Genomic DNA, 144,179 nt, shown 5'->3' with positions numbered 1-144,179 from the left:
ACGTAATAATTTTTCACTGAGATGAAATGCATTCGCCTCTCCTCAGCTGGGAGTGTATTAAGAAAGGCCGGTTTGACTGACGGCCACAGCCGTCAATCATCCGGGCGTGATGGGAGGGTTGACAGTATGCAGATACTGGGAGCTGTCACAGAACCAAAGGAAAAATGAATGCCATGGGAAGCTATAACTATGATAAATTCACTCCCACAATTCTCACAACTGCTCTGACCCCCACCCCTCCTGGTCTCCCTCACACTATCTGATAGACATGGATGCAACACACACACACACACACTCACACACATACACACCATCCCCCCCCACACACCATCTCCCCTTCCAGACAGTGAGTGAGTGACTAATGTGAGCAGTAAAGCTGTGTTCTATCACTCACCCCCAGCATCCGCAGCCGCGCATTCAAATAAATTTGTCGGAGAATGTTTTGTGAAATATTGATCAAGGTAAAGTCCGGAGCCATGGGATGTAAACATCTCTTTAGATGGACTTTTCAAGATGAACTGTGGATCACATGTTTGGTTTTATGGCTCTGTGACCTCATGCTCCAACTGCAGTTTAAGACGAATCCTCATTAATGTTTTTTTTTAAATAATTTTTCCATTTGTGGTCCAGGACATGATATTCTGCGGCCCTCCATTTATTGGGGTTGTTATGGCTGTAAATTGTATAATCTGTTTTGAAAAAAACAACCATTACACAACTGGACTGATAAAGACGATGCATTCCTCCCTCTAGTTTCTGGTAAAAACCATCCTTGTTTTTTTTTCAATATCTCCCCCTCTTTTGAACTCTCGCTGTCTCCATCCATCTGTTCTCCCTGAACTTATCACCAACGATGAGTCACAGAACCGTCGGTGTCAGAGGCTAAACTACTTTATTTTTAACATCAGTAGCCAAGTGTCATCTCTTCAATAGTTGCAAACTTTCCACCCTCATGCGGAGCCGACCTGCCGTCAGAGATAGACGGAAAATCAACAAGTGTAGGAGTTTTTGTTGCTTGTCCCGTGATTACCAAGGGCATCGAGGAGGACAACGGCGTGACATCACCTGTTCACGGAGCCAAAGATTACTCACTTAAAATAATGTTTATAATTGGATTCTTGCTAAATCTGACATATTTTTTTATAAAAAGACTCATTTGCAGTTTTTACTCTCTTCGTAAATGTTGACCCCAAATATTTCTGACAGAAGATAACCCAGACGGTCCGTTTCAATGGTAAACATTTATCCACAAATAAAAGTTAACAATGTTTTTTGGAAGAATTATGACTCTTTCAAAGGTATTGTTTTGGCATCTTTACCCAGGGTTCCCCTACCTTTTGGGCTTCACAGTTTATAGTTGAGATTATTTGAACAAAAAACAAACAAACAAATATATATATATATATATATAGTTGCATATAGAGTTTGTGTTTTACTCATGGTTACTAATTTAAAGGCTTATTTTTTCATTAAACTTAACCCGTTTTCCGTATTGAAAGGCTAAAGTTACTAAGGGAAAAAACTGCAATTAGACTAATAATTGATACCACAGAAATTTGATATTTTTTCTTTCTATGCGGTTAAAAATGGCTCATGAACCGATACGAAGCCTCGGCCACTGTCGTTTATAAAACCTAGACCCACTTCCACATGATGGCAGAAGAAGTTCCCAGATACCTTTTAACGTCTCGCTGTATATTGTAGGTACATAACTGACTTTTAAAGAAAATATTCCGCAAATTTTTTCTTTGGCGAACCCTTTATTTCCCTCTAAACCTGATGTTCCCTCCTTTTATTTTTATTTTTTTACAACACTGTACATCCATCTTCTGCTCTTCCTCACGTTGACACGCAAACACACCTGAGTCCTCCTTAAATCACGGCGTGACAGATGGAGGGAAGGGGAAAAAAAGGGAGATGTGGAAGGATAAAGGGGGTTGAGAGAAAGAGAGGGGGAAAAGAGAGGGATGGGAGCTTGAGCATACATGGAATGAACCTATCAATCCAGAGTGCCTATTATCCTGTGTGAAATGCCTTTTGCTAGCAGACGCCTAGTTAGTGTGCCTGTTCAAAATTAATAAAACGCCAGCCGAGTCTGGGCCGAGGGTGTGACAGGCCCGGTTATTGATTAAGTCATGTCACAGGAATGAAAGGCTCTGCCATTAAAAGTACAAATTATGCAGCACGTTTAGCCATGCCACTTACTCATGTGGTAGACAGGCAAGTTTCAGTGGAAGAATGGAAGCCGGATCCTCAGTCTTACTGTACGCCGTGTGTGGCTCCATTGTATGGGGCCTTTTGTTGTATTTAGGAACCGATGAAAACCTGTGTAAAAAAGGAGAAAAAAAAAAGGTTAGAGTGCCGATGTCTGAAGGTGTCTGCAGACAAGGCGAGACAAAAGACAGGCAAGACAAAGAGCTATCGCTTTGTCTACCACTACAAGACAAAGAATACTCCCGGCACAGCCAGAGTAGTTAAACCAATTGTGGAAGTCGGATCTTGTCAGAGAAAGGAAGAGTCTTTTCAGGTGACAATTGAAACAGACAACCAGACGACTGTTCTCTTTTTACTTCTCCGAAGGTAATGAAAGTAGAAGACATCGGTTTAAGGCGTATGGGGTTTTGGGATTGGGGGGTTAGAGTTGTTTAACATTCTGTCACCTCAATCACACCAGAGCCTGAAATGTTAAACACGTTCTAAGTGTATTATTCTATTTCCTCAGAACCACATGACAGTCTAAACAGAGAGTAAATGTCAATTACTTTACAATTCCAAAAGATCAATGTGGGTATTTATAAAACAACCTCAATATACAGGCCAAAAGTTTTCAGTATTTATAAAATAGTTTCTCACTGAATGCATCAGAGCACACGTGGAATAATGTACTTAGAAAAAAAGTGTTAAATAACTCAAAACTTATATTCTACTTTCTTAAAAGAAGCCAACTTTTTATCGGATGACTGCTATGCAAACTTTTGTTATTCTTTTGATGACCTTCAAAATATAGTCACTTGAAATTGTTTCTACTTTACAAGGTTGTCTTTTCTGGGTTACTTAGTGAAATTTTTGATGAAATGATGTTGATACAGCCCTACTGGACAACCATATATCGTATATTATGGAAAGAACCAAAAATGTAGTTAACTTTGAATGAATTTTGGGCTGTAATGTATGTTTTTGATTTTGTTATTGAAAATATCTAGATTAACGATGTCAAACTCAGTCTCACAAGAAACCAACATCCTTCGTAAATGTGTATTATGAAGTATGATTGCGATATCCATTGTTGTTCTTGGAGTCTAACAGTAAAGAGTTAAGCAACAGTTAAATCCTTAACCAAGTCCCTTTATAGTTGTTAAACCACAGTCCAATATCTTGTGGGCCAATAAATATGACTTTCAGGGCCTTATTTGGCCCCCGGTTTCTAGTTAACATAACTGATTGTACATCTTACTCCAGTCATGCGAGTTCTGTTGAGAGGAAATATCTGTACGTTGGGTCCACTCCACTAACAAAACCGAGCGGTAGATCCGAGGGGACATGGGGAATAAATGACAGTACATCTGTAAGGCAAGTGTCAATAATTGATCTGGAGTGCCTCGTGTCAAAGGGGGGCAAAAGCAGAGCTCCGACCTTGAATCGTCGGCTTTCGCGAGGGAAACGCCGGCTCTAGTTAACGGGAGAAAGAACTCCACATCCACCAGCACCATATGGAGACAACCAAAGGCATATGTAAATGAGTCTGCACACATTCAGGCACAGTTGCAAAAACACGTCCTCACTTCAGTCAACTGGCAGGTCATTAATTTCATGATACAAGCCAGCACACCAGAGATGAAGATGGAGAGCAGAAAAAAATATATATCACCATGCGTAACCATGTGTGTCCTGATCCATCCGAGAGGCATCAAGTGAGCCCCTTAAGAACCCTGCATTTATTCATTCTTAAGTCTTTTTGTTGTTACGGTTGTTATTGTTGTTTCCAAAAGCGGCGGCGGCCCCCCTCAGATCTCCCACCGAGGAGTGATCTTCTGATTGGCGGGGGCCTCTTTTGTTCCAAGATTTATATCTACCGAAAAAAAAAAGTCGAGATCAAAAGTGCGGGTCCCCCGATAACTCTTAGATGGACAAACGCTTGTCAGTCATGTGTCACGGGCAAACGTGACGGGTCTCCGTCACAGTTCCTGAAGACCCCCGCCGGGCTTCAGGAGTCGCTGGTACACCCCGTTTTTTTTTTTTTTTTTTTTTTTTCACTTCCTCATTTGCCACGACTGAGGCTAGAGGGAAGGAGGGATGGCAGAGAAATGAGTCTAATTAATTTGGTAATTAGGGCTATTATAGAGCAGATGCTAAGGAATAAAAAGTCTTCCTCACCTCTCTTTCTCTTTGCTTATTCCCACCATTATATAAATGCCTTTTGGCAGTTTGAGCATTTTTCCACTTTTCCTCGTGGCTAATGAGTCACCCGTGGTTAAAGGCACAGGATAAGGCAATCCGACTGCCCCCTTGGCACTGCTTATTGGCAGGCCAGGGGGCTTTAAGATGGCACAGGGCAGTAAAAATTGCTCACTGAATAAAGAGGCACTTTGGGGACGAATAGACTGAGTAAATGGTCTCTTTGCATCGCTCTGACTTTACACCCGTCGTGGCAGGATCAGGGAAATTATTTTGAAATTGAACGCCGTCTTATTTATGCTTTTAAAAAAGATCTTGTGAGCCACGGTGGCCGTGAAGCGAAAGAAGGGGAGTTGTTGGAACGAGGTAACGATAAAGCGACAGAGGGGTAGAAGAGGAGGGGAGAGCAGGCGGTGAGTGGGCGGAGGGGAGGGTGAGCGCTGAATCAGCGGGAAGCTTCGCTAATCGCCGAGGCTCATCTGTTAATGGAGTTAATGAAGAATGGGGAAAAACCAAATGCGCTGAGAGGAGAGAAGTTCCGGCACACTGCATAGGCCACCGCCTCGACCACGCGGTCACGTGCACGCTCGGCAGTCACACCATCCTTCGCCTGCTGTATCCGTCTGATTTTCACCACCTTTTGACACACTTTTTTTTTTTTTTTTGGCCCCTCACACCTACGATGCGTAGTGTGCGACTTTCACGCTCATCCATCCGCACTTACACACTCTCCCTCGCCTGTCCTCTCTCCATATGCTCCTCTCTTTCGCCTCATAAAGTGTGCAGCCCCCTCTTTAGCCCCTTTTTCCCTCCAAGGAGAAGGATATGCGGCGACACTAGTTTGTTTGTGCAGGAGGTGAGGAGGTTCTCGGCGACACCAGACCAAGACCTCTCACCCAACTGATGAGGCTGATGCGGATGACGGGTCCCCGCGGAGGCGCTCGCACAGCCACTGCTCACTTGTTACAGGCTCGGTCGCACTTATTAGCGATCTATCAAACACTTGTTATCGACACAGCGGTTATCACTCCGTCACGATGGAAATGTTCCATCCTGTTGGCATCCGTCAAACACGTCGTCGCTGTCACGAACGCGTCGCTAATCACGTCGCGCCAATGGCGTACATTTTTGTTCTTTTGGTGTTTCCAATTAGCGATGGCAAGTAAGTCCTCTTTACATAATCAGTCCAATTACTTTCCCCCAAAACCTCTTCATATATCTGAAACAGTACATCTATTACCTCTGCCAAGGAGATTATGAGGTCAAAGGTTCATGCAAATTTGATTGACACCTGCAAAAAAATATTCACAATAGTGCGGGGAAAAGATTATTTTTTTGTATTGGAGTTCCATCTGGAACCTGGAATATTTTGAAGAATTCGTCATTTATCTGTACGGCGATCTTATACAGATGGCTTACCCTACTCAATACAGAAGAATAATATAAAACATAGAATGTGATTTAAAAACCTAACAAAACTGCGAATGGGAAAACTTATAATTAATAATTGACCAGGTACCATGACAACTGTGGAACATACATTGGCATCACATCTTCACAGCTTTAGTACGATTTTTGACAAGTTTTCTTGACAACAAAACTTTAGTTCAGATGTTCAATTGTGAACAATAAAAGTTGTTTGATTTCATGTAATTTTTTATTTTAGTATTTTATTAAATTAGTTTCTGAATTCTGTAAATGTTTGTTTTTTTTTCAAATATTTTGCCTTCATTCAACACATTTATTAAAACTTTATTTTAACTATTTTCCTATCAAAATTTCATTTAAATACATATCAGTATAAAAAACGATGCTTAACAACATGAAGTCGTTTATAAACAGACCATTTTTCTGCAAAAGCTGCTTCTTCTCCATGATTGAAACGCATCAAGATCAACGTTGGGTTTCTAATCGTATCCAATTTGAATAATTATCAAATAAAAAAAAAAAAACGCCTTACGAGATAACTTAACCTGTTCCGTCTGCAATGTGTGCGCACGTCTAAACTGCACACATGCCCATTGACACGCAAGTGCACACGCAGCTGTCTGCCACCTAATCAGCTGTGTAAAGTGCCATATCTATTTCTTAATTCCTCCCCATTAGGACAGACGCTGGCTTGATTAGCCCTTAATCTCCGGCGATTGAAGAACAAAAGTGTGTATGTGGTGAATCCACACACACAAAGCTCAAACTTTTTATTATTTTTTTAAACCAGATTTGTGATCTTCTTAATGCAAATATCTCCATTAAATGTAACATCAATATCGACCATTTATGAAGGATCCACATCCAGGTCCAGTTGGATCAAACGGAAAAAACATATTTCTGGACCATTTCCTTCAAGGACAATAACCCCCCCGTCTTGTTTAACAACTCATCCGGTAGTGACTATTACACTCGTTTTAATTGGCTTCTGCTTTAATTGCCCAGGTGGCGCATTGAGGCATCTTCTGTCACCTCTTTTTTTTTTTTTTAAGTTGCCCTTGACAAAGTGTAAGATTGCTAAAGCATGCTCTTGTCTGGTTAAAGACGGCTTAGGGTCACTAACTGGAAGTCTGGGAACATTATAGCTACGATTACCCTCCTGCTATTAGATGATACAAGTGGCCAACAGTTGTGAGAAGCCCGGCTGTAATTGGCGAGGGAGCGAAGGCTTGATAATGACAGAGAAAGGGATGTGAACCCCTGCTGTTTTCCGAGAGAACCACAAGAGAAAACAGAACGTTGTCAACCGGTGCTTGTGTTAACATCTACCTTAGACGGCAATGATTGTACCAATTAGTTGTATTGAGTGTTTTTAATTAGAGCCGTCGAGTTAATGCGACCTGTTTTTTCTCCCCGTTTTCCCCTGACTTTTTACCCTCCATGTACCTTCGGGATTAAGGCAGGATTCCGATCATTACTCGAGTAACAACCACCCGGCGTCCATAGATCAGCACTCATGTGTTCAGGCACCATTAAATTTTGATTGTGACAGACGAAGGATGGCATGTCCCGTCCTTCACCTGGATGCTCCTTCGCTTAATGAACGGCGGGCAGGGTTGAGAGCGCCGAGGATGTCGCAGCAGATCAGGAGGATTCAGGGGGGCCTCGTATCCGAGTGCAGGGATTCCCCTCTTTGTGTGACAATAGGAGAGGAAGGAAGGAGTGCGCCTGCTGCAGGATTCAAACAGTGGTAACAAGAGACAGGACAGGAGTTGCACCGGGACAAATGAGGGGTAGAAGCGGCGCCATCATCCAGAGAACGTTGACCTCATGTTGAAAATGAAGTTGGCGAGATAATGACAGACATAAACTTTTGAAATTAGATGTTATTTTAGAAAAAAAATGGTTGATCTTAAGGTTGTTAAAGCAACACTATGTAACATTTTGACCATTTTTCCCCCCCCGTAAAGATTGGTGGAAGGTTGAATATCAAACATTTTAATGAAGATCATTATTTTTAGAGATGCTCTTCACTACCTAACTTGCTTTTAATATAAAGTACTGTACATGGATGATAAAACAAGAAACGGACACAACAAAAGCCTTTTTCTCTTTGATTTCTATCTAAAATGGAAGCATAATTTTCTAGATTGTGATACTAAAAAAAAACCTTGTATCACGTCTCATGAAAAGCTTTTTGTGATCATGTGACAACTTTTCAATTGCACTTCTGAAATAGATTTCAATTTTTTTTTAAGATTCAACATATATTTCCTTAATAAATGTTGTGTATAACATGGTTTTTATTGCATGTTTCAAAGGGTGGTGCAAACCCAGCTTCATCACTCAACACTTTAGGGATCTAGTCTTCATCAGAGGCAAATAAAACAATAAAACCCTCTGAAATAAGCCTTGAACGTCAGGCATTAATCTGTTATAAGACCTTCCACCGTTGCAGTGCAGTATGGGGATTATAGTATGAGTGTATTAAGAGGTTTGGAACAGATAAAACCAATAAAAGATCAACTGTTGCCTGAAAATCTTGAAGCTGCGTTTAATACCTCCAGTGTTCTCACTCAAATACCTAAAGGATTATTATGGTATGGATCAGAGATGGGTAATTACATGTCGTAAAGGGGCAATATTATAGACTGGGTCTATTGTAAGGAATAAACTTGAATGCAACACCTTTAAAAATATGGATGTTAATATTTATAATAAAAATAAGATAAACATTTAAATTATTCATTATAATATTTAGTAAAGAACTTTGGACAATACAAATATAAACTTAAATTGATTGAAACTGTTACATTTTCGGTATTCTTGGAAAAGTATATTTGTTTCACAGTTTATTCTCACCCTGTTGGGGTTAAGTCAACTTACTTTGCCAACGTTTTTAAAGATTATTTAAACAAATTGTTTTTGTCTATAAATATGTGGGTTTGGGCATCAACTATTTATTTGTGGGCTCTATTGAATTGGCTTTATGAGTCACCATTCCTGGAGCTCATCTGTTGCTTTGAGTCATTGTCTCACTCTTGAAGAGGAAGTTTCACTGATAACTTTTCCACTCTGAGAGAAAAGACAAACGTCTTCAGAAGGAAAAGGGACATATAAGGTAATGTTATCTAAGTAATTGTCTTGGCCTTGACCCTTAAGGGTCACAGGTGTTTGTAATAAATCCACTGACCTTCCACTAGAACTGTTGCTTAAACACTGGCATTTTTTAGGTCTTAGACCTTAAACTTGAAAATATATCTACTTTGAGTTTGAGCCAAACTTGGGTCGAGTTCTGTCAAAATTGTATCACCTGATGAAAGACATGGAGTTTTTTTTCTCGAAACAATTGACACTGAAGGGACAATGGTCAACACGACCCCTCTGTCAAAGGGTGTGCTTCGGAGAAGAGTTCTTTCAGAGGACAGAGGACGAAGAGCTTCCCTGCAGCTGGATCCTGTGTTCAGCTCTGCGCTAAAGTATTTCTCTCCTCTTGACCTTTGACACATTTTGTCAAAAGCCAGGACATTTTACAGTCGAATCTATTCCTCACTGCATCCAAGGGTAGTTTGAGGATGAAGAAATGTACAAGAAAAACATGTCTTTAATGGATTTATTGTCTTCATATCCAGCCCATGTTGAGGACGTTCCACAGTCGTGCATGGACAGCTCGCGTCTCAGGCACATAAAGCACTGACCAACCTGTCTGTGGTGGCGGACGGAGATTTACACCACGATGGTATAACCCTACAATACCTCACACCGCCGAGGCCTTGATGTGAACATTTCTGAGCGAGCGATGCACACGCACAAATAAACAGACACAGGGGCAAGACACCATGACTTACAGCTCACTTCCTTTCCCCCCTCACTCCACTGTAGAAAGGGTTTTATTATGAAGGCCTTCAATCCCTTTCCCTCTATGACCTGGACTGGGCGCCGCTCTGTAACTCACACGGATGTCAAAACAAATACACGCGATAAACAGACACCCCCGTCCCTCCTCGCCCCCCCGAGACCACTCGCGTTTCCCCCCAAAGTCCCCCCAAATTGACGACAATATTTCTCGGCCACCAGCCCTTCATGAATTTTTATTAAACAAAAGTCTAAGCAGATTGATTTCACACTGGCTGCATTATTGCATTTTTATTTAATTCCTTCCCTCTCAGATGTGCTCCTCCCTGCCCTCACCTCGGTGTCGCCACTCTCTCCTTTCACCTCTTCTTTATTTCCTGATGCTATTCTCACTTCCTCTCCATTTCCTTTGTCTTTTTTCCCCTTGAATTCCTCCTTTTCCTTTGCCTGTTTCCGTTTCTGTGCACACCGACGTCGCTGGATAAATGGCTTGATAATCAGTACATTTATGGAGTTCTGAAACCATTTTGATTATTTTGTAAAGTAGGGGAGTCCTGTGAAAATAGTCGTTAAAAACCTGTTTTATTTCAATCTCGTCATCTCCTTTATGTTTTCAGTTTTTCACTTCGAATCATAAGCAATTCTCGTTTTATACACATCATACACACAATTGTGGACTTTTCATATATATTTTTTATAACATTTTTAATTGTACTTTACCAATATTTTATATTTTAATCAAACAAGATGTTTACTAGATATTAGACGAGCAGTTATTATTTCTATTTCTATTATTTCTTCCCCTTATTCCCATATTTGTAATCATTGTGTGTGATCATTTATAAAAAGTTACTGGTATGCACACAACAAAAATTGCTCTTGTATCGACTATTAATGTCTGGAAGGGATTTCAATTAGAACAAATACTGGATTTTTCACTCGTTTCAGTTCATGTAGAAACGTCTTAGTTGCACAAAAACGCTTCCAGGTCAAAGTGCAATTGCTTTCTGGCTTAATTTTCTGCTTCTTATTCTTTGGTGTTTAGAACCTTGTCGGAGTAGTTTGCTGGGATTTAACATGCTGTTCACGAGCTTAAGAGGTGCTGCCGGGTTAATGTCTTTCACCTTTGGACCTAAAACTTCACCTCATTTGATAGCAGTATTTGTTCCAACCAGCAAAACGTAACAAAAACATGATTGACACGTTTTATTTTTTAATTATTATTGTTGCCATTCACAATAAGGAGCGACGCAAACGTCTTGAGTTCATTAGACGCCGTTTCTTTTTGTTGTATTGTCTTTTTTTCATTGTCCATAATTGGTTCTTTGTTTTAAAAATCCACCTCTGACGGTGCCTTGATAACAACATCCACCATTTCAACAGTCACATGACTTAAAGTTTGAATGATCGGTGACGAGATGAATATTTACCTGGTTCGTAATTTGTATTTTTTTTTTTATTGAAAGAGCAATAGTTGTTCCCAATCCAGCCAGAAGTGATGAGGCGTCGTGCAGCCCCTGCTGAGTGTAATGAGGTTCCCTGCAGCTCCGCACAGAACCCACCAAGTCTCGGTCTCTCTCAGCCCAGCGGGCTTGTGTTTGCACAGCAGTGTGTCAAACCGCACGCACATGCAAACATGCATACACAAAAATAATTCCCCGTGTTGGTTACTAAAAGATCATTTTCTAAAAGCTGCGTTATTATTTTCCCATTTTCAGCCGTGTGGTTTCCACTGGCCTCTGCCGTCGCTCAGCTGGGGCGCGGTATAATTGGGCCGTTGTCAACAGCACATTAGCCTGGATTAGCAGTGTGGCGACTTCTGGCTGGGGTCAGCAGCCCTTCACACCAGCCAAATGAGGTCATTAACTGCAAGGACAGTCAGTGGCAGGGCTGGGAATATGGCTGGGGCTTAATCTCAATGTCATATCCCATTTTTCATACCTAGAGATTTGGTAGAAAAATCTTCTCTCTCACGGAATTTATAATTCCCAGAAAGAAACTTAATCAGGACTGTTGAAGAAAAAGTAGTGTTTTTTAAGAATACATTGATACAATAAACCATTCAAAGTGTATTCTAAATACTATAGTTGTCACTAGTTGTGATTTGGTGTGCTGGGCGGCAAAGCATAACAAGCGCATTTCTGGTTAATTATCGGCTGGTCTGAAGGCAGGGAGACTTTAATGTCATAGTGTCCAGAATTGACAGAAAAAGAATCGACTATGAAGTGAAAAAAAGGTACACTTGACACAAACTGAAAAGCCAGAATATTAAGTATTTATAAATTTCCTTAGGACAGGCCGCCCCCCAAAAAAAGGAAATGTTCGTGAAGACATATGGTCACCTATGACCTTGGATGGCTGGAGCCGTTTAGTTGATGATTCTATAGGACCTTTGAAAACTCTCCAAAAAATGGATGATACCGTTGTGTAAGCAGAAGTTTGCCACTCAAGCATCACTAGGTTCTCTAATGATTTGTCGGTAGGGTCGAGACAGCTTTATATAAACTGTTAATAAAATGTTAAAGTCGATTATAAAGTGGACAGTTGAAGCTTAAACTGTCTTCTGTTAGAACCAGTTGGAAGCCTGGCTGGTTTCTGGGGATTCCAGTGAGAAAGTTGAAGATGAATGTTTTCTTTTTTCTGGCATGTGAGAGGGTTTTTGAAAACGGGACTGTCTTCTTTATACTGTAATCAAACTAGACATTTCAGGTTATACATTATCGACGAGGGACCAAAGCTGTTTTCAGGGAAGCTGGTTTAGTTTTGGGAGGGAAAGACTAGTGGCTTTTTAAACTGGAAATATTGGTTAAATCACCCAGAACCACAACATGCTGTTCCGATGATCTCACAAAGACGTATCATACAAATGAAATTATAAGGGACCTGATATATAACCTAGCAGAATACCATACTTGAGCTCCAATTCTTTAACTTTAAAAAACATTGCTTTAATTTTTGATTAATTGAAAAGTGGTTTCCAATCTTTTTCTTTACTTCATGACGTTCGGAGAATGGCAGTGAGTTCATATTTATGTTGCTCTACTGCAGAGGTGTCAAACTTAATCCACCAGGGGCCAAAATCTAAAACGCAGTGAGGAGCAAGACCAAATGTTTTTGCAAGTTTTCTCATTACTGACATCGATTATCTCTGTTCCGTATCTTATCTTCGTAGAAATATTATCAACATGAATCTGTATCGTTTATCTATATTAAGATTCTAGGCTTTGACACTCCGGTTCCACTGTATATACAATGCCAATCAACAACTTGTTCATTGCGTAACACAATTTGTTGTTAGGAACTTGGTTATCTCTACTTCAACATGTGATGACATGAGCAGATTGGCAGATGTTTGTTTCGCCCTGTTGCTCCTCAGGTTGCTGACATCGCCTGGACTGGTGTCAACATTTAATGGATAAGAGAAACTTCCAAGAAGACCCTTGAACCCTCTTTGTGCGTATCTTTGTTTAGTCTGTTTCTGGCTGTTTTTCTCTCTGCTTTGGAGCCATTTGTACCTAAAACTTGGCCTTGAACTATATAAGTTGTTATGGAAAAACTAGCGGGAGTTCTGTTTTGGTAATGGACCCAGAGTTCAGGTCTGCGAGTGGAAATTGAATGCCCCGATGGGTTTTGGAAAATTCTGCGGTCAAGGCCATTTGTTTTCTAATTTTGTCTTCCTCTGTTTTCCTCATTGTGTATCTCTACACCGTCCGCCTACCTCCGTTTTCATGAAGCGCTTCTAGCCAGCGGCTCCGAAGACGTTTGGATTTATAGGTTTAGGTCGGTTATGGAAATAAACCCAAGTTCCAAATTCAACAAACCAAGTGATTTCTCTCGAGGGAAAGACGGGAAGGAGGATAAGAGAACGGGGGAGACGGCGGATGACATTGTTCTTCCTGCCCAGTGTGGAATTAATTAATTATGAATGAGTAAGTGAGTTAAGAAAAGAGGTTTGGATTCTATTAGTGTTAACATAATTATAATTCTTTTTTTTTTTTTAAATAAAAGGGGGGTGTGAGGCCATTTTGTCCGTCCCTCAAATGGGTTTTTATCGTCTTCAATTTGGAAAGGAAAAGCTGATAAAAAGCCTTTATAATGCTTTAATTTGGCATTGATTTGCATGACTCTTCCCCCAGTAATTATCAGCCCACCCCTCCCCTCGCCGACGACGGAAACAGTAGATTCCGATAAGAGTCTGAGCGCGTGAGGGTGGGTTTGGTTGGTTTGGGGGGTATCTCGTGCTCTCCATCTCCAATTTTTCTATTTCCATATCTCATCCCTCTGTCTTTCTTTCATTGGGAGAGGCGTGAAGCGAGTGATGGCGGTGGCAAGGGAGAGGGAACAGCAAAATCCTAAATCAAAGCACTCAATTATAGGGCTGCAGTAATTATGGGAGCCCTTGAATTGAAGTGCTCTCGGAGGAGAGATGGATAGATATATGGTCGGTGCGCGAGGAGGGCGGGGACAGATAGGTAAATAAAATGAATATGCCACGCAGAAATACAATGTAGCCTCCGGGCCGGGAACGACATAAATACATGCACTAATCGATAGGTCGCAAACCATCCCCATGCAATTAAAAGGGTATTGAGTGAAGCGGGTCGCACTTGGGCTTGGGTGCCGGCTTCAGCTGGCTATTTGGGTCAAAGATTTGACCTGTGGAAGGGTTAATGCCCCCCTGGCCATCACTAGCCTCTGGCCTTTGCATAGGGGAACGTATTGGGTCAGTCTATAAAGGGACTGAAGTCTCTTTGGTACCCTTACCTGGTCAATACAACTGAAAGAGTTTCATCAACTGTCGAAGCGAATTCATTCCAAAGGCTCGAAATCTTCAATGCAATGTCGTAAACGGTAACAGACACTGTATTTGAAAGAAGATAATTATTAGCGTTGCTTGCGTAAATGGATCAATAAGATTTAAGCGTGGTCCCAATCAAACTATTAAACGCTTCTCTGTTCGTCTGCCGACCATGAATTCCTATCAGAAGTGGTCGGTGCCAGCTCTCCATCCGACTGGCTCCAGAATCCTTCCTCATATTAGCACATGCAGGAAGTTTGTCATGGGCCCTCTGCTGTGCCAGAGCTCATTTCGTTCAATGTGAAATTTATCACAGATGTTCGTCTTCCCTGGACGGGATAGGCTGCCAGAGACTAAAAACAAAAGATGTCTCTTCACACTGATAAAAAACAAGAGCCTGGAAAGTAACAGATTGTAATTCTATGTATGCACCGATTAAAATCAACGGCTGTATTGAGTGTTTGGGGGAAGAAAAAAAAAGAAAAAAAAAAGCTTTTTTTCTCAAAAATGTATTTGTCAGGATTGTGTGTGCAAGGCTGTCAAACTGTGCCTTCGGGCATCCATGACTGCTCTTCTGTGCCGGTTCACCTCATCATTTGTGAGCACGTTGGCTCTGTTGAAGTCGGTGCTAAATGGATAAATGGATGGAGCACTGCTAAACCTACAGCACAGAATTGGAGCCCATGTTTGTGATTAATGTGCTCCCGTCCTGGCTGACAGTGTCAGAGGGAGTGATGCGTCGGGATGAGCGCCACAGCAGCAGGCTGATTTACTGGCTTCCATTCCCACTGGTGTATAGTCAATCTCAGTGGAAGGTCAGCGCCCCCCTTGTGCACATTAGCGTCTTTTAATCCCCATCCGTCAGGCCGGCTCGCTGCTTCTGTGGAGGGGTGTTGGGATACATGGATAGTGTTGGTCACGAGTGAACTGTTTCCAAATTTGTTTGTAACGGTAAAGCAGACTTCCAAGGACCTTAAAATTAAAGCAGCCAATAGTATAATTATCATTATTATCATTCTGTGAATATATTCGCTACACGTCCTTCCTTGGTCTCTTGTAGAAATGGCGCAAAAATCCCTAAAGTATGATTTTGTAAATGCTCGTTTAATAAATCTTTTGTAAGTTACCCGACTTAGATTGTATCCATGTACTGTAATTTGTTGGATTTTTTTTGCATTCATTTTAATAGATATTAAGATTTTTGTGAAATTTGCTGTGTGACTACACACATTTCCCCACTGCAGAGGGAATATATATATATTTGTATTATATTTGTATTTAATTTGGAGTTGTATTCAAGTACACCTTTCGCCTCATTACATTAAATGTGTGTGTGTATCCACCTGATCTTAAAGACTCATAAACTCCCAAATCACTTAATAAAATATTTGAAAATGATCATGTGGAATACTAACCTGTCAGTGACTTCATAGAGGGCGGCAACTCGATCAATTTTAAGGGGGTACACGGTGGGCAAAAGACCCCCATTTAAATAACAAAAAAGTCTACTTTTAATAAAGCTTAAACCATACATATAACATACATGGAGTGATTTCCATAATTTCAGATCCTTTTGTTCATTGTAAAGGAGGGACACGGGGGACATAACACCCCAATAAATATTTAAATGAATGCAATTTTAATGGAAATTTCTAAAACATTTACTATAACAATTATTTCCATAAAGTCAGCTTCCTTATAGGCCCATAATTCTCTGGAAATTATTATTTTTAGATTATGGATTATTTGATTTAAAAGTGTGTGTTTTTTATGAGTTGACAATCCTAAGTATTTCTACTAGTAGTACCACTATAATAACAATGCATCATAGCAACAGTGTCAACCTCCAGTTGAAGTTTAAAGCTCCTCTGTTTTCTAGAATTCTGTCAAACCCTTGTTTAAAGGATAAACCTCAAACTATCAGTACATTCATGCTGTTAACGGAGATGTGTAGCAAAGATCTGTCAATTGTCGCCCACCTTGTGTACTGATCTTGGTGTCAAAGTTGCCTTGGGTCATGTCTTTGACCTCTCCTGTGGAGGACACACCTACTAAATACTTGATTCCATTGATTTGTCTCCACTCACGGTGGCTTCGATCATTAACCTTTACTGACCATGATTTCCTCTCACCTACCCGTTCAGGCTTTTTACTAAGAAGTGTGTTTGCAGTCCAGGTGACTGTTTTTTTTCTGCCACCGTTTCTTGGCTTCTGAAGGACAGAAACATGACGCGTCTTATCTTTTTATCTCATGGCTTTTCACTCAGACAACAATTCATATTCACACGTCACAGCCCCGCCTCTATGCAGCATAAAACTCCCAAACATTGGGCTTAGTTTATTTAATTTTATCCCCCCTTACACTATTCTGAGTCTCCCTGAATTCAAATGTAGCTTGTACCTACTCAATCCCTCCTTTCCCTTCATTCTGCCTTTTTTTCTCCCTCGCCCCACATCTTGTTCCCTTCATTCTTTGCCTGGAGGTTAGCGCTAAACGTGCATCATTCAGCGAAAAACAAAAGGAGCGAATTGATTGGGTTATCAGCTGCTGCTCTGTTGGACCCTTTGATCAGAACTGAAAAGCAGTGTTACATGTCAGAAATCTGCTTCAGCAGCTCTTTCTGAGTTTTACAATTACTACACACCGCGGTCACATCCAAAGTTTCCTCCCGCACACAGTCTTGGGGGTGAGGCCCCCGCGGCGATGAGCCTTATTATGACTCATTCTACCTTCACCCCGCCGAACATAAAATGCGAAGATTGTTTCGGAGAGATATGCTGCTATTGTGGCGGGCGCTTCATGCAATCCTGGGCCATAATTTCTCATTGTTTGCATACATTTCAACTTGGCGTACAAGGCGACGACACGCATTATTGGATCCCCGAGACAAGAATTTTCACATTACTTCTGGCGTTTAGAAGTCTTTTATACCGTTTCACCCTTTTAGCTGTTGAACTTCATTTCACAAATGTAATTAAATATCTATTTTTTTACACGGAAATGTACCAAATATAAGCTGCAATGAAAACTCTGGATCTCGGTATTTCCCCTGCTGTCACTTGACTTTAAGCCGTTTTTCATCAGTTGCTGTGAATTTTACTCAATAACTGCAGTGGTTCAAGTCTTGGCGAATTTCTCTTGTAAGCCATTCTGTATGGCAACATTTTTACTCTTCACATGTGGTCTGTGTGCCACACAGTTTCCATTTCCTACTTTAACTCTAACCCCCGCTCCCGCTACTGACCCCCACAGGACACATGATTAGAGCATGAGATCCCGTCACACCCCTAAAATGACGTTTGCACCTAAGCTTTCATACCTGTCGCCTATTAGGTAATAAAGTATTTAGTTAAAAATATTTTGAATGAAACTCAAAGAAAATGACTTTTTATATCTCCATCATCATTTGCTTTATATTTATTATTTTCATGTGTTTACATTATTAAAAGTATCATTTCCCCCCAAATACTGTATCAACAAATTTGCCAGTTTTGATGAAGTTCTACGAAACTTTACATTTTGGCTCATTGGATCAATGATGTCCATCAATAAGGCAACGATGGACGACTGCAAATATCTTCTTTAAATTGTTTGATTAAAGTTGAATATTGTTTGATTTACAGATGAAAATTGTTTGATTTACAGATGAAAATTGTTTGATTAAAGTTGACAATTGTTTGATTTACAGTTGAATATTGTTTTATTATAGTGGAATATTCTTTCATTACAGTTGAAAATGTTACCTTTTTTTATTCACGGTTGAATATTTTTTCATTACAGTTGAAAAGCGTTTGATTTACAGTTGAAAAGCGTTTGATTTACAGTTGAAAAGCGTTTGATTTACAGTTGAAAAGCGTTTGATTTACAGTTGAAAAGTGTTTGATTTACAGTTGAAAAGTGTTTGATTTACAGTTGAAAATAGTTTGATTATAGTTAGTGTTTGATTTACAGTTAAATTATTTGATTTACAGTTGAAAATAGTTTGATTTACAGTTGAAAATAGTTTGATTTACAGTTGAAAATGTTTTCATGACAGTTAAATTATTATATTTACAGTTGAAAATAGTTTGAGTTACAGTTTAAGTGTTTGATTTACAGTTGAAAATAGTTTGAGTTACAGTTTAAGTGTTTGATTTACAGTTGAAAATAGTTTGAGTTACAGTTTAAGTGTTTGATTTACAGTTGAAAATTGTTTGATTTACAGTTGAAATTGTTTTCATGACAGTTAAATTATTTGATTTACAGTTAAATTGTTTGATTTACAGTTGTACATTTTTTCATGACAGTTACATTGTTTGATTACAGTTGAATATTGGTTCATGACAGTTGAATATTGGTTCATGACATTTTATAATGGTTTGATTAAAGTTGAAAATGGTTTGATTACAGTTAAACTGTTTCATTGCAGTATCGTCTATGTATGTTGTATACAAAATAGTTGTATTTGACAAAAAGTGTACAATTGCATAAACCTTACAATCACACTGTAAACTGCTCTTATATAAAGTAATATCAATAAATTCTAATCACATAAAAAAACATTAATTTCAATTTATTGTTTTTCAATGATAATGTGATTGTACTTTGCACTTAATCAACCCTTTGTGTGTCTAGTAAGTATTTGACCGGAGACACGGCTGACCTGCGCTGCAACATCAGTGCATCCAAGTTCATCTCCGGATGAGTTAACCTTGACCTCAGATAAAGGAAGTGGTGAAACCTGGCGCTTCATTTATAACTAAGCAGTGTCTTGTGAGGTCAACGGGTCAGCCGAGGAGGAACGCTGCGTCCAATATTCCTTTTTCTCATGATCCGACGCAACCCCAGAGGTCAACAAAAACAATGGAGACAAAGAGCGACTGTATTTAGATCTTAATGCGCTCTATTACTGTTAATGGTCATTTTCGGGAACCACTTCGCTGGAACAATGAACGAGGAAGAACGAGGAAGTCCACCAAATAAGGAAAACACGCACACATGCATATCCCCTAAACTCAAGCACGGCATTGTTGTAACAATAGCGTTCTTTACTCAAGAGACCCGAAGGCTTTTAGACTCCTAAACACTCACCTTACTTCCACAGTAATTGGCTGGCTGGTACTTAAGGCCAACAGCTTTTAATAAGCAATAGAGGCCGGAGCCAAACTGACAATAACTGCTGCCCTACATCAATTATTGGATACATATCCATCACTGGGTGACTTATATGTGACCCAAGGCACCTGCAAGCCAAGGTATTGACTGGCTCGCTCTCCCCAACACAAGTGACAAGTTCCATTTGCAATCACATTTATTAAACTGTTAGAATGAGTGAGGGGCCCTGCCCACACTGCTCCTCTGGCATCAGGTGTGATTCATGCGGAAGCTGCCAAAGGAAAGGATGTGTGGAGAGAAGAGATATGAATATGAATAATACAAGTGGTGTGGTACACCTTTCAGCACCTGTTTTCACTGGAGTTTTGACTGATCCACAAACTTATTCCAGGGATCTAAGATGGATAAAATTAAAGTTGAAGAATTGTAAAACACAAAAGAAAATTGCAAGTTAGCCGGGGGTCCGGGGGCGGCAGACCCCCCCCAGCATGGTCCAGGGGCAGAGCCCCAAGGGAGCTGAAGAATTTAGGCTATTTTTCAATCCCAAAACCATTATTTTCCATCATCAAAACGTTGCTTTTTACTGTGAAAGTAACAATAGCTTCTTGGTTGACTACCACAGTAAAAACTCTTTCTTTCTTGGTCTGACATTTGAAAATAGCTGATATTTTTAGGTTAATAGTTAAATCTTCTAGAAGAGATCTATGAGAGTCATTGATCGCAATTTGGAATTATTGATTTATAGCAACAAAGCATCTTTGACACTGATATAAAGTATAATTAACGATTTCTCCACAATTCTACCTTGAAATGTTATAACATTTTATTCAAACGTGAAAACTGCCATTTTTCTATTTTGGGTGACAATCTAAAACTAAATTTGTTTGATATAATCAATAGATATGACAAATGATCTAATAAATGATGATTAAAAAAGATTAAAACATGTATTTTAAAAAGTACAGAGTGATCAAGATAGTAAAGGATTACAAGGAAGATGGAATGGTGATGGATGCACTGCACTTTGAATTATGTTTGGATGAAACTTGATTAATCAAAACTGGTATGACTAAGGTTGTATATCTTTATTGAAAGTGCAGTAAAAAAATCTTGTTAATTATCAAAACAAAAAAACAAACACCTGGTCTTCATCATGAGTGACCCCTTTATCTTCCGTCTTTATCTTGAACCAGAGGATTCAACGTCATTTACGGACATACATCAGTTGTGATCGATGGTCGGAGCAAGAAGACACAAACTCAAACCATCACTTACATTTTTGAGATAAACCTTATCATGACGAAGACCCTCTCAGTTCGAGACCAAGAAAATCCAAGTAAAGATCAAGACTAGACTAGTGTTGTTATTGAAAGTTTAATCTTTGATTCTTGATAAGTTTAATTACACTAAAAACCCTGTACATTTTAATAATCAAAAGACGATACTAAAATGTTTAATGACACCTGACTACGACTAAAAAACAGTTCCCGTGCCAGAAGAGTAAAGTAACGTTTCCATTGCTATTGTTGGAATGGCTTTGAGTATATTCATGTCAATTCAACAAAAAAAGAACATGAATCCATCACACTCATTTCTGTTCATACAATGCAGTAAAAGTGTATTTTTATTTGTACAAGTAATAGTAATTTCTTGTTTTCATTTCAATTTTTGAGTCATGCTTCTAAATGTATAAAAATATTACCGCTCCTTTATGCTTCGAAACCACTATTACGGGCCAAAACCGGGTGAGGAAACTTAGGACCCGAAACCAAGAATAGACTCTCCTCAAGAACTACAGCAGAAATTGATAAATCCACAAGTTTTAAATTCATTGTTCCTGTTAATTTGACAGTAAAGTTCTGTCTACACTGCTGTCTTCAAGGTGAAACTGCTGAAGCACCTTCTGGTTTGGATTGAAAAAAGAAAAAAAAAAAAAAAGCGAGACATTATATCCACAGAATCCATGCGAGTGCAAAAGGTCTTGTAAATCTAAGCAAAAGAGCAGAAGCGAGGAGGAGGCAGGAAAATGATGTAGAGCTTGCTAGAATGTCCCTTTTTTTCTTCTTCGTCTTACTTCTCTCCTCCTCCAGCAGTCTTGTCTTCGTTCTCTGCCCCATTGAATTATGCCTCGTCTAATTGGCCTCAGTCGCGCTTAAAGAAAACAGTTTAAATAAGTAAAAGGCACTTGGATGAGGGAGCTGGCCATGGCAATTATTGGCACCGCATCAGTCAGCGGTCCAGAATCCTCTTGTTCCTTCTTTCTCGTACATGTTTGTTGGCTGAGAGATGATATATGCGGCCACAGGAGGAAGGGGAACTGTTGTATGTTCGATTAAACTATGCTGAAGAATAACTGTTAACACCTTATCTGTATTTATTTTATTTTTTAAGGGTTTTTATATGCATTTAATTCTCTGAGATATTCCGACGGTCCAGTGACGGGCATCCCTCAGGTACGGCATACTTTATCTAATCACCGCGGCGTTTAATCACACGTCTCGCTGACATGTTTATAAGGCTGAACTTTGCAGCGCTATTAGAGACGGAGACAAGGGAGGGGTCGCCGCTCTAGCCTCTGGGCCCTTGGGGCAGGACTGGCCCTTTAGCTCCTCTCCTGTACCTATTATATGCTAATTACAGCCATTCCTAAACCACGCTTACGAGGAGTTAATTTAGTGGGCCATTACACTAGTCTATATTTCAGGGTGCTACGTCTCGGATCCTTGATGGGGCTTCAGAAAGGGTGAGGGATAAGGGAGGATGGGGGGAGAATCCTGCTTCAATTTTCACTGGGGAAAACTGTGAAAGGGAGGCCAGTCAAATCTCTCCTGTTTTGTCTGACTGCAGTAGAAAAGTTGGCAGAGATGCTCTGGGGCTTCTTGGGCAAGCTTTGGCTGACACAGTTCTGGTTCATCCCAGACGGGGGAATTTTAGAGAGACTGGCTAAGGTTCAGTGGATATTTAATTAAATATTGGTTAACAAAAAAGAAGTAGGTCTTAGTTCTTGTCTTGATCTTATTGTGCCATTTCTGAGCATATTGTCTTTTAGTTTAGATCTTTATTTTCCTGTGACATTTTACTATTAGCATCTAGCCACTTATCTTGAATATATTTTAAATATTCACATAGTAAGGAATGTTAGATATTGGGGGACCAGGTAGAAGGAGGAAGTAAACCGACAAGGTTTTTCTCAGATGAGATGCTAAACTGAAAATGAGACATTTTTACTGGTATTTTTTTAAAATCAATTTAAGCTTTAATTCAAATGGTTCTCACCTCAATCCGAGGGAAACCATGTGGTGGATGGTAGTAGATGGTGGAGGGCGACACATGGGCGATATATCTTAGCAACTAGAGCGGTTGGTTTGGTGGCGTTGTGTCCCCGAACAAGACCCATAACCCATAAAATATTTGTACAGTTCTAGTGCAGTTTTATTGTCTTGCATCTTATTTTATTTTTTACACCAGATTGACGCATGGTCTCCGTTTCCAGTCATCTTAACCAAATATTAGCCTGCAATTGAAATGGAGAGAAAGGCTCCTAGAACTTTTGGACCTCGGCCAGGGTATTGGTATCCAATTCAATTTAGACTATTCTGCTTTAGCCCTGTGTTTGGGCCTGACTTTTGCATCGCCATCCGGGAAACGGTTAAGTTTGTCTTGACATATTCTGACATGCTATGAAATCAGTTATGCTGAACGTGGCCTTTTCAGATTTAGCTAAGCGTAGCATTATGTTGCAGAACTAACGTGAGGGTTTCAGATCAAACCAAGGTTCGGGAGCGATAAAATTGAAGCAATTGCGACAAGAAATCAGGAAAGCAAAGTAGAAGCTGGACCCCCTGTAGAGCAGCACAGGGAAGCTGAGGGAAATACAAGGAAGGATGGGGAAGTCAGATAAATGCAATAGTGAAGACATAGGTGATAGAAAAAACTGTTTCCTGCTTTGGGGGATAATTAAAAGGGTTTCTTGTTTCTTTCAAACATCCTTGTACGATGGGCAAACGTATATGTGGATGTATCCTGCAAAAGCTGCCGTCTGTTGGTCCGTGTGCTGTTTTAAAGCCGTGGCTCTGCTGCGACTGTACGTCCAGCAGGCTATAACTCCATCACCCCCCTGCCTATCGACTCCTCTAAGAGGGATCGATACTGAAATGATGGCCCTCCTATGTCTTGGCCATCCATCCGCCGGGCCATTGAGTGTATGTTAATGTTATGAATTATTGAGAGAACAGTTACTATTGATTGTCTGAGGATTATTGGTGGGCCACGTAGCGGGATGAGAAGCTCAAGGCAATGCCGGGGAATGGCAGGCCTGGGAGGGAAGGACAGGTCAAAATCCTGCAGAGAGGTTTAAGTATCTACTAAGACTCGTGACCCTTAAAGAGCGCAGGTCAGAGGTGGCCCGGAGGGCAAGGCTAGCTATTTGATGTTTTCACCACCACCCCCCCGTCCCACTGCACCTCCTGCAACCAATGAACGCGCACTACTGATGCATGGTGTTTTCTACCATTTTTGGGGACACATTTCTGTTCTCGCTTGTGAGGCTGAGCACCAGGAGTTTCCTGACTCTTGCTAGCTCCGCGGTGTTATTGTTTACAATAGCATGCATTAGTAAGATGGGAGACACAGATACCTGCAACAGATTATTTATCTTGAGGGCAGGGACCGTAAGCTTTGGAAACAGACTCCTCGTCCTGGAACCTTCAGGAATAACTTTTTCTTTTTTTTTTTTGCTCCGCTGATCCTTGAGCCAAGCATTATAGTTGGAGTGAGGGAGAAAGCTGACGAAGGGAGAGATTAAAGTCTGAACACCTGATACTGTCAAAACACAGACCTCCGCCCCTCGGTGAGGCACATAAACATTCTGACATGCATACAATCATCCAGGCATAAATGAGCAATCTCTATTTTGTATGCCCTGGAATGGGCCTGGGTTCTCACAGAGCCTGAGGGGAAAGAAGTGAAGGACTTTCCCAGGAAAGTGCTAAGCTGATTCAACTACGGGGAATTTTGGTGGAGGTAGCGTCCCGGGTGTCTGGGAATACTTGTGCTCTGATGCTGCTACTTACTCAAAGCAACAAAATATTGCATTCTGACATTATGTTTGATTCCCCTTATTGTATACCTTTGTGTCCAAGTCACTTGTGTCAGAAATGGCAATTTCCTATGACTTCCTAAGACTTTTTGAAGTTATTGGGAAGATGAAGTGTGTAAAAGGCACAAGAAAATATTTCAAATGGTTATGTAAACTAATGTACATGAAATCAATTGGCAATGGTAAAACAGGGAATTTATGACTAAACTAGGAGGAGCCAGACATCAGTTTTTAAACCCTACGGATTGGGCCTTTAATGTCTTTCAAAGCCATTTCACTATTTAACTATTTCGGCTGTTGTTGGTTTTTGTTTGACAATAGCATAAATTGAAGAGTTGTGAATAGGGTTGTGACCCTGGTGTTATACTATAAGACGCATGTTTTATCTTTCATATATTCTTTACATGAGCACTATAGACATTTTAATAATTCAATTTGTTTTATCTTTGTGTTATATGTATGTAAATTGTTGTCTTTGGCTAAAGTAACCACAGTCTCAAAATACCATGAAGACTTATAACAAACTGTATTTCCAGGGAATGCAGTCTTTCGTATGCTGCTTAGTAGATTTTGGATAAAAAAAAAGGACAAAAAACTCCCTATTCCAATTATTCTTATGTCATTAGAACTGAGAAAAAGTAATTGTCTCTTGAAAAGGCAAACCAATATTTGGTTAGGTGCTTTTTTTGTGCAATTATTATAACGTTTTCATGATTATTGATTCATTGTCTAATACTTTCATTAAAAACAGCCACTAAAACATTTTAAAACATCCCAGGAGCTGGGAAATTGAATCTATACCCCGGGTATAGAAATAAATGCCGGGAAATACTTTCTGGCAGGCTGCATATCTTTTTGATTTAAATCTTTCTGGCTTATTTTAAAGCATTCCCCACTTTAAAGTGCCCTCGCCTCCCAGTCCAGAGCCATCTACTCGCCATTGATTCTGTGTCTAAGTGTTAGTCATAAATTAACACCCCTCTGCTTTCCACCTCCACCGACTGTAGCCTCATCTTGCTTATCCAATCAACCTGCTACACTCATACATTCACCCACACACACTGACATCCCCCTTCTTTTTTTTTAATCAGGTTATCAGGGAAAGAATTCACTTTTTTATATCTTAAAATATTCATGAATTGTACTATTTTTGGCACTAATTTTTCATGTGATTTTTCAGCAACACTTTATAAAATTATTATTTTGTTGAGTAAAGGACTATCTTATTAAAGCTTGGTGAGTTTCCAGCAAATTCCCATTTTAATGGGTTCATAAAAAATCCCTACAAGAGATCTGAATTCAACGTAGGGGCTCCGAAATAAAAGTTGCTGTATGCAAGGACATATATCAGGATGTTGCTGTTAAGGCTGCCCTTTAGGTCGAGAAGTGGTGGGAGTAGTTGACTTCTGTCTGCTGATATGGAGCCCTAAATCATTTAGTGCCCGACAAAGACAGCCTCGCGCGCACACACACACTCCTACACACGGAGCGTCGTAAATGTCACCTGTTAATCCGACCTCAAGTGCAGCTCGGTGCGCTCACCTTTCGGCAACCTAAACTGTCGGAAAGTGATGCTGGAGGCGAAGAGAAAAAACGAGTTGCTGTGATTTAACTGTCTGAGTTTGTTCCTTTTAAAACGTTAACGTGAATGAGAAGACGTTATTAAACATTTTGTTACAATCTACATGCGAAGTACAGTGAGGGGAAACGGCGGACAACAATATAAGATAACATTGATTTAATAAAGAACCAGAATAAATCAATAGTTAAAAGAAAAATAGAGTCCAATATCTCAAAAAGGCCAAATATGTAAACGTCCAATGAAACGGTCAATAAACCGCAACAAAACATAAACGGGGAACAAGCGCAGGAAATCTGCCACAAGGGTCTCAGGTGGTTAAAATGGGTGTCCAAATTGCTGATGAGGTCCAGTCGTGTGACATCAGCTGACTCGAGGGAATGGGAAAGGAGAGAACATGATCTGAGAATGCAATAAAACCAAATAAAAAATGTAACCCATTTATTTAAAAAATACCAGGTACTGCCCTAACAAGATGTGTACTTGGGTATGTAAAAAGAAAAATGTAATCACTTAAATAGAAATAACAAACATACAAATGAAAAAGTATATTCAAATTACATTAAAAACAAAATAACTGAAGAATAAGTACAGGCAGTGTATGGGCTTTGAAATTGGAATTAATATATCATACATTTAATTTGCCGCGTGTTCTGCTCTTTGCAGATGACATCGTTCGGTTGGATATATTAGTCCATGACCTTCAGCTCTGGTTGAAGCAGTTCGCAAATGAATATGAGGCGAAGGTAAAGCCCCTAGCTCAGAAAAAAGGTTGCATGTTCAATCCCAGTTATCATTGAGCCTCTGTTTCCCTGATTCCAAGATACTTGACCAGCGATATACAAGTGGACAGGTCGTAAAAAAGAGTTTAGCCATAAGATGACATCCGGCTCTCCCTTAGGAATGGGGTGATGCGCACGGCCATGTGTATCCAACGACCCCTGCTACCCTCTCACGGTGAGCTGGGCCGTCATAACATAACGCCGGGAAACCAGTGGTCATGTCATTTTGACGTGACAAAAAGACAATATACAACACAGACTGGCTGAAGTAAAGTAGTGCTAAGACTAGTCGGTAGAAAAGAGCCATATGTCTCTCAGCTGGGAACGCCTTGGGGTCCCCTGGAAAGAGCTGGTCAGTGCAGCTAGGAAGAGGAAAGCCTGGCCTCGCTCCTGTTTCTTCTACCAGCACAACCTGATTCCTGGCAAATCTAAAAAAAAGGGTTTTCTGCCTCCCTTTTTACTAACCAACAATTGATTTGAAGAGTTAAATACCTGGGTGTCTACATTACGTGCTATATAATACATATAGTTTAATTTCATCTAATTGGTCGTGTTTGAATTCTCAGGGGGATCTTCTGCCCCCCTTTCCTTTGACCTCATGTTGCTAGTAGAGCACTAATGTGTTTCCCTGTATCACTGAGTCCATTGAGAATTGAGATTTTAAATGGGTGCCGGCAGAGACACAAAAAAAATCCAGGTATAGTCACGCATAAGTGCGACAAAACCACAAATGAGTGCTCTGGTTTTAGGTCGGCTGAGAGTCCCCGTCTTCCCCCTCTGCTTCCCTTTCATTTTAGTGGAGTTGTTTGTTCACAACAAAGTAAAATATGCACTTTTTGGTCCTGTTAAGTATATTCTGAAATAATGGGCGCACGGCTCCTCTACTGTATCCACCGGTACTGGAGTCACTGCTGTAGGTGGCTTGAGGACGACTGTGAGGCTGCCTTCTTTTTCTCATTAGCATGTCAATTGACTTCATCTGCTTTGCACATGAAAGGAACACGATGTGTAGGAGGACAGGGGCAGAAAAGAACAAGGGACGTGGAGGGGATTGTGTGTTTATCTCCACCTTGTCGGAATTTTGGATCATACACCGAGCGCTTTATTAAGGATCACAGCACGGTGCGCTGTTTCCCAACCTCCTCGCACACGCGCCGCTATGGAAATGCATCCATTAGCTCAAGTGAACACTTACAAAAACAAAATTATTCTAATGATGTCATGTGACACACGTGCACAGCTTCATTTTCTAGACATGGGTTTGGGGTTAGATCTAGTTTCAGGTGCATGCCAAACATGTCAAATAGGTAACATTTTTGAGATGCAAAATACTGTCTTTTGGTTTGGGTTGTGAAAGTTTATACTTATTTTGTAGGCATAATCTATGCTTTTGAAAATGTAACCAAAAAAAATCAATGCATTTCAAAACTGTCAATTGTTAGAGCTGTAAACTGCATCACACATGTTTCCTTGTTTATTTCAACTTTTTATACAATCATATCCTGTCCTTTTTTTGCAAAAAAATGTGCAGTCTAACAATAATAAAACACTTATTAACTATAATAAAACAAATTTCTACTTAACATCTTCGTACTTCATTCTATTTCACTCACTCACTAAATAATTGATTCATACATCATTTTATTGTTTAAAAAAAATATATATTACACAAGTTTTTTTTACATGCCATCTTATTGTAATTTCTCTTTTATTTTAATTTATTGTATCTTATTTATTTAATCTATTTTTATTACATCCGTATTATCAATTTTTTTTCTCCTCTTTTTTATGTCACTTTACCCCAAAAATGAGAATTTTCCCTGTCTGAAAAATCCTAAACTTTTTAGACAAAAGGTCATCTGCGTCCCCTAAATCACACATTCTAGTAAACCCGGAGTATTTATTTACATTTGAATCGGTTTTTATTGGCATTCTGTAATGCAGGAGTCTAAAAATAAACGAATGTTCCGTAGCTATAGTGGGATGCTACCATTTTTACACCTGGATGAAAGCCTCACAATATCTTTCATGCTCAACCTTCTGCTCTCTGTTCAAGTCGATTTCAAATAACACCTTTCCCTTGTGGTGCTAATACCAAGAGGATTCTTTTATCTTAATTAAAGGATTTGAACCCGAACCAGCTGCTGCGAAATAAACAAACACAACAAACAAACAAACAAACAGACATTTACAGATGTCAGCTGCAGCTGTGGGTGAAATAAAAACAATGTTGCAAATGTATATTGGTTTTGAAAAGAGCGTGAACAGAAGGCGCATCTTTAATGAGCGCTCATGAATAAAAGTGAACGCCACAGGTGAGTCGTAGCGACTGATACTGATGATAAATGACGTCAATTCATTGCAATTTTGGTTAATAAATGGCTTTGCATTATAAAAACAATCTTTATTTGGCGAAATAAACCAATAATTGTTCAAATGCACGTCATGAAGTTCTGTTGGCGCCGGTGATTAAAAATGTTGAGTTGATTTTTGAGTCATAATTCGGCAACAAAAGGGCTCGACTTTTGGTGCGAGTCAATCCAGCGTGAAGCGCATCGCAATAAATTGAGGCGTTGAATGACCACAAAGAGCTTCTGCACTAATTAAAATTCCTCAGTGAATATCATAATTCGGCTCTCACGGTCCTCCAGGATTAATCTATTCAATCCAGTCCATCAGGAAGTGTGTCACGTCCCCGGGAGATTGTGTCATCGAGGAACCGTGTCACACTGGCCTAAATGCATCGGGGAGCCCTCAGCAGATACAGGATGAGCCGTCTTATCCTGCCCAAGTGGATTCCCAGCTGTCTCGAGAGCTCCTGAGCTCTGAGGGTTCAGCGGGGCCGGGGCAGGCTTCGGGGGTAAAAGAGGTAATTAGAGGGAGTTGGAGGCGACACGGAGAGGAAGTCATGTGATCAAGGGGGGACACAACGGCGATGCGAAATGCATTTATTCCACGACAATGGAAAGAGACTGAGGCAGGATTTAGGCTTTGTTGTGTTATAACGTGTCTTGGTTTGGTGCTTTCCATCAAGTACCAATGCGGTGAATCACTGTGAGGGTGAAAAGACTTGAGCAGGGCATAGTAAAAGATGATTCACGTATAGCGTCATGCACTTTTGACTCACCACGTGTTGACACTGTTGACCTCAGACTCATTTGTTGCCATGTAGATTGTTGTTTGAGTCAGATAATGTGTTACAAAACCAGGAATTGTCGGGAGTCTTGGGGACGTTTGCGGCCACTGTTGAATTCCAGAGCCACTGTCATTAGTTTTAACGGGCTTTGCTTTTTTATATATATATCTACGGTGGCCAGAAAGGTGCGTTCAATTAAAATGTATCATTAGAAGAGGCTGTTTTGATTTAAATGTTTTTTTGTAAATGAAAGGTATGAAGCTTAAACCTCAAACCTTTTATGATGATTTTTTTTTTCTTTTAGTCAAAATCCCAGATGAAATATGAGACATTTTTTCCTAATGCAATATTTTTGCTATTTTGCGATTTATAGTTCGTCTTCATCCTCTTCTTCTGCTTATCCGAGGGGTCGGGTCACGGGGGGGTCACAGGGGCAGCACCTCGTGCAGGGAGGCCCAGACTTTCCTCTTTCCAGCTACATCGTCTCACTGTAACTCTAAGGAAGAGCCCAACCGTCCTGTTGAGGAAGCTCATTCCGGATTTCGGTACCTGCAAACATGTCCTTTTGGGTCATTACCTACCGCATAGGGTCGACCAGGGATGTAGATAATTAAATCCCCATTATATTTATTTAATCTGAGAGCCTTGGATAGTGGTTGAATCAAGGGATCCAGGTGCAGAGAGCTGCTTCCTGGACTGGGTCATGCAGCTGACTGGAAAGCGAATTTTTAATTGTTTTTTTTTTCTTCAGTTGGGCATTTACATTTGGGTCTTGGTTGGTGGAGGCAGCTGCAGGCTGTGTGTTGTTTTGCTTGGTCTGGTTTGGCATTGTCGGTCTTCGGCTTGGTCTCTGCCAGCTCGTGATGACCACATCAGTAGTACTTACTGGCCTTACGGCGGAAATGAACAAATATGGCTGACTCAGCAACATGGCTCTGGTTATGATTTTCACGAAAAAAGAAAAGCTTACACACCATTCTGTCTGGATTACATAGCGCACTGTACTGGCTTACTCATACGCAGATGCGTCCCTCAGCCCGAGCCTGCTCTGTGTGTGTGTGTGTGTGTGTGTGTGTGTGTGTGTGTGCACGGCTACAAAACACACTCCAAAGACTGACAAACTCAGCAGCAGCTTCTCCGTTTTCCCTTTCTTTGATGTGAGTCACGCATCAAAAGAGACACTTCACAAAGCTCATTCTCAGGCCCCACTATGAAGTCATCACTCCGACTCAGCAGTCTATCTCCCATATGCTGATGTGGGATTAAAGAATTCTAGTCGTATGTGCTATTTAGAATAAGACTTCATAATCACTTGAACCTCTTATTGCCCCCTTCACTCCTGTGTGTGTACCCCCTGATTCATGCTACAGCTGGTCAATATTATGAGTCACCAGGTACACTTCAGTGGGACTCGCGTCCCTCTGGAAAAAAGAATTCCGTATATAAGAGAAACGCGACCGGGAAATGGTTGTTTATTGTTGGGGGTGACACCATTCCAAATTTCCCCTGCTGGTATGGCACTTTTAAGAAAAAAACCCCCAGACTAACGTTCTCCTGATAACAAGATAAAGCGGAATAAGACCAAGGCTAAAAGATTCTTCGTCTTGGGTTTCTCAGTTGTGCAATTTAAAAACAATGTTTCAGCCACAAAATCAAATAAAATTATTGCAAATGTGTTTTGTTTTATCAATAACAAGATCTTCTAAATCTAATGTCTAAACATTTTTTTTATCTATTGTTTCCACTGACTTAATTGTTTCAATAAAAAAGTACACTAATAAAAAAAATTGGTGTAATTTCATTCTTTTAGTATTCTAGTCCATACTTGGACAATTAATAAGATTTTCCAATCTCCAATTAATTTTGTTAGTTAAATTTACATTTTTACGTTTGATTCACATTAAAAAAGTACACTTAAGATGTTGATTCTGTGACCGTCTTAAAACTCATCTGTGTTTGCGACCATCTTAACTTTAGTGTCAACTTCCATCCAAATTGAACGGATTAACAGACATATAAATAAACGTCAAAGCTGTAAATTAAATTCACCCCCATATACAGCTTGTGTCTAAAGTTTGAAAGACTCGATCTGTTTATAAATCAAACGTAAATATGTTTTTTAATGCACTGAACGTCTGTTTTTGGACTTCCAGTCTTTCTTGGCTTAAGTTGTAACAAATTTAACACTTGTACTTGTGGTACAAAACCTTAATATGACTTAAATGTATTATGTATTCCTGAAAATGTAATATACAAAATGTATATTTAACAAACTTTCTCAACAGAATTTGATTCGACTCAATCTATCTTTTTATCTGTGTTTGTCCTCCCTCAACACATCTGTTCCTTAACTTATCTTAAATAAGTTATGAATATAAACCCTCCTGGCCTTGGCCCCCGGCCCTTGAATTCACCCTCACGTTCATGTGTGAAAAGGCCAGAGTAAACTTGAGTCCTGCAAAGCATGCTGGGACACAAAAGGTCACCGAGTCTCTCTTTTAAAGAGTAAAGCATGTTGTTGAATTCTTGAAACTTCTCTTTGCAGTTTTTCCCCACTTTTGTCTTTCCAGGTGATAATTATTTAAAAAACGATATATTAATTTTAACATGTTATCAGGTTAACAGAAAATGTCATTATATTTAGCGCCCATGGTCTCCTAGACCATACCCTCTCCACCTCCCACCCCTCATATTTCTTCCCCTCTTCTTTGGACTGTATACTTCCTCTCAAGAAGACACTCTGGCGTGCACACACACATAGGAACATATAAGCATATACACAGCACAGCAACACAATAACCCTCAGGCCACTGGTTATTAGAAAATCACCCAAACCTGTCGTCTACTCCGTCAGGGAAGAAGAGGGAAAGATTTTCCCCACTATATTAAAGGAGAGAGGTCCCAGCTTCCCTTCATCTCTCCCCCGTTTATTCTAATCACACCACGGCTGTCTCCTCTCCTGCCTTTATTTTTCTCTATTTTTCCATCTCTTTGTTTTGTTTCTCGCCTGACAGTGACTGGCTCTTTTCTGCCTCAGGGGAACCGAGTTATGAGCCGGATGTCCTTTCATAGTCAATTGTATAATGTGGTGTGTGTGTGCATGTGTGTGAGGTGATGTAAAAGGAGGGCCGGAGATGCTACACGAGGAAAAGATGTGTGTGTGTCGTGTGCACAACCCCCTGACAGTATGCCAGCGTTTTGTTTATAGATGGTGTCTTTTATTGTGGTATTTTGGTTGGATTCTTCCAGGATGCTGTTATCACGCTGACCTCCTCTGTCCTGTCACACATGGCCGGGAAGTGCTGTTATGTTCTTCAAAGTCCCCCCTTTTTTTTTTTGTTGTTGGACCTCTTGCGCTGTGTTGATGTAGCGAACATGATGTTTGCCTGCTCCGTGCCTTTTACGCTTAAAGTTTGTGCCCGTGAATCCGTGATAAGCGCGATGTGTCAGCGTTGCCCGAGGCCTGAGTGTTCTAGCTCCTAACTTCAAACAACACCTCCCTTTTTTCCCGTCTTCTATCAGGGCTACACAAGCGGGGGTTGAACTTGAACCTCATAACACGTCTGGGAAACATTCACCTGCAGTCTAGTGAGCGGGAAAAAAACCCCCTCCTTGTACTGGATTTGACCTGTCGTTTCTATATTCAGAATAGCTGAGCGTAAGAGTGACAAGAATTAGCAGCGATGAGAACATGGAGCTAAAAGGGGAAACGGTCAGTCATCGTTCTGACATGTGTTTATATTGTGGTCAACTTCACTCTAGTCACAGCGCCTTTAAGACATAGGTACTTTCCCGTGCTGCGGATTTAAACACCAGGTGATGTATTTTAAGTCTCCGTATGTGAAAAATCCCTGGCATTTTTGTGGCATCCATGGCGACCAAGAAAGGCCTGAATGCATCATCAAAAATATTTAAACCGCAATGTTAAAGGTCACTTTCTAAACATCACAGGTGTTGAACTCTCAGATTATTTGTAGTTTCTTTTGCTTTTCTGTTCCGTCACTTCATCGATACGGGAGCACAATCCCGTCAGGAGACATTAAATTCTTAAAAAATGTATTAAAATCTCAAGAAAATGAACCATTTGAGTCCAATAGTCATTTGATTTTATACGTCTTTGTATTGTGAAAAGTTGGAAATCTGATAATCCTGTCATTCAGCAACAGTTAACCTTTAAAAATATATAGAATTGATACAGTATTTAAAATAAAGACGGGGAGGGCAGAAGAGAATACGATCAGGTGGATTATTTAATTGCTGAAAGGAGATGAAATTCCCCCAAATTAAAATTGGACACATTTGAATTTCCATGGGGCCCTCTTGCCTTTATTATCCTTTATTAACTTTATTCCTTGATAAACATTTATTCTTCCCGCAATGGGTAAGAGTTCAGCACAAAAAACTTTCCAAAATACATACACATAATATTAAAACATAAATACACATTACAATACTATCCGTCTTATACTGTATATTTATATATATATCAGTACATCTCAAAACACTTCATAAGTGGGGGAGGAAAAAATGAATTAAACATGTTTTTATTTAATAGCCTGACAGGACTTGGCAGGAAAGAGTCGTCTTCCCCCCTAAAACCTTCTTTGAGGTCAGTAGTCTACATGCTGATCAATATGATAATTCCTAAGCAATTTGAAAGCATTACTTTTCCTCTATAAATATTGTTGTTTCTCCAATGAGATGCATATTTAAGAGATATTTTGTTTTGTTTCAACTTGTTTTTATCTTTCTTTAAGGTTTAATTGAATTTCATTATATTGTATTTGCTATGAATTAGATTCAATTAATTCTTGAGTTTTGGTTGGAAGTGATTTCAGTGTTGATTTATACATACAAAAAGGCATCTTGTTAAAATGTCACTGGAGAATACTCGTGGAGTTACAGAAATAAGGTAAAGTCATGTGGATGGATTAATTTAGAAAGTTGGATTCGATATGCATTTTTTTTAAATTGTAGAATTCAACTAAAAGAATCCAGCTGAAGCAAGTTACCTGTGCCAAGTAGGTAATGATTTAATGAAAAAGCAATGATGGATTTTCAGGACATTTCAGGTATGTTTTGAAATGTGTGTTGGGTTACTTTAGAAGTCAGACAACTTTTAAAGGCTCCTAAGTACTGCTGCTCATGCTTCATCCACGTTAAATAGTACCTAACTATACAAAGTGCACCTTGCAAATATCTGTTTTTACATTTAAAATGCAAAATACTAAAACAATTTTGAAGTTTTTATGAAGTCTGAAATGTTGGCGAAGTTATCTGCTGACTCTGTCATTTTTAATTTGTATATATATTGTCATAACATAACTAACTCATTTAACAAATGACTTGATCAATTAGTCCGTGGTCCAGGTCATGTTTATCCAACGGGAATTGAAGAAGCCGCTGGGATGAGCTGCCAAACGTCTTCCTAGAAACTCTACACAGTCCAGTTGACTCGCTCTTGAACCTCTTGGACTTTTACCCAGTAAATTGGTGGCACATCTTTTTTTTTTTTCCATGTTTTTCTGTGCAGAATTCTCGATGAAAGGCGTCATGACTGACTTACTGTACTCAGCTCTTTCTCTGGAGCTGCTGGTCCCACACAGACCGACTGTGGCTGGGAAGCGTTCTCCTTTACTGGGCAGTGCAGTTGTGGAAAGTCCCTGGCGGAGGACGGAGCTGGCAGACGGTGAGGTTTACTGGAGTCCAGGAATCATGTATGTTTTTCTGAATCAGGAAGGAGGATGTGGTAGACAGAATACACCCCGGAGCTCACGCTAAAAAGCCCCCTTCACCCCCAACCTTGCAGACCAGCGCTCCCCCCCACCCACCCACCTTTAAAGTTTGAGGTGGAAAAGTTGCCCTTCCAGTAAGAGCACCACAGCTGAGCCCATAATTGCGTTTATTATAAACAGAGTTGTAACAAGTTTGTTAAAGAAAGAGAGGGTCCAGATTATCACGTTACGTTTTTCCATTCCTTCTAAATGTGTGCTGAAAACTGGGCACAAACAGTAGTCCATCTGGAGCTGCCCTGCCTTTTAACCCGATGTCTGGCTGCCATTTATCACACAGGCACGACCCCTACCACACTCCCTAATACACTCCAGAGGATACAGCTGCCACATAACCACATCACACATACTTAGTCACACAAGTATGGTCCACATTAGCCCACTCTCTGAACCAGAGTCGAAGGCTATTTATAACCCAATGTTTGTTTTTTTGTCTCCATTTTTGTTGCCACCCTGTGCATTTTAACACTTTGCTTGTGGGATTTTCACCTGTAGGCCTGATTTATGCGCTTATATGCTCATTCAATTATATTTAAAGTTTGAAGTTCTGAGCCGCTCAGGTTCTGGCACCGGCGCTCTCAGGTTGGCGGCAGATTCCGCACGCTCTGCCCGGCCAGCTCTGCACTGCTGTCCAAGCCACCTGTAACATATGCTCACTTCCAAGATGCGTCGCTATAGTTCCTGTACGTCTACGTGGTCGCACTTGCTACTGAAACGTTTTGTTTTTGTAACTTTATTTACAATCATGATGGAGGCAACAGGTGTTGTTCCTCTAAGATGTATCCTATGTTGAGAACGCCATCTGGAAACCAGCACAGATTTGTGTTTATCATCATCATTGTTGCTCCAATGAATTATCACCCAAACACTGACCAGATTCCAAATGTTAGGAGTTGTGCGACTACTTTCCTAAAGTGTTTATGTAAGGAGAAGGAAAGAAGACGGTCGTAAAGTGAGTCGTAAAGTGATTTTATTTTATGTAGAAAGATGGGTTCACATTTATAATGGCAAGTATGCATTAAAAACATTAATTTAATGATGTTAGGAAACTGTTTTAAGTCGTATTGCACAAGCTTACACCTGCGTGTTGCACTTATTTATTGGCAAAAATACTGAGCAGGAACCAGGAGTGAATGTTTGTTATTGTAATTGACTAAAAAGAAAAAGTAGTTTGTTATTGCCAACTTGCTTTCAATAACCTTTGATCCATAAAGATCCATCCCAATTCTACTGTAAAAACACAAAAATCTGAGTGGAGTTTAACAACTTTATGACATTAAAAATGTATTTCATCAACGCTTGGTTTCAACCTTTTTTTTTTCAATATTTCTACACCAATTTAAAAAAAACAAACAAACACAAAACAGTTTCTAGAGTACATTTTCTGTTTCTAGACTTACATTGGCTGAATGAGGGATGGATATCGATGAGGTATTAAATTAGATTGTGGATAATGAAACATGATATGCGTTATAACGGCTTTGTAAATAACATAACTTTAACCTTTTTTTAATAAACTGTACAAAAATATAACGTAAAAATATTTGAATTTTCTATTGAATATTGAACACAGATTTTTTGTTTTACTCATAGTTTTTTTTAGGGCAAAATAAAGCCTAGACTATCCCAGAAAAACTTAAAAAGTTCCATAAGCCACATGTCACAACTAGAAGAGACTTCTATGTTTCAACACCATTCAAAAAAAAAGTTTAAATATTTTGGGAATCATGTAAAATTGTCAATTATTGTGAGCTACCCACAGCGGTTGGATCATAAGCTTAATTTTTCCCCAAAACTGCAGAACCATCACAAGGTTTATTGCGAGGGTGAAGACGCTAGATAACTTTATTAAGTGACAGCAAATGATTAAGGTGGTAGGAATGCCAAAAATAAATGACACTCATTTTCATAGGGTCATTTTTGTCTGAGTCATAGACCTCTTGTTGTTTTGGTCAACTGGATTTTCCAACACATGTATGTCGTTTTCCATCTTTAATGAACCTCTAAATGTAAAAACAAAAAAAAGGATGATTAAGTGTCGCGGCCAGATGGGAACCCAGTGGTGTAGACACATTGTTGAAACACTCCACATGTGGGCACAACTTTGACCCCCGGTGCTTATATATGTCCTGCCCTTTTAACGACACCCAGGGTGGCATCCTACAGGCTGGCAGCTGTTTTTAGGAGCTGTCCCCTCGTTCAACCCTCCACGTCCTCGCCTCTCATTTATTAGAGGTGTTGGCCTTTTAAGCTGAAGTGAACTAGTAAAGTGCTTTCAAAGGTCATCTGAGAACACGTCGGAAGAGAAGGACGGGGCTAATGGCTCGGGAGGACGCGAAGAGAAAGCGACGTTTAAGTAACTCCTAGCTAGCACCGAACCTATTATCACGGGTCAATCTGTTACGAGTCTTGTTAGCGTTTATCCGCGGCAGAACCAGAAGCTCTGGACTTTACCTAAACTGTGGCTTTGCTGAAGCAGCTGCGGGAGACCAGCACATCGGGGTAGTGGTTTTGGTGTGTGTTCATCCCTCTATAGTGTGTGTGTGTGAAAGTGTTTGTGCGTGCATGGCCCCATTTTACACTAAATGTATTGTTTATGTTGTATTATTCTAAGGCAGTGAAATCCCCCAACCCCAGGAGAGTGGACGACCATTGTACATTTAAATGTTTTAGGCCTAGTATTTGTTTTCTGTTAGTTTTTATTTCCCTGAGTCAAGCAGATGGTTAACTCTGGCCTTTCCTCGCTACACATTCCTCTATCCCGGGCAAGGTGCCCACTTCAACCTCACTCTTCATTTCAACATGGCTTCCCTCGAGACACGGCGTCCCGTGTTTACTTACACCTCTGAATAAACATTGATCGTGTTAATACGATGATCAAGCCCTGCGTGGATCGCGCAAGAGTCGCCGGCGCGGATTAGCATAGTGTATAACCACAGAAAATAATAAGTCAATATTGCTCACCAACACAAGTTGAATGCAGCCGAAGCTTCTCTGGGGATTTCCAGCCCGCTTGGCCCCTCTGAGTCACTGCTGGGAGAGAAAGAAAGAACTGATGGAAGAACAATGGAAGCTCATCCTTCCACTTCATACTACATTTGAAGTACATTCACTTTCAGGTGATTGTTGTGATTCATTTGAAGTGTTTCAGGGTTGCTAGGTAAGACTGCTTTGAGAACTCTGGAATGCTGGGCAATCCTAGGTCAAGTCTAGGTCTTGGGAGTTTTTTCCACTTAAACAAACAATTGGTGAGATGATTTACGGATTTTATTGTATGCCTTTTAAAAAAATAAATAAAGGTATGTAATCGTCTTCTTGGCAAAGGTCATACCTATTGATTGATCATATTTTTTCTGCTGCCCAAAAATCTACATTTCTGTTTATTTTACATACATATAATTTTCATAAACTATTTTTACTTGTTTTGCTTATTGAAGTATTGTTTAACCAGTAATCCACAAAGATAATTAAACATAACAAATTCTAATCCTTAAGTCCTTCACAAGTAGAAACTTTTTTTAAGTAAACCTCCCTAATAGGGTTTCCCCTGAAAAAATTGTAGACTATGTGGCCACACTGTTATCTGTGGTAATTTCTATTAAGTAGACATTATACAGTCAATTTTATTTGTCTTGTGGTATTGTATTCACCATAAATTTTCCAAGGTTTAGATAAAAAAAAAACACAAATTTTCTACTCATGTCAACTAAGGGTTGGGTTTATTTTCCGATTAGTCCGTTCCTTTTTAGATAAAATATCACTTTAGTTTAATATGGCAACAGGAGCTCAGGTTCATCTTTCTCCAAAGAGACACTTAAAAATATCCAAATACCTTAGGAAATAATATCAAGGTTTCAATACAAGATGGACGATAGAGATGAGCACCATATTTGGATGTTTATAAGTGTCTTTCTTTGGACGGAATTGAGTACAAAGACACCTGAGCACCAGTCTCTACATTGAAATGAACATACATGTTTGGCTATAAAGGAACAGGATTTCTCTGAAAACAATCCAAACCCTCTTTCGATATGTGGGCGAGTAGAAAATGAGTGAAGTTTCAGAAAAAGCCCAATTTTCTTTTTTTTTCTTTTTTGAACAAAATGTGTCAATGATGTTAGCATTGATTCATTTTGATGACCGACTTTAGCCTCTTTTCTTATTGTCACCATTCATTTTTCTATTTCATCTCTTTTTCCTTACATAAGACGAAATATACGAAAATATTTCCGTCATCATTTTCATGGAAAACTGGATTGGTCTATGGTGGGCTGCTATGGTCTCATCAATTAATTATGAACACTGTACTTCATATACACTCCAATTGCGTACTTCAATGGACAAGTATAAACCTAATTTTTTCAACGTTCTCCATGTTCTCCACGCTTTGCTTGCGTCTATTTTGTGACATGATACGTACCAGATCTTCTGAAATACACAGATTTTGATATCTGATCCCATGAAAACACAAATCGGAGATTTAGTTTCGGATTAAAAGTAACATGTTATTTAAACAATTCCTGTAAGAAAATACTTGACCCCCTTGATTAAAATGATACCCCAAAAACTGCGGGTGGTTACTTGGCGGTGTGGCGGGGGCCGAACCGATAGAACGCATGTGAATGGCAGCCAAGAGATTTTGGTGCTAACATAATTAACAGATGGTGTTAGTGATTATGTTACATGCGATTCGGGATCTCTGGGTTGTTAGCCCAGTTTTACGGTTGCGAACTCCGTCAGCCGGAAATAAGATCCGAGGAGAACGATGTCGGCGGAGGAAATAAAATCAGCGACACCTACCAGAGCACGCTGTCGTGGTGGGGCGGGGGGTTTCAGTGGACCACCTTCATATTCATGTATGCATAAAAGGCATGTGTATCTGGCATGTACACGGTCGGATGCACACACAGAACAACTACACATTCACAAGTCTATTTTGCAGATTTTTTTTTCTGTTTTTTATTTCTTCTCTGTCGGTGAGAGACATAAAGGCGTTTATGAGGCATGGCCCACTTTCAAAGCTTTGTCTGCCGTAAAGGCAGCTTTGATATGAGAATAGTGACACGCTGCTGGGAGAAGCCTCTTTGTGACTCAGTAGAATATAAAAATAGTCCTGCTAGTTAAGAAATATCGGCGCCTTTTTTGTTCTCGGTGGGATCATCAGTGGGGAAAACTGCGAATCTCTCCCATGAAGCGGGGGTCGTGTTATTGCTTCAGCGTGTCTCGCGGAGCTGATTATACCAGTCGTGGTTTCACCTGTTTGGTGTTATTTTTTATTACTCACTCCGTCTGCTTCCCACCAAAATGTTTGTCTGACTGTCTCTCTTCTGATATTACTGATTTGTGTTTTTTTTCCGATGTCACATGATGTGATAAGTCTGCGTAGCATGTGAACAGACAGTCAGACTATACAACGGAAACAAACATTGTGCCTCAGAGCACGGTTGTACGTTGTTGTTGTCTTCAAAGATATCTGTTTTTAATGACTTTGGGACAGCGTCCAGCTGGTTATTCAGACGAGCGGCCATGTGTTTTTCGCCGCTCCGTGTGTCCATGTAGCTCCGCGACGATGAGTTGGTCGGCGTCCAGTCTGATTCAAGCATGTCCTTGGTCCACTGCGACTGGTTGTCACTGTCCCTCGGGCGGTTTGAAAATCAGTCGCAGGTCCTCAGACTCGGACCAAAAGCGTCTTTTTTTTGTTCATTGTTTCCTGGAACAATCTGGTCTCCTTAAATAACCTCGCATGGTTTTAATGTCTTCTACCTTGTCGTCCTGCGAGTTGGCAGGGAGAGGTCCGATGGATCTGTTTTCCTGAGGCTCCTTGGACGATTAAATATGAGCCAGTCAATGTTATTCTCCACTTTTGGCTACAAGTTTACTGTTATCTTGCTATTAAGGAGGTAAAGGGATTTGAACAATTCCAATATTGCCAATTTCTTGATTCACTTTACAGTGACTTATCCTTCTATCGAAGCCTCTTTAAAAATAAATGGTAAACAATACATATTGTTGTCAACATCAATTTCTTTAGTTTTATGACTTATAATCTTCATCGCCCTGACACATTAAAAAAAAAGCGTTGATGGTACAAAACACAAAAATCATGCCTGAAGTACAATTTCTGTAAATGTTCTGGCAACAGTTCTAAAAACAAGAATATCGTTTAATACAATAAACTTATAAAGTGTGTTTTTAGATGGATGGATAAACTTTATTAATCTCTCTGGAGATCCCCATCTAAGACCTTTTTCCAGACAAATGAATCAGCATTTTCACTAGAAACAAGCCTGAGACACTTGCTGATATTTCAGTTTGTCTATACCGCACCTCAGCCCAATGACTAACCTAAATCCAGGAAGAAGCGTTAATTTGAAAATAAGGTTTTTTTTCCCCCTCATACTATCAGGTCATGAGAATTTTTTTTCTGGTGTATTCCGTCTTCCCCTCTTGTTGATTTGGTTTCACTTCCAGGGAAGTCGTATTGACGCAACAGTCTTTATATGAACCAGAAGTTGTTGTTCAGTTTGTTCCAAAGCAAGGAAACTGAACTGAGTTTAGGGAAGCGATTCCCCTCTCTTCCAAGAGGCTTTTTCAGTTCTCAGCTACTTACACAGTATATTAAAAATGATTTCCTGTGTTTTTTATAAACAAGCTCAACAACAGTGTTGGGTTATTGGAGTTTTGCCACTTTATCTTTGTCCAAAATATATTGTTTAATAGTATCACAGGCTCTATTACATCATAGCAATGAAATAATGAGATCTGCGCAAGACGTTCGGCCAAATTCAGGCCAAAAAATGACTATGTCAGATAAGCTTTTGTCTCTGGGGTTGTTATTTTCTTCAAGCTAAATGCAAAGGTTCAAATCATCTCTGAACTGCGACCATTATAGTGTTATCACACAGTTGTTATAACCTAATTCAGATGAGCTAGAACGTGGTAAAAAAAAAAGTTATTTTTGGAGGGTTTGTTAAGTGAGCTACTTGTGTGGCCTGTTACTCAGTTGTCAAAAATGGTTTCTTCATCATTTACCTTCTGCTTTTCTTGGATAGAGTCTCAAGAAGCCTTTTCCTGTCGAGAAACTGTCATAGGACAAGTCTAAGAAAAAAAAGTAAGAACGGACAATCCCGGCCAAACCACCATTAAAGAACGGGGGAAACTTTAAGATTCCAAAGCCACATTGTTCCTAGTTTAACTAAAGCACACACAATGGGACGTGCTCTTCTGTGGTTAGGCTGGACACAAGCTGTGGCTCAGTCTAATAGACACGTTTTAATTTTTTAGCTGTGAGGAAACTGTGGCACGCCGGCCTCATCTAACCCTTGGTCTTTGTTTATCGAGCGCTCATCGAAGCGAAGCATTGCGTTCCACTTGTGTTACTTAACAAATCATAAATAATTCTGTTTAGTTATTTCTTTGACTCTAATTGTATTCATTTCCCTTCAAAAGAAATGAGTCAATTGAGACTAAAAACGTGTTTAATGTGACTGTTTTATGTTGTTTTTTTTTATGAAAAAACACACAAGAAATAGAAAAATTGGATTTGCAAAGTTTGACTTTGACTGTCCTTTTATGTTATTTGTGACTGAAGAGACGTCATATGAACCGACCGATCCGCTCGTAATTTATTTTTTTCGATTTTTATCCAACGTGCATCTTAACCTTGTGCTGTTCCATCTTCATGTTTTTAAGTATGTCCACTTTAGTGTCCTCCAAAGGCGAACTTTGGTTCCACAGCCGAGTGCGATCAATGCGGCGCGAGAGTGATGGTGTGCTGTGGCTGTGCCTGGGTCATTTTATGGTGTGGACATGGAAATAGAAGATCAATCAGGGCCATGATATCTTATTACTAACGTTAATTTACCCGGAGCAGTATGGATCAGTGCATTAGCCGGCTGAGCCGTGATTTACAGCGCTGTGGTTTCCACTGCAAGAGCTTGGCCTGTATATTTTGTTTGTGTCCGTCTTTATTATTATTTTTTTTATCTTGTGGCGAACTGTCAAAACCAAGATGAATCTAAAATATCTTTTTTTTTTTTTCAATAAGGCCAGGTTTGTGTGCGATCAAATCTAAAATGCAGAGCAGTGTTCTTTCATCATCCCTTCTCTAGTCGGCCAGACGGCTTCACTTGTGCTACAAATCTTCTGTCTCCCTGAGATGGTCATTACTCATATGGACCCTGTTGCTGTTGCCCCCTGAGAATGTTCCCTGGTCTTCAATATATCTGAGGCTCGTGAGGAGACGTTTGCCGTGAGCACTTTTTTTTTTTTATGCATCCATGGTTTGTGGTGACTTAGTTCCAGAAAACCATGTGGCTGCTCCATAGATATTTAGATATCTGTCTTGTTATTTTATGGTCATGGATATAAAAGTGTATTTTGGAGCTTGATGCGAAGCCATGGATGCATCTTTAGCCAGTTGAAGATACAATTGATGACATCGAAATTGTCCATTTTTCTCACTTTAGGTTGACAAATGTGTTTTTCCTTTGCTTGGAATCTGCAGGATCAATATCCCTTCAGTCATTCAGGGTGTCCATCTGGTTCTCTTGAAATGCTGCGGTTGCTTTAACAATCCCTTGAATGCCATCTTTGGTTTACAAACAGTTGTACACAATTACTACCCTTTATTCCCCCAACTTTCCTTTTAAAAACTAAATTTACTTCAGTTGTTTTTCTGCTGTTTTCTTTCTTGTCTCTGGATTTATGCTTTTATCCGTGTTGTTTTGTTTAACATTGTTAAAATCCATTTATAATTGTATTTTTTTATTTTTTTGTCTCGTTTGGGATACTTCGGTTTGTATGTTCTCCCTGTTATTGTGTGGGTTTACTCTGGGTACTCCAGGTTCTTCCCACATTAAAAAAAACATGTGTATGTGTGTGTATAAATGGTTGTGTTGTTTGTGGTTGTCTTTGTTCCCTGCAACCGGGTGGCGATCGGTTCAGGGTGTCCCCTGCCTCTCGCCCTTAATAGCTGGGTTATTCTCCACACTGTGTGACAACAGAATCAGCAGCAGATAATAAATGAATCGTTTTTTTGTTTAACAGGAAGTAGCTAAAACCCAATGTGTCGTCCTCCGCAAAAAGCTTCTTCCATCCAGTGATCTATGTAGTCTTTTGTATGAAGTCCACAAATCCTAATAAACACTAATATATACTTCTATCAATCAGAAAACATTGACTGAAGAGAAGAGTTTTGTTGGTCCTGAAAGGAAATGACCCCCCCCCCACATGTCCATACATGTAAAAGGAAAAGAGCTGCAGTAATATATCTTTATTCATCCTGTCAGTCATTGATTCATTGCTTCTGTGTTTTATATACAGCTTGTGACATATAGATTGCCAAGATCGACCATTTCAATATTTCAACATCCAGATACAAAATAAAAAACACAGCGGAAAGTAATCCAAATACTGAATATATAATATAATATGAGGGGACGGAGATGATATTTGAAACGGAAATTAAATTATATAAATACAGTGAGGCCTCGTTTATTGCTGGGTTTATGTTTTGAAAACCCCACAATATAAGCTAAAACTACAAAATGTATGTTTTCAATATTAAAATACAAGTTGAAGCCTCATAATCCTCTTCTTGCACTCTTCATAAACATTTTCACATCATTTTCATATTCTCACACAGTTTTAAACCTACATGAATTCAACAAGATGAAATTCTTGACCAGTAAATATGTTACAGCTCCTCTGATCGCGCTGCCTCCCCACTCTTGTCTCCAACGTCTTTTTTCTCCTGTTTTCAATAGTAGACTGAAGATTCTTTAATAGCGGTTGAGTCCATTTGACATAGGTCTAGTAATATAAACTAGTGGCCAACTCTTAGCCTTCTCGGTGGGGAATGCTACAATATATTTAAATATATAATTTCTCTTTTTTCAAATCTGTGAAACTGTGAGACCACAGAAGGTGAATCTCAAGATGATGCCAGACTACTTGTAGATATCCATCCAGAATTTCAAAAAGCAGCTGGGAAATCTTCCTTACTTAGTATGTATTAAACATGGTTTAAATTGAACAAAGTATGGACCCATTGAACTTTGACCCCCCACCACCCTCCATAAAACCTCCACTCCAACTAGTCTAAATAATAATTTTCAATCTACTTTGTTAAGCCATTTGTGAGTTTATAAAAGATCAGATGGACATGTATAGAGAATATTCAAGTCAATCCCAGCTAGATGGGGATAGATGCATACACTGGCATAAGAGGTCCAGTGCAGAGCAAATGAATCATTTGACCTCTTGATGTTTTCTTTGGACCGTGGGAGGAAACCAAAGCATTTAATAGTATCCACCAATTTTAATTAAATGAACTTCAATGATCAGTTTTTCTTTCCCAGCTACCAAAAGCACTCCGTCAGAGTCGTATTGATCGAAGTCCAACACGTTGAAGTAATTAGAAGCAGATCCAGACGCTGCAGTGTTTGAACTCGGTGGGTTAATGGCAAACAAACACAAACCCTTTTTTTCCTGCTAATTTTCCTGTGGTTCCAATGTTTGGAAAGGGATGCGTCATGGTCGTGATGGCGTTAACACTAATGTTGTTGAGAAATATGTGTAAACTGTAATGTCTGGTTGTTTTTTTTTCTTCTCTGCCTAACAATATTAAAACTCATTTCATGACCTAAATCTTAATAAAGCGCCGATATTGGGTCATATATATAAGACGGAGATATGGTTGAAATTTACACAAGCACGTGTCCACAAGCCCCTCAAACAGCCGTCTCTGTATCCTCGAGTGTAATAAGAGCGAGGAATCAATACCGCTAGATTGATAAAATAAAATGTAACCAAGAAAGAGACTAAAGTGAAATTGACAGACAGGTGGGAGAGTAACAGGTTTAAAGTTAATTTGCGCACCTCGCTCTGTCTTTTTCATATTGTCTCGTGAAGACCCCCCCCCCTCCCTCAACCCCCCGTTCCTTACAATCCCGCTCGCGTCTGTTTCTGAAACTCCACTCACACACCTTCACCGTGGAGGTCATTTTAAAGACAAGGTTTGGGCCAATCAAGCCCAAGTTGTATAGTCCTAGTTGTGGCTCCCTGATTGAGAGTGACATTGACACGATTACGACAGACAAACTAGATTAAGAACGACGTGGCTCTCCCTCCCTCTCTCCGTCTACCCTCTGTTCTTCTCCATCTACCTTGTTTTGCCTCCTTCCTTCCTTCTTTGTTCTTCCAGTCTTTGAGCACACTTGTGTTTATGCAGCCGGCTGACACAAACAAACATTTTAGTACATTTGCGGCTACATTTTCAAATCGTATTCATCCATATTTCTAAGATCCTTTTTGTTTTTTTTTCGTCTGTGATACTCTTTGGTAGATGATGCGTCTACAAAAGGTTTTCCCTTCAATGATGTGGCGTCACAACAGGTTCCTAAGGGAAAGAAAAAGTTGCTTATAATTAAATTAAAACGGTGGATAAAACTGAACTAGAATAATTGTATTTATTTTATTCCATTTTGCTTAAATGTACTCAATATACATTGTAAGGCAACATTTTTTTTATTTATAAATGTTTGAATTCTTTTAATTTTCAATTAATTTATTTGGAATTTTGAAGAAAAAAAAAGTCCTTAAACAAAGACCTAGATTTGAAATGGTACTACATAATTTAAAACATAAAAATGCAAAAATAAATATAGATTTACATCTAGTTCAATTCAGTTCAATTTAATTGAAGGTTTAAAATCATGACAAATTCATCTCATGATATTTTAAAGTTTAAGTTGGATGATATGGAGGAAAAGGTCCCCGCAGTGGCAAGAAGAAACTTCCCTTTAGATGGCGGAAACCTCGAGCACAACCAGACTCTGCATTGACGACCTCCTGCTGTGACTGGCTGGGAGGGTGGATGGTGTGGACTGAGGGATGGAGAAAAGGAAGAGGGAGGATAAAGTGAGAGAAGAGAGGAGAGTAAAGAGTAATGTTTGAGACTGTGGCAGGACATTTATGAGGGAGAAAAAAAAGCATCAAAAGTATCGTTTCTATTATCAAATTGAAGACAAATGACAATCAATTTATTGTCTCTCAATTTAAGTGCATCTTAAAGGTCCTTTTTTTTCTTTCAGGGAGTTTTTCTTTGCATCATCCATCCGCGATGACTAGTATTAACGTTCCAAACGGGTTTCAAACGTTCTGTTGATGGAGTCATGAGTCATATTTCTTTTTGACTTGAGGCCATCGTTGGGGTTCATGTGAAGTTGCATCACGTCACCAGGATAGTGAAGGCTCTACACTTGGAAAGGTTGACTCCTTCTGGAACAACAAAGCTGCTTCTACACGTCGAGCAAAAAAGGAAAAAGACTGAGTGAAAGAATTTGACGTTGACGGAGAGAACCTGTCTGTGCAGCCGCCGCTAAGGCTCTTGATATCAACCAACAACCTTTTGATGTTCCATCTTTGCGTCTGAAAACACGCTTTGATCTTCAACTATCAACGAGTGCACTCTCAGCCACGGGGACCTAATTGCTTATCTGATCTAATAAGTGCTCATCTTATATCCGAGCGTTCTCCACTCCTCCACGGCTAAATTCTGTTTGTATCGGTACTTTGATTAGCTCAATGAAGTTCCAGGCGAGTCACTTAGCCGTCGGATGGTTTTCCTCTCCGCGCCCCCCCCCCCCCCCGAGATCCAGGCTGCACCCCCATCTCATCATCCGGTTATTTTAGTTTTTTTTCCAAGATTTTCAAATCTTTCCTGTAAAAATTGTGATCAAATGAACGCAAGCTACGCCACATGTCTTTGAACCCAATGCGGACTCTTTGAGTGACATTGATTCCACGGTGATTGACCTTTGACCTTTGACTCTTTTAGCTGGCCCAGAGGGACAAAACCAATATGTGCCATCAGCTTCTCTAATCTAATCACTGTTTCACATAATACCACTGAGTGCTATTAACTTACCATCAGGTTATGGACTGGCCTCGGACCCCCAGCGCCGGGTGTGTGTATGCCAACACATCACGGGGTAAACATAAACAGGCTGCCTCGACCGAAAGGAGTGACGACATCTTGGCAATTATAAATGTACACTCGTCCCGAGGTGAAACGTCTCCATCCTACGTCACGGTCTCCCAGCCGAACATCACTCTCCGAGATCTTTCATTGATTTGTCATAATATAAGAACGGGTAAACACGGGAGTCGCCGTAATTTCCTCCTTCACGGCGTTCGTCCTAAACATCTAATGTGTGTTTTTATAGCCTAATTCTAAGTAGGTAATCTTTTCCAATGTTCTGAAGTGTCTCCATTAGTGATTGCATCAGTGGAGTGGTTTTAGTTTCCCTTGAGGGACATGGTGAAGGACCCCATTCTGTATCTTCTCCGTGATCCATCTGCGACTGGTCAATACGGAATGATTGACCATGTATGTTTTCTGAGCTTCTGCTGTGCAAGGTTGTGTCTCCACATATAACACCGCACACAAATCTGACGCCCGGGCGAGTTGCTGGATATTTGTGCACCGGGCGAGGTCTCTTTCATCCGGCCCCGGTCTTCCCCGGGGACGCCAGTCATTGTGGGCTTGCACCCTGGTCCAGATCCTCTTTGAAAGTTCTGTTTAATTGGCACGAGTCGGCGTCTCTTGAGGGCGTTAATTAAAGCAAGGTGTCGAAAAGGGAGAAATAACAAACAAATTGTGATAATAAGTCTGTGTGAGGAGGCACTCTCACGCTAATGTTGATCGCCGTGTCGGGACTGTTTCGGCGAGACTGCCTTTACTCATGCATGACTCAAGAGCAACATCTCCCTGATCAGCAACAAACAAAAAAACAGATGTTTTCTGTTTAGTGAAAACATGTCCCCATGTTATCGTAACTCTTAGTTGAAGAATAACATAACGCCTGGTAAAATCAAAATGATTTACATACATGTGGATTTCAAAGGAATATTTAGAGTTTGGGACATCTTCATACAATCTTGCTTTGCGGTGTTTAAAATAAACATGACCTGGAGGAATTAAAACAAAAAGAACTCTGAAGACTTTCTATCCAGAAAGCTGCTCATATCACTTAATACCTAAAATATTCATTTTAAATTTAAAAGATTGTAGAGGTCTGAAGAAACGAGAAAAAATACTACATGAACATATAAATAACAAAAAAACGTTATAAAAAGGATTATAAACCCCCCAAAACTCTAAAAAAAAAAATAAAAAAAAATAAAAAACGATAGAAAGTTCAGAATTTAATATATCTGATTTTAATTTGGCCTATTATAAATATTCATGGTGGTCTTCAGCCCTCCTTGTTCCCCCTTCCTGTTGACCTGACCTCAAGTTACTTTGAGAGTCTATACAAGACACACACACATATCTATATATACATATTTAATATTCCTATATAAACAATCTTGACACTTTCATGTTCTGTGTGAATCATACTCAAACTCTTGAAGGAATCTCACCATCACACACAATTTTCATTTTAATGCAATGTGAATATAATATTTAACTGTTAGCTTAGCTAGTCAATAATGGTCTTAGCTGTACCGTTACTGTTGGTATATTTTGAAACGTTAAAGGTTTATCCCAGGTCAGGTTGCGGGGGCAGCAGTAAAGTAAAGAGGTCCAGACATTTGTCTGTTTTTCTGTAGATCTTCTAAGGGAACATGGGCACTAGCGTGTCCTGGTTCCGCCTCAGGTGCTTTTCCTAGTCGTCTTGTCACTCAAGGACTAGATTCTCTGGTCACCACCACAAGCTTCTAGAGGTGGTTTTACTCGGGTTCGACTTTGTGATGTACAGTCATCAGGGAGAAGCTCAGAGACCCTGAATTCTTATCTGTCCTTTTCTTATAATCTGCACCTAAAGTACATGAATATGGATGGAAATCAACAGCTTTGTCTTTTGGCTCAGCTCTGTTTTCAAACTTCACGTTCTACTCGCCCTCATGTCGACTAAGGGCTGGGATTATTCTCAGAGTTGTAGACAAAAATGTTTGTCGATTTTAACGTAGTGACTGGAGCTTAGTCGTCTTCATCTCCGTCCAATTGTGACTTGAAAACATTCAAATACCTCCATACTGCTCGTCTGTAACGTCCTTCTTGTGTTGGAGTTTGTGTAACATGTTCACCCATAATCTTCCACTACATACCTTACCATACCTACATACAAGCTTGAAATTGTAGAGCCTACAATTCAAGATGGTCATTACAGACGAGATATTTGGATGTTTTTAAGTTATTTTGGACGAAGATGAAGACAACTGAGCTCCAGTGGCTACATTCAAATGAACATAAATTTCGCCGATAACTTAAAAAGGAACAAATTACTCCCAACCCTTAGTCGACATGAGGGTGAGTAGAAAATGAGTGAAGTTTGAATCTTGGTCGAACTATCACTTCAATATGGAACCATCACATCTTAAGTTTCAAAGGCGTTTGGATTCCGATTCAAGAACCTTTAACAAAGTTCTTGTTGGTATGTTCCTCTTCTAGAAAGTTTGTAGGCAGTTTTATTTAACATGTAACACCAGTTTGTTTCAGATGAATTGAATCGTTGGCGCTCAAGGGTGTTCTGAGCGATGGAGGGGGCATGTTACCGCTACACCTCTTTGTCATGACAGCCAGTTCAATTTGTCCTCTTCTTCTTTTTCTACTTTTCCCCCCCCCCCCTCCCTCTCATTTCCTTTATCCATCACTGGCCATCTCCATTTACTTATTGAGCTGTTCTGTCATTGATCTGTCCATCGACTGGCCCTCTGATCCATCCTCCATCTGTCTACCACTGACAGACTTTTAATTGATGAGAGAGCAGGTCAAATTAAGCAATTAGGCCAAGTGGCGGAAAAAGAGACAGAGCGGCATGTCTTTCTCAGGTAGACGAGGCTCGACGGGGGGAGTGGGAAAAAAGACTGGGGGAGGGACGGTGGGTGAGGATGTTGTGAAGGATAATGAATGCGGGAGGCAGATGCAGAATGTTTACGCTTTTTCATTTTGGAATATGAATGAATTTTTCATAGCTATTCATAAAAAATCCATCAATATTTCACCTGGGGAGAGCGACGGAGAAAGAGAGGCAGGCGGAGAGAAGAAAAGGACCCTTACAGAACGAGTTGTCAGGGAAGTCCATTGAAGCAAACATGAGATGCCGGAGAAGAGGGAGGAAGGTGGGATGTTTACGCCGAGGACGCAAACACCTAGATGTGGGGGGGGGGGGTTGAAAACGTAAATGTCTGGGTGTGAATGAGACAGTTGGTGTGTTTGTGCACAGCAGAGACAAAGCCATATCAACCTCACCTAGTAACAGCAGGACGACGTTCTTGCTCATTTTCACGTTGTCAAACTCTGGTCCGTGTTATTAGCATACAGTAGGCGATGACACCTGCGATGGGATTTTCTGGAGCCTTTGTGAGGAAATCAGTCAATCCAAGCTTTAGAATCAACCAGTGGTTCCTTTCAATGGTCAAAAGAAACGTAATGAGTCTTTCTGATTGGCTGGGATTTTATAGGAGGAAAATTATTTGAATGTAGTGTCGTGAAGTTTAAGAGTTCTATCAGATTGTTTTACATTTAAAACGACAACCCTTTTTTATTCCTTTTAAAAATATTTTTTTTACAACATGCATTGTTTTTTAGATGCACAGGTTTGACATTCTTACGAAGAAAGTTTACCAACTTTATACTGCATCTTTACTTTACATGCATCGGCTTGTAAACAACCATAACGACAAAGACGACAAGACAAAACCCAAAACAGAAATAAATTAAAAAGAACAAAATAAACAGACAAACAATGCTTGTGTGGATAACATTCAAACATAAATTTAAAATTATATATATATATGTCTCTTTATATTTGTTCCCATCAAACAGTTCTTCCTTCAATATGAGTTCACTTGGTACGTAATTTTGATTGCTTTTTAATTGGAAGAATTTCCATTATCAAAAATGTGAGTCAGACATAAATAATATACAAATACAGTAAATGAGCAAATGAGTGACGAGAGAAATGGAGATTGATTTAGATCTTGGAAAAACTCAAAATTGAATAATGTGGGGGGAGAGAGATTAGACACAGTCATGTACTTTCTATCATATCTCATACTTTCATAGTCATATCCCGTACTTTCTGAGGAGGCTCCGATCATTGAACATCTGCAGGAAACTCCTCCTGTTCTATGCTGTGGTGTGTTGGGGTGAGAATGTGTCCAAGAGGAGTGTCAACAGGTTGGACAGATTGATCAGAAGGGCTGGCTCTGTGGTTGAAGCTGGACTCACTGGTGACAGTTGCTGAGAGGAGATCACTCGACAAATTACTGTCCATCATGGATGATGACAGTCATCCTCTGAACACTGTCATCAGTGAGTTAACGAATGCTTCGTCCCATGATGCAACACTAATAGACTCAGGGACTCATTCATTCCTCGGGCTATTAGATTGTACAATTCTGAGTTTTGGGGCAGGAGTGGAGCGATAATCTTTACATTATTTTCTATGTTAATCTTTGTATCCTTTGTCTTTGTTATTTGTCTTTGATCTATGTTCTTTATCTTTAGACTTAGATTGTGTTATCTTTTTCTTTCTTTTTCTTTCTCTTTCTTCTTTTTCTTTTTATGAATAATCGTCTAACCTCCTGAGGGATCAATAAAGTTCTACCTAACTACCTACCTACCTACCTATATGATTGAAATAATAATAAAAAAAGGGATAGATGCTGCGACAATATTAATCTGAGAGTTTCCAGAGATTCAAAATGAAAATTAAAACTTTTTCTGAAAAACTTTTCTGCCTGACAAATAAAACTCTTTTTAATCATATTTTTTACTAGTCACAGACTAGAAGTGTAACTTTCGTCTCTAAATGATTTCCCTTAGATAAATTCACCACAAGGATTAATGAGAAAACTCTGGTGTTTCGAGGGTTGTTTTTGTCAACTCTGGGTGCTGTAAAATTAAACACATCGTTCTGAACACTTGGCTGGTTCATTTTTCAAGAGTCGACGACTAGTTTGGTAGTTCTTGGCACAGGTCATGGTCTTAAGACCGGCCTCATCTTGTTTTTGACGTCTGGATTTGAAATGGTGGTCTTACAACTATATGGATCAATATTATTTAATTGCTATTTCAATGATACTGATATCCAAATGGGGAAAAAAAGCTTTCAGTTTCTCTGCCCCGTTTTCTTGGAATACTCTTCAAATGAACTAAAATTGCCAACTTTTATTTCACTTGGAGCTTTCTGCTCCATCTTAAAAGACAGACAACAGAAATCCACTGAACATGCCCATGTTTTTAAATTGTTAACGTGACCACAACTAGTCTTTGTTGATCTTGATCAAAACAATGTGTGCTGCTTGCCTTTCTTGGTCGGGTCACCCTTGTGAACGAGATAATCGAATGTATATTTTGTGTGTACTATTTTTATTATATTTGTCTTGTCGATCCTGACCTGGAAACAACTGGAACACTTCCTGGTTCTGGTAGTTCCTTTGTCTCTTCCAAGGCACTTTTGAATAAAAGTCACGACCAAACTCCAGAGAACCACACTTTCCATAGTCCTCTCAGCCTGATCCTGCAAACGGTCTGGGTTCTATTTCCTTCCTCGCTTGTGCTGTCGTTGTGAAAAGAAATATAAGCCTCATCTGGGGAGTCAATATGTGTCGCAGATGTGTTAAAGAGCCACTAAAGTGTTCATTTAAATGTGTCTTCAATCAAAAACTTTTTTAATTGAAATATTTATAGTAGAAAATGTACTTAAGCCCCGCCCACTGAAAATGCTTCCTTTTTTTTTGAGATGATCATGTGAACGCCTTGCTGAACACTACAGTAAATACAATAATACGTTTTTTGTGGAAAAAAAAAGTTAGGAGAGCCATTTGTAGCCAAACTTAAACCGTCTACACATTTTGTTGTTCTGATTTTCAAAGAAATTCAGAGACCGTGGCAAAATTTTCCCAACATTTGAAAAATGTTTTTCTGATTTACTTGAACAGCCTCGAGGCTACGAGTCTCTGCTTCAGTCCCTGCTGTTTTACCTTACCTCAGCAGATTGTTTAATGTTAGGCAGACTTCCCCCCCCACAAATGAAGATTAATATAAGTATCGAAGCAGACTTGTCATTTCCTACAAGAATCTGGACTTGACCTAGAGAAATGTAAATATTTTGAGGAGCATTGCTAGGCCATCCCCCCATTGTGTTGCAGTGACGCATGTACGAGGAAAACTACCTCCAAGATGTCAATCTTCTGTTTTTTAAGAACTTCATTTCTATTTAAGCTACCAAACGATAAGTTTTACATACAGCTACTCTGTCCAAACATTAAAATCTTGCTGCTTGAGGCTTAAAAAACAAGAAAACAAATCCAAAAGTGAATCATTCACCACTGACTGAACACGAAAAAGCTTGTTGAACGGCATGATATCACAGGTCCTGAAATGAACATGCGGTGTAGTTTCTATTTCAGAGAAAAAAAAATGCAATTCAAAAGTGTGCTCACACTTTTCCTTTTTTTAATGCTGGTTTAAAGTTAACCACAAGAGAGGTTTTCGTTCGCCGTAAACGTCTTTACCTTAACTGCTCTCCGCAGGCCGACACATTTCTAAAAAAAAAAACACTTCGCCGACTGGAAGCGTAAAAGCCGCTAATTGAATCTGCATGTTTCACAAGTGAATTGTTTTTAATTAAGAACAGTCTATAGTTCTTTGCGTCAACCTTTTGCACCTCACGTCTGCATTACCGTCAATTAGATATGTGTAAAACAACACAAGCAGCCGCCACAACAATTGTCCTCCCGGAAAAAAAACAGCTGCTGTGTTTATTTGCAGTGCTGAATAGGTGTTTGCTTTTATTCGGCTTTATTGGGCTTCAAATAAGCCGTAACAGACGGTATGTTGCTGTTTATGTTGTGTCACAGTGGTTTTAACGCAGCCTGTTTAGAGATGGATGATAACGACTGCCCTCATGGATTCTTCCAAGGTGTGATCCAAAGGAAAGTGGAGACGGCGATAAGAATCGGGCTTGGATCAGCTTTAAACTCTGAGAAAATGTAGATGCCATCACTTTTTTTTCTCATCACAAAAAGGGCGCTTCATCTAGATTTGGCACCTGTCAATCATCTTCTTGTTGAAGTCAATGATGAGGTTCACCGACGTCTTCTTTCGCCACTACCTCCACTTCCTCTGCCTCTTTCGGATTTTCATCCATCAACCTGTACTCTCCCCTTCCCCTCCCATCGCCCTCACCCTCTCTGGCTCCCTCCAGATGTGTTAATCAGTACTCCTGTTAACACATGATTCACCCCATATGTCTTCCTGCAACACCGGGGAGACGAGAGACGGCGAGCGTCCACGAGGGCGAGCGTAACTTTGCGGCGTCTTCTCCTCTGTCTCTATCACCTATTCTAATGTGTGTGTGTGTGTGTGTTAGCATGAGATGTGTGTGCTTACGAAAATCCACCGGGCTTGCTGGGGCTTTTTCCAAAGGGCTGCTGCTGTCGGCTCAAATCAGCCTCCTCTCCCCATGAGTGAACACACTAATCCATTTGTGTATCTGAGTACATGTTGTGTGTGCGTGTGCATGTGTACGTAAGCATGCTAATCCAGGGGAGGGCCCTGCCTAACACCCCATGAAAACACTCCATTCAACAGCAATTACAGGCAGGGGCCCTGGGCCCTGTGCTACACTTCCACAGGGGGAGAGAGAGGAAGACAAAGGAGGGGAGGAGCGAGGGGAGATATGAGGCTACTGAGGGGACAAGGGGAGGGGCCTTGATTTGAAAGGGATTCATCCTTTTTTTTTTTCCATGATTCATAAGATTCACTATAAACTACCTCAATTATTTTAAGTGGCCATAGACCTTCTTCTCTTATTAAGCTTCTGAATTCATCATCGCCTCTGATTTAAATTTTATTTTTTTATATTCCACTCAATAATTCCGCTTTAAAACAGACCCTAAACCAACTAAAAGTTTGGAATTATTACCTTAAGGTGAATCAATTAACAGCAAACTTTATGTATTCGTCTCCTCCGCCACAGACTGAGAAGAGATTCCATGTTTTGCTCGGCGCTGGAGTTCGAAGGAGGCGCCGATCCCTCCGGTACACAACATCATTCTTCCATTAGTCTCAGACACACGGTCCTCATCTACATCGGTTCCCCCTGATCTTGTAACAACTTTTGTGTGTACCTGTGGCGAACACATGTTATACATTTCTACTGTGTATTACGACTCGTGTCAAGAGGCTTTGTTTACTTGTGTTTTAACGATGATAGTGGCACATTTTTTAATGTAGAAAATATACACGTACTGCTCCAAGATGAGATAGAAAGACCCATGACTATGTTAAAGTGACGTGTACGTAACATATGTTTGTTTGTTTTATTTCATAAAGACGGTTAACTTGTTGAGAAACGTTAGTGTAATTTAAGCCTTGTCATAGCTTATAATGGTGATTAGAAGAAGGGTTTTGGTATCTCAAAGTCCACATATATCTCATTCATTCATTCATTTTCTACCGCTTTATCCCTTACATGGGTCGCGGGGAGACTGGAGCCTATCCCAGTATCATAGGGCGAGAGGCAGGGGACACCCTGGACAGGATGCCAGTCGGATAACCATTCACACACACAATCGTACCTATGGACAATTTCCCAAAGTTCTCAATCAACCTCTGTATGTTTTTGGAATGTGGGAGGAAACTGGAGTGCCCGGAGTAAACCAACGCAACTCGGGGAGAATATACAAACTCACAGAAAGGTCACAAGTTGGCTCACCATATATATTTATATCCACAATATATATATATATTTCACTTTTGTGTTATTTCTTTGGTTAATTTACTGCCATAAGATGTAAACAATGACAATGATTCATACTTATTGAAAAAAAAAGAAGCCCAGAATGTACAAAAAGACTAGTGAGTTGACAGAGCGAGTGAAACATTTTCAACAGATTTTTCTTACGACGTAATGCAAACCTGTTTCAGCGTATTAGCGTTCTTATATGAACATGTTGCCAAACTCGTTTAAACGTATTGTAAAATCTGTTGTTAACACCGTCAGCATGTAACCGCCTTTATTGCACTCAACATGCACTAAACGTTGCTTATGAAGACATGTGATGTAGAGGCTCACCGTCATCATGAAGTAGGTAAAAACGTATTAATTAAAAGTATTTTTCTATTCATCTATACTTTCACATTTCTTAAAATGTGTTGATGTACATAGAAACAATCAGTGTCCGGTAGTTATTGGGCGCAAAACAAACATACCTGATCTCTCTCTGGAAGTATGAAAGTATTTTAAAATGACTCGCCAAGTTTCTTAGCTATGTATTCATACAAAATAATAAATTATTTTTAATTCAAAACTTCTAAAATTTCCCAATATTTCTGCCTTGCTTTAATATGATGATAAAATCGGAAGAATGCCAATAACTACAAAAATGGTCGTCCTATTTCCAGTCGATCCCACAAGACATTTCAGAATTGTTCTTGTTTAAACTTATAAATACAAAAACAGAGAATTAAACCGACCCATGGGAGTTATTATGGTTTTTGAGGGTGGTGTGTCATCTATCCCATGATCCTTTGAGTCAAGTACATGCGTTCTGCTTAGGTGACATTTCCAGATCTATCCATGACTATATTAACATCTAAATGGTTTTATTTTTTTATTTCCATTAACTGAAAATAGTTACTGCAGATAAGTTGGCTAGCAAAAGGTGCATAGACCACATAACACGAGACCTTTGTCTGGCGTGTCAGCCAAGGTCCTGTAAAGTGCTAATGCATGAAATAAGGCTTTCTGCGAATCTGCTGCCTGAATAAACACAACCATTTTCAATAACAAGTCCTGCACACACACGTGCAACACTGGCTGCAGCCGGCGATTGTTTCCTTCCAACCGCCATCGTGGACCTTAACCTTGAAAACTCCCGTTGACAACATTTTCTCACTTCTTCATAAGTATTTATGCTGACAGATCCTTGGCTGGCCCGAACACTCCATCTATCAAAGCATCTGCGCCTATTTCACAACAGCTTAAGTGGCTCTCGGGAAAAACAAAACGTGCCTTTAAACATTTACAAAAGACTTTTGCTTTTGAACTCCCATTTCTTCTCGTCGATTCACCTCCCTCCTTGTTCTCGTCTGCCGGCTTTAATTTTTAATAACTGTTCCTGAATAGGTTTGCAATAAAGACTAGGTACAGTAAGTAGCATAAAATATTGATTTTGTACATTTCCTTATGAATTTTTATTCATGCCGTGATTAAATTTTTCATATTTCAAGCACTGGGGACGTTGCTGAGGATTTCATCTGTTTATTGTGTGTGAGCTGTGAGCACACAACTGGTGTTCCCAATTTGGAAAGATGAATAATGCAACCCTCTGCCGTGGAAGTGTGTATTTTTTTTGTTTCCTGTCCTTTAGGAAGACCTAATCTATATCAACCCGGGGTTAACACTGAAGTATGTTCAGTTTTGATAGATATTCTAGCAGCTTAGTGATCAAAAGTGTGTTTTCAAGTATCATATAAACGTGTCTGCTTTAGGCAAATGATTCAATAATTAAACCCGCATGATGCAGATGATTGGCCACGAGCTCCCACTAGACAATCAACGGAAGTACATAAAATAAATGAAAGAAATTCCATATGGAATTTCAGTTCCATTGTACATGGAGGCTAATTTAAGTCTACACTTTTTTTTCTTTCTCTAAAGCTTCTCCAACCCTCTCCACTTGACAAAGGGTTTTAAGATAAAAACTGCTTGATGTAGGTTTTATCTTTTTAAAATCTCTGACCTGGATCAGTCGTTCTTCTTTCAAAGAGAGTCATGGACCTAGACTTCAATCCAACCAGATTGAGATGGTGTGGAGTATCTCAGGGTCTTGTTCGGGAGTGACGAATGGTGGTGTACTGTAGACAGGCCGGTCTGTGATGCTGATCTTGATCACAAAGTATTGAGATTCAAGTGGCTGATATGAGTTTCTCTCACAAGGTGTCTGGTTTCTAAAGCACTATTTAAATACAATAGAATTTGTTTTAGTGACCAGAGATAAGGGTCTTGTCTGAATAAGCCATGTCAGTTTAACCACATGAGAATGGATTATCTGGTATTTGGTGAAAGTTTTTCAGGTGATAGAAATCTAGTGGCAATAGATCAGCAGTTAATGAGGATTAATGTAATTTATCACTTTTCACTCAATGCCATTGGTTTTGTTTTTCAGGAATGCCAGGATATAGCAAGCGATGTGGGACTCGATTGGCCCCTCCTTCTTTGGTAAGTTCAATTATTTATTGCAACTGTGGTTATTATATTTTTTGCATAATTCCTATTATTTATTTTCTTGGGTTAAATCATTTTTTAATGTTCAATATGTACAATTTAAGTTTTTATTTGTCGTTTCTTTGGGGTTTCGCGTGATTAGAGTTGTAAATCGCTAAAAGAAAACGAGCCACAAAAAAGAGCAAAAGTAAAACTTACATAAGAGTTCAAGTTATTAAAAGAAGCAGAAAAAAGCAACTTATTTCTATGATTTCGTATCATTTTTTTTATCTCTCATTTCACATTGTGTGCATGTTGCCGTTTATATTACATTTAACATAATTACTTTTCCTTTTCCTGACTGTTCTTAAATTTTTCACGGTGGACTTGGAGATTAAACTACAAGTAAATGAGTCGCTAGAAAACCACATTGTTTGTGTATACTTCGGGGAAGTTACATTTATTTATCTGTCTCAATGAATATCAATGAGTCAGACATTAATAAAGCTGACATCCAAGTAACCTGAGGTTCAACAAAACCATTCTCTGTAGAGATCATTTAATACGTAGTGAAGTTTCCTCAGGATGATCCTCGGATTTCTAAGGTACCGTTGGGCTGTTTTGAGTTTTTCCTTTGAACCAACCCCAGTATCAAATATGAGGTGGTGGTAAAGAAGGACAAAGATACAGGACAAATCCAGTACACAGAGGAAGTATATCACTCACTTGTCTTGGATATACCTACAGAAGATCTCTGTTTCCTTGGTAGATGGAAGACCAGGCGTCTCGGTTAGCTTGCTGCTCCATTGGCTGAACTCTGGCTAATGCATGGTCACATGATTCCTAATATCTGGCAATTTAAATTAAATCAGATTTCGATGTTAACGGAAAAACACCATAATCCTGAGCGTCCGGAGCAACTTAAGTTATGACTTCAGATTTAATATCCTAAATTGACACGTCTCATAAAAACGCCAGGACGGGATGCTAGACATCAACTTTTATTGCTTTCAGGAAGAGCAGTAATTGTGCAATTGTGGATGGATAAAAAAAAAAGGGTTCTCTTGGATGAAGCAGCTCTGCGGTGAGAGCTTTATTTGGAAGTGCATTGTGAAGCGATTGCGTTTTGGTCGGAGGGACCTTGAGCATGAGTTTGAATGGGATCGATGTTCGCCCGGGAAAGCCAATGGTGATCAATGAGAATCGATTTAGCAGGTGTGCGGGAGCGCCGCCGCGCTACGGCGACTGAAGCTGCCGAAATAGACTTAATGAATATTAAACAGCGGGAGGTCAATACTGGGACAAGACCGCTACACTGAGGACTCGCATTTTACAAATGGAAAAAAAAAAGGGGGGGAATCAAAGCATGGGACGTAATTTACTTTAAAATGTATTTCACTTTAAATAATTGGGTTATTATATGTTGTCCATCACCTGGTTTCTGTTCGGCAAACATTATGAATAACGCCCCTACATGTGGCCTCATCTTGCTGACTGGCAGAGTGGTGTGATGTGCGGGTGTAGTAAATAAATGAATAAGCAGACAAAGCGTGTTTACAGTACAATGTGACCTCTCCTAATATCAAACCCTTCTGCACCCCCAGCCGATACACTCCAGTCCCGCACAAGGGCAACCTTGTATAATAATCTTCCAGCGTGTGTGTGTGAGCATGCACCAGCTATTAGGGAAACAAATTGGGCTGGCATTACCCTGCGTTGAGCTGAGCGTGTGGCGCTGTCAATCGTATGTACCAACATGGTCCCCCAAGACCTGGCTTTCCCTGCAAGCACCGGGGTTTCGGTGTCGATGCATACTGATGCCTGATGTGCGCTCCGGCTCGGCGTAACTTCCTAATGATCTGCTCGAGATGACTTCATTACATATTTTACTATATTGCATTATATTATAGTGTACTGTATAGCAGTGGTCCCCAACCCTCGGTAAGGGGGCCGGTACCAAGACATTTGTTACCGGTCCGCATAGAAAGAAAAACATTAAGTTCGACTTATTATTATTGCCTGTAAGGTTTTTTATTTAGAAAAATAAAACATATTTTCCCTGAAATAACATTAGCGTATGACTCTTGACTAGTTGAAAGACATAGAAGCACACATACAGAACACCATCATCAGCATACAGTCAAATATACATAGATGCAAATACACAAACATCTTGTTGTAACCAGTCCAGAGCTCTATGAGGAGATATTTTTTCATGTACTTAATTTTTTTTTTTTTTGCAGGTCATGCTATTGTATTTTTATTTTTTTCTATCTGAACCTTGGTCCGTGACTATAATCCTGACAAGTCCTCGGTACAAAAAAGGTTGGGGACCCCTCCTCTATATATTACAAAGCTGTTAACTTGGACCTGAATCTTAGTGACAGTCAATTGATCTCACACTTTCATTCTTTCATTTGTCAAAATTTAAAGGTACTTTAACAGCTAGTACTTACTTCAGAATTGGGGATAGTGAGGACAGACTAAAAGTACAAAGTAAAACATTTTTGCTTTTCTTTTCTGTACTTATTTCTTTGTCACTTAGTTACAGTTGAGGTTTATATGTTATGTTTTTCTCGTATATACTTTTTGTCTCTTACAGTTGTCTCTTATACTTTCAGAAGTAACACACTTTTATAATGTGTGAACATGCCTTTGATATTTATTTAATATGTAATTAAAAATCCACACATACTGGGACCCCGTTACCTCAACTTTTTTTTAGCATATTACTTTTGTCTCAAAAGGCCCTCACAACATTCATGTACCCCATACACCCATATACGGTTAAGAAATGTAATTTCCCATCCACACACACAGTCTTTAAAATATCAATTAATTGCTTGGTTTGAAAGAATAACATCTATTACTTGTTGAGGCAGTTTAAAGTGATTATTTAAAACTTGATGATAAAAAAAACATTCAAACATGTTTTCTTAGTGATGCACTTAATTATGTTCAATTATGTTCTGTATGTTTATTTGTGGCCTCATTTCTAAGTAACGATAATTATTTTCGTGCTAAATTGTGCATGAGGGGCTTTGCCAGGGGAGTTACGATGCAGACTCAGTCCTGTAAACCATGACTTTAATTTCACATACACGGATAAATGGTTGTGTACTTTATGAATATGACTCCAAAAACTGGAATGTGGCAACATAAACTAAAATGCTGTTCCGTCTGGTTACTACTGTTTATGTTAGACATGGTGTCATAATGGTACATAGTATTCATACTCATCCCTAGTCAAGATTATTTTTAGAACGTCAATAATCAGGGGTTCCTCAGTCAGAGTTGTGGCTGTGTAAACAACTAGTTGATTGTAAAACATAGTTTAAATGATAACAACATAAAAAAAAAACGTTCAATGACAAATACATTTGCCCGAGTGTGTGTGTTAAAGGCCGCCTGTGTGTGTTTTGCAGATCAATGTAAGCGGTCTGAGAGATGGAGGGAGCTGTCAGATCTGAATTAGATGTTAAATCTTTTGGACAAAATGTTTTGTGTTCAGAATTTATCATGCAGCCCTCTGATGTATGTAGTAGTAACCGTGTGTGTGCGTCAGGGGAAGCTTCTCTCAGAATGTACCGTCTCAGGGCTGAAGTGTCCGTCTGGAAAAACATGATAGCTTACTTGCAGTAAACTCCGCTTTTTCTTATAATGCTTTATCTCTATCTCCAGGTCTCTCTGTTCTGACTGAGTCACATGTTTGAGTTACTGCCGACAAACCCTGTTTTTCTTCCCTGAATTTTTCCCTGCCAGGAGGTCCTCCTGGTCAGTCATGTTTCATAGATCTGTCTTCTTCCAGACAGTATATCTTGAACCAAAAGTAAAGCCCATCCATCTCTGCTTGAGTAGTCAAGGCTCCCTATAGCTCTTCTTTATCCGTCACTTTTCACCCCATCATTCCCGCTTTCTGGGCTCCTGCGCCACAATGTCTGTCTCTTGATTGCAGAGCGCTCTTAAACTGCCATTTTTCTGCTAACTACAATACCAGCCACGCTTCTTTTTTTTTTTTTTTTTTTTACGTTTAAAGATGGCCCTTCATTTTCCAGCATCTGATACTACAGATCTCACTTTTAATTTATGACATGGGTGAAAGAAAATAGCATGTAGGTATCGATTGTTAAGGATTATAAATGTCCACAATTATTCTGGATACTTTTCATAAGTTGACAAGGAAGGGATGGGAATGATAGATGGAAAAACAGATGTGCTTTAAGGAAAGGGTATCTGTATTTACTGGTTAATAAAGGTATTATAGCAGCACTATGCAATATTTTGAAGTTATTTATATATCAACATTTGTTCTTTAATGATTTGATTATTATCCAATAGACATGACTCATACAGTAATTAGTATTTTAACCAGTTCTTCGGAGATGTCAGTTGCATTTGTTTCTATTATGAACAAAGTACCTTCAGGGAAGCGAACAATACAACAAGAGCCTTGTTTTATGTACAGACGTGGACTGTGGCAAGGAGACACTTCTGTTTTCACAACAATGTTATAACACTGTTTGTACAGTGAAGAGACACAGAAACAGATGTGCTTAACTGTTTTTTTTCGTTAATACTTTAAGGGGAGTGATCAAATACCTTTTACGCTTTCAGGAATGCTACTAATAGTCCAGTGGTCCCCAATCTTTTTTGCAACCTGGACCGGTTTTATGTTGGTATTATTTTTACAAAATGGCCTACATGTTTAAAAAGTAAAAAAATAATAATAAATCAATAATAAAATAATCTTTTTAGTGCATAAAGATGCGTCTTGTTAAAACACTGAGTCGGCAAAATCCATGGTTTTTCTAAATGCTTATTTTTTGAGTAAACTTGACCCAAGTATCTTGACGCATGTCAAGAGTCACAGACTAATATTACTTCTGCATATATTTAAATCCTGTTTTTTTCCAAAATAAAACTTTCTTAAGACAATAATAATCGATACAATGGAAATTAAACAATTTCTTCTCTAATAATTTTACTCTACTGCCCGGTATCAAATGCCATATGGACCGGTACCAGTCCACAGCCTGGTGGTTGAGGACTATAATAGACCGATTAGAATTTATTTTCCTGCTTTTGCTCACCTTAATACAAAACTCTGCAGCGAGAATTCTGACCCGCTCTAGTAGAAGAACTCACATTTTCCCGATCCTTAAAACTCTTCACTGGCTGTCAGTTTCTTTCAGGATCAATTTTTAAATTCTGGTTCTTACTTTCAGATCTATTCATGGTCAGGCTCCTCTTTACATCAGTGATCAGATCCAGACTTGCACCCCAGCTCGGGCTCTGAGGTCTTTGGATCAGAATCTACTGATGGTTCCTGAACATGCTTCCAGACAAGGAATCCTTCCAGGCTGTTGCTCCTAAGCTTTGGAACGATCTTCCTCTCCCTATGTGTTTGATGATCTACTAACTCCTTCAAGAAACATCTTAAGACATTCTTATTTGTGCAGGATTTTCCTTGATTTTCTGAGACCCCTGTGTTGTTCTCGTTGTTATCTTGATCTTTTTAGTATATATTTTATTGAGTTTTGTTTTGATTGTTTAAGCGCTTTTTGACCCTGATCTGGAAAAGCGCTCTACAAAGAATTACTTACTTATATTAAGGTTTAACCCACAGTTATTGCCCTACATTTATCAAACCTATATACAGTTCAAAAGATGAACTAGTCCATGATCTATCATTCAATGAACGAACGTGAACTGAACATATTGTTTTTGTCTGATAAACGCTTCTGTGTTCATTCTGGTGTCCGTGAACGTCAGATGTTCTCCGTTCATCTTCGTCCAGTATTTGGCCAGATTTCTACAGAGACTTGTAGACAGCGACCTGTTAAAACACACTGTAAACATGTCTTACTCTTGGGTCTCACTTGGTTTTATTTAAGATATGAAGGAAGGATGTTGGATAAGCTAGGCCCCAATCCTAGTCCGATGTGTTCACAAGCCTGGTGCAAACTTTAAGCGACTGCAGTTCTCGACTCTAAACAATGATTTACCTTTTATCCAAACACTACAACAAGCTTGCCCCACATGCATCCTCTGGTGGTACCGATCCGTGTGAGGACGAGGTTTGCACAGGGCACAGTGGTCCCAGTGAGAAGTCGACTGCAGCAATTAACGCAGAGATGAAAGACGCAGGACTGCCTCCTGAATAATTAAGACTTGCTTGATGAGGAGGGAGGGGCCGCGAGGGAGGGTTTTTTTTTTTTCTTCTTCTCGCTCCGTGAGACAAATGACGGCTTTGACGAATAAATCAATCTGTTGATGAAGCAACGTTTATGTGACGGAATCACTGACGATGATGGAAAGTAACGGGAAGTTTCCCCGACACCTGAAGGCAGCGGTTGCCGCATGGCGTGGCCCCAGACGCGGTGGCAGGTTTACATCTATAGTAATCTGCCATTATGCAAACGACACTGTAAGGTCACCGGGCTCATTGATCGACCGGAATCGAGTGAAGAAGGGAATACAAGGGGATGACTTAACCGCAGTCTGCGAGAGGGACAGGTTTGATGGGTACAGAGAGAGCACTTCGGGCGGTGAGAAAGTATGGCGGAAAGAATAAAGGGAGCGGTAAATCGAGGCGGACACGGCAAACAGGAGCTCTCCCAGGAGTGTTGCAGCCAAATGTATTTAAATGTATTCCGCTAATTACAAAACTCTAAACTCACACATGCCGATGCAAACGCTGTCTGGCGTTTTGTACCGGTGTTGTAGCGAGGTAATTATACACTGATTTTTTTTTTCTTTTTTTTTTTTCTTTTAACAAGGCAGCATGCATCTGAGGAGCGCACTTGTGCGTCTGTCTACAAAGCAGGAAGAAGATAAAAACAGACTTACAAGCGGGAAACTCGATAAGCAGGACCCTTCTTCAGGAGATTAAGCAGGTTAAGCGGCTCCCAAGTGGAGAGGAATCAAAACAGTAATATCTCAAACAAAACATTTAATGTAGATATTGACTTTAAAGGGGGATTTACTACCAGCCAACTGAATACAGATCCAGCTTTTCAAAGACTACATCGATTCATATGGAGAATAAACTAAGTCTTGTTATTCAATATTATTGGTATCATTGATTAAACTTTAGCTTGATCATTAATACATTTAATGATCAACAATTAGTATTACAAAGTATCAGTGGCTCCTATTTACATGTCAAACCTACCCTACCTTTTGTCTGGATCATGTGTGTCAAACTCCTTTAACCAAACCAAATACGGGGCAAACTAAATGTATATTTAGCAAACTGTAACTACAAGCTGGATTGTGATGTTAGTTTGTCTCTTGGAGGTATCAAACACTCACCAAGCAAATTCCTTTCCTTCATAATTTTTACTGGTATTCAAAGACTTATAATTGTTGACACGATAACCTATGTTACTTAACTTATCTTAAACACAGCCATCTTAATAGGTCACAGCATATTAAAAACACCGGTGATAATAATACATTTTCTATAGCGCTTTTTACACACAGATGCTTTACATAAACTCAAAAATGAAGATTTACGGAAAGCGACAAGAAACAACAACCTGGAGAAGTAGAAAGGAACAAGGACAGAGGGTGAAAAATGATTCATCAGGTGTTGTAGGTGATATTGAAGAGATGGGTTCTAAGGTGATTTTTGAAAGATGGTAGTGAAATAAGCGGTACAGATGGCCAGGGTAGCGGCGGCGATGGAAAAAGCTCTGGTGCGATATTTGGTTCTGATGATGGGGGTGAGGGTATTGGCTCAGAACCTGGAGGTTCCAGCACATAAACCATGACATCAGCAGTGGTAGTTTCATATGATATGACTGACTGAGCGGAAAGTCGAGGAAGTATTTACTGTAAAGGAATATGTACGCAGGCTGATTCTCTAGAAAGCACCACGGTTCCGAGAGTCAAGAACCGAGCTTCTTTCCAAGTAGATATTTCACATGTCTATTAGAAGAGGCTTCAACAAACTTTTTTGCACCATATTTGCGTTATTTTCACCCACCGACCTTCAGATAAAAACAAAAAAATGATATAACATGTCTAGCAAAAAAAAAAAAAATTGAGTGCATGAAAAATAGATCTCATTATAATGCTGAATCAGCAGTGTGGAGTTTTGCAAGCTTCATTCTTTTATCGGAATTACTGAGGATTGCAACAAGAGTCACAGGCTAATGTTACAGCTGGAAAAATCTTGTATTATTTTCAAAATAAAATGGCTTTAAGAGACTTTTAACTAATACAACAGAAATTAATCTTTCAACCTAGTATCACATTCTTCACAGACTAATACCTAGCCCAGTCCCTGGTAGTTTGGGACCACTGTAACATACCGGACCACACAATCCAATCAACATCTATGATTCAAGATGTGTCCGTACTTGTTTTAAACTTCAAAATCCTTCCTCAGTTTACTTTGTTTGACCAGCAATCATCCTCTGTTCTTCTCTGTTTACATAGATAATCCCCCTTCAGATACTGTCTAACCACAAGCTTGTGTGACCTCAACATTGATTTATTGACCCTTCTCTGTCTGATCGTGGGTCATAGACGCACATTAACTGTCCTCTGCCAACGCCTTTCCTCTCTTCTTTCCCCCCCATATTTACTAAACGTACGCCGTCATTCAACTGAAATTGTTTCTATGCTGATGTGATTTAAAATCCACGATTTTATTGTGTTCATTTACTTTGCGTGCGACACACCTGGAACCTTTAACTCGACGTCAAAGAATCCTTGAAATCTCTCAGAGCCTGCCTGCTCGTCACATCCCCGAGTCAATGTTACATTGACTTGTATCAGCATCCGGCCAGAATAAAGAGGTATAATTTGCAATAATTGCGGAGAAAAAGGTTATTTCTTCAGTGTGAACAGAGGGGAGATAAGGGGAAAAGAGCAAGGAGAAGAGAAAGAAAGACGTGTCTCCGGGGATGCATTTTAATTCACTCAATTGCCCTATATTCCCCTGCAGTTTTTGTTTTGATGATAGTGATGCTTTGCATATCTTCGCCCTCCAAGCAAAGAGGATGTGCACGGAAGGGGGAGCCAACTGTGTGTATGTGTTGCTCCTTTTACCTCCCAGCATCAGGCTATTGTGTTCTCCTGCATGCGAGGTTGGGACAGCGGCGAGGATAATTGGTGAAGAAGGGACGGATGACATTCCGAAGACGACATTGACGAGGCGATCGTCGAAACAATGCCCTCCATGTTATCCCACTCCGGAAGGCGTTCGCTCCTCATTTGTTCCCAGGGCAGACACTTTGACCAGACGGCTGTATGGATCACCCAAAGAGCGATGGGGAATTGAACCCCCCCTGTCCCGTCGTCTCACTTTCTCAAGAGAGCAACTTCTGGTGTTGATTTAAGCTCTCTCTTCATGTGATTATCACATCTATGTTCAGGGCTCGTTCCATTCCGCTTCATTGATTTCCATTTAAACTGTAATTGAGAGGAACAAACCTCGGTATCCCGACTCTCCCTTGTTCCTTTTCTTAGAACGTGGAGTTGTTCAGGGGATCGCAGCGGGACGGCTCACTTGGCTGACGTCCAGGCAGTTGTTGGATCCCGGGAGCCCAGACGAGGAAATTGGGGCCGGGCCAAAGGGGTTGTTAACTTCTCCCCGTATGATGGACCGCGACAAAACACCGTCCCAGCGTCTCTCGGCGAGTTGGGGATCGTCGCTGCTGACCTATGTTCCAGTATTGACCTGTATTCCGAGACTGCAATGAGAGCCCCAGATGCTGAGCTGTGGTTTGGCTCCGCACCAAAATAATATTCAGTCCCTGAAGCCGTTATGCAAGTGAAAATGGACAATAACATTTTCCGAGCTGGAACACAACAATTCTCCCTGAACAACTCCAGTGATACAACTTTAATACAGATCAACAATTTATGCGTTTTCTTGTCTTTGAAATATACATTTCTTTGGGAAGAAATTGGTGATCTTCTGCTTTTAAAATTCAATAATTGATATTACTACTGTTGCTGTCAGGAGAAAAAGACAAAAATTGAGAGATGAAATACGAAAATGATCAACTTGATCTAATTTTTAATCTCAACCTGATTTATTGTCAAATGCACTTAATTCTCCAATACAGCAGAATGTTAGTTTCAACCAGCACAGGTGAACATTGTGTTCTTTTGTCTATTTTGTAAATGATTTAACCAAAAGACAAACAAAGGCACAGATTAATTAATCTAATCCAACTAATTAATCAAATTATTTAACAATTTATTACTACACCATTATTAATCAACCATATTCTTGTGAAGTTGTGGCGCTAATAGATAAAACCAGAGTATCTGCTGTCTTAAGTTGCTGCTCATATCTTTACACTTTAAATGGTCAATATTATTGTTGACGAGACCAAAGAGTCTGTTGTTGACCTCTCAACTGACAAACCACTTGCCTCGTTCGTTTATTCTACCAAGCTAAATATCCCATCATGGTAAGTAAGTAATTATTTGTGAAGCGCCTTTCTTAGACCAGGGTCACAAAGCGCTTAAACAATCAAAAACAAGCCAATGCAGAGTTTTAAGGATCTGGGAAATGTGAGTTCTTCTACTAGAGCAGGTCAGAACCCTCGCTGCAGAGTTTTGTATTAACTGCAGGTGAGATAGCTGCTTCTTGCTTTGATACGAAAATAAACTCTTACAATAGTCTAGAAAATAAGACACAAACTGATGGATTATAAGCTGTAGATTGTGTTGTGACATCATTTTCCTAAACATTTTTTAAATTAGATTTTTCTCAGTTGAAGGAAACGGTTTCTGGTCAGTTCTCTGCAGTGTTGAACTAGAGACATGTCTTTGTCAAATACAACACCCAGGTTTCTCAGGCTCAGTTTGACAGACTGGCCTAAATCACCCAAGTACTCATTATTTAACATTTCCATGTTAAACATTTATAAAGAAGATAATATATTTTGGAGAGAAATGATCAAAGTTTAAGAAAAGAATCTCGGACGTCTTGATAGTGTCTGATTTATGATATAATTAACTCTCTTTGGCGTCCCTCGTTCAATGTACTTTAATTTCCATAATCCACCTCATCATAGAAATAAATACTGAGGAGAATTTCAGGGAAATGGATAGATGCTCCACCAGAATGGTTGGCAATTATGCAAATGGACTATAAAGAGAAAGAAAAGTGTGAAATATAATTGAACTGACACGTCAGCACTCGTACAAACGCATCATGGATGTGAAACTTTGTTGATGAACACAAATCGATCCGTGTCACTGCACACTTTCTACCGATGTTTTCTCAGGAGTATCTTACTTTTTCTGAAGGACGTCTCAAGGGCGGAGATAAGTGATGTTCCATTGTAGAATGGAAGCAAAGCGCACAAAGACAGAGAAGAAGAGGGCGAGGAGTCGTAGACAGCGACTGAAGATTCCGTGACGATGGCAGAACCTCTTTTGTTGTGGTGTTTTTGTCATCTCCCATCAACCCCAAGTATAGAGAATAAAAGTTGGCATTCAGAACCCTGCGTGAGGGGAAAACCAGCAAAGCGGGCAAAATATCTCCTTCAACTGCTGTCACCTTTGTTTTCGCATCCATTTATAAGAGTGAATGTTTGTGTGTTCACCCTTGGGAACTGCCGGAAACTGTCCAGATATTTATTTTCTTGTATATTAGTTGCCAGGCAGTTGCTCTGACTATGTCACAAATCAGAAAATATTTGTTACGTTAGCATCAATTGAGTAAATTGATCTCAAAAGGACCACAACTGTATTTATAATAACCGGCCCTATTAAAAACACCAGATATTAGGTTTGGTGATTATTTTTCATTTTCCTAATCTGTACTTGCTCAGTGCTGAAGCTGAAATACTGCAACCTACTGGCAGGAGACGTCATCTCACAGCTCCTTCCATCTTTGTGCTGTGTGGTGGATTTGGTTGAAGATTTCTGAAATTGTAGAGAAACAAATTCTCTTTGCTCACTGCCATTATGAATTGAAAATGAAATGAAAATGAAGGTTTGGATATTGCTATTGGGACAAACTTTTGAATGGGCAGTCACAGGTTAAACTTAGGGTCCAGGATTTTTTTTTTTAGATATTTGAATTGTTAAAAACCTCTTAAAATCCTTATAGCTTCATTTAATGTGTCATTCACTCAGAGACACTGTTAAGGAGTCTTGTAACATGACGAAAACAACTTTTTTTTAAAGGCTATCGTTCAGAAAACAAGCAAACAAAGCGAGTGGCATTTGAGAAACTCCTGAAACCTATCGCTACGGTAGCCTTCTTTCTTCTTGACATGTAAGATAAAGTTGTGTTCATTCATTTAGAATACCATCTAAAAGTGTTCTACAAAAGTATCATCTTGTTAGAACAGATATGTCCAAATTCAGGCCCCTGGGGCCATTTGCGGCCCTTGAATCAAATGGAAAATGACGTAATCTGTTGATGCTAATTCTTTTTTTCTGTCTGTAAGAGGTTAGCTATTTTGTGGGTTGAATGGGTTGTTTGTGGAACCTCTAAATGAGATGACTCCTGGTAAGATACATTGCTAAAATTTGGCCCCTGCTGGATTTTTCTTGATTAAATGTGGCCCCCACGAAAAAAAGTTTGGACAGAGTTAGAGGTTGAAGCGATCTTTGATGGTATTGATGCTAAGCTAACAACATTCATATTTCTGCTGTGGCTTCATCACTTTCATAAGAATTTGTTTTTCTATACCATTTAATTCATCGTTCTTCGGTTATAGTGAGAAGAAAAGCATGATATCTTGTTCTAAGCCAGAAAAGTTTCAAGAAACCCTCCCTTACTGCTGTATCGGCAGTTTCTCTCTGGATGTCCTGAACCGTGACTGAACAAGCAGGACTGCGGCTTTGACAACATGCTCCTCAATTGTTATCACTGACCATCATCACACAATAAATACTAAACTTTTATTGCAGGTTGTAACCCAAAACACATGTTTGTCGTTGGCTCTTTAGAGAATCACTCTGTAAAGTAATTTCTCTCTGGATTTACCAATATTTTAACAATAAATGCGTTTTATTATTATTATTATTGTTGCTTTTAGTGCAGGCACTAGTAATGCAAACTCGATGTGAACGGAAATGTATGTTTTTTCTGGAGGCGTGGCTTCTGGTCACAGTTTGAACTCAGGGGTTGAACTTCAAAAATGCTGCTTGCTCAATATTTTAAAACCATTAAGTCTGGCTTTCTAAACAAAATACTAGAAAACTTGCTGATGCATGATAGAGGGGGAAGAAAAAGGGATCACGATGGTCCGGTTCTGCTGAGCCTTCATGGTGACGGCCCATTGAAATGCCAACTGAGTGTAAAGCAAGACAACCTGACTGATAAATCAGGAAGCTCCTCATTCATTATTCACCAAGAGCCCGTCCAACTGCTCGGAGCCCAGGGCCACCGTACACTGTCATCAATGCTGTCATTGATTATCAGGCCTCATCAGGGTTTGTTTGGCTTGTCAAATCAATGCCTTTTTAACGACATGTCGCCCCTACAGGGGACAGATGAATATTTCATACCCACTCACATCCCATCATAATTCAACCACCGTCTGACTGGACTCTTGTTGCAAGATATTTCTTCACTTGGATAGATTTTTTTTTTTGGTAGATTTTTCAAATATATTTGACTATCTGAGGGGTCCAATGTTGCACTGGGAACATAGAAATATAGAAATTCCCGTATATTAGGGGCCTCACAATTGTCCAAAGGAGCTGAAATTACGGAAAACATACTTATTGAGTATGTTATTTAAAAGAATACATTTAGTTGAATACTTTAAATTCAATAAAATGTATACAATAATAAGTATTTGTCCATTTTCAATTAACCAAAAGAAAATCCTCAAAATTTTTTCATGGATTACATGTCATTAAAATAGGATATATTTGAATTTTATTTTATTTTAATGTGTTATTAATATTGTGTATTTTTTTTAACTCCACCTATTTGAATTCTCAGTATTCATACCCCCCCCATAAAACCCCCTAGTGGTCATATCTGAAACTGGTGCATTCTGTTTTCTCAAAATTGGAAACATTTGTAGCGTTTTATTCAAAGAGATAAATAAATGTAAGTGTTATGATTTGCAGAGCTAAGGTTTCCATTTATCTACATATACATGTTTTTGTTATTTTTAAAACAAACATGGCCGTCACCCAATACCACCCTGTGGCAGTTGCAGATCCAAAGACACTGTTTCTTTTGAATTTCCCTGTGATTTAATTTGAAAGTGTTATCACCATCATCAGATATGGTATGTTTAAGCACAATAAACAAAACCAGAGACCGACACCTGCGCCCCCCCCTCTCACCTCATCTTTCTTCTTCACCTCTATTTGCATTGGCGTGACAATCATCCAATTATATTTGATGCGATCCGTCTCTTTTCAGACGGTTAAATATATACTATTACTCTTGACTCCGACATCACCCCTGATTGACCTGTTTGTGTTGCAGCGTTCACAGGTCAGTGTAGAGAAGCTTGTGCCAACAGGCGTAGCTATGCTGGGAAAGTTGTGCATACCTTTGCGCGTGTGTGTGTGTGTGTGCGCGTCTGTCTGCATGAATGTTTGTGTGCATAAATATGACAGGAAGCCGGCAGGAAATGGAAAGACTTTTGTTTTCTTTTACCTTCAACAAACTAAATTGGACATATAAGTCGGGCAGAATCTCATTGAAGTGAGTTAGGAATGTTTGGAGCTGATGTTGAGCATCTTTTAACGTCGAAAACATCTCTTTGATTATTCAAATGTTTATAGAAAGATTAGCTTTAAGTGTGTTTTCGGTTGTTTTGTCAATTCACCCCGATTATCTGAGACCATCAATGCTGACTGAAAATCTCCTCTCTCTAAACAAAAGGCTTGCAGTGTTACAAAAACAACACACAACGAAGAACTCTTTGAACCTTCTAAGTGATGTAGAACCGTGTAACCTATTATCCAACACCTTAACACCTTCATCTGTCCATCTCAAGCCCTTCTCGTGTCTGTTTGTTTGACCGAGAACTGAGAGGATTACTAAGATAGGAAAGTTCTGAAGGACGTTGTTTACTGTAAAGCTCTTCCATGACACATCTTTGCTGGGGTGTGTGTGACGGAAAAGAAACAAACTTTTCCCTTGTTTTTATCTACGTGTGTGTGTGTGTCTCATCTTAATGTCTTAAACAATTACTAACCACTCTACAAATATACTCGAAAATTAGAGATTGTATTCAATTCAACCATATGTAGTATGATGTCATCTACAGAATTTCAGCTTCTTTTGTTATTTTGGAAAGGGGGGCAGAAACTCATGATCTGAAATTATAATGGGCCTAATTTCAATTATATTTATACTTTTTTTTTCTAAATATATATATCCTAAATATGGACAACATTTGGTTATTCAGCCAGTTAAATATAAATATTTAGTTTGGTCTAAAGGTAGTATAAACCTTCAGATTTTCCTTTTATTTATTTTTCCTAAAGATGTTTTCCTCTTAAGTTAAATCCAAAAGTCTTCTCAATACAGCTTACTGAAGGAGGCACTCTTGTCACTTGTCCCAGTGAGCAACACACTTCCTCTATTGCTGAACCAACAAAAAAAGTACTGAAACAGAGAAGTTCAATCTGATTCGTCAAGTTAATAGATTCAACACATATTGGGTATAAAAGCTAGAAAAAAGTCACTCGATTCATCTTTAATACTGGTTAATTTATGTTGTTTTTTCCACTAGAATTGGCTATTTTTTGCATGTATTTATAAGCATGTTGGCTCTAACATATTGGTTGAATTACATTGTACAAATTAATGCATGTGAAGTGAAATGTATCTTGAACGATAATCAAGTATGTTTTACCTGATTCCTTGTTGCCATTGAACATTTTCTCTGACACAGACAACCTTTTTTTCCACTTAATACCTCCTTGCCACGGTTTCCCTCCTTCATAAATGCATCGGGAGCTTAGCTGGAGGGGCTTCTCCTGCTCTTTCATCACCCCTGTAAGTGCCCCGGTGACTGAGCCTCCAGCGAGGGAACACAGCGCAGCCTTGAGCGCTATTATGAGCCAAAGCACAGGGTCGCAGACAGACTCAAGATGTTGACACATGTGTATGTTTTCAATCGGACTGTCTCTGCTTTCGTCTGCCTTTTCCCTTCCCGCTCACACGCATTGCAGACTCTGGGCACAGACGAGTGTCTCGACTATACCTGAGGCTATAAATCAATGAAAGCAAGCTGTAAAGTGTTTGACCTCCGAGTCTGGCAGTTGTGCGTCAGCAGGTATTTTCACTCATAATATCACCACAAGCTGAAAAGGCACACGCCCACGCACCGAAAACACATGAACATGACCGGGCGCTAAAAGGAGGCGCACACCTGCCTACATCTCCGAATCGGTCAGGTGGTCGAATGGCCCAGGTTAAGAAAAAGTACCTCAGAACAAAACATGTCAAAATAACTGTTGTTAAACATTCAAATACAATTACTTATAATTTTTTAAGTATGTTATTGTAATTGCATACAAAACATTTTTGTGTGGGTCAATGTTTCCATTTGAAGTATTATCCATTGTTTTATCTGGGTCAAGTTGACCCGAAGGCCTAAAAACAAATCCGACCTCCACCACTGCATACTGTATGTATTTATGGAAGCCAGGGGGGGTTGATCTCCTTGACCCAGAGACAAAAGAAGGGATACCACAAACAGATTTGTTTTCTAGGCTTCAGGTCAACTTGACCTAAAGATAACACAGGGGATAGCGCAAACACATTTGTTTTCGGGGCTTTGGGTCACCTTGACCCAGAGACAACAAAAGGGATACCGCAAACACATTTGTTTTCGGGACCTCTTGTAAACTTGAACAAGAGAAAACATAAGGATACCTCAAACACATTGGTTCAAGGTGACCTGAAGCCCCGAAAGCAAATGTGTTTGAGGTATCCCTTGTGTTTTCTCTGGGTCAAGGTGACCTGAAGCCTCGAAAACAAGAGACAACACAAGGGATACCACAAACACATTTTTTTGGGGGGCTTCGGGTCACCTTGACCTAGAGAAAACCCAAGGATACCTCAAACACATTTGTTTTCGGGGCTTCGGGTCACCTTGACCCAGAGACAACACAAGGGTATGAATTGTATTTAACCAATATTTTGATACCTTTTTTTGCCCCTGAAGTCAAATCGAAGCAAAACAACTTTAAATATCTTGTCTGTTTGTGTTACTTCTCTATTTTCGGTTTCACACATTAGAAGTATATGTTGTGTGTGTGATTAATTGACATGTCCGATCTGATAAGGCTAATATTCTTGGGAATGAGTCGACTGTTTCATTCACACTTGACAACTGTCCCACGCTCACGAATGGGAAAACCGGAATAATATTTAAACCCTTTGCAAATGATATTCATTAACCGTATTTGTTTATTTTATTGTCGTGCCCGGATTAAACGTGGCTGAGAACCGGCCGGCGGACACGTTGCCATGCAAATGCTCCCGAGGGAAAAAAAAAAAAAAGCATGCGAGCGTCGCTGTGACAGTTACTCACATGAACGCCACACCTCAAAGGCAGAGTATTCTCTCCAAGGCCTGTTTGAAACACAGCCCCAGGTTGTTTGTGCAGGCCCTGGTCATGTCTGTCTTCGTCTCGCACCCAAAGTATGCTCCCACAGGACAGAAGGGGAACGACGGCCCTCGGTGTCCCTCAGATTTTTATCCTGAATCACATGCAATAGCTTAGACAATAACATTTTTTTTTTAAGTGACAAAACCATCCACCGCTATTTCAATGAGGACGAATTGCACAATGACATTGAAGATACGACTGCTTGTGGACAATGAAGGCGAGAGAGAAAAGGCAGCGTCCTCATTCAATTAGCGACACTGTCCTCCAGTAATTACTTCTACTCTCCCTAATTCGCATGTAAATTTGCGACGAGCACGGCACTATTTTAATACAATTTAGCGCCACTTTGACTGGATGCCAGCATTGTGTGTGTGTGTGTGCGATTCCTCGTGTGTTTCTTAGACGTCGTGCTCGTGTCACGGACATAACGGTACGAGTGGTTTCCGTGCGACTCCGCTGCAGGAGAATACAGGAGTAAACAGAAGTGGGAGAGCGGTAATGAGTGAGAAGCTCCGCAATGTTGACACGACGATCAGATAAGATCTGCAGTGGGACCCGACGCACTCGCTCGGTCCTGTGGGAAAATGTGACGAGACTCTTCCCTTCAACCCCAGTGTCACCTTCATGCGTTCACCCAGCACGAAGGTTCATGTTACAGTTGAGCCTCGAGATGTGACGCATGATTTCATTGGTTCGAAAGCATTTTTTTTTTCCTTTCAAGGGCACAAGAATTGATTTGTTACAAAAGTTAAAAATAAATAAAAAGTGGACAAAACCACATTTTGGTTTCCATTATTCTTGAAAATGTGCACAAACGGATCATGTAGCTGACGGAAAAACCCAAATTCCCTGAAAAAATTAAATCAAACCTTGTCATCTCTGACCCGGTGGCCTGACAACAAATGTGTTTGAGGTATCCCTGGTGTTTTACAGTAATGCGTATGCAGATGCGGAGGTCGTTCACCACAAACACATCGGCCACTGGGTCACCTTGACCCATGGATAACGCAACGGTTGGGTCTGCTTTATATGTTTTAGGTATGAAAATAGTCATTTTAGGTTACATTACTATTGTTAAAATAAACTATTGTTATTTAAAGGGGAGATCGATTTGCTTTCACAAAGTCTTTAAAGATTTTTTGATATTTAACTATATCACAAAAAAATGCAATGGAAACTTTTTCACTGTACTGTGTAGTCACGTCAAGAAAAATACGTTTGTAACCGTCATATTTGAATAATACTCTCCATTTTATGGATGGTAAACAAGGTTTTAAATGTACATCTGTACCACTGAAGTACAGTGCAATTGAACCCAATGTTTAAACCAGACAAAAACGTTTTAATGGAAAATATTGTTCTTTGCCAATGTTTTAGAGCTTCTATGTCCTCCCCGTCTGAAAGACGCTACACACATTGGATGTCTATAGTCTATAAGGCTCTTCTCGGCTTGGTTCTTACTTATTTAAACACTTTTTCTTTATGCTTCAAATGATAGTTTGCACGTCTGCTCAACGTGTCTGGACCAAATTATGGAAAAAAAAGCTTTGAGTTTCTCTGCTTCGTCTTCTCTCCAAACTGAACGAGAAAGTGTCACGTGATGGCGAAAACACTAAAACCCTCAACTCTGACAGTTTCCTATCGATTTCCTCTCCCCGATAGATTGTCTGTTTAGGTCTAATCACCGTGCTAATTGGTCCGTATAATTAGCTGTTTTGGGATATCGTCCGGGATGAACAATATTGGTCCGTGTCAAACGGTTCCGACGCTGTAAATCCTAAACATGTCGATCGATGCCCGGGCTCCTGATCGCTGCTGACCTACAGGATCACTTGCTTTTTTTTGGGGGGGGGGGGGATAAAATGCTACAACCATTGTGAATTCAATTCCAACTTGCAAACATGAGGCTCATTTTAAGGGATTTCTTAACAAACACTTGTTTGACCCCGAAAAAAAACTGTGCCATGCCACCGACTCTCCGTGTCCCTTCAACACCAGCAGTGTTTGAAACCAAAGCAATTATACGAGAACTAGAGCCAACAACTGTTTGATGCTGCTCTGAAATGCTGTTTATTGATTTGTGTACGGTCTTAGAAGTCTATTGTAGGTGAAAACAGGCCATGCGTGGCCAACTTAACTGTGTATATGGGTAAGCAAAGAGCACCATCTATCAGGAAGGCTCGGGATTTGGAGGCGGCGGCAATGTGTGTTTGCTAATCACATTAGCAGGTGTGCTTCAGCTGTTGAGGTGATTTAGTTTGTGGCAAGTGCCCTTTAACTACTTCCATGACCTCTGACTACTTCTACCCCGTTTTTTTTTTTTTTTTCTTCTCGCACACATCAACAGGAGGTTCTTTTATCTGCCCCGGACTCGGCTACAGCTGTACTTCGGCAGTGATGTCGATAGATTTGTACACCGGTCGGACAGATGTCACCTGTTTTGCTCAGCGTGGAAATTCCCAGTTCGTGAGGCCCAGCTGGGAAATGTAGTGACTCACTCTTAATTTCAAGTGTGTGTTGGGAGTGCGGTGTGTCTCTGCAGATGTGCGGCAGGGATGCGTGTGTACAAGATATACTGCTCATGTTGCAGAAGAAAAAAGGGGGTTATGTAACCTCTAAAAGTAGTTTCTCCTTCATTTGACATTCATTCATACAATAAAACAATACTCCAGGGCAAACATGAAACATGTCGTTTTTGACTGGGAGATGGAATATTTGGGACACCGGTCAGAATTTTGTTTTGTAATTGGATTAAAAAAGATTTGGAGGTTTTATATAACAACATAAAAAGGAGTTCTTTTACACTGTCGTGACATACTAGTATAATTAGCTTTTTATTGAATATTGTTTTGATTGTTTAAGCGCTTTGTGACCCTGGTCTGGAAAAGCGCTATATAAATACAAATTACTTAATTACTTACTTACTTTAACTCTTGTGTAATCTTTGGGTCAAGGTGACCCAGTGGCCTGTGTTAGAGGTTTCCCTAGGGTCACTGACCTCCCCTGCTTCCGAGATATATATGCAGCGGTGACCGAGAGGCAACACAAGGGATGCCACAAACACCTTTTATTCCAGCCACTGAGTCACCTTGACACAGCTGAGGCTTCACCTCAAAAACAAACCTTTCGCAATAGGAAACATACACATTAACTTCCTAAATCTTGAGATTATTTAAGGTACAAATTTGAAATCAAATACACAATCTCTAGAGCCCAAGTCTCATAGTGACAGTCGCTTGCAAAGTGCTGCAAAATCCCTTTCGTCAGATTTGTAAAACTGACAAATCCACTGTTGACCCAGGTTGTTATTTGTTGGTTTATAGCAAAAAAGGCTGCTCTGAAAAAAGGTGTCCAAGCTAGCCACAATATCACTGTCATTCACTGCCATTTAAATCTCCCCCTCTAACTACTATGCTGAGATGGCACTCTGCCCTCTTGCTACCAAACTGTTATCGGTCTATTAGCCTCTCACTCTCCAAAAGAAAATGTAAAGCTTTGACGTCACATAATGATTCTGATTGGTTCACATAACAACAGTATCCAATGCACTATATAACCTAAAAAAGACCAGAAGGTTCCCCCCTGGTACATTCAACCATATAGTTGTATATTGTGTCTCAAAAGAATAAAAATACAATTTCTTTAAAGTATTTTGAAATTAAAGATATACAGATACACCAATTATAGTGATGTGAGAATATCATCAGCACACGTTCCAATTGTTGAGCTGATTCTACCTGGAAATGTTTCCCCATTATTTTAGGTCAAAGTCACCTATTGTCCTTTCAGGGATTATCAAGTCTTTCTGCTCTTCACCTCCTCTCGCATAAATGCCCTTCCCTCCTTTTTGTGCGCAACTTGTATTGTCGGTACAACTTCAACGCGTATTCTTTCACACGCATTTCCCCATTTCAGCGCGATAGCCTCGTTTTCCAATGACAAACGGAATCAAATTAAATATTGACAAAAGACGTAGCAATCGCGCTAAGAAAAAAGGTGTTCGGCAGCCAAGGACATGCTCTTAGTGTCTTTTTTCACCCGTGACTTGGACAATGCGGCGCTGATATGAACACATGAGGTGAAGGGTACGACTATACGAAAGACGTCGTCATTATTGAGAACGCAAGGAATCCGACACTTAAGCTTTGGTCCTCAGCACACACACACACACACACACACACACACACACACACACACACACACACACACACACACACACACACACACACACCGGCTCTTCCTCCGTCACGCACATATGTGGCAGATAATATACACAAGTTGCCAGCTCTGATATGTGCTGCTGAATTGATCCAACTCTTTTATCTGCTAAATAACTTACCATCGATTGAATGGAGGGGACAGAGATGGAATGGGAGGAGGGGTGAAGGAATGGGGGACATGGATGTGTAGAGAGAATTAAAGCTTACCAATATCCAGGAGCTGTCCACGCCGCCGTCACCGGTCACAGTGTTGGCGACATTCGTAGAGTGCGAAAGTTGAAGCGGGCGTTGTCCATCATTACTTTCTCTTGCTGCGGATATATATGTATTTTTTGCCTCATAATGATCCTGGACTCTAACAGGTTTTATCTATTTCTTATCATTTGAGAGATCAAGAGGAAAAGTGTTATAATGGCTCTCCGCTCAGCCTCAGGGGAGACCGCTCTACAACCATCCAGGGTTCAGAGGCTAATTGGATATATCACAGTGAAAAACATTTAAAATCCCAAATCAATACCTGCCTCTTTAATGCTTTTCCTGAATAGCCCCCCCCCCCTCCCTCCGCGCACTCAGACCCTGCCTCCCGTATGATCCTTCACTGCCTACAAGGGCCAAAGAATAGTTGTAGGGGTCAACGAGCTTATAGCCAGCAGGGGCCAGAACCTAGCGAGGCCCACGGGGGTCTTTCAATTGAGCTGTAGCCGCTGATGTACATGTTAGGTCTGACGCGGAACATCCCGTGTAACTTGGAGCGAGAACAGCACATTTTAAGTCTGAATAAAATGCAACAACTGCAGTATTCTTTAATGGGCAACACGTAAAGTTCTTGTACACACGCTTCTCTTATGGGTGGAGGAGGTGATGGAATGTAACAGGAGAGCAGGAGACGTTAAAACAAACGGACGTCCATAGCAACATAGGCTTTGCTTGTGCACATCTGCCTCCACCTGAGTCATGAGGTTTATGGTTAGAGGCCGGCCACAGATTTAAACGACAGTTACTCACTCACATGCACACACGCACCGATCCCTATACAACAAAAATCATCATCCTTGGAAACCTGTATGAGTATTGTGGATAACTTTGGTACTAGTTTGAAGTCTTTAATGTTACATTTTGTTGCCGATTGTTGGATCCTTGCTGGATACTTTTCACTAGATTTTTTAGTTTTCCATTAGTTTTAGCCATATAAAAAAGGCAATACCAATAAAGTAGTACCACAGACATTGTCTTTTATGCACTGTCTTGATTGTTTTATAGGGGGTAAAACTGTGTGTGTATCTGTGTGTCTTTACCCTCTCACGATATTGTCTCCTAAAACAGAATGTACACTTACATTTTGGACGGCGTGACTAAGCTTTTTCTAATTATGTTTATACGGTTTATAAGTGGCAGAGTTGAAGATGCTCAATATTTTGTTGGCAGTGACGCAGAAGGACAAGATTAGAAGCGAGTACATCGGAGGGGGCGGCTCAAGTTGAAGGAGGACAAACAGTTTGGATTAGATTAGATGTTGAAAGAATAATGCGGGAGATATCGGGGAAGAAGGTGAAGAGGATAAGAGTTACGGCTGTAGTAAAGAAGGACATAAAGATAAGTGTGACTTGGATGATTAAAGTAGGTTTTAGATGATGTAGGATTCTGACAGGGGTTTAAATAGGTCATGACTACCCTTTAGAATTGAGATTAAATTAATTTTGGAAACAAAAAAGGCAGGGGTAACTTTGGCCAAAAGGTTGGAGCAATACCATCGAGTACTGTCTATTTAGCTAGTACATTATGTGAGCTTGTAGAAAAACAGGATGCTAAGAGGGTCTGCTTTCGCTTCGGCCCTCGCGGCTGCCATGACCCTGGATGTGGATGCATGCATGTCTGTTTTTGTGTACGTCTTTTTGGTGCGTTTGATATGCGAGACGTGCAGGCGTCACATAGTAGCAGTATTTGTAAGGACAATGCTTTGGATACGTCAGGGACAAATGATCCATCTGTTTTTTTAGTTCACCGCCGTCATAGAGTCTAGTTACCGACTCCACTCGAGGTCACGAACCAGGGTGTCCAGGCAGCCTCGGTCAAATACTGGAAGTGGATCATTATTAACATTCCCGATTCTGTCCAAATGTGTTACATATGACACTGTGTTATCATTGGAGCTGGGTTCTGCTTGCTGCTTCGCCCCTCGTCTCTTCTCCCGTTACCTTTTTCTCCCCCCAAAAGACCTCCCTCCTCCGCTTTCCCCCTTGCCCGTCCCACTCTTTCCTTCCTCTGTTTGCTTTTGCTCCTGTGATTCACTTTCAACGTCAACTACGAGTTCTTTTTTTTTTTTGTCCAAGTACTCTGCCTCACTTTTTTCTTTACCTACTAAGAGAAGCTCAAACGAGGGCAGAAGGAAAAGGTTCGGCCATCAATTTGATGAGCAGTTAAGTGGAAAATATGTCTTTAAGGAGTAAAATATGTTTACGCAGGAAACAAAAACCTCCAATGCAACATGTGTGTCTCCCATTAGCATGTGCAGAATCGCTCCTACTTGAGTTATTGGGTATGAAATTGATGAAACAAAGCGAAAGGAAACAAACGGTTGCAAATTGATTTTGCAACACTTTCAACTCAATTATAAAGTTGCCATTTATCAAATGTAATTACACAGTTATGATGGAAATTCCTATCATTACTGTCGAGCAATCCAATACTGGCTATGATTATCTAATTTAACATCGGCTAGGAAGCCATGTTCTATTTTGAAGTATCCCGGATTCATAAAAACGAAACAAACAATTGATTAAATAGTTTATTTATGCAACAACTTATGCATCCACAGAACCCCCTAAGAGTGTTTTTTTCCGTTTGGTTCCCATTCAATAAGCATGAATAGAACTGTACACAAACTTAAGACTTTGTTTTAGATTAACGTCCCAATTTCATGGGTTTGTTTATATTCTTTAAAGCGTTACACTTTGTTGTTGTCTCTTTCATCTTCTTTCACTTATCTCGAGTAACAGAATATGTAATATTTATTACAGTTAGGATAATCAGAACATTCAAAGCATCATGGACAATAAAAAAAAATTGAGATTATATGTATTTTTAAAAAGAAAATATATTGCTACTGACTGTATACTACATATATTGACTATCTTTGAAATACCAGAATCGATGCTTTCAATGTAGGGACAGTGTGTGCTTAAATAAATGTTAAAAAATGTGTTTCAAGAACACCATTATTAAGGATGGATTTAAGTTACATTATGTGGTCGTTTAATCTAACTCATTAATACTCACCAGAATTAGTTATATTATTACAATTAGTTTGGGCTTAAAATACAGCCTTCTAAGGTAGTAAATTGTCAAAGTGTTAAAAATGTATTTTCTTCACTAAGAATTCTGCAAAATTGTGAAATAAAACTTGATCCACACGTGTTTTAGTTTCTTCCTAAAATGTTCCAATCTGTAAATATCTACAATGGATAAATGTTGTGAAATTGAGTTCCATTCTGAACTGTTTTGTCTGCTACGACACTTTCAATTACTCACCAACCCTTGAGGTCTCTTGAGTTTATCTGTTGTGTGCATCTTATTTCGTCCGGTTGTGCGTGTGTGGACTGAACCGAACCCCAGGCGTTGACGAATGGATTAGGCCAAAGTCCATACAGTTGGAACAAGACAAAGATGGACATGATAACCCCTTTCTCATTAACCCCCAGAGAAGCGGTTGGTTACTTTCTCGTGTTTGTCCTGAGCTCGTTCACCACGACACGTTTCTAAATGCCAACAAACACAAATATCAGCCACATAGCCACCGGGGTAAACAAGAGGCAGAAGGTTAAGGCGGAGGACTTCGCTGTGCACCATATGGCTTCAGTTCATCCAGCTTAGTTCCATTATGTGAGAATAAAAAGAAAACTTGTGGTTAAGCTCTCAGATTTATGGTGATCGATGTTGACAGAATTTAGCGAAGGCTCGTAAGAAATGAACAAACAAGGCCCTAAAATATTTTCAGTACCTCTTAAAAAGTTTTGTCACATAAGCAACAACTATTTCTGTCTTTAGACAAAAGTTGATACGTCATTTATTTTGTTCATCAAGTGACAAGTGAACGATGAAACCTTCAAAAAATGTGTAGATCCAGATGAAGCCCTTTGCCTTATCAGTCCTAAACGCATCATTAAAATGCATATCGACAAAAGATTAGCTGTTGGTAGTACAATAGAATACCAGGATTTGGTACTAGCACCTTTCAAGCTAAACAGTTAGCTAGATTGCTTTTTACAACGAGGTAATTATACAATATTAATGACTGCATTTACAGCGTGAACATGTATTCATATTCATTCCAGACACAGCTATTGTTTTCCCGTTAACAGCCGTCTACACTTGAACAAGTGGATTAAAAAAAATCTCCCGATATGATCGCACAACGTAAGGCCCTTTGGAATGCTTTTCCTATACACACACACACACACACACACACACAACTGCAGGCGCGAGGACGGCAAAATTGTTCCAGCCCCTCGTACGACAAGTTGTTTGCCAGATGCCCCCTTTTCCAACTGCTGCTAATCATATTAGCTGGAATCCCCAGTACTTAATTCTGTGGATGCTGTGTGTATTAATCGCAGGGAATCTCGTTATCATGTCTGAATAGATGAAAACCATCTGCCGGTTATGGGGTGAGAGGAAAGAGGAAGGCGGAGGTAAAACCGACTTTTCGTTATTCTAAAGGAAACGGTTGAAGTACAAGTGGCAAGGTGGAAGAAAGTTGCGGGACTCGTAACATGACTTGACAAGCGCCTCCTTGTTCGGTGTCACAGCAATCCCCCTTACCTGGTGATCATATATCCATCTGTCTTTGGCTGTCAGACTTCATTTTCCCCCGCACGAGATGAACACATGCACATGTAGCCTGTTACTTGCTCGCCGAGAGTCAGACATTATAAGACGTATCTTTTCGACTCGCTATCTTTCAATCACCGCTTCCGCGGCGCACGGCGGGAACGGTGTTTGACTGCCCGTAAGTGATGGTACTAAAGAATCCCGTCTCCCCGTCATGAAGGGGGTTCCCCCGGAGGCGAGAAGCAGCCGGCGCTCGAAGTTCAAAACAAAATAATATTGAACTCAGCATTATTCAGAAAAAGGAAAAATGCTGTTAAGTTTTGATATGTTGCCTTTGCCGCAGTGAGGTATGGCTCTGAGGCACGGGGGGGGGAAGTCAAAGAGAGAGGTGGAGTTATGCCGGCGAGATGGAAGATGGGAAAGTCGGAAGAATAAAGGAGCCGTGTGGTTGACTGGATATAGCCTCCCACATCTCTCCAACTATCGCGTTTGCCAGCACCTCCCTCCCTCTGTTCACACCCTTCCTTTATCCCGGCAACTTCAAGGCAGCCGTGTAGGAAAACATGTCAGTAACTGGGGGCGTAATCTTGGGCGGCCAGTGCCTCACGCACAACAAACACTTACACGGGCGGCCTCGCCTGAATGACAGCTGATCAGGGGGTGCCTGCCAGCGCCCACCTTCTCGCCGCACTCTCATCTGATTTGATCCATTAGCATTCTTTTTCTCCGCGCGGTTCGTGCTACTGTCATCCTCGGTGGCAAAGCCGGAGTCTGAAGCAGTTGAACTGTCGCCCGGGGGGGCTCACCTGAGAGGGCTGACAGCTGCTGCATAATCAGGCCCCGACACCCCTTCTGATAGACTCAGACCAGAGAGCAGGGGGTTTGTTTGAAACACAGGTATGAAAAATGATAATGGAGATGGGTAGTGATGTGCAAGGTAAGAATAAAGGGATAAATTATGTGTAACATATTGGATAGGGACCTTCTTTTTTTCCTGTGCAAAATGTTTTTAAAGGACAATTCCGGAACATGTGGAAGATCAACTGTTTAGTCGATGATTAAAATAAAGATGAATTATTAATTTATTAATAGTTGTTGCAGTTGTTGCCCAACAATATGTCAACTGGCATATTTCCAGGACAACGCCTTTTTCCGTGGCAGTAAACGGCATGTCTGTTCTTGAAAAGACTAAAAAAAGAAAATGATCTTTCAAGTTGCTGATTCACAGTTTGAATCTTGTTAAACTCCAATTTAAAATCTTTCAAATAAGCCCGTCATTGTCTCTGTAAATAAAGTATTGGCGTTAATAACCCAGTATGTTAAATATAAACATTTACATCAGAGCTCGTCTGTACTCATTTGAATTGAAGTATGTGATCCATGTCGGACATGTTTTAAAATGAACGAATATAAACTGTTAATCTGGTTCAAATTCATGTTTCATGTTTTTAATTCATTTTTTCTGATCGCGAGAGATAAATCGGATTCTGGTTCATTAAAATATGACTTAAATATGTAAATCAAGGCTGCGATTCATTCCACATTGATTGGGATGTACAAAGAAAAAGTGCTTGTATTTGTGTGCACGCACAGATTCATACATCTGAATATTTTTGTACGTGCAACATTTTCTGCATTCGAGTGTTTGACCATTTTTAGTAGAAAATCCACAAACTTCTTTGTACATGATTATTCTTTTTGGACATCCTTTATTTACACGGTTACAGGGGACTGGAGCGACGTAGAGTGTAAGGCAGGTTAATTCCAGGAGAAGTTGCCTGTCTATGGTAATGCACACATTCTTTACTCTCATTTTTTGTACAGATAATTTAAAATAACTGACACTACTGTATTTTCCGTGGTTTCATCTTTGGGTGTGAATAATTTTGAGAAGGAGGAAGTGTTTCTAGGAAATCGACAAAAGTCTGTTAGGTGGAAAATAACACAATAAATGAATAATAAACTTCAATAAAATCCACTTTAAAAAGATGATTAATATCCGATAGCACTGCCCCTGGAGCCTGACCCTAACACCTGGTTCTGAGGAGGGAAGGGCTCCTGGGCTTGAGCTCCAAAATAGATCTGTCACATTTCACATCCCGATGTTGCTGTCCCCTCCTCTGGCCGACCCCGAACCTACACAACCAACTCTTTGTTGCTTTCTGTTTGCTCTGGGAAGAGCTCTCTGACTCCAGCCAGGTCCAAAGTTTCTCCATCCAGTTTGCACATCATCCCTGGTATTCCTTTTTCTTGATACCCATTTCAATTTTATCCATTTTCTCTGCTCGTTTTTCTCCCTCACCTCAGTTTCATAGCCGTACCTTCCTTTTTACGCCTCTTTTCTGCTCTTTCTTATTCTCCCACGAGATCAATTTACCTGCGCGTTTGGTCCAACCTTTTTTCCTCACACAGGACTCCTACGTATGACGAGGAGTCTCTTCTTCTGTTTTCCTGCTGTCATTCAGCAGCTCTTCATCTCCGACGCGAAGCCTTCCAGAGCTCCTGCTAACTTTCTGCCTCCCAACTCATTTCAAATTCAATTAAACCTCCGGAGATTCAACTAACTTTTAAAAGGATGGGGGCATATCTCCCCGTCTCTTTCATTCACTATAACTTTACGGGTTCCGCCTCTTCGAAGGTTCTTTCCCTCAAACCCTCAATCCTCTCCCTACATCCTTTATCATGTGTTACCATCTATGGTTTCAATCCTTTTGTTAGCCACACTTTGACCACGGCTTTCTAACGATGTTTGAAAGGCAGACTTTGGCTGCTGTCGAAATCAATTATTTTGCTTAACCCTTGTGCGGTCTCTGGGTCAAGGTGACCTGGTGGCCTAATAAAAAAGGAAGTATTTGTTGATTCCCCTTTAGTACACAATATCCCAAGCACATTTTATTTTCAGAGCACCGGGTCACTTTGACCCAGAGACAACAGAAGGGTTAAGGGGCCCTATTTTATTGGCACAAGGGCCACTTAAAAAAGTAGAAACAATTGGAGGGAGATACAAATATAATAAACAAAACTTGTGTTGTGAGAAAGTTTAGACAAACTGCATTTATATACCACCATCTTATACACACCATATGTTACATGTTTTCAAAATATGTACAATGTATTCACTTTTTAATTTGCCTTGTTATTTTATTTTTTTTACTTTATATTCACTTAATTTGAGGAACAAAAAATCCTTTGTTTTGCGCCTTTAGTAAGTAATTTATTTTGTCTTTTAACTCTAGAATTAGAATATATAAATATTTGTGTTTGCCCTTTAAAAATAATAAATAAAATACAAAAGAAATCTGCTTTCATCACAAACATCCTCTTGCTTCACATCTGATTTCCCTTCTTCAAACAAAAATCCTCTGCTTTTGGAATTTTCTGTATCATTGCTGAAGAATACAAACCTTATTCTGTATAGATAAACTGTTGAGAAGGCCACATAAAATGAGTTTAACGCCTGCATTTAGTAGCATTAAACACCATTTCTACATGTTTTTAACATTAGTATTAACAAACCTAATGGAACATAAATTATAACTCTTATAATAATAATAATAATAAAAATAGTAAAAATTCTATTGTGCCATCTTTAGTATACGTTACATTGTTTGTTTCTCACAAATGATTGAAGTGACTAGTCCTATACAAATGGAACCTTAATTAAATCGTATTAAATAGCTGCGGTGTAAGATTTTCAGATTTCATTCCAGAAGTGGTTTGTCTCTTGGCTATCTCTAAATCATAGTTTACAGGCGGGATCAAGGACCCAACCAGGCCTTGACTAATCCGTGCAACTTTAGGTTCAATAAAACGCCTTCAGTAGACGGTAAGTTCAGCTCGACTCTGCGGTTGTTTCGATTTGTTGCAGTCGCTGACCACAAATGTGAATTCCTTCTTTCACTTCTGCATATTAAATAATCTTTTTTTGTTGTTTTGTTTCTCATCAAAATCAAGAGGAACTCTCAAAGTTATAAAGCTCTGCACATTACTTAGAGTGTGTGTTTGTGGATAAGTGTGTCGATTACATGTGTGTGCCTGCACTTTGGTGTGAATCTCTGGGTCCTGTCCAGACTTGCAGCAGCGCACACTAAATCAAGGCCAGAGTTTTTAACGTCTTCTCCAGTGCGCCTGAGAGAGTCATTAACACACACTAGAATTACTGAACACTTCTCGGCGACCATACTCCAGTATAAGAAAAGGACGCTTCATGTGTACGTTTCATCCTCGTGTCGGTCCACGAGTGGAAGTTGTGCGTCCGTCTAGCGTCCGTGAACGCCTCGCCGCACCTACATCATCGAGTGTTTAACATACATTTGACTATCATTTAATTTTCTGCTGGACTATCATTTCCACGGCTTCACGTCCACATCCTATTATTAGCCGGGGCCCTCTGGGGATTACTTCAGAGGTTACTCGCTGGTAAAGGTGGGAGGGCAACAGCCCTGCCTTCAACTTGACATGGTTATTGGAGCGGCTATTGCACCGTGGGGATCGATCTGGCCGGGTCCAAGTGGAGAGGAGCGCCGTCATCTTTCACAGTCGGGGGTTCTACAAACGATGCAAGTGAGGTCAAACCATCTGTGGCTACACCTATCATACTTAACACACTTTACAACAGCTTTTAGTGTCTTTACATTAGTTTTACGTCTGCGCCGTCTTGGTGCAGGATGAAGGTGCTCGCTCGCTTAGACGTAAAAATGGCAGACTCGCCCTCCTTTTCAACGCTTGAGAAACTTTTTTCACTAAAATGAGATCATACGATATATATTAAGATTCTTAAAACTGGTTAACCCGAGTTTAATAAACTTATAATTTTCTACTCACCCTCGTGTCAACTGCTGGTTGGGATTATCTTCTGAGTGATCAGTCTCTTTTTGGCGTTATAGGCAAAAATGCAAGTCTGTATGACGGTCGCACCATTTTCTTGGTCCAAAAAGACACTTAATAACATCCAAATACCTCCATACAGCTAGTCTGTAATGTCCATCTTGTTGTGATACCTCAGCAAGAGAAATTGTTTTGGAAATAATACTATATTTTAAGATTGTTTGAAGCTAAAAGGCTAACATGCTACACAGACAGAAAATACTATTCCTAATCTTACGTGTAATAATTGAAGTGTTAAATAATATATTGATGACTTCTTCTCGTGTTTTTGTTATTAGAAACAGGAAGTGCACTTCACTGTTCAGCAGTGACGGCTTAAGAAAGTCTTCAAGCAATCAAACTCTTAAAACAGTCCATTTCTGGATATATTTTACCATAGTAATGCACTATAACTAGTGTGAAAATACACTTGAATTTCAGAAAATAAAAACATCTTATATATCGTTAAAAACAGATTTATAAAAGGTTTTGTGTCATTATTAAAATATACATTGTAAAAGTGCAATTGACACAATTTCACCCTATAAATAAAACGACAAACTTGACTTATACAAACATTCTCTGCTTTTTTTTTATGGCTGAAGTTAAGTTGGTAAAAGTTGTTGAAATGAAGTTGATACTTGATAATCACCAGACTGGAACTGGGAGTTAATGTTTTGTCTTCAGGTTTTTTTGTCTTTTAACTCTAGAATTACAATATATATATATATATATATATATATATATATATATATATATATATATATTTGTGTTTTACCTTTTAAAATTATAAATAAAATACAAAAGAAATCTGCTTTAATCACAAACATCCACTTGCTTCACATCCGATTCCCTTCTTTAAACAAAAATGCTCTGCTTTTGCAATTTTCTGTATCATTGCTGAAGAATATAAACCTTATTCTGTATAGAAATACTGTTGAGTAGGCCCCATAAAATGACTTGGTGAGCTGGATTTGGCTCCCAATCCTTGAGTTTAAAGCTTGCATTTAATGGCATCAAGCACCAATTCTACATGTTTTCAACATTAGTATTAACAAACCTAATGGAAGATGTGACCTAAAGAGTCCCACTCGTGCTCTAGTGTGAGGTTAAACTAGAGCACGGCGAGCTCCTGAAGGGTTAAGCGCTCCAGCGTTGGGGCCGAGCAGCTCTGAGGCCGGGCGGCGGGCCAGCTCCACTCATAAACATGGAGGGCTCCGAGTGTGCGGTGGCGTGCATGCACATTTACGTGCGCGTGGCGGTCCGTGCCAGGGACAGCCCAGTGAATAACCCGGCCCCCTTTTGGCATCCGCAGAAGAAAGTTTTAAAGAGATACGAGTCTTAAACGCGGCGTGTCGGGAGGAGGCGCTCTGGAGTTTTCCTCTCAGACAGATGATCGCACAAGAATCATATCCTGTGGAAAGTTGTCGGTCCCATGCCACGCACCATGAAGGGGGGGGGGGCCGATGTCACCGACTGACTGGAATACTGATCTTGATTTGTTTCGAACGTATCTTTGTGATCAAAATGTTCAAGAACAAAACTGTTTGAGTTTCTTTTACCCTCCTCACGCAAACATTTACAACATAATAACACAACAGGCGTCGAGCCAGGTGAGCCACATTAAATGGCGTTGATTGTAACAGCGCCTCACACTTACATAAGCCTCGTCCCCACACTAGCGTCATTAGAGAAGCTTGACGGGACAAGCCAAAACAATCCTATACCCTGCACTCTCCTTGTGTTCCTCATTACTCACCCCAGGATAATGCTTGTATTGTTCAGCATATTGAAGCGAAGGGCTGCATTATCGTGATGAACCACAATGCAAAACCATTGTAGCATTTATAAAACATGTCAAACAGGTCGTGGCCTCGGGGCCGAATCCGGATTATGTTATATTATCTTACGTTATTTAATGTGGCCCTTCAGGTGGTTGACTCATAATTAAAACTGAGCTTTATGACCTGTAAAGATGCCAGTGTTTAAGATAAGATTATTATCTTAGGAGAGGTTTTAGATGTTGTCCCCAGTGTTTGGGGAGAAAGAACAAACGGGGGAATCAAAAAAAAGATAAATCAATCTTAACTGAAAAGAAAATATCACAACCAGACTCGTACTTTGTGTTGTAAATATACATTTTCTTCGTCCTGCGACCTCGACTAGCCCCTCGTTATATTGAGTGCGACACCCTTGGGTTATAGGATTTATTTTAAACTGAAGGCTTATAACTGTGTTGACTATTGCTTGGCTACTTTGTTTTGCTGGATTAATAGAATTTCTTTATTTTTGCTGTCCCAGAAACTCATTGTTAATTTTTTGCCTTCCTTTAATTCCAGGGCTACAGTGTCCGTGTGTGGGAGTCTGCCATCCGACTAGAAGGTTTCCAACAGGTAGGAGTTTTTTAAGTCACCTTTATCTGCAATTAAACAAACATTAATTATATTTACATCAACGATCACCATAAGAATCACTTAAACCATGGAATGGTATTTACTAAATATAGAAATGCACGCGTTTATCTAGTTATTTGCTTATTAACAAAAGACTAAGAAGAAAATGGCAAGTACATATCTCCCTTGGTTGATTCTCAGACTGACCAGCTAATTCAAATTTCTATTGTATCACTAAATGTATTGAAGCTAAGAAGACAAAAAGTCTTGATCAAGCTATTATCCAACCTCTGTGTGCATACACGTGTATAGATGCTAGCTTAAGCTAGTGTTAATGAATCTGGTTAGCCAGGAAATGATTTTATTTGAATGTTTATAAAGTAAATATGAGTCGGGGAAAAGGCAGTTGATGCCGAGCATCGCGGATTTGCTTCAAACTGCTTCTGTCATGTAATCGTTAAAAGTTATTTTTTAATTTATTTTGGCCCGACGAACACTTATGCTATGTTCATATCTTCTCCAATAAAGATGCCTGTGTTTAAGATAAGATAAGGAAAGAGATTATGGATGTTCAACAGTTATTCAGAGGCTTCCAACAAGAGTAAAACTGATGTGGAATGAAAGGAATTCGACAAGATTGATTGGTGAAGGCAGACGCTTACAAAGGTAATAAAAAAGTCTTATAGGTAAGTCTTAGGTAACTAAGACAATACTGCAATTTAGCTTCCTGTTTCATTCAAATTTAGTTTGGCCCTCAACCTGTCCCGCTCTTCGCTTCCTGCAAGAGCTCCACCTGGAGGAATTTAACCTGTCAAATATTCATGGATTAGCCGCATCACTGTATAAGCCACAGGATTCAAAGTGCGTAGCAAACTGATCATGTTTATTCCAGACTAAACATTTTGTATAAACATTTGTAAACTGTTTTTTTTGTATATGCATCAACGATTGCAGTGCATTGTGAAACTTGTCATATTTTCTACACAATATTTCATAATACAAAATTACAAACAGGGTCATAGAGAACATGTATTGGTTATTGTACCTAAAAGTCATAACATTTTGGTTACGTCATAAAGTGTGTGGGTCCATCAATGGTCTACAGGATCCCATTATTCTGAGAAAACTTGACTCTAGAGCTTTCTTTATTTATATTAAAACATGTGTATTTGAATTCCCTGGGACTTCGGTGACAGAGTGAAACCGCTGGCACGTGTGGTTCGTGTAGCATTTTCGACAAGCAGCTGAGCAATGGTTATCTGAGAAAGTAATGAGGGAGTTAAGTTTCTCAGCTGCTCTTTGGATGGAGGGAGTCAACATTCTGACAGCCTATGGTTTGTGTGCTTTTTGTGTGTGTGTGTGTGTGTGTGTGCGTGGAGAGAGCTTGAGCGAGACAGGCGAGGAGAGAGAGGGAGCCTACATTTTGGCAGGCTCCAGTTTATACAGATGGAGCAGCTCTCTTTGGATAAACCACAGAAAATTCCTCCCACTGTCCAAGTTAGCACTTCTCTAAAACTGAGCAAGCCCCGCCCCCTCACTTCTGCACCCCCCCTCCAACCATCCACACCTCACAGCTCCTCCTCCTTCGTGCCCCTCATGAACCCCACTGACTTCTCTCTCCAAACAGAACCACCCCATGAGCATTCCCCCCAGAGGAAAGCAGAACAGACCTAACTAGTCGAGCTCGGCGAATCAAGGCCAATCAATTGAGAAAGCCCAGAGAACTACTGTACATGGATATACATTCTCTCCCCTTCATTACAATGACAACTCAGACATCTGGTGTTTGTGTTAACACTTGATCTCCATTATTGACTGACCAGAATCATGACAAATGTTTTTTCAGTGTAATGACACATCGACTGCTTTTTTAGTTAACTTTCTGACGGGAGTCCAAGAGCTTACTTCATATCCCAGTGTCAAGGCCGCTGTGAAATGTATTATTTCAGCGTAACTGTTTTTTTTTTTCTTCTCTTCCTTTTATCGTTTAGTAATTATTTACTTGTGTATCTCAACAGGCTGCCGGGGTAAACTAATGTCAGGCTAAACAAATGTTTAGTGAGTTTCCACATAGCATCAGATTTTCCTGCTTATCACAAATGACCCAATTCTTTGCCAGCAGTGTTTTTTTCTTTCTTTCTTTCTCTGAGCTCCAGCATGTGGTTACCAGTGGCAGACTGCCTCCCCATTAAACCTGCCTTTCCCCCCGAGGCCGCGGCACGCATTATTAAGACACAGGATATGGACCCCGACCATGGCGTCCTAGCTACGCCCGTATCCACATGGTTTCTACCTGTAAACCGTCTCATATATAGACCCATATTTTTTGTCTTTCTGGCGGCGTTCCTCTTCTTCCTCTGAAGTCTTGTGCACACATTTTTTTTTTCGTACAAATAAATCTATTTTGGTTCATAGAATAGCTATTCTTTCATTTTTCTAATTTGGGTTTTAAGACTTTTTAGCTTGTTATGAAGTGGAAAAAAAAATTATAGTTAACAAAAACCAAACCAAGGAATTGCTTCCAGAATATCATGAATCAAATTTTGTTTTTGTAGTTAAAATGAATGTTGACAATGCAATGCAATCCCTCCGTCCATGCGTGCACGACCACACACGTGCCTTAGCTTCGAGACTCGACCCCCCGACTGCAAGTGTTGTTAGAGAGAATTAATGTAACAACAAACATTATGTTAATAATTAAAGCAGTGGATGGAAACGGTTTGTCGGTAATAGGATGTACACAACTTTAGCATTAGCTGAAACGGTACCATAGGGACAAGCATTCAACACCCTGCTGCAATCTTCTTCCTAGAACGTATAGCACTTGGCTGATAAGACACTAAAGAAGTGCAATACACTCATAATGAGTGCAGTTAAAGAAATCCCCCACCCTCTCCTGATGCTTTTTCTGGCTCCCCCATCCGCCACCCTCATACCCTGAGGCCAAAGCTCCCCAGCTCCCCAGAATGGAGTCATTAGCAGGGTGCTAATGGTTTCAGACTTTCTAATTGAATGGGAACCCATTGATCTGTAGGTAGAGAGAAATGGTTCTTTTCATTGCCCCAGAATGGGTCTGCACATTCATCTCCGTTCAGAATTAAAGGCCATACATTTTGGAGGTAGAAAAAAGGTGTGCACATGCACCACGGTACATTATTGGCATGAACACAAAAGTAAAGTATAAGAGTCTGTGTTGATGTCATGTCTCTACGCAACGTAGCCTCAAGGGCAAAAAAAAAAAAATCCCTTTCCAGAATTATCCTGATGAAAGTCTGTTCTTTCCACGTCTTCTCAAACACCGCCACAACAACGAGGGGTGGCAGATGGCATCTGGGGTCAGGGTGGCAGCTTAGTAGAAATGTTAGGATTGTTTTTGTGCATGTCAAAGAACTTTAATCATATTAGCTGATAATGGCATGTAATTGGGCAGAAAGAAAGAATACACGATGTTTGAGAGTGGATAATTGCTGAGAGAGAGGTGGGACAAAATGGGATTTTGGGGACTGCTGGGTTGAAGGTTCCCGGACCATCTCTGGGTCACGTTATTTATTTTGTACCTTTATTCCTTTTGTCAAGGTCGTTGTGTAAACGTGCCACTAAAAATGTAGATTTAACCAGATGGCTCACCAACTTTTTTTTGCAACTGCAAGCTACTACAAGGGCACCGAGGTCCAAGAGGCTACCTTCAGTTTGGTGCACTCTTTTGAAATAGCTTCATATGTATTATTAAGCATGATACATTCATCTAACGCACTAATGACATGATTTATTTAACTATTACCAATGGGGCAACCAGATAGGAAACACAATAATCAAACACAAGATTGGTGGGCTACTCCTCGGGTGTCCGTGGGCACCAGGTTGGTGACCTCTGCTGTAGTGGAGCGTCTTCTTGAGGTTTTTACATCAAATAACAGCTCTTTTATGGATTATTTTGACCCATTTTCTTCTAATAGAATCATAGTTGTGCATAACGGGGCCTCCCTGAGCCTTAAAGATGCAAAACTGATGCACTGTGAAGTAGATTATGGAGATAAAGGACAAAGGTCAAGGACACATCGAAGGCAAAATAAAAAGTGTCACACAGGAATAAGAAGAGGCAAGAAGCTAACTTGTTAGTGAAGCTAAATCAGAATCAAGTTTTATTTCACTGTAATTTTTTTGTAACGTAAAATTACATATGAATAATGAAGAAAAAGCTTGGAAATAAACTAATAAATATACAAATAAATGCTAGCAGGCTAGTGATTCCAACACTCTTTGTGGAAAATGTCAGTTCACTCAACAAGAAACCTGGAACCATCCAGATCAATGGTCTACACCTCCTCTTTTTAGACTGAAGCCTACTCTCAAGACGACTACAACCAACCCTTCTCCATTATGCTTTTTGTATTGTTTGTTATTCAGTTGTATTGCTCTTGTTGCCCGGCATCAGAAACTCATTTCATCCCATTACCCTGGAATATTATGTCAATTAGAATCCTTTCTTTCAGGAAAATGTTGATGATGGGAAAAGATGGTTTTCCGTCTCTATTAAAAAAAGGATTTTTCATTGAATTGTTTGCCACAAACGACTAAAATAAATGGGCTTTGTGACCCTGGTCTGGAAAAGCGCTCTACAAATATAAATTACTTACTTACTTACTTCCTTGCGACTATAGTAATAAAATGCTGCCAAATTAACATGACTAGCAGTGGGTGGTGGGTTCAGGTCCAGGTCATGGGACATAATTTTTGCCTCGAACCAAAACAATTATTGGTTTAAATGTATGCTGTGATTTTATAAAGTTGTGTGAAATTAGCGCCATGGTAGTTGTATGCACTTTCTCATATACCCTCACCACTACTATAATATAACCTCAACACAGGATTTATTTATTTTTTTAAATGTACAGATATACATACATTTAATTAACAAATGTTTAGTGTAGCTGCTCATGTGTATTACAGAGACACAAGACAGCTGCTCCTGGTTTATAAGCTGGAATTCACAGAAGAAAGTAGTACATAGACCCTACCCCCCTTTCGTCCTATACCCGGGTTTTGGCATAAACACGTGCGCGTGCGTGCACACACACTTGTACACACTCAGACAGAGGAAACACAACCCATAATTATCCAGCTCCATTGCTTCTCCTTACTGTGGCTACTTCTGGAGAATGTGTATTTTACAGTTGAAAAAAAAAAAAAAAAAAAAGACGAGTGGACTCGCTTTCATACTGCTGCCTAACATCAACAGACACCCGTCGACCTCATGTCCTCACTCGGATCAGGGTCTTTCATGTGTATTTATGAAGCACCAGTTCCTTCTAGGTAATGAAAAGTTCAACGTCACAAGCCTCGGCCTGTCATATTTAAAGACACCTCTTATGAGGAGAGTGACATCATGTCTGGGAGGAATCTTTAATAACATCTTTCCCTCTGCAGATGATCTCTAGATAAGTAGTGTGTGTAAGAGCTTGTGTGTGTGCATATGACGGATTGTGTAACGTACGGCTCGTCGCCGTCTGTGCCACTCGCGCGTCTATTTTTATTTGGCTGCGATGGACGTTAACTCGATAGATTGAATTGTTACATGTGTATTTCAAAAGTTCATCCGTCTCAAGCCTTCGAGACGGAGTTTGTCTGCGTCTCCACAGAGACTGGATACCAAAATGGTCTTTCGTAACAATGCATCTCCAGTGTTTAAAAGAGCCGGCGGTTTCTTTGTGGCCGACATCCATCATTACCAGGGCCCTGCATCTGGTTGCCATTTTGTGCCAGCTGAATTTTTCCAGAGAGGTAAACCACAGTGGCAGAAGGTGGAGAGACAGCGCCGGCCCACCCAGTGGTCGATAACCCACCAAAGTTTGACACGGAACACTGATAAATGTATCGAACCACTGACAACGCACCTAAAAATGAAGCCTGAACGGAGCCGTTTAACTCCGAAGATGGTCAAATGTAGCGAGTTTGATTAGAGTAGCAGCTGTATGACACACATGGTTATATCCTCGTTATTTCCCCCTGCGTTTTCCCTGGATCGCTTTATTACTTCGCAATAGCCAGGAGCAAAACCAACCCTCCATCCAATGTTTGGGTAAGTGTGCGAGTGTGTGTGTTGGCACCTCTTTCCCAATGTGCAAAGTCCACTGTCAATATTCTCAATTATGTCAGGCCACCTACAGTTTCGGACGAACACGGAACAGAATTTATCAAGGAAACCATTAATAACATTTACACAATATTAATAGTTTTCTTTTGAATTTCTTTTCCCCAGCTAATGCAACATCATTTTTTTAACCTTGAACAATTGAGCAACCTTTGTACTGGATTGCCTTCCCAAGCAGTAGAACACTTCAGTTTTCAATACCAAGGCTGTCCTAAAGTGTGCATTAATGGACACTTTACAACTTCAATGGACGCCATCTTAGTGATGTCGTTGACGCTAAACGGAAGCTACGACACTGACGACTTGCTTTGGAGCAGATACCGACGAAAATGTCTGGAGAAAACACTAATATTAACACAAAACAACACAACAAAGACTGCGCTTTTCGCCAAATGGAAAAAGTAAATATGTTGTTTCAATGTGTTATTATTGTTGTTGTTTTGTTGTAAAATGTGTGTTTTCTCAAGACATTTACGCCGATATCTGCTCCATGGTCTCTTGTTCTCACCCAGTCCTGGCCTTCTACGTAGTTTCCGTCTTGGGTTCTCTGTATATTACCTGGTTTTGTGCCATTAAATTGGACTAAGACTATTTTTCGTCTAATTTAATGACACACATGGTACAAACGTTGGCATGACTCCTTACACTCCACATAGATCAATAGACAGCAAAGTAGTTAAAATTGACTTCAATATTTAGTTTTCTTTGACTCAACTACTTGGTTTTAATATGTAGTTTCTTTTTGTTGTTGATTCTCGATTTTGAAAAGTCTTAACTTGGTCCTTGTGCACCAGATGTGTTTTATGGGTTCACTAAAATGGACGTGAGTGTTAATATGGTTGTGAAGATACACTTGCAAGATGAGAAATTACATTAAGTTCAGGGAAAACAAGATGAGAATTTCTCTTTGATTTCAAAGACTTACAGCTGTGGGTGTTGTCTTGTTCAGCAGTGCAATATTTACAGCAGCGTACTGTGGCTCTCTGTCGTGCTCATGTTAGCGCTCGTGATACTCTCCGTTATTTCCTCTTCGTACCCAGAATACTGCTCTGAAAACGTGGGATAATTATCAGTAATTATCGTGTACCCCATTGTTTTAGGTTGCTTTTCTCGTCAGTTTTTGGCAAAGTAGTTACAGCAAAATGCACATGACTGCCCCCTACAGGTCACAAATGATCTGATGCGCTTCCTCCTGCGAGACAACTATCACTTAAATATGAAATACCGTACTGTACCGAGTGAAAACCCATCAAACACCGGAGCATTTTCCCAGGACCCTAGTTATGGTCCGGAGCAAAGACTGTTTTACTCATGAGCCTGAAAATGATGCCACTTTCAAAGAAGTACCGCAGGACATATTTTGGCTAAGGTCAAACCGAGGGCTGTGATCATATGTAAAGACATTTTTCGAAGGAGTGATTAGAGATACAGCGCTGAATAAAGTGAGAGAAGAAAGGGTGATGGCATTAACAGACATGGAGGGGGGGTGGTTGAAGGTGAACTGCCGCTCCGGTCTGGCTCCGGGCCTCGCCTCTGTTCTGGAGACTCTCTGCTTCCATAGTGACATGTGGTTTCACGGCCATTACCACGCCGCATTATACTGCTACGTGCCATAATGTGAGGAGTCCATATGTACTTCCCTGTCTGTTGGCTCCATAAAAAAAACAGACCCAACTGTTTTTTGCCAGTGTCAATCTGTGCCGTCCAATTTTACTTCCTCTCCATCCGCGTCCCATCCAGTATAACTCGACATCAAACATAAAAGTCTCAATTGTGAGATGAATGCATTGGAAGTGACAGATGTTCATTCTATCTGAAAAAAAAACAACTTCAGATTAAAACCACGCAAGTGCGTGTGTGTGTGAGTGAGCGAGCGCTTAGATCTCGCGGGGAGTCATAAAACTTTGTCGATTTAAAGCGAATACGTCTTTCACTTTGTCTATTTTTGGCCTTGTTTGTTCAGCGTGCCTGGCTCTGCACATGTGAATGTCCGCGCATGTGTTGTCGAACAGAAGGTCTCTGCAGGTCCTGCCTGTGTGGGAGGACTCTGGGATTCACCGGGAAAACAACCCAAAATCCAAGGACATTTCCTAAACTCTAGCGGATACACAATGTTTTTTTTGTGAATTCTTGGTTTTATTAAGCGCCTTATTAATTTTTGAAATAATATAGATGATAATGGCAGAAGAAGTAAAGATGGTTCCTTTGTATTATCTGATGAGTTTTAACAAATATTTCGGTCATGTATAGACAATACCGGTCCTTGAGGCATGTGTTACCGGGCTGCACAGTAATGATAACAATTTGTATTATGGATTATTACTGTCTGAAATGTGTTTTGTTTTGACAAAAAGATGGTATTTTCCCTTAAGTAAAAATAGCTTTAGGTTCTTGACACATCCCGGCACTTGTTTAAGTCAAGTTTATTTAAACAAAACTAGTCAAAATGAGTACCCAAGAGGTTCAAAAGCATGTGAACTGGACCATAGAATTTCTAGGACTATTTTCTTGTCTTAGAAACTCTACATAGTCCAGTTGACCTGCTTTTGAACCTCTTGGATGAATGAGATCCTTCACGGACAGAAAGTAGAAACGAGTGAAACAAAAACTCTATACAATTTTTTTTTACTGTTTTTATCTGATGATCGGTCTGTAAATATGATGCTAACATTATACCGGTTTGTGGTGCAAAAAACGTTGATTTATAGGTGGAAGAAGTTAGGATGAAATGTTGGGATGATATGGTTCTTATGCTGGGATTCATTCGTCGTCTGCCATCTATATAATAACACGAAACATCATAAACAAACGTCTCAACGTCATGTTTTAAATGTGCAAATGTAAAGACATCTACAGCAGGAGAGGGAATATGGGAAAAGTTCCGTCGTCAACAATCGCAGGAAAAATCTAGGAAATGGATGTGGCAGCCCAAGAATAGGTCACAGGATCATAAAATTCATGATTCGGGAGGTAAATGTGTGCCAGCTTCCTGGATATGAGCTGAAAACAGGGAGAGGGGAAATGGAGAGATAATACTGGTGGTGATCAGGGCTAGAATGGCCCATGATGGAGAGCTATAAATAGCGTCACTTGGACACTCATCTTGGCTCGGGCCGCCGTCCTCCTGCACCACCCTCTGCTCCGCTGTCCCACACTTCCATCCTCTCCCCGTCCTTCTCCCTCGTGTTCCCCCCCTCTCTGCATGTCTCCATCCATCCCCCTGTTCCCATACAGCACCTGCTCCGACACCTCGGCTGCCAACTGGCTGATGTCATGCTTTGGTCACCAGGACAGACCATCCTCTCGCGCTTCGTTTCTGTCCGGCTAAATGGCCGCCATGTTTGCCCACACGAAGTCCCACGCATTGCACCCGGCTAGCATGTGCTGAACTCACGACTCGGCGCGACTGTCGCACTCGGCCAGATTGGAGCGAGAACACGTTGTTGCAATGTCGAGCCGCTAAGAACGTTCACAAAATGTTCCAGTTTATTGTTATATTATATATATACATTTCTACGATCCTTAAAACTCTTCACTGGCTTCCAGTTTCTTTTAGGATCAACTTTAAAATTCTGGTTCTTACTTTCAGAACTATTCATGGTCAGGCTCCTCCTTACATCAGTGATCTGATCCAGCCTTACACCCCAGCTCGGGCTCTAAGGTCTGTGGATCAGAATCTACTGATGGTTCCTGAACATGCTTCTGGACCAGAGGAGAGAAATCCTTCCAGGCTGTTGCTCCTAAGCTTTGGAATGATCTTCCTCTCCTTCTGTGTTTGATGGATCTACTGACTCCTTTAAGAAACATCTTAAGACATTCTTATTTGTGCAGGGTTTTCCTTGATTTTCTGGAACTCCTGTTGTGTTATCAGTTTTATCTTGACATTTAAAGTATATACTTTATTGAATATTGTTTTGATTGTTTAAGCGCTTTGTGACCCTGTCTGGAAAAGCGTTATATAAATAAAAATGACTTACTTATTTTAATCTATGTAGGAAGTCGTACGTTGAGCATGAATTTCCAAAACCGATGTGAAAAAATAATGTAAATAAATTCTTTAATAATCAAGAAAATGAGTGTCACATCCGGGCAAATAATTAGAAGCAACCAACCTCGCCATCAAGTTACGCTGCGACGTCATGCAAAGGTCACAGTAAAGTCGGAGATTGTCATGGCAACCAACACGCCAACCACCACAAATCCCAATCGCGTGTTTGACGGGGAACAATTGCTTGGTGGCCTGAGTTATATACACAATTTATTTACATTAAAATGTTTCACATTTAATTGGATTAATACTTCTTTTGAAATTTTTAATTGACTTGACTTTTTAAACTTTTTTTTTTTTTTTTACAATGAATTTTTTATATGGGATATTTGTCATGCACTAAAGAACACTGCAGAAATGGTAGAAATGTAATGGGTTTTTAAAGTGATTTTTAAATTTAAATGCAAGTGATAGAATTTCATACTCAAAGTATGACGGCACGTGTTTATTCCCTCAGTATCTTCTACCTTTTAAATTTTTACCATCACAGCCTAGAAGTTACCTGCAACTTAGAGTAAAAGCATATATCATTTTTATTTAAAAAAAACGTTATTATTTCAACAACTTCTTTGTCGACCCCTCGGTGGCAGACATCCTCCGTGACCTCTCATTAGTTGTGTCGCTGACCCATGACTTTGTTATTGCCACACAGAGCTCTGTCTCCTCTAAATACACTCTGCATGTCCGTCTGTCTGCATTTCCTGTCTGCATCATTCCTGTTTTCTTGTGGCCTTAAAGGCCCGCGTCCTCTCCCGGCTAATGATCTTTTCACCGTCGCCTTCTCGGGGGTCAGCGGGGTTAAGACTTTAAGACCGGTTGGTTTTAATTGTCTTCCCACTCCTTGGAGAGTTCCTTTTTTTTTTTTTTTGTCCCGTTTTATTACAGATATAAATCTACGCTCTTTAGACATGGACAATTTCTCCATGTCTGGAAAGTACCACGTAAAATAAGCGCCTATTATTTTAAGATTTACGTTTTCATTAACTAATAAAATGTACAATAATTCAGTAAAAAAAACATGTTCTTGACGCAGACGATGTTATTTCTTTATAATTAAAGATTCCCCTCAATTTTACGTTTCACGTGTTACAAAATATACAAATCGCAAAGAGCAGATGTCAACAAATCCTTGCAGGAGCCAAGGTCTCAAGCAAGTACTTTGATAATTCATTATATACTTAAAGTAATTAAATACTAGCTAATTGATATAAGTACTAGCTTAAGTCATTCTAAGGTTTCTAAACTATAACACTTTACAATTAACAACAATTAAATTAACTTTTTCTTTATAAAATGAAGAACCTGTTTCTAGTCAATTTAATGGCAACAGCATAGTCTTTAAATGTTGTCATTTTTCCAGATGCACTTTAGCGCCTTAAAAGGACCCAAAATCTTCTTCCATCCATTCTGTTGAATTCCACGTGACCAGTTCACAAACGGTCAACCGCCTGTGCGACTATGATTTTGTTGGTTTATAACGTGATTAGAAGGTTTTTTTTTAAAAAGTGTCCTCCCTGTTGATTTGTGTCTTCAAACTGCTTTTTCACTTTCTTCTGTCATCCATTTCACTGTCTGCGATTTGTTTAGAGAGATTTGCCTGCTGACATTTTGTATATCTTGGAGACTCTCGACTGCTAATATTTACTCATGAGCAGAAGAGCGAGATACAAAGAAAACCACTGGCGCAATCTATGATACTGCAGCATGTCAGGAACATTTGGCATTGTTGTTCATTTTAGAGTTGAGGGAGGTTTACTGGACGACTATTAACATGGTCCATGAGTAGATGGATGGATGGATGGATGGATGGATGGATGGATTGGCTTTATTAATCCCTCTTGATCTTTAGGAAATTGGGTTTCCAGTAGACATTAGAAGGTACAGCAAGTTTTAATCAAAACAAGAGCAAGAACAACAAGCAAACAAAAGAACAAAGTGCAAGTGATGACAAAGTAGTGGATCTTCCAGATATAATAACACTTAAATCTTTGATCAAAATATGAAGTAAATAAGTAGTAAGTAAGCTCTTAGTAGCTCTTATTTTTTTAGTTTTAGCACATTATTGATCTGAATAGTATTTTGATTTTTTTTTTTTGTGTGTTGTCATCATAAATAAATGGAAATGAACAATAATGCATGCAATACGAATTTTCCTTTTTTTTGGGGTGAAGTTTTTCGTTTTTTAAACTGTCCCATCTTAACTTTTTTTTTATTCCTCAACCACCTGACCATCTACAAAGAGTGCATTTTATTAATTTGCATCATATTAGCATATATTTTATTGAGTATTGTTTTGATTGTTTAAGCGCTTTGTGACCCTGGTCTGGAAAAGCGCCCTTTAAATATAAATTACTTACTTGCATTTCTTTCTAGGGTAACAATTATACAACTTCAGTTCTTTTAATTTCCCCAAATCTAAAAGAATGAATTTATTTTCATCTCATTGTGTTGCATGTCAGGGTACAAAAGGTCGAGGAGTGCACTCTGTGATCCATTTAAGCGAGTCGGACGGAAAGAGTGAATGAAGGCAAGAGATGAGCAAAATAAACCAACAACCCGGCAGGTAGTGGAGTCGCTGAGGCATTCGTGCCTGAAGCCTGCTGGTAAAACATGTTGACCCCCTCATTATGGGCCAATTAGAGCATCAGGAATCCCTAAAACAACATGCCTACATCTCTCCAACACGCGGTTATGAGTTCACAGCCTGGAACCAGGTCCGTCTGGTTGAATCCGGAGCTTCTTTCCATCCATTGTGATCCTCGCACGACAGCGAGCGAGAGTTGCAACATCGACTTGAGGGTTCAGTCGAGGAGGAGGAACTGCGAAATCACAGCACGTCTCCTTCTTGTCCACCACGTCTTGATCGCACATAAACTCTGGCCTGAGATTCTGCTGAAAAACCACAAACATCTTGTCCACACCACACCCTGGCAGCCCCTCGCAGGCAGCGCTCGACGCACAACTGGGTTTATTTAAAGGAACTGAGAAAAGGTCTTCCTCATCTTCTTACCTCTTCTTCCCTCATTGATATGGGAACCTCAGACCCAGTAACTTCTGCACACGCATGACTTATCTTAGCGCCTCGATTCCACCCTTAAATGATCATTACCTTTTGTAAGAAAACAGGAAATATTCAATTACATTTTGAGTTTTTTATTATATTGGATCACTATTTGTTCCCAGCCTTTTTTGTAACACAGTTTAATGTCAGGACCAATTCAGGGGCCGATGTTCAGATATAAAAAAAAGTAAAAAATACTATAGCATGACCTGCAGAAATACAAATGGGTGCATGAAAAAAAATCTCACAATAATGCTGAATCGGCATGAACAGTATACAACATGATATTTGTATATTTGTATCAATGTATATTTGATTGTATGCCGACGATGTGTGTGGTATGAGGTGTTCTGTATATGGACAAAAGTTTTGTTTCTAAAGAGTTTCTGTTTTACTTATTTTAACTAAAGTTGTTTTTAGAGGAAATCTCGTCTTTTGTTTCCAAAATAAAACACCTTTCAGGAAGTTATTATCAATAGAACAGATTATTTCTTTGTTTTTTTTTCTATCTGTGCAGCCTTGAAACAAATGTTTAATGGACCGGTACCAGTTTTGCTTCTTCAAGAATATTAATCCTGAAAAAAAAACAGTTGATTTAAATAAAAATGAGTTCCAGGTTGACAAGAGAATCTTAAGAAACTGTATAATTAAAAAATATATATACTAAACGTTGTGTAGAAAATCATAGCTAAGAGATCGGAGAGACTACTTTTACTATTTAACATTTTATTCCCATAAATAAATAATTTAAATACAAATATTAGATTCATATTTACTCTTTACACTGAAATGTCAAGCCTCATGTTTGCCCATTAGCAGAAGCTAAAGATGATTTAAAAAGGGTTGATTAAATATTTTGATGAATTTAAAATAAAATTCTGATGTATAAAATATAAGTTTGCATCCTTCCTGCAACTGTGACCCGTCTCTTCGAACGCGATGAATCACTGACTTGATTGAGGCCAGATTACTCTGAACTTCCTCTTTTTTATTTATAATCTGGACGCCACCAGCTCCGCTTTTTAATATAATGCTTGCTCATTCTTTCCATTCGTTCACACGCCGTTTCTCTTGTTCTGGCTCCAGCGGCGTTGAGCGTCTGCCCGACACTGTCCAGTTGGAGCCAGATGCTGCGAAAGTGCTGAGTAAAAAAAAAAAAAAAAAAAGAATCCAAACTTTCGGTTGAAACTATGATGTGACGGACAAACCGCAGCCAGTTTCGATGTTGTAATATTCTTCAACTGCCCCTGGTTTCTGGGTGAGTCAGGGTCAGAATGAGGAAGGGGTTGGAAAGAAAGATGGAAAGGAAGGCGAGCAGAAGCAACAGACGTGTCTTCGTTCTTTCACTTCCGATTCTTTCGCAGGCAGGTTTGTCAGATCCAGTGTTTCTCTTTTTTTATTCAATCAAAATGTTCATTAGTCGGATGATTTCACTGGTCATCATTGGAGACAAACGCAGAAAATAATTAGAATAATGAACAAAACAGTTAGGAATTTTTAAAATTATAATAAATATTAAAAAAGAATAAATATATTGATGTATAACATGCGTCCAAAATTTATTTTCTTACCTCAGGATAATATTATTTATTTTGTAATTCTTTTAATCAATTTCTTAATACATTTTATTTTTATATTTTGATAATGAAGGATATTTTGTTTCTATTTTATGAATAAAAACTCAATAATAATTATATTACTTGCACAAAATAGTTTTGAACTAATATTTTACAGAATGATTTTTCATTCTTTTTTTGTGAAATTTGCAACTATTTAACAAATATGCAAAAATAATGTTGGATCGTATTACAATTTTGGTTAATGATTTTCATTTGGGGGTCTCATACTCAGCTAGCCGGGGGGGGGGCACCTGAGGGACATTCTTGTCAGGACTAGTGCACAGTCTGTTGGGTCCTTAAGCTGTTTTTTCTGTATTTAAATTGAATATTATTCTATTTTGTGTGTGTAATGTTCAGTAGATTTTTGTCTTTTCATAAATCTAGTCCAGCTCAACTATATATAACCAAAGCCACAGGTTTGAAGCCCTTGATTTATACCATCACTTGGTCCCAGAAATATGTTGTTGCTGTTTAGAAGATGAGGTAATTCTATGTCACTTTGAATCAAACAGTTGGAACGTTAGCAACGTTTCTTATCTGAAAACATTTAAAGTTGTATATACACACATGTGCGGGAGAACAGTTCAAGTGTCAACCCTATCAGAAAGTAGTAGATAAGCAGATGAGAGGTCCTGACTTCATCATCAGCGTGACTAACCAGTCAAGACCTCGCAGTTCTCTTTCCTTATCATGACATTTGGTTCAGTCCTGACTCCGGCAACAGCACGTGCTGTGCCTCCTTTTCCACTGAGTAACGCTTCAGAAGTGCTGATGCCGATCGACCAGCTTCATCTTCTTCCTTTTGACCTGTTTTAGATGCGCTTATTTGGGGGTTAAACTTAGTCCAAGTCATAGTCACGCTGTTTCGGGTGGATGATCAACAGGAAGCGGCTGATGCAAGTCAAGAAGGGGAGCGTTTCGCAACCCTTTAGCTAGTTGAACTCCCTGGACAACTTCCCATCATGCTGAACTCAGATTTCAATTTAAGAACACTCCTTTTATTTTCTCCTAGTTTAGGTTTATTGAAGTTCATTTGTTGTTGTCTTAGATTTTCACCATTAAAAAATAAGACTCCAAAAAATTCCTCCAGCTGAGAATGATTAACGCAAATATAAGTTAGCAATACAATCCGCCGCCGAGCGCTCCCATTAATCCGTGTGCCTGAAGTGTAGTTAAGTGATCCTGGCTGGAATATATTCAGTTGGGTACAGCCCCGGCAATTACTCTGAGCACCAATCTTAAAATAACACGACTGGCCCAATTATGGTCTGGTCCTCATTACGCCGCCTCTTCGAAACACTTGGAGAAATGGCAAACCAAACAAAGAGGGTAAGTGGAGATGCTCTGAAGGACATGGCAGATGTTGACGTTTCTGAGCGAAGGGTGATCCTGAAACGTAGGTTTCAATCGCATTTTTAATCTTCTTTTACAGCTCAAATGAAATTGTTTAAGGTTCTAACTTAAGCTCCATCTGATTATTGTTTTCTGGTTGTTGGTGCTCGGATAACTGAACGTGTCCAGAAGTGAAAAGTTAATTACATTGGTGTTGGAACAGACCTGTGCAAAGTGCTGGCTGGGGGGTCCACATGTGGCCCTTTGACTGTATTTATGTTGCCCTCATGAAGTCAAATATCGTGTTTTTTATTATTATTCATTACTAATATCCAAATATTACGTTTTAGGTTTAGTATTATTGCCCCTCAAAAAGATTGAAGCGAATTAAGCAAAAAAAACATTTATGCATGAAGTGCTTTTGTGTAATATTTGAAATTTTAAGAAGTTTATTTTATTTTGAAAATACAATATAAAGGTACTATTTAGTAATTTGCTTAACTGGTTTTATACCATTCCCTCTTTTTTTTTTGCTTGACATTCCCTCATAACACACTGTATAAAATGTGGCCCCTGAGGACATTTTATTTCCCACCACTGACTTGGAAGCATAAACAAAAGTGTCCAATAAAACAACAAAAAAATATGTTTCTTGTTGAAACGCTTATCCATCTTTCTTCACCATGCACCCACAAAATATTCCTAACTGAATTTTTGATCAGGGTGTAAACTAGGGATGGACCATATTGGATGATATTTCACTGTATTGGATACTAAGCAAGATTTCCAGAATTTCAGCTTATTTTGTTAATTGTAAGAGTGCAGAAAACCTCCCATTAAAAAAGAATAAACGCGTCCAATTTCAGTAAAATGTACACCATATTTACCCTATATATACAGTATATATAGATAAATACACCATAATGATGAGTGAATGAGTTCCATTTTACAGAATTTGTAAGAGCCATAATCCGCCTGAATTAACTTTCCAGAGTTTCATCCTCTGTCATAGATACAATTGTAATTTCAATTTTGAGAGAATATTTTCCAACGTACAGTACCTAAATTGATCATGTGACGCCAGGCATTTTTGCCAGTAAAAGAAGAAAAACATTGAGTTTTGAAGAGTTTTCAGAGGGTTGGTTTCCTGTACTTTAAATCTTTGGATGCATAAAAACTCATTTTTACTGTCAATAAAAAACTAAATTCTTGAGTTAAACTTTTTGACATGAAATCTGTTCACGTCTTCTCTTAAATCTGCTCTTAGTCGCTTCATTTCTCCCTCCACAAACAAGGCCACCCTCTCTTCTTTTTTTTTCTAGGACACATGTTGAGAAACCTACTCTCCCTCTGGACCGGTGGCTTCTTTTGTAATAGAAATCTGGATACATTTGGGTTTTTGCCAGTGACGCCTGTTTACACAAGTTGCTTCAAAGCCAGCGAGTGAAAGAGCACACTGTACAGGCGGAGGGTAGTGTAAATACTCGGCTGCTGTTGGCATAACACATGCTCACACTGTATATCAATTACATATGGGTAACACACGGTCTTATTAACATACATCGTAACACAGAAAAGGAAGGAAAAAAAAAAAGAAACTGTTTTGGCCGCTCGAAGTGGAGCTGCTTTCAAGACTTGTCTGGAACAAACACAGACATGAACCCAGAATTCTTAGAAACCCAGAGTAACTGTTGGACTTGGTTAAACACTGTATTCAAAATTAGCCTCCCCTCTTCCTCCCCCCCTCTTGACCACAGCTTGACAGCAGAAGCCCGCCAGTGTTGCTCAGTGTGTGTGTGTGTTTTTGTGTGTGTGTGTGTGTACGTTGCCACTGCCGCAGTTTATATGTGCACACGTACAAGTGTTGTTGTACACACACAGGTGTAAACCTGATTGCAGGATTTAACTGAATGTTTTGCAGCGACTGCCGACATGAAGCGTTGATGGAAGACATTTGACAGCGCGGGCGATTTGGCAAGACCGAACAAGTTTCTCACACTTATCTGACTAACTGACGCAGAGCTGGAGCCCGGCCAAAGTGCGAGAGCAGAGGGGCTTTTCTTTTTCTTTTTTTTTTTCTCCCTTAGAATGTCTGTGTCAACCTGATGACCCTGCATCAAGAGATTTGTAAAAAAGAAGTTCAAGTCAAGTAGATAAAAACAGCCCAGAGGTCTCTTCAGTGACTGGCACAGCCCGGTTATAGACGCCCGGCTCCTCCAGGGGGAGGTGGGGGAGGGGGGGGCGAGTGTTCCTCCCCCCTGCTCCCCCCAGGCACTGCCAAGTCCTTGTGGTGGTGTAACTACATGTTCAATTACGTTCTGGAGCCTGTCTGTCTTTACCTTTTGCCTCTGAGAGAAAACAAGTTTTGCCCGTGAAGGATTGAATAAGAGGGCTTTATTAAGGGAGTAAAACAGGGGAGTTAAAGATTCAAAGGGTTTATTAGAAACAAATAAATAACCTGACTTTGATCAAAATAAGTGAATGTATTTGAGGATTGTACGGTCACGGGAGAACAGTTCATGATCCTTTCTTTCTGTCTTTAGACAGTTTAGTTGTCCACTGAAACTTATAAGGCCGGGACAATGCAGGAGTCACAAAACTACACTTTTGTTTTAAGTAGGTTCTGATCACTTTATTAAAAGAGCAACTAACGTGTTGATTTAAGTTTGTCTTAAGTTGATCTTGGACCTTTATTGTACTCATCAGTATGTGTCTGTTTGTACAAAACTCTCTTTTCATTGATAATATATTTGAAACACTTGTTTTTCTGGAAATGAAAGCTTGTTTACCATAGTCATGCCCACTCTGCTGTGATTGGCTGTCAAGCGTCAGGGTTTGTCACTGCGCGTCATCAATCCCGGGAGTCCCCACCCCCAAGGAACTCTTTGTATAAACAAAGTGGGAGGAGGAGTGAATAACATTACTATGTCATAATGGTCTTCACTCTCTTCACCTCTTGTTCGCTGAGATTTCAGAAGAGGGAAAACCTTTAAAGTAATAACTTTGTCATGATGAGAGACTTACTGTATCTTAAAGAGGAAGATTTTTTTGTGAGAGTGAGTCAGGAGAGTTGGGTTTTAAAATACCAGGGCTATCAGTCATTGAATGCACAAGTGCATGACTGTCATGTTGATGGTTTCTACTTCTACTTTTCTGTATCGATTTTATAACTACGAAAAAACATTTCGACATAATATTTTCCATCCCACTTTTTCTCAGAAGGCTATGACGAACTTTTTCTGTGCTTTGGTTTGGTTTTTCGTAGTAGTTGTAAAATAAAATTAAAGGAATAAAGTAGAACTTGGTCATGGCAAATCGAATTCCCCTGACTGGGAATAAAATTCGTACAATCTGCATGAAAGTGCTGTGTCTTAACCACTAAACCACCAGGTAGTTTAAAGTCCTCATGGTGTTCAATTATTACTTTATTTTCTCACATGTACTTGATTTATTTAAGTTCTTCGTGTCAATGCTCATGTTTCGAATTTTATTTAAAGTTTTATTTACCTGGTTGGTGTGGAAAAATCATTTTTCATTAATAATTCTAGCATAAAATTCTGCCTCTTTAACATTTTAATGTGTAAATGATTACAATTCATGCGACAACATTGGATGATGCTGAGGCTAAAGGAAGAAAAAAACAACCTTTAAAAAAAAAAAAAGTTAATTTATCTCATAAAAATATATTTGCAGATCAAGACAAATACGATTTACAAGAGATTCCGCAAGATGTAGATCTCATTTAATTAAGTTTTTCCATTCTCAAGTTGCTTTCAAAGAAAGACTTTATTAAATGTCTGTGTGTTAATATGAAGAGTGTAGGCGTGTGGAGGCATTCCTGTGGGTGAAGTAAGTGCGCGCATGTGTTTGTCGGCATCCTCACGTTTGTGTCTGAAGGCATCCTTAAGAGGACGGGAGCAATTATCACTGCTAATAAAAACAACAACAAACAAACAATCATTGTTCCGAGCCTCACCTTGTTGTATCACACCCCGCTATAAACCTTGTTTCACCAACACTGACGCACAGAAAGTGCTGCGCTGTGCTGCATAAGCACTCCATGCTAGATAGTATTTATATGGCCGCCATGCTGCTCGCTCGTTGTACCCGTGGGTGTGATTATGTCCCGCACATACGTGAACACATGCAGACAGACACACACTTGTTGTTCCCAATCATCGCCACGGGGGTAACAGCAGTTTATACAGCTTGTTCGTCTGACATCAGCACAAAAAAAAAGGAGCCGGTGTAAGAGAGTACAAGGCACTGTCAGTCGACTCAGATCAAGTTCATTTTTTATTTATTTAGAAGATTTGTTTGCTGTTACTTTTCAGTCTCAGGATCAAAGATGACTTTTTTAAAGATGATTCAAGTCTAAGATTAGAGGCATCCAAATCCCAGTTCATCTTTGACATCTATTTTTTTTCTGCATCTTTTATTACGTTTGGATAAAAGATAAATATAAAATCACATTTTTTTTTTCACTCTGACTCCATCCATCAGTTTGTGAGGGCGGCACCTGGAGAAAAGATTTCCCCGTCGCTACAAATCTCATCCAGCTTTTCTTTGGGAATACCGAAGCGTTTCCTGGTCAAATGAGTGACTCTGTTTCTTGAAAGTGTCCTGGGTCTGTTCCGGGGCCTCCTCCCAGTTCGACATCCCGAAAACACCTCAACAAATAGGTGCTAGAGTCATATCCCGGCCACTTTTCATGGCTTCTGTTAATGTTTGAGAACCAGGGACTCTGAGTCTCTCCAGGATGATAAACCTCAACACAGCTTGTATCTGCGATCTTCTTTGCGACGTCTAGAGAGGACAGTAGGAACGTAGATGGGCTCGTAAATGATTTACCTTTTGGCTCAGCTCTCTTTGTTTATTTTAAATCTTTATATCTTTCGGGGCCTTTGTCTTTAGTAATATCTGTGATATTTTAGGGGTTAAAGTTAGTCATATCAGAAAATAAGTGCTTTTATATCAGATTTTTTAATTGATTTACTATTATAAAAATACAATATAATAATAATTTAACCATATTTAGCTTAATTGTATTTTTTGGAGACGAGTAAATAACTAATTATTATTTGTCACAACGCACCTAAACGATCAAAAATAATACACAGTAAAATACATACTTTAAAAGGCTAAGGCAACATACAGAAAAACACAGCACTAATGTAAGGAGGAGCCTGAAAGTAAGAACCAGAATTTTAAAATTGATCCTGAAAGAAACTGGCAGCCAGTTAAGAGTTTTAAGGGTCAGACAAATGTGAGTTCTTCTACTAGAGCGGGCCGGAATTCTCGCTGAAGGGTTTTGTATTAACTGCAGGCGAGACAGATCCTTCTTCTTTAGACATGAAAATAAACTGTTTCAATAGTCCAAACTAGAAGACACAAACACATGGATTACAAGCTCCGGATCATGATCATCATTTTAGAGTTGTTTTTTTTTTCAGTTGAAGGAAACAGTTTCTGGTCATTTTTTTCCGTGTTTCAACACTGAATAAATTGTGGCCCCTGAGGTAATGTCAACGCCCAATACTGAAATAGACTCATGTTCCACAGATTAGATTAGAAAACATTTAGAAAAAGTAGAAGTAACATTTTCACTTCCTTTATTTTTCATACCGAATCACTGGTTTCTTTTGGTGTAACCAAACTATTTAAGTGTATTTATTACCACTGCCCAGGAGGTTAAGTGATCATCTCTTTGTTAGCAAGAAACTAACAAATTAAATCTTAAGAAAACATTCTCAATGGACAAAACACAGATAAATAAACTTTAGTTAATTTCTGAAATACAACCGGAACCTAAGGTTGTGACTATTTGGTGGAGAGAGAAACATTGTTAGCTCAGACAACAATTCTCTGTGTGTGTTGTCCGGGCAAGAGAACTTCTGGAAAAAATGTATTTCAAATGCAAAAAAAACAACTATGGGGGGTTCGGAGCATCCCAGCTAGGCTTTACATAATTGCCTTAGTGGCGAGTTATTTATTTTCCAATGTTCATTATTCAATCTTTTTTTTTTTTTTTACTTTACTCACATTTTTTTCTACAATCTGGGTCTTAAACCAAAGTGTAGTCTTGTTTATTTATACACATTATTTCACCTATCAAATATCTTACTGCATACTGTAATGTCCCTTTCAATTAATATCCTACATTTTCCCAACGATTTGTGAAATTCATTTCACATTTTCCCCCCTTATTAATCTTTTTTTTTCTGACTTAATTCCCGGAGATGTTTCCATAAACGCCCGCGAAGCCAAGACGTCTGTGGGGTTCGTCTCTTTATGGAACGGCGCAGCTGAGACGGCGCTTGCTCTTCCTGCAGCTCGTGTTCCTGCAGGGTGTCCCTGTAGACGACTGTTTTGTTTATGTCTTATTACTCCAGCAAGCCCAGTCACCAGGGAGGGAATATTTGTAAACAGCGTGCCTGGAGAGGCGAGTCTCGCGAATATATCTACCACCAAATCTCACGAGGTCATTTAGTTTGTTTTTTTTTCATTTATTTACTCACACTTTTATTGTAAACACCTTCGAGCTTGATGAATAAACGGACGTATAGACGAATCATTTTCGGGAGAAGAGTCGGACCGTGAGTCCCTCTGGATGACTGAGGTGTGATCATCCGGGGAATAATGAGCGCCACAGACTCGTGTCCAACATGTCGTCGATGTCTTTGCGTGCCGAAAGTGTCGGACCGAAGCTCCTGCCGGTTTTTGTTTGGAGCCGTCCAATCAGGCGCGCAGGATGTGGACACAGGCCGACATCAAAGACATGACACAGCCACCATTCAGAGTCATGGCCTACTTATCTCCCTCTCTGTTCGTCTTTCTTCTCTCGGTCAGAAATGCACGGAAAAATGTTCATAGTTTAAATTTTATTGGAGTAAATGATGCTAAACTGTTTAAATAATTAGTTTTGTAATCTAAACTTTGTATTGAATTTGACTAAGATTTAATATTTTCTTAATTAGATTATTATATTTATAGTTGATAGTTTTGGTCAAATTATCAATTCTGAATTTTGTTTTTATTAAAGCCTAATATATATTTTAAAATTTTATTTTGACATTCATGATTCTTAATTTAGAGTATTTGTATCAGAGTCACAAGACTTTTTAAAGCTGTCCTTGCAGTTTCTATTGAGTGTTACGTCATTTTTTATAGTTTCAATTTCCAAGAATAACTTTTAGTACAGTGGAAAAAAACATGAAGTACTTTCATGGTTTACTAAGATTTGTGCAACAGTCTGCAGTCCTGACTCCACCACTCCTATTTTCCTCATTGAGTCTTTATCACGTAACACAAACAAGACTATACATTATCGCAGTATTTGTTTTGTTACTTGTCTGTTACTGTTTATTTGTACTCCTTCGGTTTAGCCAGACTCCAGGCAAGTGGTACATTTCGTAAAAGTCAGTTATTTTATCTGGGCGTGTATGTGACTTCCTGTCTTTACGCACCTGCCTCAAGTGGACACTTGATGAACTGCGGCTGTTTTTTACTTACGAATCGAATTCACTTTTTAAAACCTGCCTTTTGGCAAAAAAAGTTAGAGGTAAATGCGAGTCAAGTGGTGATAACTATCATATTTTAAATTGCAATGCAACTTGATTTATGTCCTTGCAGTTTCTATTGAGTGTTACGTCATTTTGTATAGTTCAAATTTCCAAGAATGACTTTTAGTACAGTGAAAAAACAGTTATTTTATCTGGGCGTGTACGTGACTTCCTGTCTTTACGCAACCTGCCTCAAGTGGACACTTGATGAACTGCGGCTGTTTTTCACTTACGAATCGAAATTCACTTTTTAAAACCTGCGTTTTGGCAAATAAAAAAGGTAAATGCGAGTCAAGTGGTGATAACTATAATATTTTCAATCGCAATGCAACTTAATTTACATCGACCAAAAATGCGACGAGACATTATTTAATTTAATCTAAAAACACTTTCACTGCAGCCTTTTAACCAAAGAGTGTGGTGCGTTCAATAGAGTAGGAAAATCAGTGGAGCACTTAATACCGGGGGCAGATTAAATTCATGGAAAATAACTAAAATTTACTGAATGAACTCGATTAAATTAACAGCAGAAAACAAACTATTTGGTCGTGTTAACTCATACGATTGTGGATTTTGTGTTTTGGTTAAGACTAAAAAGACCATTAAATCCAATTTCCCTTGACAAGAACGAAACACCAATTTCAAAATATCAGTTCGCATTGACTCAAAGCTAAAACTTGTAGTTTACTAAAACTGGACTAGTGTAGATTTTCAAAAAAATTCAATATATAACAAAAAGTTCCATAACTAATGCCATATGTAAAAGGGCTAATGACTTTCACAGTGTTGAAAAAACAACCTGTCTGTCTCTCAGGATGCCTGTCTGTGTGTCCAAAGAAGTCGTGCGACTCGTGGGCCGTGACGCTCTGACCGACGTTAGCGCAGAGGTGTCCAGAGAAACACATGCAACCCTGGATCCCTTAGACTGTTCCCACAGCAGGGCAGACACCAGGCTGTTTATTTAACCATTAGTCTGGGGGAGGACGGGGGAGGGAGGAGGGAGGGAGGGAGGAGGGAGCCCCGGCACCCGGGTGAGCCGAGTGGAACATGCACTTTTAGTCGGAACACAGTTAAAACACAAAGCGCTTAAATGGTTTGCCCTGCAGAAACAGATAAGAGCCATATTCACAGACAACTCTCCCGCTAATGGGAGGCGATTATCGCGGCAGCTTTTTCAATTTTCAGCTTCGTAAAAGTTGAACTCGGGATTCCACAAACTAGCTTAAAGCTAAAGTCACAAATAGTGAGGAGTGCTATACTGTACAGCGCTGCCCTCCGTCATCGTCTCAGACGCCGAAGAGCCTCGGGCCGGTGCTGACAAACACAGCTGCTCACTGACACAGTAAAGCGTGTGCGTGACTCGCTGCCCTTCTCGTCCCGCCGCACACACGAGCACACTTGAAAACCGAGCAGGTTCGGAAGGGGGTTCCAACGGTGCCACCGGGCTGTCTCGGGGTTGGATAATGGCACTTGGCCGGTCGGAGTGCACGCTCTCCAAAAAGCTGTCAACGTCCCACTTACCTTTAAAAACCAGGCACCACCGCGGCCTTTACGGGATCCTCGCAGGCCGTCTTTCCCGATATATCACGCTTGGCGCCGCCTTTTTTTTTTCGCAAACAAAGCCACTTTTTTTTTTTGTTCTTTCTTAGAAGTCGTAGAATTTGTTGTTTCAGAATTCGCAAAGCGATCGCAGTAAAAAGAAATGTGGGACCAGATGGCTCCCAAGTCATTCAAAGTGTAATTGCTCGTTCTTGGTCCATAACTCCAGAAATCCTGGAACCAATTTCGGAATGTGAAGAGGATAATGAACTTCTGTTAATTCATTGAGATGTTTTGGGGTTTTTTTTTCTACTTAGTTGCGCCTTTGTCTTAGAGAGTAAACACAATGCAACTACAGGAAGACAGAACAAAATTAAATTTTGTTTCGCCTTCTTTGATTTCTATTCCGCCGATGAAAAGCGTTTAAAAGAACCACTTTGTTCATTGTGGTTATAACAAATGGAAGCAAAAACCCTTGTCGCCATTTTGGTGAACGCAAGACCTCAAGAGATGGATGGAGATTATTCCTTTATCTAACTTTTCTACAGTATTTGAACCCCATTTTGAGAGCTGTAAGGGATGGATAATGTCATACACCTGTCACTTGTCTTTTGTCAGACAGATTTCCCATGGTACATCGGGAAACAAACGGCTTAGAATGAAGCATAAAAGAAGAAGTATTAAATCTTTAAAGACCTCAATTTGTACTCCTTGGGTAAAATATTCCGTCCATAGTAGGCACCTAAGGATTCCGAGCTGTCGCCTAATCCGCTTTATATGGTAATAATACTTTGAATGAAGTATTTGATGATGCTTTTTTAACATACGTACTTTTTTTTTTGTCAACCTCATGATTTTTCACGCTTTTTCTATAACTTCTTGGTATGAAACCACGACATGAACAATAGTTCATGCGACCAGGGTCATTAAAGTAAAGAAGAGAGTAAACTTTATGAAGTGTTGACGAAGTAGCCAAGCACGTTTCATTAAGGGTCACTTACACTGATCCAAATTTTCAAATGTTATTTAAAAGATATTGTCTGTGGTGCATACTGGTCTACTCAGAAGTCGATCATCAGATAAAAATCAATAGTACCGCATGTGTCGTCAGACCATAAAGTGACTAAGTACGTAAGAAGTTTTTTTTAATATTGTCCAGCTTCTGTTTCCCTCTAATAAGTGAGTACTTTTCCCTTCATGACCCTTCGATGGATCTTAACTCTTCATTCTTTGCACCAACTGTGGTCAGATCAGATCAGTGTTTGGTCATCATAACTACAAATGTGGACCGGGATTCGGTTTCATGTGAACTTTTCTACGATAGACCAAAAAAACATTTATCTAGTAACATTCTTTATAACTAATCTGTCAGTGGAATTTGTGATTTGGTTTAAGATTCTGTTTTCATGGGCGACAGTAAGTAGAGAAAAACCATAGAGCTGTTGCAGACTATCCTTTGATGGTTGATGTTCTCCACAGATCCTGCTAACGCGAGTGGCTCTTTTGTGTTTATTTCTGTGGCTCAAAAAGTGTCTTTTGACTGGATGTCGTATTCCAACCAGATGGGGTGTAAGCACTCATGACGCAGCAACAACAAAAGAAGAAAAAAAAAAAGGTGATAGCGAGTAGGATTCCTCCCGCATCCATCTGCTCATCCCTGTGACGCGAGAGGTGCGAAGACGCAACTCGACGAATCAGACTCGCTCCGTGTTTATGTTTTGACTTTAAGTTGTTAACGGTCGTGACTTGGCGACGACGGCTCCCCCGCCAAACTTTTCTCGCTCCCACCACCTTCCCCTCCCGAAAGCGCAGATGGAAATATGAACTTCACAGTTAATCAGCCATGCAAATGCGGAGTGGAGGCTGTAACTCAATCCAGAAGTCTTTGTGGGAGGCTGCCTCTCCTATTAATTGCGAGGCGTCCATTTATGAGGGCTGAGATTAAAGTTTGCAACGGGGGTTGCATTAGACGCCTCTGCGGAGGCTGTTTTCAAAATCGCTACACGTGTTTTTGTTTGCCGGGCAGGGGCAACGGATTCCTAAACAGACCTTATTGGAAATGATTACTCTCATAAAAAACCTCTGCTCTCTAAATTACCGCCTCCCCCTCGCCCTCCCTCCCTCATCCCTCCCTCATCCCTCCTTCCCTCCCTCGCTTTAACCTCTGCAGTCTAAACACACTTAATCAAGCGCAGGTGTTTCTTGATTCATTTGCAAATGTCCTGCTGACAGACGGCGGTCCAGACGAGGGGAGGCAGGAAGACATGTGCATATCTTTTCATTTTCTCTCCACTGCTGCGAATGAGAAATGTCAATTGCCCCATTTTTACTGACGGCAACTTGCATATGATTCTCTGGATCGTTACAGCAGCTCTGATTTCGCGATTTTTCTCGATTGGATCAGTGGATCGTGAGTCGAGAACAGACCGAGGGCCACATGTACATTTTAATGCAATATATAATGTATTTTTGATTTGAAAAATTCAGTACTTTAATTTTTCATATTACATTATGAAATGGTATTAAGTTTTAAACATCACGACATAATAATGAAATCTTGGATTTATTACATCTTGATCATTTCAAATTATAGAAAGAAATCTATTCCTGTTTTTTTGTTTGTTCTCAGGAAGAAATTAAGTTATTTATTTTAGTTCCATTTCATTGTGTTATGTCTATTTCCAAACAGTTAAATAAATGTAGTTAAATTTAAAATAAATTATTCATATACATCATTTATTTTCCCCTTTTTTGTTATTTGTCAGTGAAGCACATTTATCTTTACATTTGTTTATTTTGTATTTATTTATTTATACTTTCTGCTTCATTCTCATTTGCTATTTTGTTGTTTTCATATATGGGTTCACAACCATGTGTTAAAAAGAATTGTGATAACTCTTTTTAAATGTATAATATATCATTATGATATATTATTTATATTTTTAAAGACCATAATTAATGATACAAATATTGTCATTTGCATTTATCTTCTATCATATTAATAACGACATTGATTTGATCCTGTATTTTATACTCTTGGTTTCGTTCTCACCAATATGTAAATAAATTAATATATAAATGCTTTTGTTGTAAAACATTGACAGATTTATCTACCAAAAGGATACTACTACTACTATTAATTATCATTTTCATTCTTCTATGCGACACTTTTCTATCTCATCGTCAATGAAATCACTGAAAAATAAACGTATGTCAACGACATCTACAGTAAAAGTTAACAGGACGAGGAACACATAATTCTATTTTTCCAGTTTTTTTGGTATTACCATCTGGATCCACGAATCAGTTGAAGATTTTTTTTCACTGTGAATCTGATGTGTAAGCGAGTTCTGCGTTCTTTGGAAATGCGTGAAAATGAAATGCAGACGAGGTTAAAGGCCGAGTGATTAAATATGGTGCAACGCTGGACAATGGAATTGGTTATAGACGCGTCATCTCCGAGCATAGATCCAGGAGGAACAAATGTATTACAATGTTCTTCTTCCTCATCCCTGGACGGCCCAGTGTTGGGAAGCTGTGGGCTAATACAGTTACCGGGATAACAATCTCCCTCCGCATCTCCTCGTGATAGATGGCCACGGCGTGCATGTGTTGAGTGATTGAGCAAGTGGGTGAGTGAGTGAGAGATAAAGTAAGCGGTGGCTCTGTAAAAATCGTGTGTGTGTTTGTGTGCGGTCCACAAGTGAGAGTGTGGAAGCGAGACGTGGGGTGCGGGGGGGGGCGGCTGGCGATATCCGTCAGGAGAGAACAATGGCTTTTAAATGAATCTGGGAGCTCGTAAATCACACAAAGAGAGTGCCCAAATGCAGCGCTGATTGCCTGGACGTCAGAGTCCGCGGACGACAGGAAGGATCGAGTGAACAAGAGAATGAGCGAGAGCCCCAGCGAGACACCTTGTTAACGCCTGAACAAAACGCCTCCATTAGGAACCAATGGCCTACTTATGCAAATCACTCTTCATAGCATACTTTTTTTTTTTTTTGATCCAGAAAGTTCTGTCCTTGAGAGGCTCATGCAGTCACTCAGACAGGACGAAGGTAAATAAATCACGAGACAAACAAGACTCGAGATGAGACGAGGAAGAGTCTTGTCTTGTACTTGGAGTGGATTCAACTTTAGTTTTGACGTGATTTTCTTTTAAAAACTGTGACTTGTAATAGACTTTTTTTCCCCATTTGCTTTCTGGTTTGAACCATAAATTAAATGTATATAAATAAAGTTAAGAAAAAGTTTTAGCTGACCTTTGAAAACTTGATTGGATTCTAACCGTGGAAAAAAGGGTTGCTAGACAATATATTTAATTTTGGACTCTCGAGTCAATACAATTTGTTTCATATGGATTTATAAAGTTTAATTATTATTAAAATACATTTATAAATTTCCATATTTTTATTTGCATTGCCGTAACTTTTTTCTTTTGAGAAACTGCAAATGTTTGCTAAATAATATGATGCATATATTAAATTAATTAATTATTCCCTTAATAAATGAATCTGAAATATATTTGGGTTAAGGAAAGATGGGGTGAAAGTCCATTATTCATTAAATTTAAACCAAAAAATACTAAAGGGAAATTTCTAGAATTTCAATTTGTTAAATTCAATAGGGAGATAAAGGAGAGCATATTCTTTGTATAAATTTTTCCTTTTTGTAAATAATTTTCCTACGTCTAATAACTTTACCAACTTCTTGTTAGATTATCCTGATCTGGATGCCAGCGTTTGGTCTGTTTTATCAACTTTCACGGCTAATGCTAAGCAGTTGTAAATCATTAGAGCTGTGGCTCATTATGGTGAGCATGCCTGTCGCCTACACGCAGCAGATTACTGGTAGCCCGAGTGTAATTACAGGTATGTGGCGAGGAACATGCAATTATCCATGTTAAGGGGACATTTCGCTCACTTTTTTTTTTTTCTTTCCAGCTCTTGACAGTTTAGCGTGACAGTTTTTCTTTTTGTTGTTGTTCTCAACCGCCCGTGACATGCGGGGTCAGAGCGAAGGTTGAGCTCGGGGCAACTGTGTCTGCCTAAAAATGACCCCCTGTTGGAGGTCAAGGTTCACCACCTCTACTTTCACCTGTCGGTTGAGGACACATAAATAGAAGCGTTAAAAAAAAGGGTGAGAAAGTGACGACAGCTGGCTCTGGTCTTTGTCAGAAATGGCAATAAATAGTATTTTAAATTAGTATACGGAGGTCTTTTTTTTTGTTAATGCGAGCTGTAACAACAGCATTTATGTTTCGCGTTCCGGTTGATAAAGACTTTGGCGGCGGGGTCTAGACCAACCACCCAGACTCTTGAGGTTAGTCTGGATTTTGTGGCCAGAGTTTCTTTGGCTGGAAAAACCCCTTTCTCTCAGCCTCCCCCGGCCACAAGTTCCCACACATAAACATCGTGAACACACACCTACAGAGACCAAGACGTTTGTTACGTAATGGGGGGGGCCTGACTGAAGCGGGGTGGTCTGAGTTGTAGCGGGACACATGGACGATCTGTCCGGTCAGAAGCGACAGCTGCTCCAAAGAGAGAGTGGACTGAAGTTGACCCCCTCGACCCCTGTACAGACAGGTGGGCACCTACAGCTCAGGCCAATGTTTGCTAAAGCAATGATAATGGTCAGCAGTTGGTTTCTGACGCACGTGGAGCGCTAGACTCCCAAACACACACACGGTACTTACCACACTTAAAGTCTTTGGCGACGGGATAAAGATGGGCAGCACGACCTCACTCGTAATTAAGAGCCTAGCGGAGCAGAGCCTTTAGGCCGAGCCAGGTACACTCCCTCAGACTGCACTGTTTATGTTTCATTAGGGCACAATTACCCGTCGCACCTCTGTTGCACTCTCACTCCGACTTTCCTTACCTGTCTGCAGGAGAAAGAGAAGCGTTTAGAAGCATTTGTAGGAAGTCTAGATCCTGAAATCCAGACGTGCAAATTATTTTTTTTACTCTTTAAAACATCTTCCTATGACACAGGGAAATTCATGTTGGCTCATTGTTTTACAGACGGCTCCGTAAGCACCTTAAAAGAAAAGTTTGGACACCCCTGATCTCAGAGGATCATCATTTAAGGAGGTGAAAATGAGCAATAGGTTCCTCCTTCAAAAGCTTAAACACAAAATTGAGAACTTAGTGTTTTTTTTTCTTTTGACTCTTGCAATCTTGTGACAATTACATTTTTTATTTCTACAATTTTGAGGTTGTTTTATTCCTCTGCTTCAGTGCGGCCATATAAAACCTACTTTGGGGCTACTTTGGACATTCTTTTACAACCCTTTGGACCAACGTTATTGGAGTGTGCAGCCACAGTACTACACAGAAGCATAAGTTAAACCAAGGCAAAAATTGTTGTATTGTGATATATTTAGAAAATTCTGATGCATAAATGAAAATATTAGATCAGTCATTCATTTTCTGTGCCGCTTCATCCTTTATGGAGGTTGGTGGGCTGGAGCCTATCCCAGTTAGATAAAGTGAGAGGCGGGGGACACCCTGGACAGGAGGCTAGTCTTTTGACAAAGACACACAACCATTCACACACAATCTATACCTATGGACAATTTCCCCAAGTTCCCAATCAACCTTTGTATGTTTTTGGACTGTGGGAGGAAACTGGAGTACCTGAGGTAAACCCACACCACACGTGGAGAACGTTTATTAGTTAATTTTATTATTTATTTTGTAATTTGTTTAAAGATGACGTAAAACATCTAAAATTTTCGCTCCTATTGATTTCAAATCAACTTTTTTTCTTTTCATGCTTTGAAATTCATTTAAAAAAACAAGTTTAATAGATAATAATAAGTAAAAATAGTAATCCACATACTCGTTTTAGTCCAGTACTTTCTTCTAAAAGTATTATGCAGCCAACTTTGTTACAACCAAACATTTTGGTAGTTTTTCTTTTCAATATTCAGGGGTTTTATTGTAGAAATGTGGCACAGAAGAGAGTGTCCGTACACACATGTTCCCCCGATTATTATTCAAGCGAAGAGTCGCCCCCAGTTCTGCATTCCCGCCTCCATTCTCGAACGGAACAGTTTGTTCTCACCTCCACCTGCACACTCTGTTTGTCTTTCTGACTCTCTTATCGCTGCTGCTCGTCGAGAGGTCCGTCACATTACAGTTTTTGAGAGATAAAGTGCACGAGAAAATAGTTTACAGTTCACATAAGTGGAAGGTTGAAGGCGGCAGGATGTGGGACCGGCTGTTGAAGGAGGGAATGACTGGGGGAGTGAGGGAGAGGAGTGACTGGAGGAGGGTCTTCCAGTAAGAGGTGTCCACCAGTTTCCCCCCCTTTTTTTTGCACTTCACAACAATGAACATTAAAAAAAAGGAAAAGAATAGACTGTCGTTCCTGAATAACTGTTTTTAAGTGTCGGTTGCATCTACAACTATTTAAAAACATCTATATCATCAAAGTCTTTTAAAAAAAACTATGAGAAGGATCAGGTGCATAAATAAAGGTTTTCTTTTGCTTCTACCTTAGTTGTTTTCCCATGAGCCTCCATCATCAGCACTAACCCCGGTCATTACCACAAAGTGTACACAAGTGTGTGAGGAAACACTGGGTTATTAAGAAAAAAAAAATCACAGTGCAAATGTTTCAACACTTTTTAGTGAGATCAGACTCTCATTTAGACAGTAAGATACTCGATAAACAGATAGTCAAAGTACTACAAGGACAGTACATGGATAAGGGAGTTGATTTTTCAGCTTCTTAATGGGTTCTACTCCGACCCTCCCTCGAATGTCAAGATACCTTGTATTATTTTGTATTTTTACCAAACTGTAATTGACCTCAAATAGTTTTCATTCAACTTGAATTAAATCTCTTCAAATGTTGACATTGATAATCTTAATAACTGGCACGGGTCATGGAATCAACATGAACATTTTTATACTTAGATTTTCAGCCAAGCACTCATCCTTGAGTTTGACACTTGTCAAAAAGAGTTTTCCATCACTGAAGCGTGAGTGAGGGTTGAAATGTTAAATGAAGTGGTGAATTAAGAGCTTTGCCCTTTGGCTCAGCTCCTTAGTGTCACCCCCAACAGATGGGTCATCACGAGTGGAGACATCCATCCATGTCGCTCTGTCCTTCCCACCATCGAGAGATCCAAAAAAAAAAAGAAAAAAAGGGAGGGACGGTGGGATCTCATTTCCAAGCTGGACTAGATTCATGTTTGGACTCATCCAGGCCACTTCACAGCTGCAAACTATTCCAGAGACAATTGGAGGTTTCGGCGTGATGGAGCCAACAGAACCACATTATGTGCAGAAAGAACTCTCGGCCTTGGATCTGCATCTAGAAGTTCTAGATGATAAACAGAACCCATCCTCGCTGGAAGCAGGCCCCCCGAATGAATACTCCAAAATATAAACCAGAATCGATGTTACAATACTTGTTTGCAAGTAAATGAGAGAAGCTCTCCTGGTCCACTCCAGCGTTATTGAATCAGCTGGCTTTGTAAACACTCTGGTCGGACTACAGCTGGCGCAGAAGGAGAGCAGTGGGACGCGTGGTGTGTGTGAGTGGGTGGGTACATATTTATGTCAGAGCGAGTAGACATGTGCGTGGTGAAATGAGGAGTGATGAGACGTATAACAAGTGAAGGGATTGTGTGATTTAACACAGGGTGGAGGAGACACCGGGGGGACTTTTACTTTGGCAAGAGGGTGAGAGAGTCTGGAGCTTGTGGGGGTATTGAATGGCTCATTAAGTTGCTGTGTGTTCATGTGTGTGTACTGCGCGTCCGTACAGCTGTGGATGGCAGACAGACGCGGCAGAACAGGAAGCGGGGAGTTGGCCTGAGACCGACCCAATCAAAGAATTCATTAAATCAAAGTTGCCCCGCTGTGTCGTTTCGGAATAACCTATCGAGTGTGGACACGCCTCCGCGAGCAGACCCACACATTTGTGTTTGCAAAAGGAAATACCTTGACAGGTCTCTGGAACACCCGCTCAGGTTCCCCTTGCCTCGTTCCAACATTCCCCCCCACTTTTTTCTCCAATTCCTCTCTTCCGTTGGTGAAGTTTTCGGTGTTGTTTTACACTTACACACCCTTCCTCTTGCCCTGGAGCGCCGTCTCCCAAAGATGGAATTGGGAGTCCATCATTGATTTGTGGATGTTGGTTGTATACCTTAATAGATCGCGTTTCGCGTCACAACTATAACACAAATTAAGTTTTGTAAACTTTTCTTTTGAGACGAATTTCAGGAGTTCAGTTTCTTCTGTTACTTGCCATCCTTGGATGACTTGTGTGTTTGCAGTTAGTTTGAGTCAGTAAATAAATAAAAAAGACGAATCCCTGAAAATAAAATCAGGAAAAACATGTTATTTTAATGTTGTTGCCAGGGTTTTAAAACTAGTTGCAAAGCATTGGCTACACACATTATTAAACTTGCCACTTTCAATTTCTGATACGATGAAATAAACCGCTACGATGTGTTAAAGTTAACCTCTAGAATGACTAAATGAACTATTACTTCAATGACTACTACTGTTATCCACTAGCTAAGCTAACAAGTATAGCATCCGGTTAAACATTTACGTTACCTTAAATTATAGTTGGAAAATACATAAATAAATATTAATAAATAAATTCTATATCTATGATGTGTTCTTAGGAACTTACTTAAAATTCAAGATTGGTATCTATTAGGCTTGAGGTGAAATACAATAACTTTTGAAGCGGTGCCAGTGCTTAAGAATCGCCAAACATATTTTGAATAAGATCATAAAAAATAAATACACTCTGTCGGAGGCATTATGGCTAAATAAAAAAATATATATTTGAAATACATGTTGAATGTTTGTATTTTAGAAAAAAACTTCCCAGAGTCCAAAATAAGACACCAAAAGCTGCGTTCCTTCTAGGTAGGGTTGGGTAACTTTCACGTCTGAACAAATACCGGTACTTAATTGTACCAATTTTCGGTACTTTTGTGTGAGTCAGTTTATTATTAAGCATACTTATATCTCAATATATCAACATATTGTGTGAACAGCACATGGAGGAAAGCTTAATAATAACTTATAAACCACATCAATTCATTTTAATCTTTATCTTTGTGTAAAATCTTATATCATTATTCAAAGACAGTTTACAGTTTAAATAACCCTTTAGTAATTTATTAAACCAGGCTTGTAACAGTTTATTTTGGTGTCTAAATAAGAAGGAGTTGTCTCGCCTGAAGTTAATACAAAACTTAGCAGGGAGAATTCTGACCTGCTCTAGTAGAAGAACTCACATTTCTCAGATCCTTAAAACTCTTTACTGGCTTCCAGTTTCTTTCAGGATCAACTTTAAAATTCTGTTTTTTACTTTAAGATCTATTCATGGTCAGACTCCTTCTTACATCAGTGATCTGATCCAGCCTTACACCCCAGCTCAGGCTCTGAGGTCCGTGGATCAGAATCTACTGATGGTTCCACGCACACGGTTCAGGACCAGAGGAGAGAAATCCTTCCAGACTGTTGCTCCTAAGCTTTGGAACGATCTTCCTCTCCCTCTGTGTTTGATGGATCTACTGAATCCTTCAAGAAACATCTTAAGACATTTATATTTGTTCAGGCTTTTCCATGATTTTCTGATTTTTACAACTGTCAATTGAGCTAAATTGAGATGAAACATCATCCTACACATTCTTCACTCGTTATCAACGTGTCTCTTCTCTTTCCTCTCGCAGTCTGTCTTTTCCTCTCCAGAACAATCCGCGCAGACAGTTTAACAGCGACAACAAACATATTTCTGTGACAGATGTGTCCCTCGGTGTAATGGGAGGCAGACCTGGCGGAGGCAGGAAGTGCTCCTCGTAGGCCACAGGAAACAGAAAAGGATGAGTTGTAACCGTCACTCCTGATCACTCATGATAAGATGGAGTCATCCCGGTGATGGCAGGCAGCGACTGGGACTGCAGGTGGAGACGTGAAGTGCGTCGACAAGCAGGCCGAGGCTGTCACAGCGCTCTCTATCGAAAGGTTAAAGCACGGCCTCGGACTCGAAATTGAAATGAAGTGTTGCTTTGGCACGGTTCCCGCAACGGTGCTGTAACTTGTGTTCGCTCGACCACCTGTGTACACATGTGAGTCCCTCTGATCCAAGGGTTGTGTATTTGGTTTTGTTATGCAAGTATATCGTGCGAAAACATAAATTAACCTTGTACATTAAGTGAACTTCGTTTTGCTGGGTAAAGTCGTCATAATATTATTGCTGCGATTCTGTCTGGACAAACATTCTTTCTGGATTTGGAGTTCCTGCGTGATTAGTACGACTGGAAATGTATATCTGGCTTGAATTATTATAATTTTTTTATATTTAACTGTTTAAATAACTGTATAGCGGCCCGTGTTTTGGTATGTGATCGTTGCATGTCAACATGTAATTAGAAATAAAAGGAACTCCTGCTTAATGTTGAGCAATAAAGTGTGACCAACAGTTTGACCACAGAACACCTCTGACTGATAATACACTAATGTGTGACACATCAATGTGTTATCATCTACTGAGGGGTGAATAATAATGTGGTTTTGTTTCCATACAAGGAGACAAAAATGAATACCCCAGGTTTTAGGTAGACGATACAAGTCCAAATTAAGACGTAGAGGCTAAATCCAGTTGTTTTATGTCTACCATAGAACTAAATGTTTCTTTTTGAGATGGTAATTGGATTTCTTTTTTAAACATTTAACAAAAAACAATCAAGGAGTTGTGGAATTAAAGTTTTAAAAATTGGTTTTAGGTTTCTTGTTGTAAAAAAAAAAAGAAGTTATATTCCATGTGTTTGTTATTACAAAAGACAAAGTCATTTTCTTATAAACTGTTAAGTTGATGCTCTATACTTCCTGTCATTGTGCACATAATATCACAAAGTTTCACAGGATGCACTTTTATGGTTAAAGTAAATTATGAATAATAGTTTACTTAATTGTCAGCGTTTTTATAATCTTATAGTGATGCTTTTTTTTGCAATTATTATTTCCCGAACTTGGAGCTGAAGTGTCTCATTCAGTGACTCGCTTAAGTCACATGCTTGCCTGAAGTTTCAAAAACTAACCCTAACACTAACCTCCAGAAATTTCCATTAGTCCAGCACCTAAAATATACTAAACTAGCTGGACAGGACAGATTGGAATTTTTTTCAAGGGTGTTTTCTGCCTCCCTTACATTTAGTGAGAGGAGCAGGAATTCTTGCTTAGTATGTAATATATATGGTTTAAACTTAATAGAGATGTTAGATATTTAATCTTTCATGCCCTCTTTCTCTCCTTTATCTCCCCTGAAACCTTCACTTAGAGCTCAGTAGTCTACATGCTACTTTTTTAAGCAATTTTGTCCAGCGGTTTGGGACATAAAGATCAAGTGGACAAACATAAACCAATTTTAATAAACACTTACCGACTGAAAAACAGTTTCTTAATACAAATACACACCTTTATCTACCTAATTGTGGATCTTTTTTTTAGGACATTATCGTGATTCATTATGATTCTTAGCGCTTTTATTTACATGTTGGCTGAAACAATTCTGCAGCAAACTCGTACATTTTCGTGTGCAGGACCTGAACATTTGGCCCATAAAGTGCTGGAAGTGGATGATAATACAGGGACGGCCAGAGCTGTGGAGAAGCATATGGACAACAGTGTAAAACAGGAAAGCAGGAGAATGGCCGGCTGCCAGAACTCAACTCCAGGTGCAGAATATGGGATAGAAAGTGTCCTTCCTCGGGTCCCCCGTGGAGGTGCCCTCGCTGAAAACCCGAGCACCCTCCGCCATATCTTATCTAATTCACCTCAGCTGCTCCAACAATCTCACTTTCAGCTGCCTGTTTATCCTCTCTTCCGGCTCGAAGCAGCTCTGAGCCCAGCAGAAGACCCAGATTGTGTCAATTAAAAGTTAAATCGCACATGTTTCCCACTCAAAGGCCAAACACCCTCCTGCTCTTTTCCGTATACATCGGAGTTCGCCAGAGTTTTTATGGCTCCTATGTGTTGTGACAGTGTGAAAGGCACAGGAAGGAAAGGCTGCACTTCCTCTGATGCTCCTGCTGTTGTGAACCTGCTAAGATAAGAACGCACATACACACACACACGCATGGACGCACAACGCTGCAATGATCACAACTCCACCCCCCCCTGCAGATCTGCTTCCACATGGTTTGGCCTCGATCAACCTCCACCCCCTCATAACTCCACCTCGCACATTTTTGGTGTGTTCACATCCCCAATAATTTGATCCCCTCGGTCCTCGGCCAACTGTTTGAGTTGGCATTGCTCAAGAATCACTGGAGGCCACTGCTAACAGCCATATAATCACCTCCAAATTGATGCTCGATTGTTGAAGTTACTTGACGATGTTATGATCTCGGCTCTGTCATCTGAAGTATGGAAGCAAAAACTCCTGTAACTTCGCACCAGTTTATAAAACTCTTGAGGTTTTATGAGATCTTCATTGTCTCTGCAGGGGGTTTCCAACCTAATCAAACAGAAGGTCGAACTGAATGAAGTAAAAACCCTTGTGTTTTTTCTTAAATGCTACTTTTAGCTTTTAAATCTCATTTGGAAAAAATCCTGCTTCAACACCGACTCCACCACATAAACAAGAGACTTTTTTTTTCCCTAAAAGAAAATCTTCTTTTAAATCTTCCATCTGCATCAAATTTGATGTTATTTTAAGGATTAATTGTGGATGTTAACATCTTTGGCTGATGGAAAAAAAGCTTTAATCTCTAAGTAACAATGGGATGTCAAGTATTGAACGCCATAGTCTGTTTCTCTTGGTAAAAAAAAAAGTGCTAAACTTTAATTCTTGTAAGTCACAACCTGGGAAAATGCATACAAAAAATGTGCAATGCAAAAGCTGGATTTAACTTTTGTTCTACTTTGTTCTTATCTGCATATGTGGTGTATTTTTGGACCCAGAACCAAGACTTAATTCACATTAAACCAGACTTCTTGTGGTTAAATCTCTCGCAGTACTTTTTAAAATGAGTTGTCAGGTTTCTCCCTCTTTAAATTCTCTGCCACTTTGTTTGATACAAACCGTTAGAAATGAACTTTTAGTCCATTTCCTGTTCTTTTCTAAACCTAATAAAGTTAATCACGAGCCTTATACACAGACTGTAACAGTATTGCAATTGATCTTTTTCAGATAATGTAACTCACTTTTTTTAAACCTTGTGATGATGAGGTAACATTACATTTTCATAGCTACAGCTTCCAGGAGAGCGTGTTCTAGGTTCAGCTTGGTTAGACTGCACCAGTCTGTTTGTGTGTGTGTGTCGTGTGTGTGTGTGTCCGCTGACGTAAGCGCCTCTATCTGATGATGCCCTTCTAATCCCCACAGTGATGTGTCATGAATATGGAGTTTAAGAACCAAATCCCTGGAGATGCGCAGGCTATAGATAGCCACACACACACGGGCACACTTTCAGCAGCACCGTTTACACATCACTGTTGACCCCTGTGACTGTGCAGGTTCACACGAGGCACAGCAAAAAAATGTAGCGAAAAAGTAGCAAAATCACAGTTTAGTGATTAAATGATAAAAAATGTCCATATATAAGCTTATTATTTATTTGCCAGCCAAATTAAATATCATTCTATACATTCATGCCTGTATTTTTTAGTTGTAACTTGTTTTAAAACCTGTTTTACTTTTGTTTTAACACGTTTATATATGACATTATAGACGTCTTGTCTTTAACGTGAATAAACAGCTACCAGATAGTACAAAGTACATACAATATAAAAGAAAAGGAATCTTTTTTTTACCCGATATCATTGCCTTACCCATTTTTTGCGTATAGAATTTGGTACCTTTTTAAGAAAGCCCAAGTGGCGTATCTTAGTGTCTTGTTCACCATTGAATTGAGTGCGAGATCATCAGGGGAATTGGGGTGGTGGTAAAAATGGAGCTGAGCCAAAAGGTAGAGGTCAATCTATCTCCCTACCCATACCTATGGTGACGAACAGTGGGCATTGTCCAAAAGGAAAAGATTGCAAGTACAAGAGGTCAAAAAAAAATTCTACTGAAGGTCGTTAGAAAAAATGTGAGAAGCTTGGTCATCCGGAAGAGTCTTGGAGTAGAGCCTTTGGAATATCATTGATAGCATTGAGCTCATTCCACATGGCAGTGTGTGACAGAACACGCCTATATCAGAAGAAGAAAGTGTTGCACTTCTCTCGACGCATGGCAAATTCTTCAAAAAAGTTATTGGGGTCAGATGGTAATCCAGAACCTCAGTATATTATTGTACTCCATTGTTCTTTTTAGTTTTGCTAACCAATAAAAATCGATTCAATTATCACCGTTTTTATCATTATATTCATTTCAAATGGTGGTTCAGTAAGTTTGTGAGTGATCCATTTAGAACCTGCCAGCATATCGGAATCACACATATGTGGCACCACTCAGCATGTGATTACAATTAAGTTGCAATTAAAGCGTTTATATCACAAATGGGGGAAATTACCGGCTTGTGTAAACCTGCTTGTGTGTGCTCGGTATGAACGCGCGGCATGTATGTAGGTTAAGAGGCACTAGAAGCTCTTTGGTTTTAATTGAAAGCAGTAATCTGGAAGTGTGTGTGTGTTCTTGTGGTTTGGAGAACACACACACAGATTGATTGTGTAGGTTATAAAAGTCATCATGTAGGTATAATCACATTCTCCTCTTGAGCCTGAAGAACACACACATCCACTACGGCCCAGAAGCTTGCCAATCCATATGGCTCAGGGATAATAAACGTTAACACTTCTCCCTGTACTCCACATCGAGGCGAGCCAGAGGAATGCGCAGCCATTTGCACTCCTTCACTTTCTCTTTATTACGCCCTCTGTTTTCCATTCTCCGTCTTCCGGGTCTGCTGGGAGGAACTGGATGCTCGCATCAAAGCGTGTTTGGTTTTTGCCGATCAAACGGTGTTGATTTTTGTGTGACAAGCGACTTCATCTGTTGCTGTTAGCAATTTTTAACCTGCACTTCATTTATTAATGATGTTAGAAGAGATTCCATTGAGCAACCGTTTCCAAGAGTTGGACATGGTTGCTCAATGAGATACCCAGAACCGTCATCGCTATACTTCTTAAAGCCACAAATGGCAGTTCCACTCCGAAGATGATGAAACTACTGTTCCATACCCTTGGAATATTTGACACAATTCCCCTTAACCTAGATTAGAGGGTGAGCACTGAGTTTCCTACAAGGCCACGTTATATTCCATTACTCTTCTTAAGGGGCTGTCGGGCCAAAATAAAGAAATGATTTTTCAAAATGGCCATACTGTGATGGTATGACTACTTAAATAAGTAGATCCCAATAGAAAAGAATATGATAAAAAATGCAATCTTACATCGTTGCTTTTTGGGGGGCTTTTCCGGTATTCAGTGTCCAAGTATGATTAAAAACTCCCGCCCTGATGTGGCTTTTTAAAACAAGTTTTGGACTGAAAGTGGCTGTTTAATTTAAATATTATGAAGCACCTTCAATGGTACATTAAAAACCATCAGCCTTCAGGTTCAGTTCTATCTATATATATATAAATGTCAGTAGGTCAGTCAGTTACAGACAATTTAGGTAAAGTTTAACAACAAATACTTTCATTTTAAATTTACTTTTCTTTCGTATTCTGCATTGTTGAAATGGTAATTATAGTGATGATGGCACACTTACTATGATTTATATGATTGTATAAATAACCTAACGGAGAGCTCTACTAACGGACTTCACTACAAATGTGAATCAGTCAAACATGAAACACTGTTAAAATACAGTACAAAACATTGTTATGATAAATGTTAAGGCTTAATGTTTCATTTATAGTTTGTTGTTGTACAGCATAAAGACAAACAACAGAGTTATTATTTGGAAGATGTTTCATTTAAAAAGCTGAAAGGGTTTTGTGGCTCCATTTGCGGTGCGTTCAGATGATATCCAGCAACTAGACTCGTTTTTGTATGGCTTTGATATAGTAAAGATGGAACAGAATTCTAAAATACTATTTGAGGAGAAAATAAAGTATACTTTAATCCATAAAACATTGAGCAAAAAATTATAAATTAAATTTGTCAACTATGTTAAGAAAAAAAACTGCGGAAGTCTGCGACCCAGTGTCCATTGACCTCTCGTGGACCCCCAGCCGATTTAGTTTGAGACCCCTGTTCCAACTGTTTTGATGTCAAAAGTCTCCCCGTTATGTTTAACTTTGATAATTCCCATCATCCAATCTGCTGCCTCAATGATGACGGGGGTCATGGGCTAGCATTAAAAGTAGAGCGGCGCTCACGTGGCCATGATGCACCTGGTGTGAGTAGAAGCGAACGATCAGCTGTGAATGGACCCCCGACCCCTCATGAAACCGGGTCCCGCTCTTGCTGTCAAAAAGTCGAACGACTTGTTTGCTTGTGTAAACTTGTCGATGACTAAAACCTGCCAAAAAGCTCTGAGCGTGTCTGACATCAAAAGGGACTACCTATAACCGTTTGAAACACCAAAGGTGAGCATGACCGTGCACACCTCTTCCCACCCGGGCTTCCCGCAGATCCATCCCCCCCATGCCAGTGGGGCCTGCAGCTGCAGCAGCAGCTCAGCCCGGGCCTGGATTTGGAGCACGGCTGATCTCTGTTGGATCCCGGGCCCCCGGGGGGCTGTGGGGTGGAAGTGAAGGGTGGAAGGTAGAAGGAGGAGAGCAGCGGCAGAGGCAGCTCCGCTGTACAGTTCTGGATCACCTTCAAAGAACTCCGGTCCCAGTGGAGAGACTGGATTCCTCTGCGGAGAGAAAAAGGGGGAGGGCTTAAAGAGAGAGGAAAAGACATGCGAGACAATGAGAAAGTACGGAATGAAAAAAAAAAAAAAAAAAAATGGGTTGTAACTTCTTACCTTCTGCTTTTTTTTTTTTTTTTTACCCCTCACCGGCGTGCACACACTTGCCCTTCACGCGGCACTCTGTACTGAGATGATCTATCTGTGTGCCGGAGCAAGGAGACATGGGAAATCTGGCCTGCACAAAGGCGGCGTTTGTGCCTCCCTGGAGCTTCCTTTCTGGGCGAGCGTTCGTGCTCGGTGTGTGTGTGTGACAGAGATGAGTAGGAGTACACCTTCTGTGGCCCCCCCACCCACCACAAGACTTCATAATACATGCACTCGCTAAATGCATCCGAAAAGTTCCAAGGACGTTGAAGACGGTCGGCTAGCTCGTCTGTTAGCATCCGATCCTGTCGGGAGTTTTTTTGTAGGTTCATTCTGTCAAGTTTTTCGTTACGTGTGTTTCAGCGTGTGCTTCACTGACGGTCCTTCATCCAGAGTCTGGGTCAGTAGTTTGTTTAGCATCAATTAGAGCCTCTGTGTTCCTCAATGCGAGCGTGAAGAGAGAATTAACCTGCAGTTCACATTCCCACCAGCACATATCTGGGTGCTCTACCTCACCCCCAACACCCCCTTTTTTTTAAGGTTTCTTCATCTTGCATTTGACATGCATGGAGTTCTAGTCAAATGCAAAGTTCCCTCTTTTTTTTTTCCTCTTTCTCCCCTCGCTGTCTCCTTTTTTTTTTCAGATGCTCTTTTTCAAGGACTTTGGTCTGACCACAGCCATTTCCCTTTCGCCTTTGCTCGCCCCAACTACAGACAGCACATACTTTCCATAGAAGAACATGCGTTTAATAGGAGAGAGGATATATAGATACTGGAGACTCTTGTAAAGACGAAACGCTTGAAGGATTTCCCGCCGGCTCTTTAGTTTAAAGTATATTTGACATGATATCCTGTCGAAAAACCTTTTCAAATCTCTGTTGCTATTTTAATCGGGCAGTCTTCGACATCACTGTTGCTCTTAACAGTATTATTGCCTCAGCTAAGGAGTGGTTGCTTTGTCTTTTGTCAACCGTTTAACTTTAACTTGGAAAAGTAGAATTGATTTTCTGCTGTTTTAAAATTGGACGCAGCCAGTCCCAGGAAGAACTAGCAAAAGAAATAAACGTTTTTTTGTTTGTTTTGGGCATTTTGAAGCCAGCATGCTGTCATTGACTGAAGGAATTGGCGAAGGTTTTTCTTCTTGTTTGCTATGATCCAAGATTGATTGATTCTATTTTGGCTGATTCTTAAAAAATGTTACTGTGCTCCTTGGAAATATTTCAGGTCTTTTTGGATTCAATTCTCAATTTAGTACCAGTGGTCATCGTGATGGTGACGTTAATAGGATTTCATCTCATGTATCAAAGTGAAAGTATGAAATGTTCCACTTCAATTTCCTTTCACAGTAATCAGATTGTCTGATCTCCATTTATTCATATAAAATGGTAGTTTTCTATGTGTGTCTGCCTTATCTTACTGTCTTATAGATTCTAAAAACATAATGAAAACCTGTCAAATTTGGATTTAAATGAAACCATATATGTTACATTACTCAGAATGTCAACTTCTTTTGTAAATTGCAAGGAGGTACAAAAGGCGGGCCGGAAAACCCCCTTGAACATTCAAAGGCATCAAATTGTATTGCATTCATGCCATGTTTTGAGTTTTTTTGTAACTGGTTTTCAAATGTATTGTGTATATCATCATTTGTCATGGATACACCAGTGGTTTCAGCTACTTCTCAAAGTAATTTATAACTAATTAAAGCAAATAGTCACACAAAGCAATGGCCAACATATAATCATGTCATCAGTGTTTCTGCCTCAGGCCGTGTATAAACAAGCATAAATATTTCTTCAGTTAGTTAAAGGGCAACTAATGTGTTGATGTAAGTGTGTCTTAAATTGTATCATGAGTATGTGTCTGTTTGTACAAAACTCTTTTTACTGAAATATTTACATAAGAAAATTATCTTAAGCCCCGCCCACTGAAAATGCTTGTTTGTCCGGAGATGAAATCTTCTTTACCATAACCACACCCGCTCTGCTGTGATTGAGGTTTGTCACCATGCGTCATAAATCCCGGAAGTCTCCATCTCCAAGGGACTTGTTGTATAAACAAAGTGGGCGTGATTACAGCTGGCTGGAGGAGAAGTTAAGCCATTATTACGCCATAATGGACTCTGCTCTCTTGTTCTCTCTTGTAACCTCTTGTTCGCCGAGATTTCAGACAAGGGAGAACTTTAAAAAGTAATAATTTTAAACATCAATATGATGAGGGACTTGTTAGGTGCTATTTGGAATGAACGTCGGGGAAGAAAATATAGATAAGTGAGTGAATATTTATGTTTTAATTCTGAAGGAGAAAAGGCATTTGGACAGCAAACACTTTTTGTCAATGTATATCAATGAATCAATGTAGCCATTTTTCTTTCGATTTAGTTAAATTGATTGCGTTTAATCCAATTAATTAGAAGTTACTGATCATAAAACAAAATTGTCTTAAACTACGAGTAATTTGGAATAGATGTGGTTTATGTGGAGAAAAGTTGTCAATACTTTCTAAATTAATTTATAAATTAAGCTAAATTACCAACAGGAATCTTTTTTTTTAATTCAGTTTTGACGTGAGATTAAATTTATCAGGAAATCCAAGTATTTACCAAGTGTTTTTTCTTAAACTGAAGTTAATAAAAAGAGACTTGCCTGGGATCAATTCACTGTTCTTTGACACAGTCAAAACCAATGTGTTGAAACACGTCTCCGCACTAGCATCACAAGTGCAAAATAATCACCGTGCTCTGCTTTTTGTCTTCGGCTCTGAACCCAGGCTTTATGAGGGAATATTGCGTATTCCGTGCTCCGATACTTGGAGCCAGTAAATGGGTCTGAACTCCGGCCAAATATCTTCTGGGGCTTCTGGGCCCGGGCCAAGCTGCAGATCCTGAATACCATCATGAACGGTATGATTTGATAGGATCATATGGTGATATTAAATTATTATGTTATTAACAAGTCAGTCTAAAAACAAAGTATCACTCTCCTCAAATCATCCGAGACATTTACACATCCAGACTTGTTAACAGGGCCTTTGTTTTCTGTAAAAACCGCCATGATATGCATCATAATTTTAGTGCGAAGTGATTAGAACTTTCCTAACCCTCTTAGTGATTATTGGATTAAACCCTAGAAGAAAATGCACCACACACAGGCGGCAAATCGCCTTGACTGTTCACTTCAGGCTCTAATGTTTGTACTTTGAGAGAACCTCCTGCATTAATACGGTGTATAGTTTCATTGCTTTTTGTTCCTTTTGCGTGTTTGATGGTGGAGGGGTGTGAGCGCGACGCTGCCAAGCGAAAGGTCTTTGCCAAAGTATGCCCTCCTGCCTCCCTCTAATCCTGAGCCAGGCTCTATAGTGGCTTGTAAATAGTAAGATAAATGTGGTTTACCCGTCGCCGTGGTGTAAGGTGCACTCAGCGCCGCCCTGATGCGTCTGTGCCAAAGCCCAACAGGGGTGTAATTACCTGAGACTGGGTCAGCACTTTATCCTGTAAAAATACCTGCCGACATGCAGAGAGGGAATAGTCAGGGCAGCTCCCCGCAAGAAGGGAAGCCTGTCGGCACGTTGGCAGGCGAGAGGCTTCTCCTTGCTTGTCTGGGTTTCTGGGAAAAAATGCCTGACCAGATCACAGCCCATGTCAGTTTTTGTAACTTGAATTTTCCTCGGAACTGAACTTCCAATGTATAAAAAGTTTTTCTTTCCAGCGTGTATCTGGCAATAGAAACGGAGACAGTTGAAAGTAACTGTTGATAGTAAGACAAAGAATAGATTTTCATATCAACTTAGTTCAATTTCAATGAAGTTCTTTCACTTGTATGGCCTATCAGTGCTGCTGCTTGTCGAGACCCTACAATGGCCCCGAATGGTAAACACAAGAAAACTTATTTTTTTAATTAAATGTTTATTTCAATCACATTTTTGCCAGTTGACATCAGTTAGCAGTGTATCCAAGATTTACAGTCACTTTACAACATACACATTTTATGATTTGCATACACATACAATCTTACTATTTTCAACTGTAATCCGTTTTTTTTAGTTTTAACATACTTTTTAATGGCCTTTTTTTTGTATCATGTGTATTTGTATAAAGATTTAAAGCCCTGGTAGTAGTTAGGTGATGTCTGTTTTTTTTCAAGCTACTTAAGTCAATGTTTTTATCATTAAAGTGCTGAATCAGATTTTTCTATTGGCCATTATGTCTCTATATATCTGTGTGTGTTTGTTTGGTCTTAATGTCTTAAAGATATATTGACCTTTAAAGTGATTATTCTCCCAAATTTTGACTTTAGGTTGGGATTATTTTCAGAGTAATCCATTGCTTTTTAGACTTATAGGCAAAAACATGTTAATTTTAATGTAGCAACTGGAGCAGGTTCATCTTCGTCCAAAAAGACGCACTTAAAAAACATCAAAATTCTTCTATGATGCCCGTCTTTAACGTTCTTCTTGTATTGAAGCCTCAACAATAGGAATGATTCCCAAAAAACGGTATATTTAGGGCTTGTTTTAGCGGAAGATCACAGTCCATCCGCCTAAACCTTGCACACCCACACTTGAAATGTGTTTTAAAAATAAATGTACATAAAAAATATATACCCTTTTTTTCTGAAGAATTTCTGATGCCAAGGCTTCGATACAAGATGGATGTATTTGGATGTTTTTAAGTTTGTCTTTTTGGATGAAGATGAATACAAATGAGCTCCAGTCTCTTCACTAAAAATGACTCACATTTGTGCCCATGTGTCTAAAAAAGGAAATCTTTAGTCGACATGAGGGTGAGTAGAAAAGTAGTTTGAATTAGAGTTAAAAGTTTGTGTTAACTATCACTTTAAGTAAAGGATTTAGGGAGAAGGGCAACCCGATCAGGTCAAGGGTACAAGGTGGGCAGAAGCCGCTCTGAAATTACAAGTAGGTCAAATTTGAATGGAATTCACAGCAAATTAAAAACATATTCAACAAGAAGGATTTCCATCACTTCAGCTACTTTTGCGATTTTAAGACCCATAATCTTCCTGGATTTACACTCTTCTCTCCTCCCACCCTCTCTGAGTTGTGGTCATTTGTATCCCAAACGTGACATAAAAAGATCTGGTCATGTGAACCAGGACACCATAGTCCTCTGGTCTGACTACTTGTCTATCCCTCATACGTGGAAGTAAATAAGAACATTTAGTGTCAGTTCTGGTTATTCTGGTGCATGTCTTGCTATCCTAGTCCTCCAACCTCCACCTCAAAAGGTCCTTATTCCCATGATTTATTTGCTCCTGAAACTCCTGGTCGTAATAAAGCATAAAAAAAAACAACCTCCCCGCTTTTTTTTGCGCCCTGACCTACTAAACACTTTCGCACACGTTCCAATATTCCCCTCTTTACCTCGCGACCGCAGCCGACTCTCCGTCCAGTACCTTTCCACACTCCTTCTCCGCCCCTCTCGCACCACATCTGTCTTCCTGCCCTCCCAGTTTAAGGACAGACGGGGCCGGCAGACATGCCGAGGGGACGGATCGGCACCAATCGGTGGACGCCCGGGAGAGAGTGTGTGTCAATTAAATGGTATGTGCTTATGCCGCAAATCACAGACACATGTTTCCTCGTCGCGCCGCCCTCCCTGTTGCCTCTCTTCCCCCCGCGACCTAATGCATGATCATCACTTAATGAGTGCGTACTGTACACAAGAATAGCCACATGGCCACAATACGGACCTTTTTTACGAATGCATTCGCCGCGCTCTTAAGCGTGTAGCTGGCGCCGCCAAACACTGCAAAGCCTCTAATGCTTCATAATACTATTGTAGTGTGTATTATCAACAGGACAGTGAGCGCGGAATTAGGCTGGCAGCTGGGGAGGGGAGAAACCCCCTCATTAGCTCCTTTCAATGTATCTGCTTCCTCTAATCTCTCGCAATAACTTAATCTCTTTAAAAGTGTTTTAGCTTAAATCCAATCTGCCTAAAATCTGACACGTGATCGAGGTCAATCCTGAGTAAAACCTCAAAGTGTTCAGGCCGTGGCGTTCCTGTCAATCGGTGGAATATACTCGACGTTTTTTTTTCCAAGTGGAGGCTTGGCACCTGCCTCTGATCCCAGGACAGTTTGTGTCGTCTCCCGCGGCCGCCGCTCTATCTGTCCTGCTTTTTTTATTTCTTGTTTTTTTCTTTTTTCTTTCTTTTCCATGGTGTCTCTTTACTTGAAACCACTTACAGATGTTGGCAGCGGAGAGAGTTGTGGCAACTCCAAAACGAGGAAATCTAAATAGAGATCAGGCTGTAAAATCAAAGAAGGCTCGCAGAAGGAGAAAACAAGGGATGCAAGATGGGTTACGAGCGATAATACACATTTTGAGATGTAAAATGATTGTACTTTCAAAACCTTTACTTCAATTGTAACCCAGAGGGCAACACGTTAAGTATTTTTTCGAATATTCAAACTGATTTCTTTCTTCTGGATCATATAGTTGAATCATTTTGGAATTAAAGCAGTAAAGAGGTGGACTAGTAGGTTGTAGGTTTGATTTCCTTTCAGCTGCTCTCTGATTGGTTTAAAGCTATATGTCCATGTGATTCCAAAAGACATCCATCATTTGATAATTCAATATTCTTTCGGGTGTGTTCTTTGAAGGTGCTACCGGGGTGGCATAGGGTCGCAACTGCCACACTTGAAGAAAGCCTTGGCCACCCCTACTGACACCCCAATTTGCCGCAACAAAATGAAATGTAGGATTGCAAGACTTATGTATGTCTGACATGAATGTTACATGACATGGTGCTGAAGCTACAGCGTGGCCTGAAGAGACGTAGTTGAGATGTTGGTTCTGCTGTCAAGTAGGCTACAAGGAAAATTTTGTCCAGAAGAGTC

The sequence above is a fragment of the Callionymus lyra genome, chromosome 19, assembly GCF_982586985.1.
Source record: "Callionymus lyra chromosome 19, fCalLyr1.hap1.1, whole genome shotgun sequence".
NCBI lineage: Eukaryota > Metazoa > Chordata > Actinopteri > Syngnathiformes > Callionymidae > Callionymus > Callionymus lyra.
The sequence above is the reverse complement of the archived record's forward strand: the minus strand, read 5'-3'. Positions refer to the sequence as shown.